The 144,179-nt window shown below is 38.6% G+C and overlaps 1 protein-coding gene across 3 annotated transcripts; it reads left to right on the top strand.

The window, feature by feature from the left end:
- The first annotated feature begins 41,575 nt into the window (after nt 1-41,575).
- MSR1 (macrophage scavenger receptor 1) lies at nt 41,576-121,474 on the top strand. Of its 3 annotated transcripts, XM_006047769.4 has the most exons (10): nt 41,576-41,729; nt 49,978-50,084; nt 51,213-51,326; nt 58,570-58,979; nt 64,995-65,181; nt 68,675-68,755; nt 72,039-72,128; nt 78,590-78,643; nt 106,605-106,793; nt 120,691-121,474. In XM_006047769.4, the coding sequence occupies exons 2-10, from the start codon at nt 49,982-49,984 to the stop codon at nt 120,822-120,824; spliced, it is 1,362 nt and encodes a 453-aa protein (XP_006047831.1). In that variant the 5' UTR covers nt 41,576-41,729; nt 49,978-49,981; the 3' UTR covers nt 120,825-121,474. The 3 variants fall into 3 exon arrangements, with proteins under 3 accessions (XP_006047831.1, XP_025135051.1, XP_006047832.1); XM_025279266.2 differs by lacking the exons at nt 106,605-106,793; nt 120,691-121,474 and adding an exon at nt 85,141-85,217; XM_006047770.4 differs by lacking the exons at nt 106,605-106,793; nt 120,691-121,474 and adding an exon at nt 82,965-84,037.
- Nucleotides 121,475-144,179: the final 22,705 nt, after the last annotated feature.

Below are 144,179 nucleotides of genomic sequence, written 5' to 3'. Positions count from 1 at the left end.
CTGCTTTTGCTAGAAGTTGGCATACTTCAAATTGAAATATTTGAAGGAGGAAAATGGCAGCACTTTCTCCTTCTTTGAGTCCGTCAGCACCGTCTGGGTGCCCAGGTGTAGTTCCCAGGTCTAGCTGCTGGGCCAGGGCTCCGTGTTTGGGTGGTAACATTGTCAGGAGCATTCACTGTCAAACAAGGTTGGTTCTCTAGCTTCCTGTTGCTGACCACTACCAGATCCAGTGTACACTCATGGTTTGTTTCCTGTTTTATTTTTCTTTAGACAAGGTGAAGGATGGGAACCTGGCATGCTGCAGTCCATGGGATCACAAAGAGTCAGACACGACTTAGAGACTGAACAACAACAGAGAAGGTTCACTAAGTTTTACTGCTAATTATCTGTCTCTAACAGTGATGGTCAGTTAAGGGTTTTCTGGTTTTCATTTGTTAGACAGCAGGATCCTTGCATATTACCCACTCATTGGTTTAGATCCTTAAGTGAACCAATGGACACTGCACCCTCCATGAATGACTGCATTGAAAAGGCATGTCCTTCTGCAGGACCTGTTTCTTCACGCCTTTCTTGCCTTCTTCTCTCTGTCTCTTTGTCCTGTCCATCCATGTTTTTCATGACCAGGACTGTGTAAGTAATAAAATCAGTGTGGAATAGTAGAAACCTACTCTTGTAATAATCATAATAAAGCAACAGTTATATTTGGCCCCATTCCACTGGCTCACCTTTCCTTGTAATTAACTTTTCAAGAGGGCTATAGTATAAATTAGATTTGCTGACATTGGCATAATATTACAATATCATCTTGTACTTCACACAAGCCAAGTTACCTACCCTAGAATGCATAGGCTATTTATATTTGGAGTAGAGAAACACCTGAACTTTCCTTTGAATTATGCTCTGTTTCAGTCCAGAGAGAAGAAACAGCATAGATAAGGCAAAGATTAAGGAATGTTTCTAGATTTCTCACATACCCGTTTGGGAAATTGAACTTAAATTTAATAAGAATGTCATATTGATTTTATGTTCAATCATATACATACTGATTTTATTTTTTCTGTTTTTTTTTCATTTATTTGTGGCCTTATGACAGTAAAAACAGCCAATAAAATGAAAAAGCAGTCTCACTGAAGATTGCCTAAGAGAAAAGCAATTATTTATAGGCCTCTGTAGAGAATTTCAGAATCCTCCTTCCTCTTTTTAATTTTTCAAAAATTCTAAAGACATTCATTTTGCAACATGCATAGCATCTTGGTAAAAATAAATTGTTTAATAAAAAGATACATAATATATTTCTCTGAGGAATGGTAACAAATGGGATATAAGTTCAATCTAAGTATAAAATAAATAATGAAATGCCTCTCAGAACATGAAGGAAATAAAAAAGAGTATGTATTTTTGTAGTGATTCATAATACAGTGTTGAGTTAGCAAAAAAGTAGAGAGCTAGCATTGAATAAATGTGTGTTCTTTGAAAACAACATCCATGATACAGAAGGAACACATCCTACTTCTTTTCTCAAATAGTCTTCCTGTATCTAAACTATACAGGTGCATCTTTTTAGACATATCCATGTCCCCACTGGAAATCGGTCCTGAATATTCACTGGTGGGACTGATGCTAAAGCTGAAACTCCAGTACTTTGGCCACCTGATGTGAAGAACTGACTCATTTGAAAAGACCCTGATGCTGGGAAAGATTGAAGGCAGGAGGAGAAAGGGATGACAGAGGATGAGATGGTTGGATGGTATCACCCACTCAATGGACATGAGTTTGAGTAAACTATGGGAGTTGGCGATGGACAGGGAGGCCTGGCATGCTGCAGTCCATGGGGTTGCAAAGAGTCAGACATGACTGAGTGACTGAACTGAACTGATATCCCCACTGGACATTTTTCATCATTAGTAACAGGATTTCATATTAATGTCTATAAGACTGAAAGGTACAACTGGGCAAATGTTGTTCAGTCGCTAAGTCGTGTCCCAATTCTTTGCAACACCATGGACTGCAGCACACCAGGCTTCCCTGTCTTTCACTTTCTCCCAGTTTCCTCAACCTCATGTCTATTGAGTCAGTGATGCCACCCAACCATCTCACCCTCTGTCTCCCCTTTCTCCTCCTGCCCTCAGTCTTTCCCAGCATCAGGATCTTTTCCAGTGAGCTGACTCAGGTGGCTAAAGTACTGGAGCTTCAGCTTCAGCATCAGTCCTTCCAACAAATATTCAGGGTTGATTTCCTTTAAGGATGGACTGGTTTGCTCTCTTTGCAGTTCAAGGGACATATAGCTTAATTTCTTTCCCTGGAAAATTTTGTGCTTCCCACCAAGTTTGAATGTCTTCTTCTGTGTAATGCAACGCACTGTGAGATTACAGAGGAATGGTAAATACCATGGGGAGACTGAAACAAATACGGTGCTGTTGAAGTCAGCAATGCTGAAGTCCATGTTTATCCTTTTATCTCTGAAGAGTTTACAGCCTGCAGATGTAAATATACATTTTATCCAATGGGTAGAATGTAATGCTATTGAATGCTATTGAAGTGCATTCTATAAAGTTAGAAAATTTAAAAAAGCAGGGGCTTGAGAAACTTGAAATTGAGATATTAGATAAAGGATGAACTGGCAAAGGAGGCCAGTAAAAGGGGGCAGAGATTGTTGATGAAACCATGGAGAATACAGAATCACAGAAGTCAGTGATTATGTTAAAAGTGGTAAACCGTGTGAAATATTCTAAATTACAAGTCTAATAATGATTGGAGCTTTTGGATAGGATTGCTGGTAGGTAGGCCATTGGTGACACTGACAAGAAGTGCTTTGGTGAACGTTGAGGACCACATCAGACTGGAGTGCGCTGCAGAGTGAGTTGTAGGTAAGAAGGTAGAAGGTGTGCCTGTGCCTTCAGCTCTTTTGGGTAGAGTCTCAATTGAAGCAGAAAGCAGGAACATGACAACAAAGAATGCAGAGTTAAGAAGAGCTTCTGTTTCATTACAACAGTCAACAAACATGAGTTAAGTAATTCTGTGGTCCAGGTCCTCTTCCAAGTAATGGGACCACAACACTGCCTGAGACTGAGAAAACCTGTCTTCTCATGGAGCTAACGTCCCAGTGGTGGAAGATAGAAAATATTCTCAATAATTAAGTATAATGTATAATATATTACCTGGTGATAAACACTAATGAGAAAAATAAAGCAAAAAATCAGAGAAGGGCTATATAAAATGACAGGTGAAATTGGAGATGGGTCTCTCAGAGAAACAGGGCTTTTGAGTAAGGACCTGAGAGGAACGAGAGAGCTGCTGCTGCTAAGTCACTTCAGTCATGTCCGACTCTGTGTGACCCCATAGACGGCAGCCCACCAGGCTCCCCCGTCCCTTGGATTCTCCAGGCAAGAACACTGGAGTGGGTTGCCATTTCCTTCTCTAATGCATGAAAGTGAAAAGTGAAAGTGAAGTCACTCAGTCGTGTCCGACTCTTCACGACCTCATGGACTGCAGCCTACCAGTCTTCTCCATCCATGGGATTTTTCAGGCGAGAGCTACCTTGTGACTTTTCAAGAAGAGCATCTCAGTGAGAAGGAAATTCAAGTACAATGTCTCGGAAGTGAGAGCGGGTCTGATGCCTTCCACCTACAGAAGTAAAAGCTACTGTAGCTAAATGAGGAAGAATAAAACTAGAGAAAATCAGACAGATACATGGAACCCACACATTCTAGCATACGGGGGAGTCACTGTGGAGAATATGTCTTTTACTCTGAGACAGGCAGACACTGGGGAAAGGACAGGCCAAGACTCATGTTTTAACAGGATCCCAGTGAGTGTGGTGCTGGGAACACTCCCTGGAGCCAAGGCAGACGTCAGAAGATCGGTCGGGAGCCTATTACAATAACTGAAGAGAGAATATGGTGCCAAGATCAGCATGGTGCCTGCTGGGTTCGTCCTGACTTGTGATAGAATTCTGTGTTTCTTTTTAAGGAAGAGCAGGTAGGAGTTGCTGATGGAGCAGATGAGGCTTTAGCTGGAAAAAGGAGGAGTGGAAGGTGGGCAGAAGTTTTAAACATCAGCAAGGGAAAGAATTGATTGCTATTAAGTGAGATGTGGATGGCTGAGAGCGGCAGAAGTTCTGCAAGAGAACAGGGAAAGGGTGTCCCCTAGACGTGCACGTGGAGACACCAGTTAGACTGATACAGGACATGCAGACCGGAAGTTCAGGGGAGACACAGAGCTGCAGGTGTAAATGAAGGAGTTATCAAACTATAGATGAGAAGCAATGAGAATGGATGAAACCTCTTAGGGGGTCACCGTACATAGGAAAGGAAAGAAGTCAGCAACTGAGACTGGGGTTACAGATTTAAAGGTTAACATGAGAAGGAAATAGGAAAGGAGTCAATAGGAATAACCAAAAAAGTAAGAAGAAACCTAGGTGATAAGATGCCCTGTGAAGGACGTATGTCAAAAGGGCCAGAAAGTCAATTTTTCTAATGTTGCCACATTAGATAAGATAGAGATCCTGAAAAGTTCAATCAGTGTTAAGTGCCGCAGAAAAAAGTCAACATGGCAAGGAGATGAAGAGAGCCTGAGAAGTCAGGGCTGGGAAGACCTCTCAGAGCACCTGTCAGAGAGTCCTCATGTGGAGTTAAACCTGAGTGAGGGGAAGGAACCAGACCTGCAAAGATGCAGGAGAAACGCAACTCGGACAGAGGAATGGAAAGAAATTAGCTTGGCAAGCTCAGGGAATGGTAAAAAGCCATATGGCTAGAGCAGTCTTAGTGGCAACAGCCAGGGTAAGGGAGACGCCACTGGAATGGTTTGTGTGAGTATTACTGACCTGATTTATAATTAAGAATATGTCTCCACTGCAGCGAGAGGCCACTGAAGACTTTTAAGTAGGGAAATAATATGCACAGCAGAGACTCTAAGGGCAAAAAAAGAAGGGAAAGAGTTCCATAGTCACATTTTTAGAAAGAAGTATTGGTTAGTGATAACAAATCCTGGTTTGTAAGGAATTTTCCTGGTTTATCCATGTTGTCCCAGAAAAATTACTGATATTTCCCACATTGGATAGTAAATTTTTTGGTCTTTCTAATATCAGTTCATATAGTAGCAAAATTTTCTAAAATATTTGTTAAAACATTGCGACACGAAGTATTTTCTTTTCCTTCTATTTTGCAAATGATAGAGAATAATTCTGATGAGAATGACCAAGGCATCACTCCACGCAAATAGCTCATGATGCTTCGTACTGGACTCCTTTCTCGTTTCCACTCCAGGATTTGATGAATTATATTATTTCACATTAGGTTGAGAATTATGATCCAGTTCTAAACCTGCATCAAGAAATTATCCAAATGGATTGTAAATCATCTTTTATTATCCCCCCAGTTGCTGCTGAATTGTTTAGATAGGAAAGAGGTTATCAAGCTCTTTTATTAACTTGGACAAAAGTGGAAAACAATAAAACGCCCAGAAAATTACCACACAGGGGCAATAAAGTTGTGATAAAAGTGACTAGGATTTTGTTATTCATATTTGCTGTTTGGCATCCAGTGCTTAGAAACAGAGAAGGGGGCCTTATTTTATGGTCAATAAATTATTCAAAACCTTTGGGTTGTAAAGTTAAAGCAGTGAAATACTAAGTATTCTTTCTGGTCTGTTCTTTCCCACTTTCCTTCATTACTATGTAGCTTGGCTTTATTTAAAATGGAATCTGAGAAGGAAAAGCAAAGCATGAGACAGCTTACTTCCTCCAGAACAAAACTGTAGCATTAAAATCTAAAGTATTTAAAAATCTCAGAAATCCAATCCAATTAAAGTTTTCTAGGAACCAAGCCACAGGTTCCCTCTTGGCAGTTTTAGATGTTTAGCTACTGCAGTCAATGCGACATAACTTTTCTTCTGAGTTTTTAATATTTTATTTTTATTGTTACAAAGAGTCTAAAGCATAAACCTCATTGATGTAGGGTCTAAAACACAAGTTATGTGGAAATAAACTGTGAACATAATTGTAAACAAAAGGAAAAAAAAATGTAAATATCCCAGCTTACACATTCAGCAACTAACCCTTGGGTTTCCTTGGAAATGTTTTATTCCCACTTTTGATCCGTGGGCACCACCTTTTGGCTCCTTCCCTGTAGGTTTTGTGGTAACTTTAGCATTAAGAAAATGACGGTCCACAGTTCTTTTTGGAGATGTCAGCGTGAAGTAGAAATTACTTTCCTGAAACTTTTTTTTTTCAATCAGGTCGTTGCCCTCATTAAACAAACAGACAAACAAGCAAGCAAACAACCTCAACAATACACAGTTGTCCACAGTGTAAAACCTCTCAGTACATTGTATATGGTACACATGTTATTTCACAGACCAGTCATTCTGTCTGTAGCTTCTACCACGAGCCCCACAGTCAGCTCCCAGCTGACTCAGGCATTTTGCATACTTCATACTTCTGCTCATTTTATTTCTCTTCTGATGCTTTGTTTTTAAGACCGTATTCAGTGCCTTCCTTTCTTTGAAGCCTTCTGTGACTGTGACCCCCTGGGAAGAAGAATCTGTCTCCCTGCCATCTTCCGTTGCACCCAGTTTCAGGGTGGTGCGCTAAACTGTTTTGAGCACTGTTCCTGGGTGGGTAGCTTCAGCCTTGTGCCACTATTCATCCTCAGGGCCACACTGTGTGGAGCAGATGTTGTTTCTAACTCCCTGTGCTTAAAGCCGCTGAGACTCAGAGAGGCAGACAGGGATCATTCGTGAAGTGAAACACAACCGTTGGGAGGGACACCCATCATTCACTGCCCGTTTTGACTGGCCCCACACCCAGGCCATTCCCTACCTTATAGGGATGGCATGATAGTAGTCCTACCCTATCATCTTTTATATGGTTATTTTTCCAGTCACTTCTGTAGGCTCACTTGATGTTTGTGAGTATAAAGAAGGAGGCTCATGTATTTATGTCTGTAATGTTTAAAGTTCTAAATTACCTCCAGTGTCCAGCCTCAGTTTCACCCCAGGACCCGGCAGCCAGCTCAGCTGGAGTAGCCCTCATCTCCTGCAGCCTAAAGCTGAAGAGCTGAGTTCCACCACCCAGCCCCTCCTCCAGCCCTGTGACCTCTAAGCCTCTGAGGAGGGCTGGCCAAAGGCGAGCCCGGCCCAGGACGAGAGCTGCCTGAACCACCACGGGGACCTGAGTGATGGGTGGCTTTCTCTCCCTAAGACTGCCCTTTTAAAACCAGTTTTCCAGCAATTCTAAATGCCTCCACTTGGGCAGAGGGGAAGGTGGGTGCATGGTCATCTGCAGAACTGGTCTGCTTAGACGCTGTGCTGGGTGATTTGGAGAGACTAGCCATGGAAAGCATGGCCACGCCGTCCCCGGGCCATGCTCCCCGCACGCTGGGAAACTGCAGAGGCAGAAGTGCTGTATCCTCTTGCCTGGGGGACTCACTTCTGCCTCTGCAGTTTCCCTTGGTTCACTATGCTGCTGAACTTCCACATCACTTTCTCATAAGACCAAATCAGGGGAAAAAAATAAAAGTCCTTGGGTTTCAACGTTTGAGGAAGATGTGACCGGGCCTGAGGGTGGCAGTGTCCTCAGCTGGACATTGGTTGCAAGGACTGGGCTTTAGTCTTCTTTTTACAGTCCTCGGAAAAATTAGGAGATGCGTGATTGCTTGCTAAATGAATTTTAATAAGATAAAATATGTTTTCTATTGGATCATCATTAATGAAGAAGCTGTATTATCCTTGGGGACCCATAACATAGCAGATGTATAATTGCAGAGAAGCGTACTAGTCAATTAAAAATTCACATGCTGCTGTTTCTGATTCAGAGGCTCTGGAAATTCACTGTGTATTGGGGTCATTTTCTGCCTCTTTTTTCTATTTCTTTCCTTTTGTATATTTTACCAATGAGTGTTCACGGATGCTGCTCAAACTACGATTCCATATCTCCATAGATATTAGTCTTTGTGCAAGCCAGAGATATATAAGACTGCTGTGTCTTTAAAAACTATTCATTTTTAAACATACAATTCCATGGACTTGTCACCTCTTTCCCGTGTAACCCAGAAATTCATTCATTTCTTCTGAGTATTTGTGAGTTAGCCAGTGAGGGCACAGTACTGCATAGGTTTTCGAGCTGATCTCCATCATTGCATTTCCCCCACCCCCGCCTTAGAATCCATTCTTCTCAGAGCAGCCAAAATGGGGTTTTAAAATCATAAATCAGAAAATGCCATTTCTATAGTTAAACCCTCAAGCAGCTTTTAAATGCACTAGTCCAGGCTCTGGGCCAACATTTGCCAGGGTCCTTCCTGATCTCTGGTTCTCTTAAGGCTCTGCTACATAGGTTACCATTTGATCACCACTCTCCAGACACCCAGGGCTTTCTACTCTTATACACCACGTCTGTGCCTACCACAGGGCCTTTTCATGTGAGGCTCTCCATGTCAGCCGTAAAGTCAGCTCCTCAGAGACATAATAATGGATCCACCTTTCAAAAGTTTCTCTCTGCCCACACCTTGGTACCCTCACCCATGTCTTAGTAACTTCAGCATTTGGTGGCATGGCCTATATTCTGCACAGCAACTATTGATGTGTGACAGTATCTTACTTATTTACAAATAATTTTATGTGAGTGCCTAGAAGTTTCTTCCACACCTGCCTTATTTCTAATTCCAGGAACTCCGTAGCCATGAAGCCATGGAATCTGCCATTGCACTTGCTTAATAAATCAATGGTGGGTTATTGTCTTTACATGGAAATGATGTGAAGGGTCCTTCTACAAAGTTATGCTATGACTCCTCTGCCATCATTTCAGAAAATGACATTTTATTTTATGACTAAAATGTTAATCATAACATGATTAAATGTTACATGATTTCAATTCTTTTTTCAGCTAAGTAATTTGCAATCTTTTTTCCCCTTGTAGTTCCTTTTGTTTGCTGTCTTTGTCTTGAGATGTTAAATGCTTCTTTAGTTATTTCTTGAGGAGATTACATATACATATTTTAAAAATATATATGTTTTAATATATTCCATATATATGTTTTAAAATTTATTTAAAATTTTCATATATATGTTTTAAAAATTATTTTAGGTATAACTCAATGTATGTTTGAAATATCATTACTTTCCAAAATGCAAAGCAGCCTGCTGGAGATCTTTAGTATACATTTAGTGTTATCTGTTATGGCTTATTAAGAATATATTTCCTGAGGGAAGGTGACAGGAATACTCAAAGACACATTACGTGCCTAAATTATAAAAGCAAAAATAATTTTACTGGTTTCCTCAGGAGGATGTTGCATTTTGAACTGAGTTGCCCTTGGTTATGTACTTTTTTTCTTTATATTGTCTTTAATTTATAAAACATTATTTTTCTTCCTCCAAATTCTTTAAATATTTATGAAGAATTACTCATGAGTAATCCATATCTTCCAATCTAAACATGTTTCTGAATTTCTTTTTGAATACTGGCCTTCATATTTTAGAGAAATGCATCAAAAGTAAAATAATATCTTTTAAAAGCATTGAAATACTTGGTAGCTTTATCTTTAAAAACTGTGTCTGCAAACTGATGAAAAAAATTCTAAACAACCAGCAATGTATCATTTCAAACCTCCAGGTAAATTTTCATATGGGCTGAGATATTAGTTAGCTAAGGTTGTGACAACAAGATACCACAAACGGGGTGGTTTAAACAAGAGACTGGTTGTCTCACGGTACTGGAAGGGACAAGCCCCAAATCAAGACATTGCAGGGTTGGTTCCCCCTGAGGACTGTGAGGGAAGGGTCAGTTGCAAATCTTCGGCTTGTAAATGGCTGTCCTTTACTCCTATCTTGTCACATTATCTTCCCTGCACCTATTTTTAACTCCAAATTTCCCCTTTTACTAAAGACACCAGCTCAGACAGTAAAGAAGCAGCCTGCAATGCTGGAGACCCAGGTTCAATCCCTGGGTCGGGAAGATCTCCTGGGGAAGGAAATGACAACCCACTCCAGTATTCTTGCCTGGACAGTTTCATGGACAGAGGAGCCTGGTGGGGTCACAAAGAGTCAGACATGACTGAGTGACTAACACACACACCAGTCATACTGGACTGGAGCCTGCCTGAAGAACCTTGTGTTAACTTGATTAGCTCTGTAAATACCTATCTCCAAGTAAGGTCACATTCTGAGTTACTGGGTATTACGACTTATATGTGAATTTGGGGCTATACAAGTCAACCCATATCATTAGCCTGTTACAAAGCTCTATTTTTTGTTTAATTTTATTTTATTTTTAAACTTTACATAATTGTATTAGTTTTGCCAAATATCAAAATGAATCCACCACAGGCATACATGTGTTCCCCACCCTGAACCCTCCTCCCTCCTCCCTCCCCATACCATCCCTCTGGGTCATCCCAGTGCACTAGCCCCAAGCATCCAGTATCGTGCATCGAACCTGGACTGGCAACTTGTTTCATACATGATATTTTACATGTTTCAAAGCTCTATTTTTTAACATCAGCTGACTTTCCTTATATTTCTCACATGATTATGCTATTGCGTTCACCAAAAGTTTCGTGTGAGTTTTTCCATTAGATGTTACAAAAAATCCTGAATGAACTTTTTGGCCAACCCAATATTTTAAAAATATCTCAAATTGATTTATACTTTATGTCTTATATAGATTCAGTGTGAAAATAGAAACAAAATTCCTGCTAACACACTGACTTCCTCTATTTGTTCTGCACAAAAAGAGCCTTTGTTGAAATAAGAAGCAATCGGACCTGAAGGGTTCAGTCGGTGAGAAGCTCTCCGCTTCATTCCCCAGATCGTCCCACTCCATTGCCCTCTCTCTGATCCTGTGTTATCTTGTCGATTTTAATGTAGCATCTTTCCTATCTACATGAACTATGAAAATTCATTTGCTAACTAAATCTAGTAAAATTCCGTTATCAGTGACTCAGTACATGTGTGAAGATTTGGCCTCAGAATCCTTTAAAAATCAGTTCACAGGGGATTTTTTTTGTTTGATTTTGTTGGGTTTTTTGGCTGCTATGTACAACATGCAGGTCTTAGTTCCCTGCATGTTCAGTGCGTGCTCAGTCCCTTCAGTTGTGTCCAACCCTTTGCAACCGCATGGCATCTAACCCGCCAGGCAAGAAGACTGGAGTGGGTTGCCATTTCCTCCTCCAGGAAATCGAATCTTCATCTTCCCGACCCAGAAATTGAATCTACGTCTCTGTATCTCCTGCATCGCAGATGGATTCTTTACCGCTGAGCCACCAGGGAAGCCCTTGACTAGGAATTAAACTCCTGTCCCCTGCAGTGGAAGCTTGGAGACTCAACCACTGGATTGTCAGGGAAGTCCTGGGTTTTGTTTGGTTTTGTTTTTCAATCAAAAATTGAAAAGTTAAATTTATTAGAAGGTAGAGTCAAGAGCAATTGCTGTTCGCCAAAACTCATTTGACGTCTCTTTTCAGGTTTTAACTCTTTCACAGAAGGACTTATTGAAAATGATTGGATTTAACTTGATTAGCATTGTATTATTTTATGTATTGTAGATTACATATGTTAGTTTATATATAAAATATTTTTTCTGTAGATTTCATCCTCCTCTAACATTTTACAATCAATTTACACTTTAAGGGCATTATTTTGGTCTCTTTTCTCTGTCAAGGAAGCCTGGCATGGGGTTGCAGAGTTGGACACGAATGACTGACTGAACAAAAACAATTCTCTAAGAACCTTTTATGCTTTTTTTTTTCTGAATTTAAGTTTTATATTTCCATACACTAATACAAGTGACTTAAATTTTATTTCAAAATGAAAAGGATGATATTAATGATGAAAGTTCACCCTACAAATAAAAGGAGTTAGTTCAGTACAGTTCGGTCGTTCAGTCGTGTCCAACTCTTTGCTACCCCATGGACTGCAGCATGCCAGGCCTTCCTATCCTTTGCCAACTCCCAGAGTTTACTCAAACTCATGTCCATTGTGTCGGTGATGCCATCCAATGATCTCATCCTCTGTCATCCCCTTCTCCTCCTGCCTTGAATCTCTCCCAGCATCAGGGTCTTCTCTAATGAGTCAGTTCTTTGCATCAGATGGTGAAGTTTCAGCTTCAGCATCAGTCCTTTCAATGAATATTCAGGACTGATTTCCTTTAGGATGGACTAGCTGGAATTCCTTGCAGTCCAAGGGACTCTCAAGAGTCTTCTCCAACACCACAGTTCAAAAGCATCAGTTCTTCGGGCATTCAGCTTTCTTTATAGTTCAACTCGCACATCCATACATGACTACTGGGAAAAACATAGCTTTGACTAGACAGACCTTTGTTGGAAAAATAATGTCCCTTTTTTAATATGCTGTCTAGGCTGATTATAACTTTTCTTCCAAGGAGCAAGCCTCTTTTGATTTCATGGCTGCAGTCACCATCTGCAATGATTTTAGAGACCCCAAAAATAAAGTCTGCCACTATTTCCACTGTTTCTCCATCTGGAAGTCATGGGACCGGATGCCATGATTTTAGTTTTCTGAATGTTTAGTTTTAAGCCAACTTTTTCACTCTCCTCTTTCACTTTCATCAAAAGGCTCTTTAGTTCTTCTTCACTTTCTGCCATAAGGGTGGTGTCATCTGCATATCTGAGGTGATTGATATTTCTCCTGGTAACCTTGATTCCAGCTTGTGCTTCTTCCAGCCCAGTGTTTCCCATGATGTACTCTGCATATAGGTTAAATAAGCAAGGTGACAATATACAGACTTGATGTACTTCTTTTCCTATTTGGAACCAGTCTGTTGTTCCATGTCCAGTTCTAACTGTTGCTTCCTGACCTGCATACACATTTCTCAAGAGGCAACTCAGGTGGTCAGGTATTCCCATCTCTTTAAGAATTTTCCACAGTTTGTTGTGGTCCACACAGTCAAAGGCTTTGGCATAGTCAGTAAAGCAGAAATAGATGTTTTTCTGGAACTCTCTTGCTTTTTCGATAATCCAACAGATGTTGTCAATTTGATCTCTGGTTCCTCTGCCTTTTCTAAATCCAATCTTGAACATCTGGAAATTCATAGTTCATGTACTGTTGAAGCCTGGCTTGGAGAATTTTGAGCATTACTTTACTAGCGTGTGAGATGAGTACAATTGTGCAGTAGTTTGAGCATTCCTTGGCATTGCCTTTCTTTGGGATTGGAATTAAAACTGATCTTTTCCAGTCCTGTGGCCACTGCTGAGTTTTCCAAAGTTGCTGGCATATTGAGTGCAGTACTTTCACAGCATCATCTCCCAGGATTTGAAATAGCTCAACGTAAATTCCATCACCTCCACTAGCTTTGTTCATAGTGATGCTTCTTAAGGCCCACTTGACTTCACATTCCAGAATATCTATCTCTAGGTTAGTGATCACACTATTGTGATTATCTGGGTCATGAAGATCTTCTTTGTACAGTTCTTCTGTGCATTCTTGCCACCTCTTCTTAATATCTTCTGCTTCTGTTAGGTTCATACCATTTCTGTCCTTTATCGAGCCCATCTTTGCATGAAATATTCCCTTGGTATCTCTAATTTTCTTGAAGAGATCTCTAGTCTTTCCAATTCTATTGTTTTCCTCTATTTCTTTGAATTGATCACTGAGGAAGGCTTTCTTATCTCTCTCCTTGCTATTCTTTGGAACTCTGCATTCAGATGGGTATATCTTTCCTTTTCTCATTTGCCTTTTGCTTCTCTTCTATTCGGGCTTCCCTGTGGCTCAGAGGGTAAAGCATCTGCCTACAATGTGGGAGACCTGGGTTCGATCCCTGGGTCGGGAAGATCCCCTGGAGAAGGAAATGGCAACCCAATCCAGTACTCTTGCCTGGAAAATCCCATGGACTGAGAAGGCTGGTAGGGTACAGTCTGTGGGCTTGCAAAGAGTCGGACACGACTGAGTGACTTCACTTTGACTTTTCTCATCTATTCACAGCTATCTGTAAGGCCTCCTCAGACAACCATTTTGCCTTCTTGCATTTCCTGTTCTTGGGTATGGTCTTTTTCCCTGCCTCCTATACAATGTCAGGAACCTCCATCCATAGTTTTTCAGGAATTCTGTCTAACAAATCTAATCCCTTGAATCTATTTGTCACTTCCACTGTATAATCATAAGGGATTTGATTTAGGCCATACCTGAATGGTCTAGTGGTTTTCCCTACTTTCTTCAATTTAAGTCTGAATTTGACAATAAAGAGTTCATGATCTGAGCCACAGTCAGCTCCCAGTCTTGTTTTTGCTGACTGTATAGAACTTCTCCATCTTTGGCTGCAAAGAATATAATCAACCTGATTTCAGTGTTGACCATCTGGTGATGTCCATGTGTTAAGTCTTCTCTTGTGTTGTTCAAAGAGGGTGTTTGCTATGACCAGTGCATTCTCTTGGCAAAACTCTATTAGCCTTTGCCCTGCTTCATTCTGTACTCCAAGGCCAAATTTGCCTGTTACTCCAGGTATTTCTTCTACAACTCAGGCAAATACTGTAAATATTTGGATGAACATAATTTCAGATATTATCTACGTATCCAAATCTCTCTCTAGCTATACATCTAGAAAATCATAATCACTAAGAATACACTTTTACAACCCGGCTTTTTTTCCCTGATAAAATGTCATGAAAATTTTGGATGTCAATAAATATAGAAACATACATATAGATATCTATATAGATACATATCTTTATTTTAGTAATTGCTACATATTTATATAGGTACATGTATGTAGGCATATGTACTAGAGGCATATGTCATAATATTAACAATTGAATAATTTAGTTTTTTATATGTCACTCATGAAATGTATAATAAAAATGCAGTAATATATATGATAAAATGTAAGTAATAATACTAACATATTTCTATGCCCCACACACACTTTAAAAATAGATTATTTATAATTGCCAAAGCTTGGAAGCAACCAAGTATCCTTCAATACATTAAATGAAAAAACAACTGTGGTACATTCATGCAATGGACTGTTATTCAATGATAAAAATAAATGAGTTCTTAGGTCACAAGAAAATGCAGAGGAACTTTAAAGGCATATTGCTAAGCAAATGACGCCAATCTGAAAAGGCTTTGTTTTGTGTGATTCTAACTGTATAACATTCTGGAAAAGGCAAAACTATGTAGACAGTAAAAAGAGCAATGGTTGCCAGAAGTTGTGGGAAGGAGGAGGGATGAATAGGTGGAACAGAGGGGACTTTTAGGGCATTGAAACTATTGTGTTCATGCAGTGTGTGACTCTGTAATGATGGATACATATCTGTGTCCATTGTCAAAACTTCCAGAATGTGAGACACAAAAGACTGAACCTTAATGTAAACTGTGAACTTTAGTTAATAATAATGTATTGATATTGGCTAGTCAGTTCTAACAAATATACCACACTAATGTAAGATGTTAATAATCGGAAAAAACTGGGGAAGAGTTGAAGGGGAGGGACTCATAGGAAATCTCAGTACTTTCTGCTCAGTATTTATGAACCTAGACGCTGTTCTAAATGATAAATCTATGAATGAAAAAAAGTCAAGTGTATCACCCGTATTTCTGAAACTCTCTGATGTTCCCCTAGATTGCAGGTTGAAATTTACCCACTCATGAGTCTGGATTTTGAGTTAATAATTCATCTGTTTTCCTTTATGTTTTTGCCAGTATCCTCCAAAATAAATAATTTTTTTCCAGTTTTAAATTTTTCATAAATGTAACCTAATTATATGTGTTCATCTAGAATTAGTATTTTTTTCTCAACGTATTCCTGAAATTCATTTATGCTGATTAGCTCTTGTTTATTCAATTTCTCTTCTTATAGTAAACCTTTAAGTCAATAGATCTAATTTAATTGTTCATCCTACTGTAGTTGGATATTTGGATCTTTATTTGAATTTTTTGTTTGTTATTTTCTGTTATAATTCACAATGCTGCTATTGATACCCTTTATGCCGGCTTCTTCCTTGTCTGTATATTGTCAAGTTTTGCATGATTACAATCAAGTTAGGGTTAGAATATTTGGAAATGGAAATGGTTCTTTGAAACAATATATTTCATTGAAGGGTACAAGTAATTAGCATTTTTGTTCTTTGCTTTTTCTGTTTTATAAATGGTACAAAAGTTACAGAAATGTGATAATGAACAGTTTATAATTATAAAAATGTGAACATAAGTCAGAAGTGGTGAATGTATAAAGTGGTTATCCTCCACTGAATTGGGGCAGTTCTCTGCTTATCTTTGGAGATACTTAGAATTCTGGCACTGCTTCCTAGCCAAAATTAGGATGAGATGCTCTGATTAGTGATTGATGATGTGCTGTGTAAAGTTCAAGCCTGTCCTTCAGACACCAGAGGCAAGCCTTTTTGCATTATTTCAGAATATATGGAATGATGCCTTAGACCTGATTTTACCAGTTTCACTGCCTGCCTTGGCTATGTGACCAGTGGGTCAGAAAAGATCTCCTGGGAAACGTTGCTTCACTGCAGCTGAGATTCCCAAGGCTTGTCTCAGAAGAGGAACCTCTTCCTGGGTTCCCAAGACAGGCCTCTGCAGGCTGCACCTGAAAACCCCTCTGATCCAGCGCTGCCTGTGCTCACTTTCTCCTCTTCCCGTCTATCTTTGTGCCTTTTTAAGAGCTGCATGACTCTGTGTGCACTGAGAAGTCCATGTTTGTTCCCAAGTAGTGTCAATGACACAAGGCAATTTTATCAATAACGCATGGAAATTTGTGTTTTTACTACAGACAAATCTATCAATGCTTTTCTGGTTTCCGATTTGGCTAATATTAATAATATCTAACACTTACTGAATGCTTATTATTTGTCAGACACTGTTCTAGATACTTCTAAAAATATTAATTCACTGCTCCTCAAAATAAACTTGCATGCAAGTTAAAAAAATGGTTTATTATTTCCAGTTTTCACAAGAGGAAGCTGAAGTGATGAAATCCAAGGAACTGATTTTTCCAGGTCATTTTTATTAGTTAAGATATGAACCACTGCAGTCAGGGCTGAAAGTCTATGTCGTGCCCTTCTCTTCTCTGCTGCCTAATATACTTTTATGTTAGAAAGCTGTTTCTCAACCCCAGATTATAAAACTATTGGTATATATATTTTTTGTCCTGTCCTCATTTCTTCTATACTCAATTATTTGTAGTTTCTTAAAGATTTTATATTTTCTACCATCACCTTAGTTTAAGTCTCTCTTTCTATACAGAAAACCTTTCTCTGTTCCCCGTCTCCTTTCGTTTAATTCCGCTTGTTAGGACTCTCCCCTCCGCACAGCAGTCTGAGCTCAGCGTCCCTGTGAAATGTTCCAGTGACAAAGTCAGCAGTCTTGTGCTATGAGGACTCTCCATGCTAGGATTTTCATCTTTGTTTCCTAACATGCATTTGTTTTCCTGGTGTGTATTTTAACCTCAAAATGGAAGCTTTGACATCAGAATTATGCCTTAATGTTTGCATCTTCAGGGTTCAACACAGTTTCTGAGACAACAGTAGTTGTTGAAGAAATATGTGTTAACTAAATAAATATGCCAAGGCTTATATTTTTGTTTAAACGAATTCTAGCCTTTTGACAAGTTTTTGCTGTCTGCCTTTATCATTTGGTCGTTTACTTCCTCTGCCTTCAAATCAAATACCACTGGTTTACTTAGGTTTTTATTTATGGGAATATCAAGCACTGAACCATCAACACTCACTTTACTTTTTTGTGAAACAAATGGAGTATGCAATAATATATAAAACTAATTATCCCAGGAGCCTCCCAGGCAATCCAATGGTTAAGGCTTCACCTTCCAATGCAAGTTGCTTGGGTGCAATCCCTGGTTGGGGAGCTAAAAGCCCAGATGCCTTGTGGCCAAAAAACCAAAACAGGAAACAGAAGCAGTGTTGGGAGAAACTCAATAAAGACTTTAAAAATTATCCTAAAACATGAGGTAAAATATAGCAGAATATAAATTGATGTTTAATATGTACTAAAGTTATAACTTTTTGAGTCTACTTTGGAGGGAATGCTGAGTTTCCTGTTCTTGTCTGAACTCTCAAATGTATCTTTTTTAGCTCATTTCAAGAATATGCACTATGAATTTCCTAAAGAATATTGTCAATTATCTCTTCTTTAAGAAAGGTGAAATGAGAATTTTAGTGAATATAATTAGGTTCATTTATTAAGTATGCTTGAGTTAGAATGCTAGGTCTTGAATTAATGAGTTGAAGACAACTTTGGACTGGTTTTAATCCATCAGCAAGCCAAAGCAATTTTAATCTGGTTTAAGAGTCAATAAAGCAGTAAGATTTTAGACCCTGCATCTTATATAACATCCTTGTAGTAGATGGGCCATTAAACATGGAGTAGTACCAGTTTGGGTAGGACTGCAGTTCTTAGCTTACAACATTTCATTTTGTCTGGATATGACCCAGTCCTACTCTAGTTCTAATGGAAGCCACAAATTGGCCAAGAGAGCACAGCCAAGTCATATCCATGAGGAGCCATTAACATCACATTTATCGCCATTCTCATTGGGTCAATAGGAGGAAATACTTAGATTGTAAGAGTTTCCTGCCCTACTCCTGGTGGGAGAGTAGTGCCATCTCTTATTCTTTGTACTCATAAGAGACCCCTCTGCTTTTTATTTCTACTTATTTATTTTTTAATCTTGATGTTTTTCTTATTAAGTATTTAACTCCTATAGGAACTATTCTTAGCCATTGGTAACTTCATTTGAAAAACATTTCTCACTTCTTATAATCCCTTTTATTGTCTTTTCCTAAGACTCGGTGTCTGTCCTGACATTGATGAGGCCTCCCTGGAGGTACACAACTGAGTTTTTCTAGCTGTGTCGGGATGCCTGTTCTCTCTTTTGGAATGGAGACAGTCACATCATTAAATATCCCTGTTCATGGTCTCTAGCAGTGATGGAACTGTTTCTCTCAATAAATACAGGATCCCATGACACAGCTTAACTGTCACCTGCAAAACTTCTGTGTTAGAATTGGGTTTCTTTCCTCCTATGCTCCCACATGCTTTTGTCATTAATCCCTTCTTCTGAAATATTTATAAAGTTTGTAACTCTGCTGCTTTCACTTTAGACTCATTTCCTCCCATCTCTCAGTGAATCACTCTTCCAAGAGCACTTCCTCTCCCTGCCAGAGGTCCAGGTCTTTGACTCTTGGTCTCTCTCTGCAACTCAACCACCCAGGTTGTCTCCTGGCACCGTTATCAAAGCAGTACGGGTACGCTCATATCCAGAGCTAATGAAATTCTCCTTGTAAGCTCCTTCCCATTATTCCTCCGCTTTCTGTGCTCCTCTGGCCTCATACAGCAGTCGTATGACTTTCTGGAGTGGCTCAGGATGCTCCTTGGACTCGTGCACTTCTGAATAGAGGAATTGTAAGAAGTCTTTTTCTCTGGTCTTGTGCCCCTCAAGGGGTACATCAAAGTGTGGGTCTAGGGAAAAATGCCATTACCTAGGAAAGGGTTTCACTGGGTTTCACACCAGATGAGAGTTGAATTTAATTACTCAAATATGTTTCTCTGTGACTTCACCAGCCTTTGGCCTCATGTACAAGCCAAGAGCCTCATTCTTTATTGCATTTTGGATCTAAGATGTGAATACAAGGGAAGCTTCTCTAAAATCCCCACAGCAATTCAGAATTTAATGATTTGTAGTAAGGTTCTGGAGCCACCAGTCCCTGTTCTTTACAAATTCCACAACTTTTAAAGATTCTTCTGCCTCGGGTTAAACCATCTCTGCTTCACTCTGCACTTCAGACCACTAGCCGAGGCACCAGCGCGGCTCATCTTGCAGTTTTCTGTCTCTCATCCTTCGCTGTCTTGTGTGCTGTCATATGTCTATTATCTGAAAATTGTTTTCATTTTTATCTAGTTTTACAGTTATTTGGGGCAAGAGGAGAAATTTAGTTCCTGTTAATCCATCATGACTGGAAGCAGAAGTTCTGTTTATTTTCCATCTTAGTAAAAGAAGAAACAAGAGAAACTTAAAATTTACATCTGTATTTAATATTCATATTGAAACTGGCAGTTTCATTTAGTTCTTCTGTCACATGCTGCATCAGGGGTTATCTTGAGATAAAACTGTTTCTTATTGCAAGGCAGTTGGTAGGGGCCTTATTTCCTTTGCAGAGTATTGAAATTAATGTTTATAATTAAGCATATGGGGAGTTCCTGTTATCTAGTTTTAATGACAATGAATGGCCAAGTATTCTAAAAAATTCACCAAGACAAACCATATGTTGAAGATTTTTAAGGGCAAAAGAATAATAAGAAAATTGTTTTGTTGTCATGTCTGCACTAAACATGAACTCTTTATCAGCTCCATTATGAGGCTGAAACCTTGATGACCTAATCTAAAATGATAAGTTACCAAAAAAGAAATTAAATTAATGAGTGTTCTGAAGTATAAAATCACACTTATTATTGTGAAAAAATAAACTGGATTTATGGCATTGAAACATGTAAAATATCATGTATGAAACGAGTTGCCAGTCCAGGTTCGATGCACGATACTGGATGCTTGGGGCTGGTGCACTGGGACGACCCAGAGGGATGGTATGGGGAGGGAGGAGGGAGGAGGGTTTAGGATGGGGAACACATGTATACCTGTGGCGGATTCATTTTGATATTTGGCAAAACTAATACAATTATGTAAAGTTTAAAAATAAAATAAAATTAAATAAATAAATAAATCTCAAAATGGATTCCATGTTTGAGATATTAGCTAATAATATACTGAAAACTTCTTGATTAGCTAGATATTTAAAAGAGTACAACAGAAAGACCAATGAAACAGAACAAGAGCCCAGTAGCAAACCCATTATACATAGAGGGTCATTTGATCTGTGACATAGATTGTAATATGGTACTGTTGGGAAAATAATATCTTTTAAATAAATGCTACTAGGTTAATTAGATATCTGCATGGAAATGGACAAATCAGATCAGTTCAGTTCAGTCACTCAGTCATGTCCAATTCTCTGCAACCGCATGGACTGCAGCACGCCAGGCTTCCTTGTCCATCACCAACTCCCGAAGCTTGCTCAAACTCATGTCCATTGAGTTGGTGATGCCATCCAACCATCTCATCCTCTGTCATCCCCTTCTCCTCCTGCCTTCAATCTTTCCCAGCATCAGGGTCTTTTCCAGTGAGTCAGTTCTTTGCATCAGGTGGCCAAATCAGATCTCTATTACACAAAACACACAATAAGTTCCAGCTGTATTATGGAGCTAATATTGAAATAAATAATAAAGCTTTTAGGAGAAAGCAGAAGAAAATACCCTGAAGACCTCAATAAAGGCAAAGAGATTTCTTCAAAAAGCTACAAAGAAGACTTAAAAGAAACAAAAGCTAACTACTATCCTCAGAGAAGATATTTTCTATATATGTTTGACAAAGGACTTATATAAAACACAGAAAATTTCCTATAAGTCAAAAGGTATCAACCCAGCAGAAAAATGGACCAAAACCCCAAACAGGATTTCATAAATGAGGATATCCAAAAGCTGATAAACATATAAAATGGTGTTCAAATTGATTAGTCATCAGAGAAAGGCAAACTAAAGTCACATATATAACATAGTGGCTAATACAAAAAGGCAGAAAATACCAAATTTGATAAGAAAGGAAAGCATCTGAAAACTAATTTCTTGATAGCATGGGTATAAATTGGTATAAATACTTTGAAAAAATTGCTCATCATTATCTATTATATCTGAATATTTGCATACACTGTTATCTATAAATTTCATTTTTGTATTCATGAAAAAGTATTAGTGTTAAAAGATATTTTTATATAGTGGGAACATACTGAAACACACATATAATAATCTTTATAGTAATATTGTTTATATTGACCCTAAATAAAAGTCTAAAAGTAAATTTAAAGAAAAATGTACAACAGTTCAAATGATTCATAAAGAACTTATTTAATAGAAATACTAAAGTGAAAGTGAAGTGAAGTCGCTCAGTCATGTCTGACTCTGTGCGACCCCATAGATGGCAGCCCACCAGGCTCCCCCATCCCTGGGATTCTCCAGGCAAGAACACTGGAGTGGGTTGCCATTTCCTTAGAAATACTAAGGATAAGTTAAATTACACCACAAATGTACAATCTGTTAACCTCAATAAGAAAGCCAATAAAAATATCTATAGTAAGATTCTTAAAATTAAGCTACTAACTTTGAATTCTAGCATTATTTTGAAAGTCTTCGATGCATTTTATTTTCTTGCTTTCTTCAAGTCAAGAGCGGAATAAACATTTATAAAACTTATCTCTAATAATGAACAAAACAGTAACTGTTTACACCGTAGCTATTTCAAAAGTAAGAAAGGAAGTAGAGAATTGTTTCTTAGCCAAATTATTGGGCCATTCTAGATAAGGCAGAGTAAAACCCAACCCCAAGGTCAGTTTAAATTCTAAAGGCCTCAGGATGAATCTATACAAATGTGGAATATGAGTAGAGTACATATTTGTATCCACCATTTAGAAACTTCAAGCATATGTATACTTTGTTCTATTTCCTACTGAGTTATGAAATGTATTTAAGGCCCGTATTTCATGCACTTACTGAGTCTCCAGTTTTTTAATGTATTCAACTGTGGTGCAGTCTGTGAAATGGACATAGGTATATGTTCTTAGTAAGAAGTGCATAGATTGGAAATGGAAAGCTCTTGATATTATTGAATTTGGTGTTCAAATAGCCAAGGAATTCTTTCCATAATTCTTGGAATCTTTCCAAGAATTAGAGATTGATCATGAATACAAAAGTTATTTTCTTTTCTCATCCATTTCTTGTATATATGAAGCCATAAAGACTTGGTGTGAGCATTAATATATACTTTCTTCATAATAAGGTAAGTAAAGACAATTGTCTTGGGAATAAAATCTCAGTGTAGGTATAGACACAGGTTTTGTGTGATTTAGAATAAATTTTTTTCTTTTCTATTATGGTTTATTATAGGATATTGAATATAGTTCCCTGTGCTGTACAGCAGGGCCTTGTTGATCCACTCTGCATGTAATAGCTTGCATCTGCTGGTCCCAAACTCTTAGTCCAGCCCTCTAACTTGGCAGCCACATGTTTATTCTCTTTGGTGAAAGTAACAGTGAGTGTTGATCAGTCCTGTCTGACACTTTGCGACCCCATGAACTATAGCCTGCCAGGATCCTCTGTCCATGGGGATTCTCCAGGCAAGAACACTGGAGTGGGTTGCCCTCCTCCAGAGGATCTTCCCAACTCAGGGATCAGGCCCAAGTCTCTGGCATTGCAGGTGGGTTCTTTTCTGCTTTGTAGATAAGTTCATTTGTGTCACAGCTCAGATTCCACATATAAGTAATATCATATGGTATTTGTCTTCCTGACTTACTTCACCTAGTATGATATCTCTAGGTGCGAAATAAATTTTAATTTTTAAATTGTCACATTAAAATGCAGCTGTGGTGTTTTCAAAGTGCTGAACCATGTAAAGCTACAAATAAGTCAAGTGTTTTACTTCCATCCCAAATTTTTATGTAGACTTGGCTTCATTGTTTATTTTGAGATTCAAGATCCATCCTGGTATGTACAAATATGTATTTATATAAGGCTCTATGTGAGTATGCATAAACACTTTAATATGCTGACTAATTATTCATAAAGTTAAAAACTTTTTTAAAAGTTTTCATGTGGTAATTCTTATTCATGACGTAATTCCCATTCTTCATCAAGGGGGAAACTTTCGTATTTATACCTTGCAGTTGCCATGTAAGAAATCTAAATTTAATATTATAGTTTGGTCTGTACCAATATTTCAAGATACAGTTTCTTAATTGGTACAATGTATTGCTGTCACATTTCTAGACTGACACTTTGTCCCACACAGTTACGGCCAATTACAGTAAAACCTATTGAAACTCATCTTGCAATCTTCCATAAAGAAGGGGGATAATGAGGGAAGAAGATAGCCTGTCCTCTGGTTCTTTGAAAATTTCCTTCCATTTGCATTATCATTTAGTGGAGGAAGAATTAACTTAGTTTGTTGCCACCTGAGTGACCACCTAAGATTGAGTACAATTATTTTTTGATCCATTCTTTCAAACATTTATCATTAACATTTCCTCTGGATTGTGTATAAAGAAAGGTGAAAGATTCGAAAGATATGGGGAGGATAGCTGATGGTCTGCTGTGCACCTAGAGACAACAGACTTCCCTAGCTCAGCAAGAGAGGAGCCAGTTGACACAGGCCAGATAAAAGTACACAGAGGATTTGAAGCTATTGGAGAAGAAGGCATGGTAGGTGTTGTCTGGTGAGGAACAATTTCGTCTTGGTAGATGGCTTATAACCATTCTCATTCAGTCTTTAATTTCAGCTTTACTTCAGGCAGAGGATTAAAATATGCATATACAGGGAACAACTTAATGCCATTTACTTCATTTTAGTTGCCCTCTCCCACTTCCCATGTCCAAGGACCATCTGATACAAACACTCATGTGCAAGCAGTTTTTTGTTTCCAATTGTTTTAGTTTTAATTTTTGACTGACCCTAGGAAGAGACCTGGAAAGATGAAAAAAACGGAAGGAGTTAAGACAGCATAAGATCTTTTATCAAGTTGGCCAATATTATAGGTGACTTGTGCTCAAGTCCAGACCTGAAGAGACTTAATTAAACATGACTCAGAATAGCCTACCTGAAGATAGGAAGAAGAGCATTATCCTCCAGTTTCTGCCCCATTGGTCAAGGATAACCCTACTTCTTCAAACGACAACCTTCGAGGTTTTAGGTGACCCTGATATCAGAGTGACAGTGTTAGCAAAAACTCTGGGATAGAAAACAAGAGGTACATGGTAAGAGCTTTGGGCATACCTGTGGCATGCCCAGTGTGTGGGTGAAGCCCACCATGAACTGGATGCTTCAGTAGCAGCCAGAGCAAAAACTGGAGCTCAGACTGTGCACTGGTACACAAGAGATGTCTAATGGAAACCTTAGATGCTGCACAAAAGAGCATTACCCTTAATACTGTGCCTCTCTAGTGAAGAGAAGCCTGCTAGACTACTGTTTGAACTTAATAGAATGTTGTCAATGTGCACGTTAGAGTGGAGGAAGCAATGGGGAAGGAACAAGCCCTGTTTCTACCTCATGGTTTTCCAAAAATGTGCCTTGTTATTTTCCAGAATGATTTCGAGACTAATTTAAATATCCAAACTGGGGTTCAGAATGTTGAATAAATAAGATAGTGGCACGTGCCTTTGTTTTTCTAGAAATGTAGACATAATGCTGCATGCTAATGTTTAGAAATTATAATAAATTTCAAAACAGAAATGTTAAGCCAGTTATAATAAAAAAAGCCTCATATCTAGTCTATCCGAATTTATCTTCAAATTTTAATAAGGGTATAAGGAATGTGCAGTGAACCAGAGACTCAGATTACAGAAATGCTAAACAGAGCATTTATAGTTCTGTGACATAAAAGCAGGCTAGGGACAAAGCAATCTCAGAGTCTAGGGAATTAAATCTTGACTTGTCTTTTAATCTTTGTGCACACAACCACAAGATGCAGGGCAAATGCTATCCTGGTACCATGGGAAACTGTCAATATTGATATTGCTTATAGATAAACGGAACTTACAATGGGAAAACAGACTAAGCAAACCAACTTAATTATGTCAAAGAATTCCAATTAAATCATTTTTGAGAACTACTCTATTTGAATATTCACCATGCCTTTGATTAAATGTGTCACTAAATGTATATCAATTTAATTTAATTATAAGTTATTTGAATTTTAAAATGATGTGTTTGTATTTAGTTTCTTGGTCACCCTCTTTCAGATCACAACTTATAAAATGGCATTAGCTAACTTATAAGCCAGGCTTCAACAGTGTGTGAACCAAGAACTTCAGATGTTCAAGCTGGATTTAGAAAAGGCAGAGGAACCAGAGATCAAATTGTCAACATCCATTGGATCATAGAAAAAGCATAGGTATTCCAGAAAAACATCTACTTGTGTTCATAGACTATGCTAAAACTTTTGACTGTGTGGATCACAGAGTACAGTGGAAATTTTAAAGAGATGGGAATACCAGACCACCTTACCTGCCTCCTGAGAAATCTGTATGCAGGTCAAGAGTTAGAACCAGACGTGAAACAACAGACTGGTTCCAAATTGGGAAGGGGTACATCAAGGCTGTATATTGTCACCCTGCTTATTTAACTTACATGCACACTACATCATATGAAATGCTAGGCTGGATGAAGCACAAGCTAGAATCAAAATTGCCAGAAGAAATATCAATAACCTCAGATATGCAGATGACACCACCCTTATGGCAGAAAGCAAAGAGGAACTAAAGAGCCTCTTGATGAAAGTGAAAGAGGAGAGTGAAAAATATGGCTTAAAACTTAACATTCAAAAAACAAAGATAATGGCATCCAGTCCCATCTCTTCATGGCAAATAGATGGGGAAACAATGGAAACTATGAGAGATTTTATTTTCTTGAGCTCCAAAATCACTACAGATGGTGACTGCAGCTCTGAAATTAAAAGATGCTTGCTCCTTGGAAGAAAAGTTATGACCAACCTAGACAGTCTCTGCTATTAAAAAGCAATGACATTGCTTCGCTAACAAAAGTCTGTCTAGTCAAAGCTATGATTTTTCTAGTAATCATGTATGGATGTGAGAGTTGGACCATAAAGAGCTGAGTGCTGAAGAATTGATGCTTTATAACTGTGGTGTTGGAGAAGATTCTTGAGAGTCCCTTGGACTACAAGGAGATCCAACCGGTCAATCCTATAGGAAATCGGTCCTGAATATTCATTGGAACAACTGATGCTGAAGCTCCAATACTTTGGCCACCTGATGCAAAGAGCTGACTCATTGGAAAAGACCCCGATGCTGGGAAAGATTGAAGGCAGGAGAAGAAGGGGATGACAGAGGACAAGATGGCTGGATGGCATCACCAACTTAATGGACATGAGTTTGAGCAAGCTCCAGGAGATGGTGAAGGACAGGAAAGCCTGACATGCTGCAGTCCATGGGGTCGCAAAGAGTTGGAGACGACTGAGCGACTGAACAGCAACTTATAACAGATCCTCAATAAACATATTTTTGAAATATTGATGGTGTCAAAGAAGTTGACATCTTCAAAAAATTACAGCAAGTATACATTTCATAGGTCCCAAAATGGACACAAAAATTAAATATAATGACCTCATAGCAAGAATTATTGTAATAATATTGATAATCATTGATATTATAGCAATACCAATGAATACTTAAGATTATCTGCTTTGTGAAAGCACAGCTATAAATGTAATCAATTTTCTCAACAAATGTAAGAGATAACTTTTTCTTTCATCCATTTTTCTAGGTGAGGAAGACCGCAGCACACTGAGGTTAAATATCTTGCCCACAGTCACGTAGCTAGTAAGAAGAGATCCAGAATTTGAAGCCAGGAAGTGTTGTGATTTTTTTCAGAATCTGTGATTTTTTTTCCCCATGATGTTAAAATGCTAGACTTCATAAGCCAATCAACCATTATGGAATACATAACGAGAATCTTTCAAGTCATTTTAAGATATAAATCTTTCATTTAAATTGCTAAATTATCAAGGGCAAAAATAATTCTGTCAGGAGAGAAGAAATAAGAGAATAGAAATGTAACATTCCATATTGTTTACAACAAAGTATATCTCAGTTGAATTTACTGGGTGAAAAAGCATACCAATATTAAAAATGAGTTAGAGATATAAAATTTTGTGAATCAGTTAATATTTTCTTACAGATTGCTCTTTTAAAAATAAGTATTATAATATTAAGAAGATTTGATGTTGGCTTCACGTTTTCCAATTTTAACATTTTAATTTACTATAAGCAATATGCTTACAGGGGACATACTACATGCAGAGCACTGTTAGGTATGCTTTACAAATATGAACTTAGTTCTAAAGGATCTTTTTGAAAATCAGCTTACTGATGAAAAACTGAGATAAAATGACTTGCCTCACGTCATGGCTAGCAAGTTTAGAGGCAGGATTTAAAATCTTGGAAGGCTTTCTTAGTGTCCATACTTTATCTTCCATGTTCTTTAAATAAGGATCTTGTATATAATAACAAATCATAAAAAATAAAAATATTGAGTTCCTGTTTCTAGGAACAGTGAAAATTCTCTCATGTCTTTCTTAAATGAATAGTGCCATGCTTCTTTATTGAATAGCATTTTATAGCATTTATATTCTATCTTTGAAGGCCTCATTTTACTCATTTTTTTGTTTTTTCCTATGTTGTATGAATATAGCAAGTTATTTGGATGCAAAGAGCTTATTTTGAGACATAAATAAAATAATTCCAGTAACCAATTTTCTAACAATTCTCCTTAATCTGCCTCAGCTAATAAATATTTTAAAATATAAGAAATACAGTGCTTTTGATATAGGTTTTGGAGACAGGCTGGAATATTTGCTATGCCAGTGTGTACCACGGTAAAAACAAAATGAAATGAACAAGTAAACAAACAGAATCTCTTCAATATGATGTGAAAACAGCCAAGGAAGGCTGTTCCCTTTGGTTAAATCAATGCAGTGTGAAGTCTGTATAAATTTGTTGAAAGCATTATGACAGATGGGAGAGAACTCATTTAAATTTCAAAAACTCTTGCCTTGCAAAGGAATTTCTTAGGATAATTTGTATTCATATCTAAAAGCAGGTGCCTCAAGACTAAGCATTGCGATTGCCATTTATATTACAGGTTACGGGAGCTCCTTTTCTTTATTTTTCCGAATCATCCTCTTCTTTGAACTATTATTCAGAAGATGGTGTTGCTTTTTGTCCTTTGTGGGGTTTCTTCACTTGGGCTGATGATAAAAAGTTGCCAATTCCTTTCATGCTCATTATCACGTTCATTGTTCTCCTTGTGTGTGCTTAGTCACTCAGTCATGTCTGACTCTTTGCGACTCCATGACTATAGCCCGCCAGGCTCCTCTGTCCATGGGGAGGATTCTCCAGGCAAGAACACTGGAGTGGGTTGCCATGCCCTCCTCCAGGGCATCTTCCCAACCCAGAGACTGAAGCCAGGTCTCCCGTATTACAGGTGGATTCTCTACTGACTTGGGTGCTTTTTGGATGATGTCCTGTCCTGTAGAGAGCTGCTAACTCCGTCAGATCTGTTCAGGTATCTGAGCCGTATTAACAACGTTCTAACCTTGGACTGCAAGGAGATCCAACCAGTCCATTCTAAAGGAGATCAGTCCTGGGTGTTCATTGGAAGGACTGATGCTAAAGCTGAAACTCCAGTACTTTGGCCACCTCATGCGAAGAGTTGACTCATTGGAAAAGACTCTGTTGCTGGGAGGGACTGGGGGCAGGAGGAGAAGGGGACGACAGAGGATGAGATGGCTGGATGGCATCACCTACTTGATCGACATGAGTTTGAGTGAACTCCAGGAGTTGGTGATGGACAGGGAGGCCTGGCGTGCTGTGAGTCACGGGGTCTCAAAGAGTCTGACACAACTGAGCAACTGAACTGAACTGAACTGAATGATTGTTTTCATTATAGATGTAGTAAATTAGACCAGATGTAATGACAGAGACCTGAATTCAGTCCCTAGGTCAGGAAAATCCCCTGGAGGAGGAAATGGCAACCCACTCCAGTATTCTTGCCTGGAGAATTCCATGGACACAGGAGGCTGGTGGGCTACAGGCCATAGGGTTGCAAAGAGTCGGACACGACTGGGAGACTAACACACATGGTAAATTGAAGAGTTTACCTTTAAGTCACCAAGGATTGAGTACATATTTTTAAATAGGTCATTACTACAGATCACAAAGCCTGTCTTCTATTTGTGTTACATATCCCTAGAGGGGAGTGTGAGCACCAAGCACCATGTAAAGAAGCAAGAGGGTAGCCATGTGCAAGTCAAGAAGAGAAGCCTCAGGAAAAACCAGACCTGCTGACACCCTGAGCTTGGGCTTCAGCCTCCAGAACTGTAAAAACTAAATTTCTGTTGTTTGAGCCACCCAGTCCATTCAGTGTGGTGTTTTAATATGGCAGCTCTAACAAACAGAGTCCTGAGTTAGTTTTCTACTGCCTCACTAACACATTAACACAAATCCAGTGGCTTTAAAAGAATGCAAATGCATTTTCTTTTTTTTTTTACAGTTCTCTAGTTTCCACAGATCTTGCTGTTCTAATTGTAAGTTGTCAATGAGCTGCCTTACTTTCTCAACAGTTTAAGGGAAAAATCTATGTTCTTGCCTTTCGCAGCCTCTAGAGGACACTCACAGAGTTTAGTCTATGGCCTTTTTTCCTTCATCATCAAAACCAGAAACTGTATCTCTTTGGCCTTTCTTCCATCATCACTTCCTCTGACCTTCTTCTGCCTCCCTCCTCTACTTTTGTGGATCCTGGTTATTATCTTGGACCCACTCAGATAAATCCAGAATAATCTCCTTATTTTGTCAGCTGATGAGCAACCTTAAATCCATGTGCAGACTCAATTCTCCTTTGCCTTGAAACATAACATTCTTCTGGGAATTAGCATGTGGATAGCTTTCTGGGGGAGAGGATTTTCTGCCAACCATAGTCTTATCACCAGGCCTTGTTTACTCTTAAAAAGTAGTTTTGTTTTTTTTTTTTTTACTATCACTGTTCTGGAAATGGGTATGACATTGAAACCTCCACAATAGTGAGGGTTAGGTTATTGCCTAGCAGACCCAGACATTTTCTGCTTATATAGGTCAAGTAGCCCTTTAAGAGGCTACTCAACATTCCCAGGTCATAAGTATTTATTTCATTTCTAGACATTTAGCATGAAGAACTAACTCTTTCCTTTCACAAATATCCTGCTGGGCTACCCATTTGTCACACCTCATCAGGAGCCTTCCCTGGTGGCTCAGATGGTAAAGTGTCTGCCTACAATGCAGAAGACCCGGGTTCGATCCCTGGGTCAGGAAGATGCTCTGGAGAAGGAAAAAGCAACCCACTCCAGTACTTTTGCCTGGACTATCCCATGGATGGAGGAGCGTGGTGGGCTGCAGTCCATGGGGTCGCAAAGAGTCACACATGACTGAACAACTTCACTTCACATCAGAAGCCAGAGATCAAGAGAGTTATGTGTTCCATAACTCTCAGTTCAAAAAGTAGAAGGGTAGAGAAAGTGGCAGAGAAGGCAATGGCACCCCACTCCAGTACTCTTGCCTGGAAAATCCCATGGACGGAGGAGCCTGGTAGGCTGTAGTCCATGGGGTCGCTAAGAGTCGGACACGACTGAGCAACTTCACTTTCACTTCTCACTTTAATGCATTGGAGAAGGAAATGGCAACCCACTCCAGTGTTCTTGCCTGGAGAATCCCAGGGACGGGAAAGCCTGGTGGGCTACTGTCTATGGGGTCGCACAGAGTCAGACACAACTGAAGCGACTTAGCAGCAGCAGCAGCAGAGAAAGTGGAGAGTGAATCTGGAGTAGTAAATGAGAAAATTTTAAGCTCACCAACTCTCACCATCAAATCCATCATCAACGCCCACTAAATTCGCCTTTTAATATCTCCCCACTTCTCCCCTTTACCACTGACATCCTCCAAGTCAGATGGTTTCATCAATTTTCCCTGACACCACTGTAATAATTTCCTAACCAGTCGACTTGTGGTCAACCACACTTCCCCACCTCCACATGACAGTCAACTTTTAAAATTGAAATATGTCTCATTCATCCCACTTCCAAAGCACTAATGTCTTTCTGCTGCTCTGAAGATAAACTCCTCAATCCGTGGCTTCCTACCTACAGCTCAGCTTTAGCTGAAACCTTGCTTCCCACATCTGGAATTTTTACTGTAGCCACATTGGCCTCACTCTGGTCGTTGATGTTCTCGTGTTCCTGTCTTTTTTCAGGCATTTGGATGCATTGTTTTCTCCACCCCCGCTGTTCTTTCTCCCTTTTCAGCAATTCAGTTTCCATTCCCTCTTTGGATGGTAAGTGTTCCTTTCTGAGTTGTCAGATCATGTAGACATCCACTATTGTTTTTTGCCTCCCTATACTCTTTACTGTCTTTTCTGTGTCCCGCGGGAGGTTCCAGGAACTACATTGCTCAGGATCACCTTTCCCGTGTGATTCTTGGTGCGAGTTGGCTAAGGAGTAGTGCTTTCAAGAGAGTTGGAAGTCAAAAGTGAGAGCTCTTTATTCTCTGAAAGCAAATGCAGGGAGATCAAACAGCAAAGACAGAGCTCGGCTTTGATGCCTCTTGGAAACTATCAGTAGCTTCTGAAGACATTATGGGAGAGAATGGAGATGTTTAGATGAGTAATTATGTGTGTTCATGGAAGCTAAGGGTCCAAGTGGAAAGAACATCATAGAATATAGGTTCTAGAACATACTCTGTCACTGACCAAGTGACCCTAGATAAATTTTTTGAAGAGTTTTTATTATCTCATTTTCAAAGAGGTTTTTTTTTTCTTTCTTTTTTTCCTAGCCATGAGTAGGAAAAACTACAGCACATGTGAAGTTGCTATAACGTGAGTGATACTCAGTTTACCTCAGTTCCCTTAGCTGTGGTAGAAAGGTCCATTCTGCTTTTGAGCCCCTAGGCTGACATCTCGTAATGATTCCAGGAGATTTCTGGGTAAGAATTTGTTTAATGAGGTAATTGCCTAGTGGTCCAGTAGTTATGACTCTATGGTGTCACTGCTTAGGGTCTAGGTTTGATACCTGGTCTGGAACTGAATTCCTGCTTTATGAGGTTTGTTCAGGCTTAAATAAATTGACATTTTTACCACTTTAAAGCTTATTTAAACTAGATGAGTCTGTCACTCTAGTTTTGAAACCAAACTTCCCTAAACTCAGGGCATTCATGTTTTAAAAATATTACTTAAAAATGAGCTCATATTCATTTTTTTCTTAACTGGCATTTTGTGTCTCCTTAATTAGACACGAGTCATGAGGAAGGGGTGATTTGCTAATATTGCTTGAGGGTAACTGGTCAATAGGATTTTGTGCATACTTTATCCTCCGCACCCCCACTATCTACCTGGCACACACTTCGTTGATTTGTAGCATGTCTTTTGTTGAAAACTGGAGTTGGTCAAGACAGGTTTAGGAACTGAGGTAAATGGGCATTTGGGTATGAAATTTTATGATTCCCTGGATAGGAGTTGGGCTGTGTTTAATACTTGCTGGAGCTAAGCTGTCAGAGGCTAAAATTTCTTCTAGTGTCCTTGTTTTTGTCTCCTCTAGTTTTGGGATTTCCCTACAAACTTCCCTGTAAAAAGAGAACTTTTCAGGGTCGGTCAGCTGTGAAAGTAAAAAAGTGACAGTGTTAGTCACTCAGTCGTGTCCGACTCTGTGAGACTCCATGTACTGTAGCCCACCAGGCTCCTCTGTCCGTGGGATTTCCCAGGCAAGGGCACTGGACCGCGTTGTTGTCCTTTCTTTCTCCAGGGGATCTTCCGACCACTGGAAGCCACCAGGGAAGCCCTTTGCCCTGGAGAGGAAGCCTTTATTATGGAGAATGCTCTGGGGGCATTCTAAAATGGTTTCTTTCCCCTCCCTCTGCCACAGGCACCAGGTGATTTTTCTTGGCTCTTCCCTGTGAGAACCTGGTGGGGTTCCTGAGCATAAAGCCCCCCAAGACTGCAGCCCCAGGAGTTTCACTCTCACACTGTCCCTCCCTCAGCTCTCCAGCCATTCGTTCAAATTACCATTTACAGGTCCTTGCCAGTTTCTGATTCTAGCGGCTTCTGCTCCAGGGAAGCTAAACCCAGCTGTGAGTTCTTTCGGTTCCCTCTCTAAAGTTTGTCCTGAGACCTCAAGGCTCTGCTGTCTGCATTGATTTTCAGTTTATTCAGGTTATTTTTTTCTTATTGTAGGGACATCTGAGCTCTTTAGATATCTGCCCTTTCTTTTAAAAACTGTATGGTTTTTAAAACAGTATGGTAGAAGTGCATTGTGTCTCCAAGGGAAATAAGTATTTTAGTCCGTTTATCTCACTGAGTGTTGATATTTTATTATAATTATATATTAAAACATAGAAACATAAATTTAGACCTAAATTCCATAGGTCTATAGGTCTATGGTTCTTAACCAATTTTTGGTTACAAATATATTTTATAGATATAATGCATTTGTAAATTACATTAAACCCTACAAAAATACTAAAACTTTAATCAGCTGTATCACTTTAGGATCATGTGATTGAACCAGAACAGTTTTGATAGGCTTCACAGAAGGAAGATATAGTTGGTTCTGATGCTGTACTTGTCTGTTTATGTATTTTAACTTCAATAATACTTCTGTAGAAAAGTTCTGTTCAGTATAGAGTTATATAAAATGATACAGTTACCATAAAAATTCTTCCTTTTTCCTATTGATGATCATCAAACAAAAGCTCTATTAGCATGTAATTTTTCAATATTGATTTTGATGAGGTTCTTTTGATAATTATTTAAGGCATTATATTCACATGGAGAGATGTGTCCAATGTAATGTTATTAAAACTTTTAATTATTAAAAGAATAAGTAGATAGTAAACATTACTATCTACTTATTATTTTGAGTCAAGAATAGGAAAAATGTTATCTTTGTGCAGATTTATCACATAAATATATGGTATCATGTACCTTATAACTAATGACCTGTTACAGTATTAGACATTCAAATGTATCACTTTATGAATATAAAATATGTCTTCCTATGAATTCAGCTTGCATTCCTCTAACACAAAGAACTCTATGGGACTCAAGTAAGGTTTTTCAACCCACTTATTTAATTTTGAAACTTTATTTGAACATTAGGCATAATGTTATAATAGTCTTTGTGCTAGACATATATTCCATAAGCAACAAAAATGAAGTCAAAGAATCGCATGGCAGTAACTGATGAGAAGGCAGCTATTCTGATGATCTGGAATTTGTCTGTGTTTGTAGTTTGTTTTCAAAATAACATTTGTCATGAAGGTGACTGATAATGCATACACTGATCTCAAACTGAGACAAATGTATATTTTTGCTGAGTTTTGAAATCAGGTTAATTGGGTGTGACTACCAGCTCTGATGACTTATATCTCTATGATCTTGACGAGTTTACTCAATGTCTAAGCTTCAGTTTCTTAACCAGGAAAATGACCTGACAAGGTTGCTGTGAATTCAAATGACTCAGTGGATGTAAAGATCCATTCCCTCCCCTCTTTTCTTTCAGTGAACCATTAGTTTGACCTAAACATTTTCTCCATGTTCCCTGGTAAGGTATCTTACATATACTGCTAAGTCACTTCAGCCGTGTCCGACTCTGTGCGACCCCACAGACGGCAGCCCACCAGGCTCCCCCATCCCGGGGATTCTCCAGGCAAGAACACTGGAGTGTGTTGCCATTTCCTTCTCCAATGCATGAAAGTGAAAAGTGAAAGTAAAATCGCTCAGTCGTATCCGATTCTTAGCAACCCCATGGACCCTATCTTACATATATTAAGCCCTAATAGATAATATCATGGAATATAATATATTATGTGATACCCTGTACACACTTGCAGAGTTTTTTTGTTTTAAATGAATGACTAGATTGACTGAAGAATGTGGAAATATCAAATAGAAAAGTGGTTACTATTGCTAAAGTAAAGATGTATACCAAACAATATTAATAGAGACATCCTAGAAATATAGCCCACTTTAAAAGAAATGAATCTTATTAGGAAGAATTTTAGAAAGTTGGTGTCTTAGATTGTTTTTTACTGAGTCTGACTTCTCTGATCACATAGTACTGACAGGGGTATCCAAATTTAGCAATAGACTAAGGAATTCTTAAACTCTAGACTTTTTTTTAAAGACCTCAAAAGGACCATAGTCTATAATAAGATGTATATAGAAGCAGTCCCTTCGTGGGTCACAGCCTTGTGGCTAAGGGGCTTACTCAGTGAATCTATAAGCCATGTCACACAAGGCTGGACACTCAAGGCAAGTCTGGCTTTGTCTCTTGTAGGGCCACTTCTCCTTTCTCCTTGGTCCTGATGTGGACAGGGTTTGTTTGTTTCAAGTAGGGATAGGCCGACAAGATTGCCCTTCACCCCTCAGAGACACTCTGTCCCGACCCCTTGCATAGGAGTCTCATCTCACACTCTAGCACTCATCTCACAAGTTAGCAAAATAATGCTCAAAATTCTCCAAGTTAGGCTTCAGCAGTACGTGAACCAAGAACTTCCAGGTGTTCAAGCTGGATTTAGGAAAGACAGAGGAACCAGATATCAAATTGCCAACATCCATTGGATCATAGAAAAAGCAAGAGAATTCCAGAAGAACATCAGCATTATTGACTGTGCTAAAACCTTTGATTGTGTGGCTCACAACAGGGTGGAAAATTCTAGAAGAATTCTGTGTGGAAAATTCTTGAAGAGATGGAAATACCAGACCATCTTACCTACCTCCCGAGAAATCTGTATGCAGGTCAAGAAGCAACAGTCAGAACCAGACATGGAACAATAGACTAGTTCAAAATTGGGAATGAAGTACATCAAGGCTGTACACTGTCACCTTGCTTATTTAACTTAAATGTAGAGTACATCATGCGAAATGCTGGATTGGATGAAACACAAGCTGGAATCAAGAAAAATTATCAATAACCTCAGATATGCAGATGACACCACCCTTATAGCAGAAAGTGAAGAGGAACTAATGAGCCTCTTGATGAAAATGAAAGAGGAGAGTGAAAAAGTTGGCTTAAAACTCAACATTCAAAAAACAAAGTTCATGGCATCTGGTCCTATCACTTCATGGCAAATAGATGGAGAAACAAAGGAAACAGTGACAGAATTTATTTTCTTGGGCTCCAAAATCACTGTGGATGGTGACTTCAGCCATGAAATTAAAAGATGTTTGCTCCTTGAAGAAAAGCTATGACCAACCTAGACAGCATATTAAAAAGCAGAGACATTACTTTGCCAACAAAGGTCTGTCTAGTCAAAACTATGGTTTTTCCAGTAGTCATGTATGGATGTGAGAGTCAGACCATAAAGAAACCTGAACACCAAAGAATTGATGTTTTTGGACTGTGGTGTTGGAGAAGACTCTTGAGAGTCCCTTTGATTGCAAGGAGATCAAATCAGTTGATCCTAAAGGAAGTCAGTCCTGAATATTCATTGGAAGGACTGATGCTGAAGCTAAAACTCCAATACTTTGGCCACCTGATGTGAAGAACGGACTCATTGGAAAAGACCCAGATGCTGGGAAAGATTGAGGGCAGGAGGAGAACAGGATGAGAAGAGATGAGATGGTTGGATGGCATCACCGACTCGATGGACATAATTTGAGTAAGCTCCTGGAGTTGGTGATGGACAAGGAAGCCTGGCGTCCTGCAGTCAATGGGGTCTCAAAGAGTTGGACATGACTAAGCAACTGAACTGACACAGGGCTACTTAAGATGATGAGTCCTGGTGAAGAGTCCTAACAAAACATGGTCCACAGAAGGAGGACATGGCAACCCACTCCAGTATTCCCTAGAGAACCCAATGGATGAACAGTGTGAAAAGACACAAAGATATGACTACAGAAGATGAAGCACCCCAGTTAGAAGGTGTCCAATATGCTACTGGGTAAGAGTGGAGGGCAATTATTGATAGCTTCAGATAGAATGAAGCAGCTGGGCCAAAGGAGAAATGACACTCAATTGTGAATATTTCTAGTGGTGAAAGTAAAATCCGGTGCTGTCAAGAACAGTATTGTATAAGAACCTGGAGGGTTAGGTCCTTGAATCAAGGTAAATTTGATGTGGTCAAGCAGGAGATGTCAAGATTGAGCATTGGCATCATAGGAATCAGTGAGCTAAAATGGATGGAATGGATGAATTTAACTCAGATGACCGTTATATCTACTACTGTGGACAAGAATTCCTTAGAAGAAATGGAGTAGTCCTCATAGTCTACAAGAGAGTCCAAAATGCAGTACTTGGGTACAATCTCAAAAATGACAAAATGATCTTGGTTCATTTCCAAGGCAAACCATTCAACATACAGTAATCCAAGTCAATGCCCCAACCACTAATACCAAAGAAACTGAAGTTGACTGGTTCTTTGAAGACCTACAAGACCTTCTAGAACTAACACCAAGAAAAAACGTCCTTTTTCTCATAGAGATTAGAATGCAAAAGCAGGAAGTCAAGAGATACCTAGACTAACAGGCAAATTTGGCCTTTGAATACAAAATGAAACAGGGCAAAGGCTAACAGAGTTTTGTCAATAGAACACACTGGTCATAGCAAACAGCCTTTTCCAGTGACACAAGAAATGACTCTACATATGGGCATCACCAAATGGTCAATACCAAAATCAGATTTATTATGTTCTTTGCAGCCAATTATGGATAAGCTCTATACAGTAAGCAGAAACAAGACCTGAAACTGACTGTGGCTCAGATAATCAGCTCCTTATTGCAAAATTCAGACTTAAATTGAAGAACGTGGGGAAAACCACTAGGCTATTCAGGTATGACCTAAATCAAATCCCCTATGATTATACAGTGAAGGTGATGAATAACTTTAAGGATTAGACCTGGTAGACAGAGTGCCTGACAGAAGTTGTAACATTGTGTAGGAGGCAGTGACCAAAACCATCCCAGGGAAAAGAAATGCAAGAAGACAAAGCTGTTGTCTGAGAAAGCTTTATAAATAGCTGAGGAAAGAAGAGAAGTGAAAAGCAAGAGAGAAAGAGAAAAATAAACCCAACTGAATGCCGAGTTCCAGAAAATAGCAAGGAGAGATAAGTAGGCCTTCTTAAATGAACAATGCAAAGAAATAGAGGAAAACAATAGAATGAGAAAGACTAGAGAGCTCTTTAAAAAAAATTGGAGATACCAAGGGCATATTTCATGCAAAGAAGGACATGAAGAAGGAGAGAAACAGTAAGGACCTAACAGAAAAAGAAGAGATTAAGAATAGGTAGCAAGAATACACAGAAAAAATAAGCAAAAAAGTCTTAATGACCTGGATAACCACAATGGTGTTGTCACTAACCTAGAGCCAGACATCCTGGAGTGTAAAGTCAAGTGGCCCTTAGGAAGCATTACTATGAACAAAGCTGGTGAGAGTGATAGAATTCCAGCTAAGCTATTTCAAATCCTCAAAGATGATGCTGTTAAAGTACTGCTCTAAATATGCCAGCAACTTTGGAAACTCAGCAGTGGCCACAGGACTGGAAAAGATCAGTTCTCATTCTAATCCCAAAGAAGGGCCATGTCAAAGAATGTACAAACTACACTGCAATTGTGCTCATTTCACATGCTAGCAAAGTTATGGTCAGAATCCTTCAACCTAGGCTTCAGCAGTACGTGAACTGAGAACTTCCAGGCGTACAAGCTGGATTTATTAAAGGACAAAGAACCAGAGATCAAATTGCCAGCATCTGAAATTTATAGAGAGATTATAGAGAAAGCAAGAGAATTCTAGAGAAACATCTGCTTCATTTACTGCACTAAACCTTTGGCTGTGTGGATCACAACAAACTGTGATCTTAAAATTCTTAGAGATGGGAATACCAGACCACCTTACCTGTCTCCTGAGAAACCTGTATGCAGGTCAAGAAAGCAACAGTTAGAACTGGATATGGAACAACAGACTTGTTCAAAATTGGGAAAGGAGTATGTCAAGGCTGTATGTTGTCACCATGCTTATTTAACATATTCTGTTTACATCATGTGAAATGCCAAGCTAGATGAATCACATGCTGGAATCAAGATTTCTGGGAGAAATATCAACAACTTCACATACACAGATAATACCACCTTTATGGCGGAAAGTGAAGAGGAACTAAAGAGCCTCTTGATGAGGACGAAAGAAGAGAGTGAAAAGGCTGACTTGAAACTCAGCATCCAAAAAACTAAGATCACGACATCTGGTCCTACTACTTCATGGAAGATAGAAAGGGAAAAGGTGGAAACATGACAGCTTTTATTTTCTTGGGCTCTAAAATCACTGTGGACAGTGACTGAAACCGTGAAATTAAAAGACGCTTGCTCCTTGGAAGGAAAGCTATAGCAAACTGAAACAACATACTAAAAACCAGAGACATCAGTTTGCCAACAAAGGTTCGTATAGTGAAAGCTATGGTTTTTCCAGTAGTCCTGTAGAAACATGAGAGTTGGACCATAAAGAAAGCTGAGCACCAAAGAATTGATGCTTTCAAACTGTGGTGCTGGAGCAGACTCTTGAGAGTAGTTGGACAACAAGGAGATCCAACCAGTCCTTCCTAAAGGAAATCAACCCTGAATATTCGTTCTTCCTGATTGGAATATTCAGTTCTTCCTGATTGGAAGAACTAATGCTGAAGCTGAAACTCCAATACTTTGACTGAAACTCCAATATTTTCCAATGAGTTTGGAAAATACCCTGATGCTGGGAAAGATTGAAGACAAAAGGAGAAGAGGATGGCAGAGGATGAGATGGTTAGATAGCATCACTGACTTAATGGGCATGAATTTGAGCAAACTCCAGGAGATAGTGGAGGAAAGAACAGCCTGGTTTGCTTCAGTCCATGGGATTGCAAAGAGTTGGACATGACTTAATGACTGGACAACAAAAACATATAGAAGCAGATAAAAAGAAAGTACAGTGAGTTCTGATGTTAGTCTCCAGGTCTTCTCCTAGAATCTGGTGACCTAGTGTGGTCACAGAGTAGCCTTCATGTTCGTCTAGCCTGGGTTGACGTCTGCGATCCTATTCTTGGCTCAAGCTGCCTGGCCAGCATTTGTGGGGCCAGCTTCATTGCCTGTTACTATTGCTAATACACTGCTACTTTCTTTTCTGCTTTCTTTTTTCAAGCACTGTGCACTATTCCTGGGTTCTCTCTACCAGGGGTTAGTGTTCTGTGGTGCCAGTGGGCATGGCAAGGACATTTTGACCATCTCTTGATAGAAAGTAGGATCCCTCCCTCTTTGAGCACCATGAAGTACCCATGAAACATAAACTAAACACTTTTCCCCAAGAGAATCAAATCTAAAAATTAGCTCATTAGTGTATTTTTTTTTACATGTCTTATTGGAATTGGAATGTGATTAAATAAATGAGATTAAAAAATATGTAAAACTCTGACAGGTATGGAAGATGAAAGTCATTCCTTTGTTCAGATCCCATGCCCGAGACCCCTTTCTTCTATTATACTTCTCAGGAAATAAATAACTTTTTAGATGCTCAAAGGGATCTACAGAAATTGCTAACATCACTATAGACAGAGCTGAAGTGAGCAATAAGGGATTGCTGCTTTTACTTGGTGGGTATCCTTTCCTCCTCTGCTTTGTGTTTGAAGCTAGAGATAAGGGATCTAGGGAAAAGGATTAAGAAAAACAAATCTCTTAAACATAGAGTCTTCCCTCAAGGTTATACAGTATGAAAGAGATCATGAGTATTAGTGGAAGATATTGAGATTAATAGAAGATTAATAGTAATGAGAATATTATAGAAAGCAGACCTATCTTACAAAAAGGAAAATATTAATCTTCCATAGGTTATGTACACTGTTACAATAACCCCAATTGTTTTTCATTTGACTTCTCTTTTTCTTCTGTAATGTCCTAGATGGAAAGAGGAATGAGTTATCTGACAAATTTAGATTCTGCAAACTTGTGCACTGAGAAGAATTGAAATACACTGTTAAGAAAGATTTTCAACATACAAATGTGTCATTTCCTTTCTTCTTGTGCTGTGCTGAAATATTATGTGATAAAGGTTTTAGGTTTCAATTGTTACAAGAGGGAAGTGGATAAATCAGTGCTGCCGTCTTTAGGACATATGGTAAAAGAAGTTTTATTTGTATTTTCTTCCAAATTGCTTCTGTTGAATATATGGGTCTATTCTGTGTATTTTTGTGTGTCTACATGTGTGTGTGTATGTGATATGAGAGAGCTGTTTACATATGTGATCAGTAATTTTTGGTACAGTTTTTTATCCTATCACTAATAATTTGTTTTGATTGTTTCAATGATAAATAGAGATTTCTGCTAGGTTTTCTGTGGGTGAAAAAATGTATATATGTGCACAAATATATATGAAATATATATATATATATAATATATATTTTGTAAGTTGAACTAGCAAGAAATTTTGGGCATATAAATGTGCATATTTTGTTGCAAATTATTGGCTTTACTCAGTGTGATTAAATATATCTTAGTCTAATTTTAGTTTTTACATAATAATTTTGACTTTAATATTTTTATTACCTCTATTGTTCATATAACAAATATTGGTTGGGCATCTACTGTGTGAACTTTCTAGATGTAAGGAAGGGATATAAAAAATAAAAGTCTCTGTCTTCAAGAAAATCAAGATCTAAGGCAAATTGGCAGAATATAATTTGAGCACCATAAAAGTGGTGTGCAAGTGCTATATGTAACTACTATGAGAATACAGGAGAGGCCAAAATTACTTCAAGAGGAGAAAGAAGAATCTTCATGGAGCTGTTAGAATTTACATTCATCTCGAAGAATGGTTAAGATTTACACAGCATAAAATGCGATTAGCATTCTCATTAGCCATGTGAAAATAGTGATAGAAAAGTCATAAAACTGAGATTATAAATGTTTTATACAGGGATTAGGAGCTGTTTTTCTGGTCATACACTGCCTACCTTCAGGTCCCAACTTCCCCGTTCACTAGTTGTCTAACATTAACTGGATACTTAAATGTTTTAGGCCTTGGTTTCCCAGCTTGTAACATTGAGAACATACCTCATGGTGCTGTTGTGAGGATGAAATAAGAAAACTTCATATTAAAAAACAAAAAACAAAAAACGATGGTTTAAAATAATGGTGATTCATTTATTTGTGGTTGTCTATGTATCAGACAATTTATAAAAATTATTTTTAATCCTTATAATAATTTTTAAATTCTTATTATAACCATATATGTCTGTGTGTATATAGATATATATCTGAGATATCATTTAGCTCTCACTAAAATCTAAGTGATTCTAAAATAAGCATTGTTACTGAACAGTGGTGAGTTTGGTTTAAAACATAAGTGACTCTCTGTAAATGTGTACAATCTTTTTAAAGAGAAGTCAGACAGTGGATACTAAGAAGTTTGAGATAGTATTCCTGTTATCTGATAGTTCATCATATAATGAATTAGCCTAAAGAAACATTTAGGCTAAAAAGAAGAAACCTAAGTTATGCAAATATTTCCAGCAGCAGCATCTGTATCAGTAAAACATTGCCCTTCAAAGAACAGGGAACATATCTTATTTTGAAGAATTATAAGAAAATGGCTGCATAAATAAGGTACATATAGTCAATGAATTATTATGTGTCCCATCATTTTAAACTTGAAAAAATAGTTTCAAGTATAGAGATACTGATATGAATTTAAGGGAAATACATAAAACCAGATGATAACATACATTATAGTATTAATTTGTAATGTGGATACACTCAATTTTTTTCTTTATTGGGGTGATGAAATGATAGAAATTTTGTCCCAACTTGTCTTCAATAGTGTTACATTTTTATAATAAAAACAGGAATAAAGAAAAGTATGTTTCCAAGCAGAATAATACTGAATTTCTTTCATTAAGGTTTTCCTGTTGTAGCTTCTATAAACTTTTCACCCTCTTCATGAAGAGCTGATACTGCAGAGAGCTGTTTCACTTCTCATGAGAACGTGATTTTAATAGATTACATACACTCAGAAGATTTCGCAGTTCTTTGTCAGTGCATTGACATTTGATAGGAAGCTGTAACATTATGTGAGGTTACTTTTTCTTTTAACTTTGGAAAAAGCAGTTTAAGGCTCATTTGGATTGTGTGAATTGTCCTCTGGCTTCTAACAAAGCCTCACATGTGTATGTTTTCCAACATTCCTAAACAAACAGCACTGATAGAGTAAGGAACTGAAGGAATCCAGTAAGTCTAACAAATCCCTCTGAGGCAAAAGTGGGAACCTCGTGGGTGAGATTTTTTGTTTCAGTTTCCTGTTGACACAGGATTCAAAGAAAAACCTTTCATTTTCCAATAGATAGCAGAACAGGTTTTTACATTTCTGCATTTCACTAATGCAAACTTTCCTTGAAGCATGACTCCAGGTATAAAATCCAGTCATCTTGCAAACTATTTTGTCTTGCATTTATTTGTGGAATTTCTCCTAATGTTCTTATGTACATGATGAACACCTACTAAGTGACAGGAACTCTATTCATTGAACCAGAGATAAAAATCCCTGAATCCTGACTCTAACTTGTGTAAGAAGAGACAAACAATAGACAAGATAAATAAGGGAAATGCATTTCATGTTGGATGGTGATAAGTTGGTAGTGGGGGGCAAATCAAGGCAAGAAGGAGAAGAGGAAGTGAAAGAGGTAGGTTGCTATTTCAGATCTGATGCTGGAGAAAAGTCTGTCTGAGTGAGTGAGATGGGAAGGTATTTATAGGATTTGAGCAGAGTGATACAATCTGACTTACTTAAAAAAAATATTTATTTTAATTAGAGGCTAAATACTTTACAATATTGTAGTGGGTTTTGCCATACATTGACATGAATCAGCCATGGGTGTACATGTGTTCCCCATCCTGAACTCCCCTCCCACCTCCCTCCCTATCCCATCCCTCAGGGTCATCCCAGTGCACCAGCCCTAAGCACCCTGTCTCATGCATTGAACCTGGACTGTTGATCTATTTCACATATGGTAATATATATGTTTCAATGCTATTCTCTCAAATCATCCCACCCTCACCTTCTACCACAGAGTCCAAAAGTCTATTCTTTACATCTGGTTCTCTTTTTCTGTCTTGTATACAGGGTCATCATTACCATCTTTCTAAATTCCATATATATGCATTAGTATACTGTATTGGTGTTTTTCTTTCTGACTTACTTCACTCTGTATAATAGGCTCCAGTTTCATCCACCTCATTAGAACAGATTCAAATGCATTCTTTTTAACAGCTGAGTAATATTCCATTGTGTATATGTACCACAGCTTTCTTATCCATTCATCTGCCAATGGACATCTAGGTTGCTTCCATGTCCTAGTTATTGTAAACAGTGCTGGAATGAACATTGGGGTACACATGTCTCTTTCAATTCTGGTATCCTCAGTGTGTATGCCCAGCAGTGGGATTGCTGGGTCATATGGCAGTTCTATTTCCAGTTTTTTAAGGAATCTCCACACTGTTCTCCATAGTGGCTGAACTAGTTTGCATTCCTACCAACAGTGTAAGAGGATTCCCTTTTCTCCACACCCTCTCCAGCATTAATTGTTTGTAGACTTTTTGATAGCAGACATTGACTGGCATGAGATGATACCTCATTGTGGTTTTGATGTGCATTTTTCTGATAATGAGAGATGTTGGGTGTCTTTTCATGTGTTTGTTAGCCATCTGTATGTCTTCTGTGGAGAAATGTCTGTTTAGTTCTTTGGCCTATTTTTTGATTGGTTTGTTTATCTTTCTGGAATTGAGCTGCATGAGCTGCTTGTATATTTTTGAGATTAATTCTTTGTCAGTTGCTTTGTTTGCTATTATTTTCTCCCATTCTGAAGGCTGTCTTTTCACCTTGCTTATAGTTTCCTTCGTTGTGCAAAAACTTTTAAGTTTAATTAGGTCCCATTTTTTTATTTTTGTTTTTATTTCCATTACTCTGGGAGGTGGGTCATAGAGGATCCTGCTGTGATTTATGTCAGAAAGTGTTTTGCCTATGTTTCCCTCTAGGAGTTTTATAGTTTCTGGTCTTATGTTTAGATCTTTAATCCATTTTGAGTTTATTTTTGTGTATGGTGTTAGAAAGTGTTCTAGTTTCATTCTTTTACAAGTGGTTGACCAGTTTTCCCAGTACCACTTGTTAAAGAGATTGTCTTTTCTCCATTGTATATTCTTGCCTCCTTTATCAGAGATAAGGTGTCCATAGGTGCATGGATTTATCTCTGGGCTTTCTATTTTGTTCCATTGATCTATATTTCTGTCTTTGTGCCACTACCATACTGTCTTGATGACCGTAGCTTTGTAGTATAGTCTAAAGTCAGGTTGATTCCTCCAGTTGCATTTTTCATTCTCAAGATTACTTTGGCTATTTGAGGTATTTTTTTGTATTTCCATACAAATTGTGAAATTATTTGTTCCAGTTCTCTGAAAAATACTGTTGATAGCTTGATAGGGATTGCATTGAATCTATAGATTGCTTTGGGTAATATACTTATTTTCACTATACTGATTCTTCCAATCCGTGAACATGGTATATTTCTCCATCTATTTGTGTCATCTTTGATTTCTTTCATCAGTGTTTTATAGTTTTCTATAAATAGTTTTCTTTTGTTTCTTTAGGTAGATTTATTCCTATTTTATTTTTTTCATTGCAATGGTGGATGGAATTGTTTCCTTAATTTCTCTTTCTGTTTTTCTCATTGTTAGTGTATAGGATTGCAAGGGATTTCTGTGTGTTAATTTTATATCCTGCAACTTTACTATATTCATTGATTAGCTCTAGAAATTTTCTGGTGTTGTCTTTAGGGTTTTCTATGTAGAGGATCATGTCATCTGCAAACAGTGAGAGTTTTACTTCTTTTCCAATTTGGATTCCTTTTATTTCTTTTTCTCCTCTGATTGCTGTGGCTAATACTTCCAAAACTATGTTGAATAGTAGTGGTGAGAATGGGCACCCTTGTCTTGTTCCTGATTTTAGGGGGAATGCTTTCAATTTTCCACCATTAAGGATAATGTTTGCTGTGAGTTTATCATAAATGGATTTTATTATGTTGAGGTATATTTCTCCCATGCCTGCTTTCTGGAGGGTTTTTTATCATAAATGGATGTTGAATTTTGTCAAAGGCTTTCTCTGCCTCTATTGAGATAATCATATGATTTTTATCTTTCAATTTGTTAATGTGGTATATCCTATTGACTGATTTGCAAATATTAAAGAGTCCTTGCATCCCTGGGATAAAAGCCACTTGGTCATGATGTCAATCTGACTTACTTTTGAAGAGGACCATTCTAGAAGCTGTGTGGAAAATAGAATGGAAGGATTAACATGAAGCTGAGAGACCTATGAAAAAGTGAAAGTGAAAGTCACTCAGTCATATCTGACTCTTTGCGACCCCATGGACTGTATAGTCCATGGAATTCTCTAAGCCAGGATACTGGAGTGGGTAGCCTTTCCCTTCTCCAGGGAATCTTCCCAACCCAGGCATCAAACCCAGGTCTCCCACATTGTAGGCGGATTCTTTACCAGTTGAGCCACCAGGGAAGCCCAAGGATACTGATCTTCCCAACCTAGAAATTTAACTAGAGTCTCCTGCATTTCAGGTAGGATTCTTTACCAACTGAGCTATCCAGGAAGCCAGAGAGACCTATTGGGAGCTATTAAATTAGCCCAGGATTATAATAAAAAACAGATGATATAAATGGGTGGCATGCCAACATCAGAAACCCTGGAAGAAGAAAAGTTCCATATTCACTCCACTCAACAGATTTTAGTGTTCATCTCACTTTCAGCTCTCTGTACCTCTGTTGTCCACATGTGGTCATTCAGTCTAACCCACTTGTAGACATTTATTGGAGGGTTTTTTTTTTTTTTTCAAAGATTTAAAATCTACCCAAAGAAATCATAGTTTGAAATCCAGTAATCTAAAAGATGTATATTATCATCTAAAGCCCATAAAAGTTAGATCAAAGTATAAAGGCCTAAAGAAAAACAAAACTGAACTTAGTCTCTGTAGTAGTGCCCAAATATTCAACAAGTATATATCAAGCATAGTCTATACTCCAGATTGCTTTGGGCTCTGGCAATATAACATTGAACAAAACTAGACATGGTCCCACCTCTTCTATAGCTCACAGCCCTAGCGAGATTTATCAAATTTAAAGTTTTCAAAATTTTGCAAAAATATTTTTTACAAATAAATTCCCATCTAGAAGACTGAGTAATATGTTTCCTTTGTATATAAGTGAAAATGGAGTCATAATATCTCAGCTATTGGGACCAGAACCAGAGTCAAACACATTGAGAAGGGACCTGTGAGCAGACTGACAGGAATATATTTCTAGGTGCATAGCAGGGGTACCTAAATGTATACTTGGCTGTCGAATTGTTAAGACTCTGGGCTTCCAATGCAGGGAATGCAGGTTTGTTCCCTAGTCAGAGAGCTAAGATCCTGCATGCCATGGGATACAGCAAAAAAAAAAAAAAAAAAGGTAGACTTTGTGAGCCCATCCTTTATAAACTGAGTTCAAATGTTAAAAGCTTTGCCAGAGTCCCAATGCTTTGAACTGTAGTTTTAAAAAGAATTTAGCTGTTTCATTGTCATCTCATTTTTGAAAGTCATGTTTCTGATTTGTTTCCCATGGCAAGTTAAAAACTGTCATCCAAATCAAATAATGGAGTGAATTAAAAGGGGGGGAATGGCAGGAGAGTCTGGGTCTGAATTAATCAGTTTGGTTTCCTATAATAGTGTTCCCCGATAATTGTTTATTTAGTTTCACCTCTGCCTAAGAAAAGGGGATGTCGTTCTAACTTCCCATCTGCCAGCTTCCTCCACAGTGACCGAAGCGTTTAAAGAATATACTCCTTGGTTAGATCGACCGGACTTACAAAAAAGTAAAACCGATTTACAGAATGATGTATGTACAAACTGCAAAATAAAATAATTCCTTGGAAATATTTTTTTTTAATATATTGACAGGAGTTAAGGATTCCCAAAGCAGGATGAACATTTGCATATGAATGATTGCCCATTTTCTGGAGGAGATAAGAGTTCAGTGTCCTGAAGTTTCCAGGGTACACAGTTGCAACTTCAGCTGTGTTAAATCCATAACTCAGCATTAGAGAAAATAAACAATGATCAGAAGATGTTGGCTTTATGCTAAACTTATCAATCAAATGAACTGAACTGTTTCCAAGAAAAAGTCATACAGCTTCTTTTGACAAATGTTCTTAAAGTTGTGGTCCTCAGACTGGCAGCAGCAGCATGACTAGAAAACTTGTCTGAATTGCAGATTGTTGTTGTTGTTTAGTCTCTAAGTCGTGTCCAACTCTTCTGCGGCCCCATGGACGGTACCCTGCCAGGCTTCTCTGTCCATGGGATTTCCCAAGCAGGAATACTAGAGTGGGTTGCCATTTCCTTCTCCAGGGGACCTTCCCTGATTGGGGATTGAACCCCACGTCTCTTGCCTTGGCAGGCAGATTCTTTACTATTGAACCACCAGGGAAGCCTGCAAGTTGTTGATCCCTACCCTAAATATCAGAAATTTTGCAGGTAGTGACCATCAATCTGTTTTAAAGTAAGCCTTTTAAATGATTCTGATGCATCTTAAAGAGACATAGATATAGACTGGGTCATAAAATATGTGTGTGTATGCTCAGTTGTATCCAGCTCTTTGCAAATGTGTTTTAAAAGGTACAAGCACATATTTGAGGTGCTGGCAATGTATATAGTGAGGGAAGCCTTGATAGGAAAATATATAAGAAATTTTTTTTAAAAAAAGGGAAAGAAGGGAAAAGAAAGGAAAGGGAAATAAAAACTAAGTTTTTCCTGTGGCTCCTTATCTTGTGACCGGATTTTGTTTTCTGTTTCTAAAGGGATAAACAGATGCCTTAGCAGAAGAAAATTTGGCTGATAAAGCTCTGATAAAAGATCACGGGAAATATTTGTTTAAAATTTTCAGCTACTACTTGTTCTAAGGGAAAGTCTATTTAACTTTTTGGCTAAACAGTTGTTTTCTGCCAGTTGGGAATTTTTCCTTTTTTAGCTAAAGAGAGCAAAGTTACCTCTCACTATAAAAAACCCACATACTTCAATCACAAGTGTACATTTGTACATGGAAAAACTCGTGAGTGGGTTCCATGTAAGTCTGTCTTTTAATGTGGAAATGAAATTAATGGGTAGTTATAATATGTTGGCATATATATAACAGAGATGTATGTAAATTTAATTAATTATACTTGTTCCCTGGCTAAAATTGGATTTTAACTGTAAATTTCAATGTAAACCATGATGCCAAAGGGCCTTAGCAATTCCATGTGTAATTAACATGTTTTTGCATGTGTTTGATAGAAGTATGGCACAGTGGGATGACTTTCCTGATCAGCAAGAGGACGCTGACAGCTGTACAGAGTCTGTGAAGTTCGATGCTCGCTCAGTGACAGCTTTGCTTCCTCCCCGTAAGTAGAATAAGGGAGGTGCTCATGGACATTGTCCTTGGAGTTAGTGAGACTGTAAAATTATGGTCATGAGACTTACTCTATCTGCCTGGTTGGGTCTCAGTCTTAGTCACCTGACAGATGGAATATCCCATCTTGTTTGTATCGTGGTTGCTCCTTCTCTTTTTTCCTTCATTTCCCCCCTTTTCCTTATTTTTTTTTATTTTCTTTACCTAATTTTTTTCCTCCTTTTTCTGTTTAATTCCTCATAGAAGATTATTGAACAATACCTAAAATTTCTTTTTAGTTTGCAACCTGAAAACAAAATTTCCTTCTTTTTTGCTAAACAACAAAAGCAATGGCCATAGGAAAGAATGTTTTAATGGATATTTTATTCACTTAACCAGAGAAACATCTTCTTCTGCTAGTAAGATTCCCTCTATATCGAGTTAACTTTTCTAAAATTAGCATCTCAACATATGAATTGCTGGTTCATATAAAGAAATAATACTAAAATATTAGTATATTCTGAAATATCCAGAGGATGGGCTTTACTGATCCATTCCAACATTTAATCAAAGTGTGAATTTTGTTATTTCTTTTTTTTTCAACTTGTATTCAAATCACAAGAGCCATCCAAATACAAAACTATTGAGGTAGAATGAGAAAAGAAAAATTGCATAATTACCATCAAAAGTAATGTTTTTCTTATTCCACTTAAAATCTGAAAATATATATATATAATTATTAATATATGGTTGCTTGAGGAGCTTTATTTTCATCCAGAATGTTCACATTCCCATGTGAAACAGAAGAATAAAATTTATGTTTGTGTGTGTGTTGGTATGTTATAAGTATTAAAATTTATCAATGAATGTATCCAGTGAGACAAGTATGGCTTGGAGAAGATAGTAACTTTGTCCTGGATGTTTAGTCAGTGGATAGATCAAATGTCCACAGCAGTTTCTGTATTGATTTCTCCTTTTGACTGTCCCTTTTACTTCCTGCTGAATAAATGAGAACCTATTTCTTGGTTCATTTTTTATTCCAGTAGGTTTGATACTAACCATATAATGGGACATTTTAAAAAGTTTTAATTAAGTAAGATGAATAAGTTCTCTAACAGGAGATTGGACTTTTGTTTTTTAGATCCTAAAAATGGCCCAACTCTTCAAGAGAGGATGAAGTCTTATAAAGCTGCACTGATCACCCTTTATCTCATTGTGTTTGTAGTTCTCGTGCCCATCATTGGCATAGTGGCAGGTACAGTACTCTAGTTCTGAAACTCATCTGGTAAATTATTTACTACAGAAGCAGAAAGAAGCATTCAGTCTTTGGTATATGGCAAATATGTAAGAATTTGAACTTCAGATCAAAAAATGTTCCTCAAATTTATTTCATGGAAAAAAAAAACAGATTCTGCAAAGTTATTGCATAAAAAAACTTAAATAGCCTAGACAATGGAACTTTAAGATAAAAATATGAATATGTAAAGGTAAGATGGAAAGAATTGACCATTTCAGCAATGTTATCATCTGAAGTCCTATGAAGTTTTGATGATGCATCATAAATTTCATGGTAAGCATTCTAGTTGCAAATGTGATGATATAAACATGATTGTTTATATTAGCGATGCCTAAAATATAAAAACAAGCCAGTTGTCCTGGAAAAATACTTTTATTCCTAGCATTGACAGCAGAAAGAAATATCCCTACAAGTCTTCAGGGGAAACCTCAGAAACTAATGACCTATCCCTCAGCAGTATTTGTCCTTTATATGGTCACATATTTCATGAGGGTTTTATTTAAAACCTCTATATAAATGAACTGATAGCATCCTTTCAAATAAACAAAAACAACAAAAAAATAGAACACTTTGCTTGGGTCCTACATGATGTTTTTCAGGTATATATTTGTTTTGAAGAGTTTGTCTTGAGTTGGGGATACATTTAAAGAGTTTATACAGGATGGGAGTAGGCAATGGCACCCCACTCCAGTACTCTTGCCTGGAAAATCCCATGGATGAAGGAGCCTGGTAGGCTGCAGTCCATGTGGTCGCTAAGAGTCGGACACGACTGAGCGACTTCACTTTCACTTTTCACTTTCATGCATTGGAGGAGGAAATGGCAACCCACTCCAGAGATCAAATTGCCAACATCCACTGGATCATGGAAAAAGCAAGAGAGTTCCAGAAAAACATCTATTTCTGCTTTATTGACTATGCCAAAGCCTTTGACTGTGTGGATCACAATAAACTGTGGAAAAATCTTCAAGAGATGGGAATACCAGACCACCTGATCTCCCTCTTGAGAAATTTGTATGCAGGTCAGGAAGCAACAGTTAGAACTGGACATGGAACAACAGACTGGTTCCAAATAGGAAAAGGAGTTCATCAAGGCTGTATATTGTCACCCTGTTTATTTAACTTATATGCAGAGTACATCATGAGAAACACTGGACTGGAAGAAACACAAGCTGGAATCACGATTGCCAGGAGAAATATCAATAACCTCAGATATGCAGATGACACCACCCTTATGGCAGAAAGTGAAGAGGAACTCAAAAGCCTCTTGATGAAAGTGAAAGTGGAGAGTGAAAAAGTTGGCTTAAAGCTCAACATTCAGAAAATGAAGATCATGGCATCCGATCCCACCACTTCATGGGAAATAGATGGGTAAACAGTGGAAACAGTGTCAGACTTTATTTTTCTGGGCTCCAAAATCACTACAGATGGTGACTGCAGCCATGAAATTAAAAGACGCTTACTCCTTGGAAGGAAAGTTATGACCAACCTAGATAGCATATTCAAAAGCAGAGACATTACTTTGCCAACAAAGGTTCGTCTAGTCAAAGCTATGGTTTTTCCTGTGGTCATGTATGGATGTGAGAGTTGGACTGTGAAGAAGGCTGAGCGCCGAAGAATTGATGCTTTTGAACTGTGGTGTTGGAGAAGACTCTTGAGAGTCCCTTGGACTGCAAGGAGATCTAACCAGTCCATTCTGAAGGAGATCAGCCCTGGGATTTCTTTGGAAGGACTGATGCTAAAGCTGAAACTCCAGTACTTTGGCCACCTCATGCGAAGAATTGATTCATTGGAAAAGACTCTGATGCTGGGAGGGATTGGGGGCAGGAGGAGAAGGGGACGATAGAGGATTAGATGGCTGGATGGCATCACTGACTCGATGGACGTGAGTCTGGGTGAACTCTGGGAGTTGGTGATGGACAGGGAGACCTGGCGTGCTGCAATTCATGGGGTCACGAAGAGTCGGATACGACTGAGTGACTGATCTGATCTGATCTGATCCAGTGTTCTTGCCTGGAGAATCCCAGGGATGGCGGGGCCTGGTGGGCTGCTGTCTATGGGGTCGCACAGAGTCGGACACGACTGAAGCGACTTAGCAGCAGCAGCAGCAGCAGCATACAGGGATGGATAGCTTGCATGTAACTTAAGCAAATTTATAAACATTATTTCCCTCAGGACTATTTTTGAGGGATTTGATTGACATTTGAATTTATTTGCCTTGTAGCTCCCTTTTTCTCCGAGAGTGACAAAATGTCTTGACACATGCTTGAACAAGAGACAGGCTGGGAGGAAGGTGTGTTTTCATGTACATGCTAATCAGCTTAACAAGGAAATGCTCCTAATATAAGGCCATACCTCCTCTGTCAAAAGGATATTCCAAGACAGAACCAAAATTTTACTAAGGAAGAAATGATAATGAAAGCAACAATGGCTTTAATATTTTTGTAACATTTTTGAGCGTTTACTATGTTCAGGCCCTGGGCTATACATTTTCCACAGATTATCTTAAGACACCTCACAATAACCCTTGGACAGACATATGCTTACCCTCATCATCCACAAAAGAAAACTGTTCAGTGATGGAATTGAAGTTCCTACCATGACTCCTGACTCCTATCCTCTGTGGTCTACTATCTCCCAGTACAATCAGGTGTTTAGAACAAACTATGATTGGCCACTAAAAAATTAACTTGTTGTAACATCAGCCAGGAAAATATTTTCCATATGTAAAAGTCAAATACCATTTTGGATGTCGAAAACAAAAGCCAACCACAACCAACCAACCAATCAAACCAACCAGAGCCATTTAAATAAAAGAACCTGATGTGTCTGTCATTAAACAACAACTTCCTGATAACCAGGTTATCTATATGTTGTTTATGTTTATGCTTATCAGTTTGAAGTGCTTAACTGAAAGATGCATCATTGTTTGGGATCATTAGCTATCAGCCAGTTAGAATTTGCATAATTTTATCACTTTTATGGGGCTTCCTTGGTGGTTCAGTTGGTAAAGTATCCACCTGCAACAAAGGAAACCCTGGTTTGATTGCTGGGTTGGGAAGATCCATTGGAGAAGGAATAGGCTACCCACTCCAGTATTCTTGGGCTTCCCTGATGGCTCAGCAGGTAAAGAATCTGCCTGCAGTGTGGAAGGCCTGGGTTCGATCCTGGGGTTGGGAAGATCCTCTGGAGAAGGAAATGACTACCCACTCCAGTATTCTGGCCTGGAGAATTCCATGGATTGTATCTAGTCCATGGGGTTGCAAGGAGTTGGGCACGACTGAGTGACTCACTTTCATTGCTTTTATGTAAACCATGGCCTGCAGAACCAACCTCAGTGAATGCAACTTCTTTTGGCCCATGCACAATGTGAACTGAAGTTTGAAAATATCAGGGTTCTAACCAGGTTCAAAATCTCCGGGCTGTTACCAAATGCTACTAAGTCAACACAGTTGTTCTAGGGTTGACAATGATTGACCTAAAGTAGTTTTGTTTCCTTAAACTGTGGCATGTACAAAAGCTAAAAGTATTCAAATCTTGCAAGTTCACATGAGCACCCCAATTCACCAGAGTTTAGATCTCCTGTGTTTATCATACTTGAATAATAAACAATTGACTATACATTTACAGCTGTAAGTTTTAGAATTTTTCCAAAAGAAAGCTAAAATGCAATAAATTAACTCTATATAATAAAAAAAATTAAAATGTAGACAAAATATATCCCTATAATGATAGAAATTATTCTGTTTTGGCAAATATAAATAAGTAGATGAAATAAAACGTTGTGCATGAAAACTAAAGTGTCTTATGTACTGAAAAATATGTCTTAATTATAGTCTTTGCCACAAGCTACCTTTTTTCCAAGAAGCTACTGCATTTCTATTACAGTATAACAACATATAATAATGTCTCTGAAGAATAAGATAAGGTTAAGCCTAAGGTTAATGTATATAAATTGCTGACAAACTGAAGATCCTTGAGCTCAAAATAATACAAATTTTTGGTAGAAGAAGGTATTGCCAACATGGAGGAGTATATGTGATCTGTAAGGTCAAATATAACCTTCTCCATATTGTACAAGTCATAAAATTTGTCTCCTTTCAAATGTAAGATAGAAAAGTCACAAAATGCCATCTCTCTGATGATAATGAAAGAAATGAACATTTGAAAATATGAACTCTAGCATTCCATACCTAGATTTGCGATACACATACCTATATCATCTGTATCGCAATTAAACGTTTTTAAAGAAAGTAAGGATTAAATTAGGTTTCATTCAAGATTTGGGAAAACAAGCAATATTGCATTTTTAAATCTGTAAGCAAAATATAGCCTTTATTATCAGTTCATGTTGAACTTGATATTGAATAAAAATCTTTGGTCACATGACATTTTATCAAATCAAATCTTCCCTTTCTACACTATGAAGAGGTTTTGTTTTATCCCTATGAAATAAAAAGCATTTCTAGTGAAAGTAAAAATTATATGGTTGAATAATTAAATCAGTATGCCTATTAAAATAAAGTACAGATACTATCTTTCTCATGGAGCACCCAACTTCCTCCCAATTTTTTATATTACATAATATTAACTCCTGCTTGTATCAGTATTGGGCATGCAGATAATGAATCCAAAATATTAATAATAATTAAAAAAGGAAAAGTATCAAATGTGTATTATGTGCCAGGGAAAGATCTGAGCACTTTACATATATCAGCTCATTTAATTATTTAAACACTGACTAGTAGTATCCCATTTATAAGGTAGTGAAATGATAGCCTGATTAATTTACTCAAGGGCACAGTTTATGAAGGAAAGAGCAAGAATCCAGGCAGTTCCCATCTAGAGCCTGTATTATTAACTGCTACCTGAAAAAGCAGTAATCATCATAAAAGAAAAATTTTAAGGGCTAACTTAGAGATAATTTTGCAAATATTGTTAGTTAGGGTTTCTGATTGTTAAAGTCAAATTCCATTCCCAGTCAGTTTTCTATTCCCAGAGTTACTCGAGCAGTGCTTTATGTACGGTAAGTACTCAATAAATAAATCATGGAACTGGCAAACGCATAAATGAAGCTGTCAATCCAAAACTTGCTCTCTACACTTAATTTAATAAATGTTACGAGATCCAACTAAGAAATATACTATTTTGTCCAAAGTATTAATAAAATAATGTACACTCAATGTGGCCTCTGTTGTGGATTGTATCAAAATGTAGCCACATATTTTATTAAATCAAGTAAGCTAATTTTAAAGAGAATATAACTAGGAACAAATAATATATATATTTTAAAATTGTGATTTAATTGAATATGTAGTTTAATGCTTAATAAGAGCTACAATGACAGCCGTCATGAAACACCTTCTTTAAGTGATGGTGGTGAAGACTTTGTAACTAAGATAATAACTTTCAAAGATAAGGCAGTTTAATTTGAGTAGTTTTCATATGTGCCATCTGTGTGCTATGGGATTTACTTGCTTTATCTCATTCATTCTCAGCACCACTGTAAGACAGTTATTACTCTTAGGTCTTTGGGGAAGCCTAATTAAGAAGAAATATAACTTGCTCAGAGTAACCTAGTTAGTAACTAAGGAGTGGGACTAGATTCCAGAATTGGGCAGCTTGTTCCTAGGTAAACACCAAGCTCTCATTTGTATAACACGTACCCTGAGCTCAGGGTGGAATTCAGGGCTTTTCATGTGTTACTTCAGTTAAGTCTCAAAACCTGTAAAGCTAATAACTATTGTCATATCACTTTAAAGAAAATTGACAGGTCAGTTATTGCTGTTATATAGATATACTTTTAAACCATATGAAGTTACTCTTTACTGCTCAATAATGGTCAAATACGTAAAGTCTTATATATTCAAATTAATATAGATAAGAGACTGATATATGTGTAGATAAAAGGTATAAATCATATCGATATATATATAGAGAGAGATGAAACAATAAAATCTTAACCATCATTAACTAGAAATAAAATGGTGCTTAACATTTTCTTCATGGTGTTTCAATTAATGTATTATTTTATCTGCAAAAGTAATATTTATACTTTTCATTTTTGAAACTGTAAACATATTGCTATAGATCCTTTCATAAGGATAATTAGCTTGTTTAGAGAACATATGCCCATTTGGGAATATATATTAGCAGCTCTATGCCTCAAACACCATTTAATAGAATTTTTATATTCAGGAAATAATTGCTCATAAGATGGTTCATCGAAGGGTTAAATATATTAGTAGAAATAGAAGCAAACTGAATATAGGAGTTTTGTTAAATATGGCAGAACCACACATAGAATAATAATGTAGTTATTCAAATTATTTTAGTAAAACAATATTAAGTAATATGCAAGGGTCTTTATGATAGATGCGAATTGAAAGCTAGTTTCCAAATTATATATAAGCTCTTGATTGTATAATAATAATATGATAGTGGAATCAGAAATCTGATATGCATATACTAAAATGTTAGCACTTAATTCTGCACCATGAGATTAATGGTAAATTATTTTCACTAGTCACATTTTCTAAGTTTTCCTCTACAAGTATATATTTTATAATAAGTAAAGAGGAGTCTTGAAAGAACAGTATTTTTTAAAGTTAAAAAACTTTTTATCCAATTTCCTTCTCTACCAACAATAAATTAGATCTGCAGAAACTGAAAGTGATAACTCTCTGGTAGCTTAGTAATAGCATAAGGAAGATGAGCCAACAATTTATTCATACTATGGATAACACTAATATTTCTACTTTTACTACATATTGTTTTTGTCACATCATCATTAATCTTCATAATAGCTAACATATTCAACATGTTTACTTCAGATGCTGTGTTAAGCATTATCTCATCTTATCCTAACAGCACACCTGAGGACAAGGATACAGTGTACCTCATAATCTGTAGCATTTACTCTTGCTCTCATAGCTAAATGCAGCGACCCAGAAGATTGATCTAAGCAGCAAGTCAGAAAGAATGACTTAACTGTGGAATAAATTCTAATATAAAATGGGAAAAGGAGACTGTTTCCCTCTCAGCACTCTGCCTACCTTGGTTCATACTTTGTATGTTTGAAATAAACACCTGATTTAGGATAGCATTCAGAATGTTAGAATGGGATGAAGTGATGTGGAATGGAACGGTGGATGCATTTAAGGATACAGGGCATGACTCTGTTTATTTTTACTTAAATATGCAGCTCAGCTCCTGAAATGGGAAATGAAGAATTGCACAGTTGGCTCAGTTAATGCAGATATATCTCCAAGTCTGGAAGGCAAAGGAAATGGCAGTGAAGATGAAATGAGATTTCGAGAAGTTTTGATGGAACGCATGAGCAACATGGAAAACAGAATCCAGTATCTTTCAGATAATGAAGCCAATCTCCTCGATTCTAAGAATTTCCAAAATTTCAGCATAACAACTGATCAAAGATTTAATGATGTTCTTTTCCAGCTAAATTCCTTACTTTCCTCCATCCAGGAACATGAGAATATCATAGCTGATATCTCCAAGTCATTAGTAGGTCTGAACACCACAGTACTTGATTTGCAGTTCAATATTGAAACACTGAATGGCAGAGTCCAAGAGAATGCATTTAAACAACAAGAGGTAAGAGTTTTTGTACTGGAAAGTCATATGCTGGGAGTGAATCCATCTGTAACCTATCTCCTCAGATAGTCCAGGGCAGAGAAAAAGTTGCAAAACCTGTTTGTTTGTTTTTTAACTTTACTATATTGTATTGATTTTGCCATGGCAAAATCTGTTTTAACATCATTCTACTTACCTGATTTCTCTTGCAGTCTCACCAGAAAGTTCCAAATGGATTTACCTACTGCCTCTTCCAAATTCCTAGCCGAAGGCGGAGTTTGTTTGTTTTTCATCAAATATAGACTCTCTTAGCATGTTTTAATTTTATAAATACTTTCAGAATGCCTCTTGAGATTCTCTAAACCAATTACAGTTGGTAGATTATCTTAGCATATTTGGACAGATAGACACAGTTTTTGCAAATTTCAAAAGAAACCCAGAATATCTTTATCATGAAAAGAATGAAAAGCTTATTTACATGGGTAAATTGTAAAATCTAAATTTTAAAATAGTTTGTCACTCACAAGAAGTATGGCTAAAGTTTTATGTGTAGAGATAACTCTAAGTAAAGAATTTGAATAATGCATCAACATCTTTTTACCATCACAGGATCAAACACAAGAGAGCAAGACATCTAGACCACTTGCCAGCCAAAGTTTTTTTGCAAAGGCCCAGATGTAACTCTTAGGAAATGTGATCCAATAAATCTTTCTTTACAAAAATAGACTTTGACCCATGGGTCATAATTTTTCTTAACTTTGCTCTAAACTACTCTGTGGCCAACCCTCTGAGTTACTTTTTATTGAAGAGAAGGAATTAAGAAGCAAGTTGTTTAGTTCAGAATTGGATTATTTTTTGTTGTTAGGTAGTTATAATTGTTCCATTTGTGAAAAAAACAAGCTCATGGATAAAGCTTTATTACTTGTGTGAAAAAAATTAATCTTCATATTACATGGTATCTAAGCCCTAAGATCATAATGTGAAATGTGTAAACTTTCCACCATTAGCTCAGTAAGGCTGCCATCTTCGTAGTATATTTTACTTGAATAGACTATGTCTTAATTAATGAGGTTGTTTTCTATATAGATACAGTGTTATGCAGTGGTGATTTTTGTAAATAGATGTCCCTTATAGAGAGCAAAGAGAAGCCTCTAAAGTTTTAACATCACGTGAAAACCAATTAAATTATTGACTAGAGAATAGACTAAACAGGTTGAAAAAGCACATTTTAATATTTATTTATTGTAAGATGCAATCACTGAGAAGACAATGGCATTGCTGTTTAAATATAGAAACCACTGGTGAACCTCATCCCAACGTCAGCCTCGATAGTCAGTGTTGTATCCTTGTCACATCTTCCAAATACTGACTGTTCCTCTCTCCCCCATGGTTAGTAAGTATCTAAACATATACAAATGTTATTGGAATATCAATAACTCTGGCTATGGAGGGTTTAGAAAGAGTGCACAAAGAAGAAACTGTCCACAGGGCTGAGAACCTTGAGAGACAGAGGAAAATAAAGTATCAGCTGTGGGAATAGAAACTGATTAAATATGAGGGAAAGAGGATAGGAGAAGAAACATTACTTTGTGTGAAAACAAGATTAACTACTCTAAAATCTGACTGTGTGGATCACAACAAACTGTGGAAAATTCTTAAAGAGATGGGAACACCAGACTACCTTACCTGCCTCCTGAGAAATCTGTATGCAGGTCAAGAAGCAACAGTTAGAACTGGACATGGAACAACAGACTGGTTCCAAATAGGGAAAGGAGTACATCAAGGCTGTATATTGTCACCCCGCTTATTTAACTTATATGCAGAGTACATCATGAGACATGCTGGTCTGGATGAAGCACAAGCTGGAATTAAGATTGCCGGGAGAAATACCAATAACCACAAAATATGCAGATTACACCAGCCTTATGACAGAAAGCTAAGAGGAACTAAAGAGCCTCTTGATGAAAGTGAAAGAAGAGAGTGAAAAAGTTGGCTTAAAACTCAACATTCAGAAAAGTAAGATTATGGCATGCAGTCCCATCACTTCATGGCAAATAGATGGGGAAACAATGGAAACAGTGACAGACTTTATTTTCTTAGGCTCAAAAATCACTGTAGGTGGTGACTTCAGTCATGAAATTAAAAGACGTTTGCTTCTTGGAAGAAAAGCTATGGCCAACCTATAAAGCATATTAAAAAGCAGAGACATTACTTTGCCAACAAAGGTCCATCTAGTCAAAGCTATGATTTTTCCAGTAATCATGTATGGATGTGAGAGTTGAACCATAAAGAAAGCTGAGAACTGAAGAATTGTTGCTTTTGAACTGGTGGTGTTGGATAAGACTCTTGAGAGTCCCTTGGACTGCAAGGAGATCCAACCAGTCCATCCTAAAGGAAATCAGTCCTGAATATTCATTGGAAGGACTGATGCTGAAGCTGAAGCTCCAATACTTTGGCCACCTGATGCAAAGAGCCAGCTCATTGGAAAAGACCCTGATCTGGGACAGATTGAAGGCAGGAGGAGAAGGGGACAACAGCGGATGAGATGGTTGGATGGCATTACTCACTCAGGAGTTGGTGATAGACAGGGAAGCCTGGCGTGCTGCAGTTCATGGAGTCACAAGTAGTCGGATATGACTGAGCAACTGAACTAAACTGAAGATCAGAGGGGCAATGAGACAGGGTGAGAAGAGAATGAAGATGGACACAACGAAAGAATAAGAATTTACTTGATATTGGTAATGTCCCCAAGTCCTCAGAGATTATAGATTATCTGTGAACTGGCTCAGCTGGTAAAGAATCTACCTGCAAAGCGGGAGACCTAGGTTTGATCCTTGGGTTGGGAATATCCCCTGGAGAAGCAAACGATTACCCACTCCAGTATTCTGGTCTGGAGAATTCAGTTCATGGGATCACAAAGAGTCGGACAGGACTGAGAGACTTCCATTTTAATCACTTTCATGAATCCACATAAATGAAGAGTTAAAACCAAATAGGAAACCATTTGGAAGATAGTAGAAGTGCTGAACATGTTTGAAGTGATACATGTGTGTGCATTTAGTTGCTCAGTCGTGTCTGGCTCTTTGCGACCCCATGGACTGTCCATGGGGATTCTCCAGGCAAGAATACTGGAGTAGGTCACCATGCCCTTCTCCAGGGGATCTTCCCAACCCAGGGATTGAACCGAGGCCTCCCACATTGCAGGCAGATTCTTTACCCTCTGAGCCACCAGGGAGCCTGGAAATGATATATAATAGAAACAGCTGGAATCTGGTAATAATCGATCATTGAGTTGGAATAGATTGCACTTTCGTTTTGGAAGTGGTCCCAGCATTAGAGATGGAGGTACAAGGGAAAGGAGGAACTTGCAAGGTTAATTTTTTTAAAGCTCTTTTTTTGTAAGACAGTAGTCATTTGTAGAGATTTGAAGTCTATGTGAGTGCTAGCATGTGTGTGTGCATGCACGCTTGCTCACTGAAAATAGTATTTACAGTCTTGTTCCCATTGCTTAAAACAATTGGATTCATCTTTGAATCTTTAGCCCAATGCAGGAATAAGTAAATTAAATAAATGCCTCAATCAGTAATTGTTTGAATAAAAGGCTTATAAGTAATACCAGCATATGTTTATCAAGGACAGACCAGGCATTAATTTGAAAGAAAGAAGAATACTGACTAAATGAAAGAGAGCGGCGGGATTTATCATCTCTGTTTTACATAGAAAGGACTGTAAGAACGCAAAATTAAATGCTTGTTTCTAGCAGAGCTGCTGGTGGTGGATGGGCAGTGTGTGCAGTTACTGTAGAGCAGCGGTCTCCAGCCTTTTTGGCTCCAGGGACGGTTTCGTGGAAAACAATTTTCCCTCAGATGGGGGCTGGTGGGATTTGGTTTCAGGATGATTCTTTTATTGTGCACTTTACTTTTACTTTTATTGTACACTTTATTTCTATTATTATTGCATCAGTTCCACCTCAGATCGTCAGGCATTAGATCCTGTTAGCTGGAGACCCTTGCTATACAGGACTTTTAAAGATATATCAAATGAACTTTCTCTCCTCCCAATAAAACCTGTTTCAAGTAAAGTGTGGTTAATATGAGCGCTATATAGAATTTTCAAAGAAGGGGGAAAAAAGGCAGCCTCAGCTTTAGGTATGAAAAACATGAGTGACTCCTAAGGTTTAGGGAGCAAAAATCACCAACTAGTCCCTTGACCTTTTCTCTGTGGATATCAGAAGCTGATAACAGGATATCAGGATATCACAGGATATCTGTGGATATCCTGCCAGCTGGGGAAATCTGCAGCCACATCAATGATGTCAAGCATATTTATCATGTTCTTATGCTCTATAAAATATCCATGTTCATTATTTCATGTATATATGTACCATATTGTACAGAAAAGACTAAATGGGGAGGGAGGCCACAGAGGGTAGAGACATCCTAATCTAGAACAAGGTTTTGGATGGGGGAAGGCACAGTCAGAGTGGTAAAAACTGGCATATCTCTATTTGAGTGCAGTGCTCTTGTACAGGCAAATCTGGGTACACTTGCATTTCTTCCCAAAGGTTTTAGTTGACACTTTGGACCCTCTCACTTCGACTTGTCCAGTCCAGTCAAGTGAGGTGAAATTTTCTTTTCACACCTGGATTAAGGAACAGTACACCACTGATTTATTTCTTTTTGCAATTGGGAAATGAAACTCTATCAGCAATTAAACATAGAAGTCATTAGAAAAGTATAAATCATACCATGAAGACAGAGGACACAAGGTAAGTAGAACAGAGAAATAGAAAATATTACCAAGATAGATGAGAAAGATAGGTACCCTGGAAAGAGAAAGCCCAGCTCCCAAAGGAAAACCCAGGAAATGACTTGAAAGGAGAAGTAATTAAAAAATATATATTGTCAAAAACTTTACAACTGGATACTTAACCTCATCACAATTTGAAAAGCAAATTGAACAAGATTTTATTACATCTACTTTTACTCTGAAAAATTAAATGCATTGATGATATGCAGGGTTTGAGTGCAAAAAGTAGGCATTCAGATACATTAAGTAAGATTTTTTTTTTTAATGGTCCTGTGTATTTATAAGGTGGTAGGGCAGTGGTGAACAAAAATTTTTATACTTAGTCCCTTTGATCAGATCCACTTCCAGGAAACTGTCCTATAAAAGTGCTTGTATAAATATGTAGATACGTATAAAATTGTGTTCATTGCAGCATTATTTATGTGCAGCTTAAAACTCTTTATCAATAGGAATCAAATTATGAAACATACAATATAATTCTACTAAATTATAGAAAATAAAGCAGTTTCTAATATTTTAATAGGTAAATATTCTTAATATATTATTGAGTGAAAAATAAAGTCATAATCCAGAACATGATGACATTTCTCTTGTTCGTAGTTTTCAGATATGTGTGCATGTATATAAATGCCCACAATCTATATGTGCATTTGAAAACATAAAATAATGAAATCTCAAATACAGAGGCAAAAAACCTGAACATAAGATATTGTTAATATGCTAGTTGAGATTTTATCAAATCTGAAAAGCTATCCTTAATGGTCATTACCACTGAGAGTTGTGACATTAAGCTTTGCTATTGTAGTAAAACAATTTAATATACAAATCTATTGAGTTGATAGAATTGGAATTACTCAAGTACAGTATAAAGAGTTTAACTTTAGATGAATTTAAAACCATATGCCAAGTTTCAAATTTGATTTTAGTTTTAGCATTTTGACGTGTAGATATTTAGGAATAGAACCATGTCTAAGATATATATATATATTTAACCTTTTTTTTTTCCTGTCAGAGTGTAGAAATAAGCCATTCAGTTAAAAGAGGAAATGCTTCAAAACCAAAGAATTACTGTTTTAAAGTTATTCTCTAATTTCCATATTCTTATTCCATAATATTATTGTAATATTATCCATTTTTAAAAAATCTGACTTGTAGGGCTTCTTAAACTTATATATTTGATAATTGTGTATGTAACAGAAATTGCTGATGTTGGCTTGTGTTTCACAGGAGATGCGTAAATTAGAGGAGCGTATATACAATGCATCAGCAGAAATTAAGTCTCTAGATGAAAAACAAGTATATTTGGAACAGGAAATAAAAGGGGAAGTGAAACTGTTGAATAATATCACTAATGATCTGAGGCTGAAGGATTGGGAACATTCTCAGACATTGAAAAATATCACTTTACTCCAAGGTAACGTATCTTCTCATTCCTCCAGAAAATGATATACTAAGATGTACTGATACATGTAGAAATTTGGTATTGGAAATTCTATAGTTTTCAAACAGTTTTGGAGCATATATTTATTACAAATATCCAGAGGAAGGAGTCTTGAGATCTTTTCAAGATGTGTTAAGATAACTGTCCTCTGCTATATTTAAAATTGATAACCAATAGGGACCTACTTTATAGCACAGGGAACTCTGCTTAGTGTTATGTGGCAGCTTGGATGGAGGGGAGTTTGGGAGAGAATGTATACATGTATATGTGTGGCTGAGTCCCCTCACTGAATCTATCACAACATTGTTAATCGGCTATCAGTTCAGTTCAGTTCAGTCTCTCAGTTGTGTCTGACTCTTTGCAACCCCATGGACTGCAGCATGCCAGGCTTCCCTGTCTATCACCAACTCCCTGAGCTTACTCAAACTCATGTCCATCAAGTCGGTGATGTCATCCAATCATCTCATCCTCTGTCATCCCCTTCTCCTTCCTTCAATCTTTCCCAGCATCAGGGTTTTTTCCAATGAGTGAGTTCTTCTCATCAGGTGGCCAAAGTTTTGGGAGTTTCAGCTCCAGCCTCAGTCCTTCCAAGGAATATTCAGGACTGATTTCCTTTAGGAGGGATTGGTTGGATCTCCTTGCAGTCCAAGAGCCCCTCAAGAGTCTTCTCCAACACCACAGTTCAAAAGCATCAATTCTTTGGTTCTCAGCTTTCTTTATAGTCCAACTCTCACATTCATACATGACTATTGGAAAAACCATAGCTTTGATTAAATGGGCCTTTGTTGGCATACTAATGTCTCTGCTTTTTAAAATGCTGTCTAGGTTGGTCATAGCTTTTCTTCCAAGGAGCAAGCATCTTTTAATTTCATGGCTGCAGTCACTATCTGCAGTGATTTTTGGAGCCCAAGAAAATTAAGTCTGTCACTATTTCCATTGTTTCCCATCTGTTTGCCATGAAGTGATGGGACTGGGTTCCATGATCTTAGTTTTTTGAATATTGATTTATTAAAGAAATGGTGAAAACTCTTAATCTCAGAGGCTGAGAGTCCACAGCTAGTCTGTGTCCCTTGTTTTTTGTCTCACGCTGTATAGTTTTTCCTGAAATGTCTATCTTGGTTTAGGGTCCTAATCACTGAATCAAAGTCTTTGAGTATGCACTCTTTTTTGTCAAAATTCATCCTGGAGTACTGTAGATTTGCTTCCCTTCAATTTGCTCAGCAAAATTCAAGCTGCAAATTGAGTCTTTCTGGCCTACTTTCCTGCTCTGTTGTCACTGTGCAGAGATGAATGACCTATAGCCATGTTCACAGTTGTTGGGTTAAAACCCCTTTGTTGGGAAGAAGTACTTGCTGCAGGAATAGGAGATGCATGGATTCCCATTGATATAGAACCATGACATCACTTGTGGACACCTAAATATATGTTTCCAACATTAAGCTATAGCTTAGGAGAACTTGCTGGTTGTTACTACAGCTATTTAATGCCCAGTGGTATGTAATTTACATGATGATTATATTTTTAAAAAAGCAAAGAGGCAAAAAAATATACAACACAAATAGAAAAGATAAATGTTAGAGGTTATTCTCTTAAGATGATAGAATTATGAATTAGATTTTCCTCATTTTGTCTAGGCTTTCACCCTTCCTATAATATGTAGAGTTATTATTGTAATGAAAATGCAATAAAACATTATAGCCCAGTGGTGTATATGAAGGGAAATGGAAAATGTGCCATTGAAATGGAAAATGTGCCGTGGATATTTGGAAAATTAAGTTATCAGGGAAGGAAGGTCCTAAAACCCAATTTGGACCTTGCAAAATCAGAAACAGTTCAGGAAAATGGAGAAAAGCAGGGGCAAGTATTTCAAAAGAAGCAAAGAAAATGGACAGAATATACTTACTCATCACATTATCTTTATTTATGTAGCCCCTTCTTAGAATTTTTCAGGTCTTACATCTTCCCACCTGATTACAATTTGTAAACGAGTGCTGTTTAACCAGTGACAGTAACTATGACTGTGTATTGTCCTTGGGGTATGTGGATGAACCATGGAAGTTGAAAAATGCTTCTTTTAAAACATTGCTATGTTTTAGAGATTAATACTTGTCCTGTGGCACTCTATGAAGAAGAGAGACATAGTGCCATCTGTTTTTTGGACACAAAAAATTCAAGTGACTTAATCAGTGTTGATCGGACTCAGTACTGGGGGACACTGTGGTATTAATAATTGCCATGCCAAGTAGTCAAAATTTCCCCCGCAACCTCCATCTTATTTTATAACATCTATATCCAACTTGGCATTCTACTTAATATTATACTCAAAAAGTTATTCCTTTACTCATTTTCACTTTACTGTCTTTCCCCACATCTCTCCCACTTATCCAGAATTCTTTCTTCTCATTCTACCCATTCTTCAAAGTCCACTCCAATCCTACCTCCTCAGTCAAGTCTTTTCGACCACTGCTCCTCATGCTGATATGCATCTCTCTAACAAATACCCAAGGGTATCATTTTCAACAATATGGTTTTGGTTATCTACTTTGTATGGACTTCTGTTTCCCATGACTCTACTTGGACATTTTCCACAAAACATCTAACTTAATATAGTGAAATCTGCCTGGTGGTGAGGTAACAGGGAGATGTTCCCAGAAACTTAATCATCAACCTTCTGGTTCCTGTGAATCTGGGGTCTCCGTGCTAGTGGTCTACACATAGTTACCATCCTTCACCTCCATGAGCAGCTTGGTGTCTGCAGATCAACTCAGACATGTGTCAGATTGTTACATATATTGTTGGGGAAGAACTAGGACTCTGAACTTGAAGCTACCTTGCTGGACTACTGCTTTCTGTCTGCACCCCCTCACTTGTCTCATTGTTAACTGCTTGTGCCTGCTCATTGGAGCTCAAGGAAGGCCTAGGAAACTAAAGACTTCTCAACAAACAAGAAACAGGGAACCTGGAGAGCCTTGGGCTGGGTAGGTCCCGAAGATCTTGCTTGATCCCCCTTTTCTTTGATGCTCCTCAATCCTGAGAGGAGCATGGGTAAGACAAGAAGGGGAATAAAATATTGGATAGAGAGGTTAATCATAAACTCGGCAAGGAAACTCAGTTTTAAGGGTGCTGGGTTTCATTCCCAGTAGGTACACAGTACTAATGTGGACTTGTCTTGTCATTGACTCAGTGTCTCTCTCTGCCACCAGGATCTGAGAACGCAGAACAGTGCTCAGCACACATAATTACTTAATCTGTAATCAGGCTGTCTAGTTTAGGGCTATCTCTTTGTAGTACTCAGTGGCTGGCTACACGGCTTCCATCCAGGAAGGTCAGTCTCGTTCGTTCTGTATAACTGTGCAACAAACAAAAGGCTTTGGATTTGCCTATGTAACTGTCTTGACAGGTGACAAATTTATTTTACCCTTGCTTTAAAACTATGATTAGTAATTGTCATTTATTTTTTTTAAAGGTCCTCCTGGACCTCCAGGTGAAAAAGGAGATAGAGGCCCTCCTGGACAAAATGGTATACCAGGCTTTCCAGGTCTAAAAGGTATGGTAATAGTAACTACTCCACTATGTACCACAGAGCTGAGTAGTGTACAGCCATGTATGAGGAAGGAGGGTTGAGATATTTGATTGGTTCTCTGTGGGGTGTGTGTGCATGTGTGTGTGTGCGTGCATGTGTGTGTATGTGTGTATTGAGGGCATATTAAGTGTTCAGGTAGCCTCATCACCTCTATGTTCAGAATGGTAAACACTGATTCTTCATTTTCGAAGAATGTTAACAACATGAGGTTGTTCGTTAATTCTAGGGAGGGCTGTCTATATCACTGACCGCAAACAGTATTTGGCAGAACTAGTTTGAAGTCACAGGTGAAGGAAAATATGAAAACTACCTTCACGTTGAATATATTTACACATTATCTGGTTTTAAAGATACAAAAAATAAATAAATAAAATGAGTCAAAGGCGAATTGGATCATATTCCTTATATAGTCCTTAACTGAACATACCTGCTTAAACCTCTGCTGCTGCTGCTGCTAAGTCACTTCAGTCGTGTCCGACTCTGTGCGACCCCATAGATGGCAGCCCATCAGGCTCCCCCGTCCTTGGGATTCTCCAGGCAAGAACACTGGAGTGGGGTTGCCATTTCCTTCTCCAATGCATGAAAATGAAAAGTGAAAGTGAAGCCATTCAGTCTTGTCCGACTCTTAGCGACCCCATGGACTGCAGCCCACCAGGCTCCTCCATCCATGGGATTTTGGTAAGAGTACTGGAGTGAGGTGCCATTGCCTTCTCCTAAACCTCTGCAGTTTCAATATAAAGATTGACTAGAAGATGGATGAATTTTACCTTTGCTGTCAGTTACTCTCTGTATCTTACTTGGAGCAAAATGTTTCAAATTACTTTCTTCAGTCTATTTTGTAATCTTGAAAGCAATATTTTGAAAGAAGATAATAGAAGACAGAAAAAGAGAAAGATCATGAACTTTTTTTGCTCTAAAAAAAAAAAGAAGATAATAACAAGAACATGATCACCATGTTATTCATGGCTCAAAAGCAAATACCTGTATGATTTCTGAAGGTGGGGAGTACATTGCACAGTCTTATTACAACTAAAATGGTTTGTTCTGCCCTCTCCCAAAATACCTAAATAGTAAGGATTTCATCTTATTTTTCTGTCTTTTGATTATACAAAATGTCCTTCTTTCTGATCAATGTATCAACCAGCCAAGCTTACATCAGAAAAACAGTTTTTAAAAATGAAAAGCATGAATTTGACACAAGCCTGCCCTTTATATCATAGAGCTGAAACACACACACACAGAAGTCGCTCAGTCGTGTCCGACTCTTTGCGACCCCATGGATTGTAGCCCACCAGACTCCTTGGTCCATGGGATTTTCCAGGCATGAATACTGGAGTGGGTTGCTGTTTAAAGCCAGTATATAACATTTACATTTTTTTTTAATTAAATTCCTTTAAAGAAAAAAAAAATATATATATATAGGGTGAATTGTTGCTGTGCCTTTGAAAGTAATACCAGGTAAGATCCTTTATTCAAAAGTCTTTCCACTTGACTAGCACCTGGCAGAGCTTAGCAATGGTGTGTTAATGTCATGAGCAGGGGAAGTAACCAGTGTTATATTATCTGCCAGAGTGGCTATTGTCAAAGGTCTGTCAGCTCCTCCGTTACAAATTGCAATTGTCAAAGCTTTATAACTCAACCATAAAAGTTCAGTCTGGGCTAAAACTTTCTGTCCAAAGCTTCATCTTGGGAACATCTTTTGTAGCTGTTTCGGAACTATGGATGTATGAAATAGAAAGAGGGATTTAAAAGTTTCAGTTTTTGTTAATACCATAAACAGATACTGTTGCAAAGCTGCTTTGATTCTTTAAGTGAGGCTTTAGTCTGTGGCTATTGGTGCTGCTCCTGTACACAAACAAGCATTATCTGGCCCCTCTAAAGAGAAGCAGATTTCACTGTGGGAGTGATAAACTGACTCTTAGATTATTAGGTTGCCATTTGATTTGGTGCACTGCAGCAAAAATATTCAAGTTATAAGGCATCTCTCCTACCTAATTGCTGCATTCTGTTTTGCTCTTTGCCACATTGCCCATTTGCCTCATGTGTAGAACTGGAATCAGGAGCTTAAAAGTATATAATGGACTGTCTTGATAATTCTACTTTCTGATTTAAGCAGGTTTATTAAAACCCCACATATACATGCAGTTAAGCCCACTAAACTCAGCTTGACACTCAACCACGATATGAAAGTCTGAGAAAAATAAGTGTTTATCCTGATGTTCAGTTTCCAAGTTGTGTCCAACTCTTTGCAACCCCATGGACTGCAGCCCACCAAGCGCCTCTATCCGTGGCATTTCCCAGGCAAGGATATTGGAGTCCATTATTTATCTTAGTAGTTTAAAATAATCAATACAGCAAATATATTATAATTGTTACTTATGTACTGGGGTGGATATTATGTTAAACTGTGCTTTATCTCAAATAATATAATAAAAAATCATTTCAGTGTGCTGTTTCCTTGGCAGCATGTCAAGGAGAATGACCTATGACCTTTTACTTTAAAATTTATTTTAAAAAGTTTTTACTGAATACTTTCCCTGTGCCTGGGAGACACACGCACACACACAGTTACATTATTGTTTGGGATAACTTCACTTTTCACTTTCATGCATTGGAGAAGGAAATGGCAACCCACTCCAGTGTTCTTGCCTGGAGAATCCCAGGGACAGGGAGGCCTGGTGGGCTGCCGTCTATGGGGTCGCACAGAGTCGGACACAACTGAAGCGACTTAGCAGCAACAGCAGCAGGTATAAACAAGAGCATGCGAGATAGAGTAATATATTCCTTCACTAGTACCTAGTTTTCTTTAATAAATATTCTTTGATATTTCCCATTGCTTGAGTTGTGATTTCTCTGGGACAAATCTTAAAAATCCAACTTTTAGCTTACATTTCAAAGTTATCACTTCAGCCACAGCAAAATCCTGCCATTTGAAGATACCTGATTAGACTACATAAACCTTCTAATTAAAACTTTAAGATGTGTTTCCTCATGTGTTTTTATTTCTATTAACAATATGTTACTTGTTGAATAGCTGCTGTGTATGCACTAATGTTTTTCCACTTATTGTTGATGTTATCTATCAGTTTCTACACATGAAATTTTAGGAAAGACATTATTCCTCCACCTTGGAGATTCAACTCTTTCATATCCATTAGTGAAATTAGATTGCTTCATTATTTTCTCAAATTGTTATGAAAAATGAATTATTATTACCGTTTTTTCCCCCCCTTCATTTACCATGTAGGTACTCCAGGTCTTAAAGGTGATCGGGGGATCTCTGGTTTACCTGGAATTCGAGGATTCCCAGGACCAATGGGGAAGACCGGGAAGCCAGGTATTCTGATAATGCATATTATCTCTATAGACCATGAAAATAAACACCAGATCATTGATATTCCTTTCAACTTCTTAGATAACAAAAACAATGGTCATCATGGTATGAACAGTAGCAGTTACATGCAGTTTATTTTGTGATCTGAAACATTTTGAAACTGATTTCTGTCTATGTGAGCAAGGCTTCTATTTACTAAAGGAAAACAGTTTAATATAAAACCACAACAGAGGATCTATCAGCTTCACACCATTATAAATCACCATCTATCATAGAATAAAGAGAGTGGGAGACTGGCAAAGAAAACGAAAAAGCAAAATACTAACCAAATAACCAATATTAATAAACAAAATTAGCCCCCCTTTAACCAAAACCCTTCAAATCCTCTTAAGTTATAATTAGCAAAACACAGGTAGACCTGAAATCCTATCCTTTGTAAGATAATTTGCCTCCTACTCTATCAGTTCAGTTCAGTCGCTCAGTCGTGTCCGACTCTTGCGACCCCATGAACTGCAGCATGCCAGACCTCCCTGTCCATCACCAGCTCCTGGAGTTTACCCAAACCCATGTCCATCAAGTCAGTGATGCCATCCAACCATCTCATCCTCTGTTGTCCCCTTCTCTTCCTGCCCTCAATCTTTCCCAGCATCAGAGTCTTTTCAAATGAGTCAGCTCTTCACATCAGGTGGCCAAAGTATTGGAGTTTCAGCTTCAACATCAGTCCTTCCAATGAACACCCAGGACCGATCTCCTTTAGGATGGACTGGTTGGATATCCTTGAAGTCCAAGGGACTCTCAAGAGTCTTCTCCAAAACCACAGTTCAAAAGCATCAATTCTTCTGTGCTCAGCTTTCTTTATAGTCAACTCTCACATCCATACATGACCACTGGAAAAACCATAGCCTTGACTAGACGGACCTTTGTTGACAAAGTAATGTCTCTGCTTTCGAATATGTTATCTAGGTTGGTCATAACTTTCCTTCCAAGGAGTAAGCATCTTTTAATTTCATGGCTGCAATCAACATCTACAGTGATTTTGGAGCCCAGAAAAATAAAGTCTGACACTGTTTCCACTGTTTTCCCATCTATTTCCCATAAAGTGATGGGACCAGATGCCATGATCTTAGTTTCCTGAATGTTGAGCTTTAACTCAACTTTTTCTCTTTCCTCTTTCACTTTCATTAAGAGGCTCTTTAGTTCCTCTTCACTTTCTGCCATAAGGGTGGTGTCATCTGGATATCTGAGGTTACTGATATTTCTTCTGGCAATCTTGATTCCAGCTTGTGCTTCCTCCAGCCCAGTGTTTCTCATGATGTACTCTGCATAGAAGTTAAATAAGCAGTGTGACAATATACAGCCTTGATGTACTCCTTTTCCTATTTGGAACCAGTCTGTTGTTCCATGTCCAGTTCTAACTGTTGCTTCCTGACCTGCATACAGGTTTCTCAGGAGGCAGGTCAGGTGGTCTGGTATTCCCATCTCTTTCAGAATTTTCCACAGTTTATTGTGATCCACACAGTCAAAGGGTTTGGCATAGTCAATAAAACAGAAACAGATGTTTTTCTGGAACTCTCTTGCTTTTTCGATGATCCAGCAGATGTTCTTTTATTAGTACTTAATAATCAACATGCTTGGGCCCATTACAATTTGCATACACGATGATATTATTTCTACTCCTTATGCCAGTAGCCTAAGCCTGAATTGTGAACTTTGCACAGAAATTTTAGAAGGGAGCAGGGGCAGAAAAATGCAGAAGCAATTAGCTATATTGCCAAGTGGTAAGTAATAAACATTTGTACAGTAGGATAGAAGAAATGGGAGCTGGATGCTGTGGAAGTAGGCTGCTGCTGCTGCTGCTAAATCGCTTCAGTCGTGTCCGGCTCTGAGCAACCCCATAGACAGCAGCCCACCAGGCTCTCCCATCCATTGGATTCTCTAGGCAAGAACATTGGAGTGGGTTGCCATTTCCTTCTCCAATGCATGAAAGTGAAAAGTGAAAGTGAAGTCTCTCAGTCGTGTCCGACTCTTCGCAACCCCATGGACTGCAGCCCACCAGGCTCCTCCATCCATGGGATTTTCCAGGCAAGAGTACTGGAGTGGGGTGCCATTGCCTCCTCTGGTGGAAGTAGGCAGTAGAGTGATTAATTCCATACAGCAGGACAAGGTGTTAAAGAAAGTGCTATGGGAGCTGGCCTAAAGATGCATAGTATACCATTTTTGTCTGTGGTTTTCAGGCTTCAGCAGGCATTGGAATCACCTGTAGGGCCCTGTTAAAACAACTTCCTGGGCTCCTGGGCACCAACTCCAGAGTTTATAATACAGTAGGTTAAGAATTGGGTTCCCCCAAGAATGTTTACTCTTCACAAGTTTCCAGGTAATAGTGATGATGCTGATCCAGGGATCAGAGTTTGAGAACCACATTTCCAGTAAAGAAATGTGGAGAAACAGTAACTCTGTACAGAGGTAATAAACCCCTTGACCAAAGATATTCTCAGGATATCCCTTCCTTATTAAAAGATTCAAATTTGCTAGAAATGTGAGCAGCAGTGCCTGGTACTAGTTTAGTTATACTTCAGATTAAAACAGTAAATGAGTCCTTCCATACAAAAGTCCAAAGAGTAATAAAATTAGAAATAAAATCTATGAATTGTCATCTTCTAAATAATGACAGCCTGGACTGTCTGAGTGATGTCAAAGCATTAACAGATTTCAAAGCAAAAAAGTTTTTTAAAAAGCAATCCTATTTATTTTCTCCTATTTTCTCTCCTGCTCTCCTTTTCTTCCCCACCCTGTCCTCTTTCTTCCATGTGTATTAAGTACCCCCCACCCCATATATATAAATACACACACACGCACACACACACACACACAAGGGACAATGCTTGGACAAGGGAATGAGAAGTAAAGAAGACACAGTCCTTAACTGATAAAATATAAACATATAAGCAGAAAAAGGGAAGACTTTCTTCTTGATCCATCTCAGATTTATAGAGCATTTATTATCTCAACAGGTTTATTGAAGAGAGTTTGGAAGATTTAATTGATGTGTAACCTTACATATATTTAAAATCCCTAAAGGACTCTGAATAGAACCTGTTTAAATGAACTAGATTTTCCAGCAATGTAAATAATTTACTTCTCTTGGAATCCATTCAAAGTCTGATTCTAAGAATGAGTTATGGTCTTTCTTAGGAGTATCTAAAGCTATAGACCATAACAAATTCATTTATTTATTTGACAAACGATTATGAAACACTTTCTCTGTGCCATTCATGGAGATATTTATAGATAGTCGAATATATGGATTTGAAACTCAGAGGTGAAGCCAGATGTAAAAAGACAAAGTTGTAGTCAGGCTCATTTAAATGTTCACTGAGGTCAATGAATTTTAATAATCATTTATTTTAATAGTAGTTCTTGGGTAGTCAGTGAGAAGAGAAGGGACCTAGGATAAAGGCTGAAGTGGTTCCGGAAGTACAGACAGAGCAGAAAGAGCAAAGGAGCCTGAGTGAGGAGGAGAGCCCAGACAAGGTGAAGTGGAAAAGGCAGACAGTTGCACAAGTCGGTCAAGTAAGATGCAGCCCACAGAAAGCTTTTGGCATTTTTTGCTATGAGGACGTTGCCTTTATTGAGAGCAGTTTTGGCGGGGTTGTCTGGAAGCCAGATTAGGGAAGGCCCAGAGGTAGCTGGTGGTGGGGACTGTAGATGGGGGTAGAGAGGTCAGGCTCTTCTAGGGAGAGGAGGAGCTCAGTTCTTTCTTTCGATTTTGTGTTTTCTTTGGAGGGTAATTTGAATACTATTTAAAGGCTGATGGCCAGATGAAATACGGGAGTTGCTGAAGATATAGAGGAAAGAAAGGTGAAACAGACTGTGACACGTTAGGAAGAGGGTGGAAGGGGAAGGATCTAGGAGACAGGAAGAAGCAGGAGGGGGCCGAGGAGGGAGGCTGTCACGTCCAAATCAACGTGGAAAGGCTGGCTGAGCTGAGTGTGCCTGCGTGTGAAAACGGGAACCCAGTGCCTGGCTCGTGGCAGGGGCTCTGAAAATCCCCGACTTCATAATGATATCGGTGAGAATAGCTCCTCTGATCTTAGAATTTAAAGCGGCAGTACGTTACATACCATCTACTTCTTTTTTTTTCAGTGATTGTCAGAAATATTAGTTCTTTATTTTTGATGAAAGAGTGACATATCTGAGAAGAGGTGGTTAACTCCAGATTTTGACAAAGTTGTTGGGCTCACTTTTAGCCTAAGGCATTGCTTCATAAAGGAGAGAGGAGCCCCTGTTCTCTAGAAAGGATATTTTTCATGTGTTCAGGTATGAATAAAGATTTCCAAATGCCGTCTGTGAGGAAATCTCTGAAACATGCTAAAATGACATAAAACATTCGTTTTTATTTATAAGAAGAAAAGTGGGTCATTTGCTCAGATCTTTAGTTTAAACCGTTCTGTTGTTCAAATACTGAAGACAAATTGCAGTATGAAAAGACGTCCAAGAATCATCTTACAACTATTTTCTAATTGTGAAAATAGTGCTGGAATGATAAAATTGTTTATTATCTTCTCTGAAAAGAATTAGAACTGACCAGTTACACTGTTTTAAACCCCTATCCCCAATTTTTGTTTAATATCTTAGATTTTTCCTCTTGAGGAAGTCTAAATCTTTGTTATTATATCTCATAAAAGCCTACCATCCACCCCCCCAAAAAAGTAGAAATGGTCTTGGGTACTTTGTGCAAGATTAATGCTTCTTGTCAATTTAGTATTACCTGAAATGACTGAATCATAAGTAAAAAGTAATGATGTACATTGTAATCATAGGTGTAAAACAATTAGAGACTTTCTCTTTATCATACTCTGATAAAGAATGGTTGGTATTTCATGAAATCTTCGCAATAAAATTTTAATGAAATTTTAATTTTTAATAAAATCACACATTATTTTGTATTTTTTTAAATGTAGTAAGTTGGGGATCAAAAAAAAATCTTCTCTAAAAGTCAAATAAGGACAAGTGTTCAAAAACAAAGCATAGATGAAGCAAAGTAAACTAGAGGAAAAAACAGATAAAAAAATAAAATCCAAAATAAAAAGTAAAACTGAAAAATAAAGTTTAAAATAATTGTACCATAAAAAAGTGAACTGAAATGAAAATATCCTCTCTGATTCACTGAGAATAAAATCATGGAGACCATTCTAGCTAAGTGATGTTGTATAACAAATAATGAGAGCTACCATCTCTCACATGCATCTCTTATGGGCAAGGCCTTTTATAAACATGGTTGCTAATTTTCCAGGCAACTCTGCAATAGAAAGTATTGGTTTTTTTTCATTTGAAAGAAGAATAAACTTTAGCTCAGAAAGGCTTAAAGACCTGTTCTGAGCCACATACCTAATAAGTGGCCAAGCAAAATAATTCAACACAAGAGATTTTAAAATGATTGTTATTCCAAAGCTCATGAGTTTTTGAACTCTGCTTTCTGAGTTCTTGGATGAAGAGAGAGCAGTCCTTGGTGTTATTGGAGGAAATCAAGAATGTTAATAAAGATTTTGACTTAGAGCTGGATGGCACTGTGCTCAGTCATGCATTTTATACCAGGAAGGTTATTATTTGCAAGACAGCCAACTGAGGGCCCTTGGAAGGAGAATCATTAAGCAAGAGTAGCACCCCTCTCATGAGGCGGGATTGTCCCTCGTGAAGTCTCTTGTTGGTGCTAAGGACTGATCCTCTGGATCTACCTTTCCGAATGGAACCATGGGTTAAATAGCAACCCATTAGCAAAGAGCAGGGTCTTAGCAATGTTTCCGTAAGTATCTGAAGCCCTAAACCTTATTAGAATACCCTTTGTACCACACCTCTAACTATGTGAATGAAATTTCACAAAGCCAAAATTTCTCAAAATTTCTTGAAGCCTAGAGGTTTAGACACCCCCTCAAACCTTCCCAGCTTTCCCCAGGACTGAGGTAATCAGGATCTCAGTACTCCCAGTTCTTTTCATGGCTCAGTCTTTGAGAGGCTCCACACAAAAAAGAAATAGAAAGTAAGATAGAAAAATTGTAAAGGAATGGAAAATCAAGGTTTGGGATGAGATGGTGGACACTAGACTTTCTGGGGAAGGGAGGAAGACACAGATAAAAAGGACAAAAAGGAGCATGCACACACCCCAAACAAACTGCTTACTCCTCAGTTTTGCTTACTTTAGGAAAATGGAACACTTAATGCCCTGGTAAGGAATCGGAGATAATGTATGTAAAGGACCTACCCATAAAATGCCAAGTTCATAATAGCCTTCTAAAATGATAGCTATTGTCATCATCATCATCATCATCATCAACATTATTATGTCTGAGCATCTGTAGGTTGTTATACATTGATGTTCTCGATGACCTTATCATGCTCTGTCTCCTTTTAGGGCAAGCATTGTGAATTGCCTAAATTAATTTTTTTCCCTTTTTTTTTTTTTTAAGGACTTAATGGACAAAAAGGCCAGAAGGGAGAAAAAGGGAGTGGAAGCATGCAAAGTAAGTTTATAATTTCTTGGTTTTTTCCCTCTGTGCCTCTGTAATAAACAAGCTTTTGACGCTGGTGGGCTACGCTTGAGGTAGAGGTTGAGAACTTCAGTGTTGATCCATAGATGCTCTGAAAGTCAGCCACAGTTTTCTACAAGTAAACTGTGCTAATTGGAATAAAGCAAATAGATTAAATTACACAACTCTAAATCTCATTACCCATTTGTATTTAGTTTTTGTGATGAGCGTAATGTTCTAAAAATTTCACACGGAAAATTGCTCAATTTTCAAGCCAATTTCAATCTGCTGAAGGAAAATCAAGCTTATGAATAGAAACAATTACAGCCTCCTTACCTACTAACCAAAATAACTGAAATGTTACATATAGGAATTTGCACAATCTAAGAACCCTGACAGACTAATTCTGTGACAGCTGGGATTTTTTGTGTTTTGTTTTGTTAAAAACTTGACAAGTAATATTCAATGTCCCAGACTTTCAAAACTGCAATAGCATAGATTCCACAACAGGACTCTCTGTGAATGGAATGGTGATTTTATATTCTAGTGTAGAGGATTTGTAAATCGGACCTGGAAAACTAAATATTAGATGACTTATCTTTATAAGTCAACACTTGTATGTCTAGTCTGAACCTACCAGATACAATGAAAAAATTTTGAAAGGGAATTCACATTTGACTTCTCAGAAACCAATGCGTTGCTCCTCTGCATCCTGCAGCTAGGCACTGCGTGTAATGTGTATATGTGTGTGCTGTGAGAATAGGGGATACACACAGAGATGATCATGATCTTTACCCATCAGGAATCTGATTGAGACAGATTTTGGCAAATCCTTTCATGGAACCATAAAAATCTAGCAGTTCTCCATTGTAATTATTGTTTTAAAACTGCAGTGCTATTTTTTCTGTCTTATTAAAAATAATTATTTTAACCTAATAGTGTGTGTGGATGACACATTAGGCAGCTTAGGGTCACCATTGTGAATGCCAGCCATTTAAGTGTGGTGTACCCACATGATGCTTTCTACAATCGTTTCCATAATTGCTTCATTGTTGAACTGTGTGTGCCCTTAAATTGAACAGTACTGAGTATTGTTTATCCTCAAAGTGCTTTAGTGTGAGTCAGTGATTATTAGTGTTGTTGTTATTGTACCGAGGGCTTCTCAGGTGGCTCAGTGGTAAAGAATCTGCCTGCCAATGCAGGAGATTCAGGAGACGTGGGTTTGATCCCTGAATCAGGAAGATTCCCTGGAGAAGGAAATGGCAAGCCACTCCAGTATTCTTGCCAAGATAGTCCCATGGACAGAGGAGCCTGACAAGCTACAGTCCATGGATAGGAAAAAGTCTCCTTTGTGTCCATTTATTATTTGATGTGATCACTTTGATCAGCTGTTTACTTTTTATTCCATTTCTTCCCCTTTCCCCCATCACCCACTTATTTTCATTAAGCTCCTGTGTAATTCTTCTCTATCTGCATGTTTATCTCAAAATTTATTTCTTCCTTTGGTGGTGGTTTAGTCACTAAGTCATGTATGACTCTTGCGACCCCAAGAACTGTAGCCTGCCAGGTTCCTCTGTTCATGGGACTCTCCATCTTTGGTTCTTTATCTCCTCTTTGTCTTTTCTTAAGACATTCTCTGAGTTTCTTAACCTTGGCTGTGGCCAAGCTTGGCAAATAAGGGAAACCTTTATTTTGCAGCCTGTTTAACCAAACACCCACCCTTTCTTTTGTTACTTGAGGAAATGCTTTGAGCATTTTTTGCTTTCAGATGTGTTCAGAAATGTTTTCAGTTACACATATTTTCATGGCTGTTTTGAAGTTTATGTGCTTGCTTTCTTTGAATAAGTGTTAAGAGAAATTTCCATGTGTAAATGTGTGTACATAGCCTCCAGATTCCTCTCCATGTATCCTCCCATGGAGAGTATATAATTCCATACTGTTTCAGAAACACAGAAGGAATCATATCCAGAAACATCTACACAGAGTAGTCTGTCTTCTTATTTAAGTTAGCATACCAATCATCTGCCATGGCAATACTTAGGGTACTTTTTTCTCTCTCAGTGGCTACACACTATTCCATTAATATAGTGCTGCCCTAATTGGCATAATATGTCATTCAATTCCCTAATGATGAACACTTGATGATTTTTGTTTGCTTTAGCTTGGCTTTAAGAAACAATGCTACTTTCAGCACTCTCTTACATGATCTTTTGGGAATGTTTTTTAATAGAGAATTTGCTAGAAGTAGAATCAATAATTCAAAGGTGACACGCATTTTACAATTTGGTGGATTCTTGCAAATGGCTCCTAAAAGGTTGCACCAATTTATTCTGTATGAAAGTGCCTTATCCCCCACATCTTGAATTAATTCTGATATATGAAAATTGATGTTGAATTATTTTGCTATAATTTTTAAAAATATTTTTCAAGTGTGATTCAAATATAATGAAAATAATCATTGACTTCCTATTTTGTTTGGGGGGGGGGTTCAGCTTTTTTTAAATTAAGTTTTATTTGAATATAGTTGATTTGGTTTCCCAGGTGGCACTAATAGTAAAGAACCCACCTGCCAATGTAGGACACATAAGAGACTCAGGTTCAATCCCTAGATCAGGAAGATCCCCTGGACTAGGGCATGGCAACCCACTCCAGTATTCTTGCCTGGAGAATCCCATGGACAGAAGAGCCTAGAGGGCTACGGTCTATAGGGTCGCAGAGTTGGACACAACTGAAGCGACTTAGTGCACACACACATAGTCGATTTATAATGTTGTGTTAGTTTTTGCTATACTGCAGAGTGAATCAGTTATGCATATACATATATCCACTCTTTTTTAGATTCTATTCCTTTATAGATCATTACAGAGTGTTAAGTAGAATTCCTTGTGCTATACAGTAGGTCCTTGTTAGTTATCTATTTTACATATAGTGGAGTGTATATGAAAATCCCAGTCTCCCAAGTTATCCCTCCCCTGTTCCTCCTTGGTAACTGTTGTTTTTTTTTTTTTTTTTAATATTTTTTTCTTTTCTGTATCTGTGACTCTGTTTCCATTTTGCATATAGGTTCATTTGTACCATTCTTTTAGATTCCACATATAATCAGTATCTTATGATATTTGTCTTTCTGTGTCTGACTCACTTCATTTAGTATGACAATTTCTAGCTCCAACCATGTTGCTGCAAACAGCATTACTTTATTCTTTTTTATGGCTGAGTAATTTTCCACACCACCTCTTCTTTATCCATTCCTCTGTTGATAGACATTTAGGTTGCTTCCATGTCCTGGCTACTGTAAATAGTCCTGCAATGAGCACTCTGGTACATGTGTCTTTTCCAATTATGGCTTTCTCTGGATATATGCCCAGGAGTGGGAATGCTGACTCATATGGTAGTTCTATTTCTAGTTTTTTAAGGAACCTCCATACTGTTCTTAGTAGTGGCTATACCAATTTAGATTCTCACCAACAGTGTAGGAGGGTTCTCTTTTCTCCACACCCTTGCAAGCATTTATCATTTGTAGATTTTTAAATGATGGCCATTCTGACCTGTGTGAGGTGATACCTTATTGTAGTTTTGATTTGCATTACTCTGGTAATTCCCTGGTGGCTCAGACTTCCCTGGTGGCTCAGATGTTAAAGCTTCTGCTTACAATGCAGAAGACCCGGGTTCAGTCCCTAGGTCGGGAAGATCTCCTGGAGAAGGAAATGGCAACCCACTCCAGTATTCTTGCTTGGAAAATCCCATGGACGGAGGAGCCTGTGGGCTACAGTCCATGGGGTCTCAAAGAGTCGGACACGACTGAGCAACTTCACTTTCTTTCTTTCACTCGGGTAATTAGTGATGTTGAACATCTTTTCATGTGCCTCTTGGCCATGTGTGTATCTTCTTTAAAGAAATGTTTATTTAGATCTTCTGCCCATTTATTGATTGGGCTGTTTGTTTCCTTGGTATTGAGCCCCATGAGCTGTTTGTATATTTTGGAAATGAATCCCTTGTCGGTTACTTTGCAAATATTTTCTCCCATTATGTGGGTTGTTTTTTCATTTTGTTTATGATTTTCTTTGCTATGCCAAAGCTTATAAGTTTACTTAGGTCCTATTTGCTTATTTTTGTTTTTATTCTCATTACTCTAGGAGGTAGGTCAAAAAAGATCTTGCTATGATATTTGTCAGAGAGTGTTCTATGTTTTCCTCTAAGATTTTGATAGTACCTGGTTTTACATTTAGGCCTTTAATCCATTTTGCATTTATTTTTGTGTATGGTGCTGGAGCATGTTCTAATTTCATTCTTATTTCCTCTTTCATATATGTGTCAGGACCAGGATAACTCCCTGATCGTATTAGGGCAGGCCCCTTTGAAGATCAGGTGGGTTGGGCGGGACACCCCGTGCTACCATCTCATTAAAAGGCCCTTCATCTCTGGACAAGTCATCAGCACATCTGACTCCAGGATTCCCTTGTGGCTCCTCCAAACGACCTTGGTTCCCACGTGGTGTCAGCTTCCGCATGCCTTCCTCTCCTGGTCCTTTGGTGCTGTTGGGGCCTCTGCTCCCCTGCTCATACCTGTCCGCTCTCCAGCACCTCTCCATGACCACTGTCCCTGAGCTGGGATGCCTCCATGGATTGACTTGCAGACTGCTCTCTCCTACCCTTCTCAGAGCCAGGCCAGGATCACTCTGCTACCCACTCATCTAGTGTCTCCCGAATCCATTGGCTCCCAGGAGAAATTTCATGGTAACAGATTATATGTGAGTTCTTTACCCTCAAACATATCAGTCTCAGCCAGAGATAGTGATGCCATAAAGGAATCCATTTGTTTGTTCAGCATATGTTTACCATATACCTCCTGGAGCTAGACTTAACAGCTAATAAGATAGCTGTTGTCTCTGGCCTTCCAGAACTGATTGTCCCTGAAAAACATAGACATGGACACAAGCAGTTATGCATTAGAGCAGGGCTAGATGGGGGAAGGAACTGGGCTCTGTGGGTGTTCAGAGGGGATCAAGAGTCTTCAATTCCTTAGAATTTTAAAAAGGTAAATTGACTTTGATTTGCTTCGTTTACTTTGTCTTCTTATTCTCCAGTTTATGGCATATGTTTTTCAAGTTTTATCATGAAGTCAAGTGGAGCTGGGGCAGTTCCTTTAACATTTTTTAGCCAAAAAAAAAAAAAAAAATCAAAATTTGTTGCCTTAAATTACCAGGCTCTTTCAAGCAAGAATATTTTGATCATAAAAAAATAATGCTGAAGAAAATGCTGAAACTATTTTATTCTATAAAGCTCTTTTCACCAGCCTGCTGCATTTAATATCCTTGGTAAACGCACATGTAAAAACAAAGTTTCTAAGTGTGTTAGTTATGTTACTCAATAAAAACTATAAAGAAAACCATTTTTTAAGCAATTCTTTGTGCTTTAAATATTCTGTATAGATCCTGGAGAAAAAGAAATATTTCAGCAAAACTGGAGATATTTTTTGTAGGTAAAAAAGCTGAAAATGAGAAAGGAGAAAAAGTAGGAAAAGACAAACTACAAAAAAAGAAAGCTATGGGATTCCTTGTTCATTTTGAATGTCTATCTCTCTCTATTAATCAAAAGATGGAATTTCCTCACCTTTCCTTCCCTTCAAGTTTTAACACATACAGTCCCAGGATTCAGGATATTAAAGTTCTAGGAGAATTCTCAGTAGCATCCCTGTGTGTCTGCCCACTTTCATTTCCTCGCCTGTGAAATGGGCATTGTATCACTCACCTCACAGGGTTGTCATGAGAGTCACATAAGATACTCCATGTATGTAGATGGCTCTGTAAAATCATGACGTGCTTAACACTCATAAGGCGTAGCTCCCGGTGGGTCTCTCTAACCTGGAGCTATTCTTTCTCACTGGTCTAATGCAGACATTTAAATCCACAATCAGAACATGAGTGTGTGCCAAATGAAAATGCAAGAAGCCAAATAAATGCCATGGACAAAAAAGAGAGATGCTGCAGACTCGGATAAGATTTTACATTAGACAGAGCAACGCAAGTGTGACCAGATCACAAATCAATGAGTTTGTCTGAGCCGAGGAAAAGAGCGTTAAGTTATAAATAAAAGGAGCTACTAAACAGAGTGCCCACCAGAGGCCAGAAGCTGTCAACACAGGTCAGAACAAAATGTCAGGCTAATAAAACAGGAGTTCCGGGCTCTGAGGAACGAAGTACGAGCCCACGACGCTGCTGATGAGAAAGCCCCAGGAAAGGTTGAAACAAATTAGATTTGTCAGTGGTGCTCTGGGTTTGTGCTGGCTCGACACTAAGGTCTCCAGGAGAAGAGGGGCAGGGAGCAATCAGACCACCCATCCTCAATGCTAGCAAACTAGCAACGTTGAGGAGCCAATTATTGCAGATGTCTGAAGATGAGTCGGATCTCTTTGCCTATGGTTTCATTGGATGTCCTACCTTTTTCTGTGCTGGGGGCCAGGCGACGGCTGAGAGCCATCTTTCCTTCCAACAGGACTTGGTCTACGTTGGCCTCAGGATGACCCTGAACCCAGACACCCTGGGACACCATGCTAGGGGATTCAGTTCACAAGCTATCTGGCTCCCCAGACTGCAAAGAACTTCTTTACATGTGTGAAATACTAACCTGAACTTTCCACATTAGGGCAGAAGGGCTTTTTCTCTAGACAAAAGTAGATGCTGAATGCCCAGTTCAAATGCACACATGGCACCCGATTTAATAACATATAGTAAAAAGAAAATAAGTCTGCATCAAGTTCTAATGCTTGTCCTCAGTCTGCTGTGTTCTCACCCTAACTTCAAAGCGTATGTGTTTCAGGCAAATGAATTCCTGCTGTACAATTAAATACTTTGTGTGATGCTCTGTCCTAAAGGTACCAAGTACTAATGTCCATGTTTTCTACTGTGCTTTTTACCCAATAAGACTACATACAATGAAACTCATAGCACGATATGAAATATCAGTATGTCTTTCATTTGATTACTGCTGAGGACTCAGCATACCCTTGAATGAATCCCAGTCTTTCTCAAAGCAATCAGCTGACCAAAGTCAAGGCTGCTTCTCCAACCATAAAATAATTATAATAATGAGTGTTTGGAGAACATTTGCTCAGCACCAGGGGCTTTAATGCATTATCTCATCTGATCTTCAGAAGAGCCTTTGAGGTAAGTCTTATCATCATTCCCATTTTATAGATTAGAAACTGAAGCTCACCTCTAATAAGTGGTAGGACAGAAACGCAAAACCTGCTGTGTTGATCTGCAAAGTTCCTATTTGTTTCTATGACTCCATCCAACACTCCTACACTAGTTTTCTATATTTTTATATATAAATACCATGAATATATCATATGGAGGGTGTGGAGAGAGGGAGAAGGAAGGGAGAAAAAGAGATTTGTAATGAGCAATTTGATTATCTAGGATGGCCGTAATCATTTGAAGACCTTAAGGAAGAAAAAGTTCTTAAAACATGAATTCCACTAGGTCAGATTCCAAGAAAGTATTCTCATTTAATCTCTGTTTATGTTTCTTCCTTCATATCCTGTTCCAGCCACTGCCTCCAGTCTCTCCCTAAAGAATATTAACTCAGAAACATAGTCTTTCTGGAATGCTCACCAAGCTTCCATTACTTTGCTGAGAGCTACTCATGTGTGCCAGAGGAAGAAGCTACCTGTTAATATTCTATCTTTATTTCAGTAACTGGCTCAATTTGAACACATTTTTTTCCCAATTATGTTGCTGCTTGGATGTCCCATTGCTTTCGTCATGTTTCTTGTTTTACTGCTCACTGTCCTTTCCTCAGTGGCCCAACTGGGCTTCAGCAGAGCAGTGTCCCCTGAGCAGTGATGCTCCACGTAACTTACATAAACACTGATCATTCTCAACAGTTATGTGGTGTTTTCAGCTTTATATGATTCCACAAATGGTTGCTAAAAACACATAGTGTTCCATTAAGAAGCAATAGATGTATTCCTTAATAGTGTGTATAACTAATATGTCTTGTAAACTGAACTAGAGATTTAAATCAGTAATGAGCCTAGGGCTTAGCACTGGTCCTGTTTAGGACCTATCCCAGCTGTCTCACAGCTTGACTCTCAGCAGAGATAATGAGAAGGAAAAAAACAAAAACAAAATCAATACAGTTCCAGCCAGGTCTTTTGCATCAGCAAAGTTTGTAATTCACCCAGGTATGTGCTAGAGTTCAGATGGAGCAGAGAGACCCAACACGCCACTTCCCATGTCTCCACAAGCTTGGAGGTCCAAATGACTTTCCTTCCTTCTTCAGAGAACTGGGTCCCGGCTTCCTGTTCTGCAGTAAACATCATCTTACACTAATACAAGATTGTTTCTTTTGTGAGCACACAGAGTCCTAACCACTGGACCACCAGGGAATTCCCAGGTCACAACGGATCATTTGCCCCCTTAACCCGGTTCTCTGGCTACTGTGCTCCCTACAATGCGAATCTCAAGGTCAGATTCCTTAGAACAGCCAGTGGAGTTACTTGCTTGCACATGAAGTGTCCCAGAAATATCTCCCACTGTGGCTTACCCTGCAGGACCCTTCCTGGACGCTCTGGTTACCCTCACCCCCCCGATTCTGCTGTGTTCTCACTCACATCCTGCTTAATCCACTGCAAAGTAAGAACTTTTAAGTTGTAACATATTTACTCAGTATCATCAAGGTTTACTAACATTTATTTTGATGCAACACATTCTCAATCTTTTGGTTATTGAACTATGGGTGTTCACTGTCATCATTGTTAATTTTGCTAAGTCTCTAATTTCCAGTGCAACCAAATGTCTGCTACCCAGCTATTCCGCAGTCCTGAAATCTGGGGCGCAGTGAGGGCGGGCAGTCAGTCCTTTAATCCTGAAATAAAATTGTAATAAATTGAGCACCACCCTCATATTCTAAGGCAATTCCAGTACCTCCTGGAATTGTGCCTGCTTTAGAAAGCAGTTTGATGAAAATATGAAAAAATTATATTCCCTTCATCTCCTCTTTCAAATCCCCATGACAACTGTGATAGGGGGTTTAATAGGGTTTCTATCAATTCCTTTTCTCCTGAAACCTCAGAATGTGCCTTTATTAGGAAGTAGGGTCTTTGCAGGTGTAGTTAAGCTAAGATGAGGTCATACTGGATTCTGGTGGGCCCTGAAGCCAGCGATGGACACCTTGATAAGAAGAGAATGCCATAGAGACACAGTGAAGACCACGTGGAGACAGAGACAAGGATTAGAGTGATCTGGTTACAAGCCAAAGAATGCTAAGACTTGCTGGAGCCATGAGAAACTTAAGACAAAGAAGGATAGATTCTCCCCAGAGGCTTCAAAGAAAACAAGGCTCTGCCACCATCTTGATTTCAGACTTCTGCCCTCCAGTACTGCAAGAATAAAGTTCTGTTGTTTTAAGCTGCACAGTTTGTGACCATTTACTATAGTTCAGTTCAGTTCACTCAGTCATGTCCGACTCTTGGCGACCCCATGAATCACAACACGCCAGGCCTCCCTGTCTCTCAGTAACTCCTGGAGTCTACCCAAACCCATGTCCATCGAGTTGGTGATGCCATCCAACCATCTCATCCTCTGTTGTCCCCTTCTCCTCCTGCCCTCAATCTTTCCCAGCATCAGGGTCTTTTCCAATGAGTCAGCTCTTCACATCAGGTGGCCAAATATTGGAGTTTCAGCTTCAACATCAGTCCTTCCAATGAATACCCAGGACTGATTTCCTTTAGGATGGATTGGTTGGATCTCCTTGCAGTCCAAGGGACTCTCAAGAATCTTCTCCAACACCACAGTTCAAAAGCATCAATTCTTTGGCACTCAGCTTTCTTTATAGTCCAACTCTCACATCCATACATGACCACTGGAAAAACCATAGCCTTGACTAGACGGAACTTTGTTGGCAAAGTAATGTCTCTGCTTTTGAATATGCTGTCTGGGTTGGTCATTGACTATAGTAGCCTGAGGAAACTCACACACCCACGCATCTTTGTTGTTGCTTCCCCCCCTCTCACATCTCTCTTTCCAACAATGACCACCACATGTCTCCCTTCATTTGAGAATGTTCCCTAATTCTACCTGGGGATGTAAGAGAATTTTACTGAATAATCATGCCTAACAGGAAATGTGAGCAGAAAAGTCTACAACTTCAAGCTGAGCCTTGAACTTGACTCTGTTGAAAACCAACTAGATTAGACACCAAATTTTCCTCACTGGCCACTATCCTCAGACTCTACCCTCCAGCCAAAAAACTTTACACACCCCTACTCAGCTGGAATCTTCTCCCTCCTGTTTCTCCTCTTTACTTTGTTTTGGGATTTCCAGAATACTTGTTTCCTTCAACTTCCAGATCAAGATTCAAAATCTGTTAAATTATTTTTCCAAGAAATTCAACATATTTCTGCAGACATCTGATATCCATTGTAAAAGAAAAATTAATCTGTCAATTGAAGGAAGAAATGGAAATTTTCATTTGAGCCAAATTTGAGGATGATAGCTTGGGAAGAGCATCTCAGAGAGCTCCATTAGAAGTCAAGGCCCAGTTGCGTAAGTTTTTGAGACAGAGGGATGTATATCAAATGATGTTATTATTGATAGTTTACATAATCCAAATCTTCAGGTCATTGTGTTAGGTCATGTGACCCCTTACAAGCTCTAGAGGGAACGTTATCTTTAAGGAATTGTCTTGATGCTAGGACACTGTTGCTCTTTATTGTTGAGCAGGTATTTCTGCTGATGGGTGAGATCTGGTTGATACACAATGCAGATATACAGTGAACATTAGGGGCAGAAGAGGCCAAAGGGCAGAAAAAATTTTATGTTTCAATTTTTTGATCTTGCCATAAAGTATGAATTTTATTTCACACCAGATTGTGCCTTTCATAGTTAAGTACTTCACTAGACTAATTATCTTAAAAAAAAAATCAGGTCCCTTTCCAGAGGAATTTTGTTATATTACAAGGACTTCTGGGTCAACTTGCAACTAGACTTTTACAAAAAACTTTTGCTACATTTGGAGCTCAGATACAATAATCACCATTGGGTAATAAATTTAAACCTAAATTGTAATTCCACTAAATGATTTAAAGTAAAGAAAGCATGACAATAAGGCAAGCAATATCATAATATTTGAAATGAAATAACTACACTCCTCAAGTCATTTTAACCTCCATTCTTTTCTTCCACTCAAGTAGCAGTGCTGGATACATGCAGGGATGCCTCAGAATTCACATTCTTCTTGACTTTTCAAATTAAAATTTTGAAAGCTGGAGCTTGTTGCAGGAAAGGAAGTGGGGTGCAAGAGGATGGTCACATCTGGGGTCTCAGGCGAGTCCCTGGGACGGTGCCTAGTGTGGGTTCTTGGCTTCCCTCAGGAAAGAATTCAAGAGTCATAGTAAAGTAAAAGATGGCTAATTCAGGAAGATACACACTCCATAGATAGAGTCTGGACCATCTCAGAAGGTAAGAGGCCCTAAAATACGGGGTGGTTAGTCTTTATAGGCTAATGAGTGGGAGTATTATTCCAACTATTTTGGGGATGGAGTGGAGATTTCCAGGAATTGGGGCACTGCCCACTTTAGGCTTTTTATGGCTGGGCTGAGAACTGTCCTGGTGTCTGTAGGTGAGTTTAGCTTTCTGATGTATTATAATGAGTGCATAATGAGGCTGAAAGTCTAGTGGAAGTTCACTTGTGCACCATTTTGGACCTCATTGGTGCTAACCAGTCCATGCTGTGTCCTCAGCATCTCTGTCATTCTTTTAAAGGTTGTGCCCTGCTGCCTTCCTGTTCTATGCTATGCAGATTCATAATATTTTTTCCTAACTTTCAAGAAAAGACTTACATATGAAGCACTTCTATAATTTATTTTGGGCTCATGGATGGCTCCATCAGTAGCCCTGTGAACATGAGACTTAAAATAGATTTCTTTAAATAAAATAGATTTCAAATATAAAGACAGGAAGAAAGAACATTTACAACAAATAGCTGATACATAATCATGTCTACACCACCTGCATTTTAGAGGTGTTGTCTTTCTACCATACTGACTGCACATATTTTTTTTTTTTTAAGAAGTATGCTAACTTGCACAGTTGAAGTCACATTTATGCTTGCCTGTCTTGTTTTCTAGGTTAAATTTCCATCATGGAGTTACATGTTTGTTTCCATTCATGCTTCTGTATATTTGCTACATATGTATGTTTGCATAAATGGTAGATGGTATTATTTTCTCTTTTATATAAAAAACATTATACAAGATCTCTCATTCTAAGCTTGTTCTTTTCCTCAGTTTTATGAATTTTGGCTTTATTTGAGTAATAGACCCTTTAAAACAGTAAGGACATTAGTGAATATCTGGCCACCACTTATTTTAATTAATCCTAATTTTAAAAATATTATAATTTCAGAAAATAAGAAAAAGATTTTATATTCAATTCCTGTCTCCTATACAAAATTACTGTCAATATTCTTGGATACTTCCTTCTAGTCTTTTTAAATATCAACTTTTTGGCATAGTAAAATAAAATATTAATATCACTTAATTTTATATTACCATTTTTTTCATTTTCTACATTATTCCTTTGACAGTTATGTTTAATGCCTCTAAAACTATCCATCTAATGTATATACTATAATTAATTTAGCTATTCCTTTATTCCAAATATTTAATATAGTTGTTTTACTTCTTCCTTTAAAAATAAGCCTTCAATAAACAAACAGACAAAAAAACCAACAATGGCCACTGAACTGGTTAACTTGCACTAATTTGAAGTTATTTTCTCAGATTAAAAAACCTTCTTCTGTAAATTACTTGCTCGTTATTTTTTGTTTGATACCTTATGATTATAGACCTATGAATGAGCTATTTGTATAATAAGTATTTCACATATTGTTTTTATCTTTCTTACAGACTTTTTTTTAAATTTTATTTTATTTTTAAACTTTACAAAATTGTATTAGTTTTGCCAAATATCAAAATGAATCCGCCACAGGCAGACTTTTAAAAATATATGAAAATTATCAGTACTCTACTCTTCCTTCTAACCCTAGGAAATAAGTATAATAAGACTGCCTTTAGAAAATTAAACCACAGTGGATCAGAGCAGAGATATGTAAAATCCCCTAACCTGATGAAATATATTAACATATAGAAAGAAAAATGTGTTAAGCAAAAGAGCATGGGCCAATCCCAGAGGCAAAATCTCACTGCTATGCCTCATTGTAAATTAATAAATTAATTAAATGAATAATTCACTGATTGTGATTTGACTTCTTGCACAGATTGCCCACAGAGAGAAAATGGCCTTGTCAAGTAGTTAAAAATATTCCTGTTTTTTGAAGCAATTACATTTCTGGTTGTAAATTGAATTGCCATTTAGTCCCAAGATTCTGTTTAACATTAGTCTTCCACTAAGAGATAAATCTGCTAAACCTACAAAAACAGGTTTTGGAATTTGTGAGGCTTCTGATCAAACCCTCCCACCAGACCATTCCACATTAGAGGGCTCTTAGTGGATGACCATGTGGTTTTTTTCCTGTAATATGACTCTTTTTTAAAATCAACCTTCCCTGTGCAATTTCCTTTACTGCTCTGCCCATAGAAACAACATTCTCTCTAGAGACGGATGACATACTAAATTCTATTCCTTTCAGTGTTTGGTATTTTAAACACTTGCCAATTTAATCCACTCAGGTAATAGAGATCACCTATCAAGAGGAGCTCAAAATTAATTCATTCACTTATACCATCACACTTCATCAAGTGATATTTGGTCAGGTATTGAAAAGATAACTGGAAGGATGTCAGTTCGGGGGTGAAAATAAACCAGTTTTCAGTGCTTTGTAGGTCAGTAGTGCTGTGCTTCCAGGTAGCTCAAACAGTAAAGACTCTGCCCGCAATGTGAGAGACCTGGGTTCAATCCGTGGGTGGGGAAGACCCCATGGAGAGGGAAATGGCAACCCACTCCAGTGTTCTTGCCTGGAGAATCCCATGGACAGAGGAGCCTAGTGAGCTACAGTCCATGGGTGGCAAAGAGTCAGACAAGATGAGCGACTAACACTTTCAGTGCTGTGCGAGCTTGAGAAGGGTACCTATCAAAACTGGGTGCTGGGGGTGAAGAAATGGGAGGTGTTGGGGGGGCTGGGAGGAGGAGAGGGTGTGGGGGAATCGAGGCACCAAAGCCCCAGGAATAAAGGAGGGAAGGCTTATTTGGAAATGTGAGTAATTATGTAACTGAAGTAAAGGAAGCAAGAAAGGAGGGGCAAAGAGGTTTCCAAAGCGTTAAACTGGAAAAGTAAGTAGAGATTAATTATAGCCTTATTGGTTCCTGGGGTCATGTGGCAGGTTTTTCCCTACTGAAATCCACTATCATACTAGCCTTGTGTTTTCAATTATACCAAGGCTTGCCAAGCTTTTTCAGAAAAGAACCAGCTAGTAAATATTTTTGGTTTGCATGCCAGAAAGTCTCTGTTAGACTATTTAACTCTGCTGTGTAGTCTGAAAGCAAACCTACATCATATGTAAACAAACAGGCATGGATGCCTTCCACTAAAGCTTTCAGTTGAGTTCAGTTAGGTCACACAGTCATGTTCAATTCTGTGCAGCCCCATGGACTGCAGCATGCCAGGCTTCCCTGTCCATCACTAACTCACTGAACTTGCTAAAAGTCCTGTCCATCAAGTCAGTGATGCCATCCAACCAACTCATCCTCTCTCATCCCCTTCTCCTCCTACATTCAATCTTTCCTAGCATCAGGGTCTTTTCCAGTGAGTCAGCTCTTCTCATCAGGTGGCCAAAGTATTGCAGTTTCAGCTTCAGAATCAGTTCTTCCAATCAATATTCAGGACAGATTTCATTTAGGATGGACTTCTTAGATCTCCTTGGAGTCCAAAGTGCTCTCAAGAGTCTTCTCCAACAACACAGTTCAAAAGCATCAATTCTTCAGTGCTCAGCTTTCTTTATAGTCCAGCTCTCACATCCATACATAACTACTGGAAAAACCATAGCTTTGAATAGATGGACCATTGTTGACAAAGTAATATCTCTCCTTTTTAATATGCTGTCTAGGTTGATTATACCTTTTCTTCCAAGGCGCAAGTGTCTTTTAAATTATAGGGCTGCAGTCACCATCCACAGTGATTTTGGACCCCAAGAAAATAAAGTTGTCACTGTTTCCATTGTTTCCCCATCTTTTTGCCATGAGGTGATGGGACTGGATGCCATGATCTTAGTTTTCTGAATGTTGAGTTATAAGCCAACTTTGTAACTCTCCTCTTCCACTTTCATCAAGAGGCTCTTTAGTTCTTTGCTGTCTGCCATAAGGCTGGTGTCATCTGCATCTCTGAGGTTATTGATATTTCTCCTGGCCATCTTGATTCCACCTTGGGCTTCATCCAGCCCAGCATTTCACATGATGTACTCTGCATATAAGTTAAATAAGCAGGGTGACAATATACAGCCTTGGCATACTCCTTTCCTAGTTTGGAACCAGTCTGTTTTTCCATGTCTGGTTCTAACTGTTGGCTCTTGACCTGCATGCCAATTTCTCAGAAGGCAGGTAAGGTGGTCTGGTATTCCAGTCTCTGGAATTTTCCACAGTTTGTTGTGATCCACACACTCAAAGGCTTTGGTGTAGTCAATAAAACAGAAGTAGTTGTTTTTCTGGAACTCTCTCCTTTTTTCTATGATCCAATGGATGTTGGCAATTTGATCTCTGGTCCCTCTGCCTTTTCTAAATCCAGCTTGAACACCTGGAAGTTCTTGGTTCACATATTGTTGAAGCCTTGCTTGGAGAATTTTGAGGTTTATTTAGTAAATAAACTAAAGCTTTATTTACAAAATAAACAGAAAGCTAGGATTGGCTTAAGGGCTGTATTTTACTCATTACTGATCTCCATGAGCCTCTTCAAGATCCATCATGCTTGGAAATAACAAAAGTCAAATATATTCCTTCTGAAACCATAGGGTAAGCTTCGTCTGTCGGCTAAAGTTCTACCTATTGGGCTGAAAGCTCCTCTTTGAGAAGGTTAAGTATTAAATAAGAAAGTAGTTAAAAAATTAATAAGTAAGGTGTTTAATAGTATGATAATATATTCAAGTACTCTCACCTTAAAATGTAAATCTCAAAATTTTCAAAACTTGTAAAAGTAAAAACTTTAGATTTATATTTCATTTTGAAGAATAAACTCAAACTGTGTACCTCAGATTGGAACTTGAACCCATGTGCTGGGATTTGAACCCTGCCAAAACCCACAGTACCTGGTTTCAGGACCTAATGAAGCTCAGGTTCTTGATGTATCATTGTGAAAAGAATTTAGTGAGTGACAAAGTGATAGGTAAGAAGTGGATTTACTCAGATTCAGAGATCCACACCACAGAGAGCGTGTGGGCCATCATAGAGGGCAAATTCCTATATGAAATGTGGTGTGTTTAGTTTTTATAGGCTGGGCAATTTCATATGCTAATGAGTGGGAAGATTAGTTGGTGGTCTCTGAGCAGAAAAATCCATTGCAATCATTTGGGTCTTTTGCATATTTTCCTGGGTATGTTCAGCCTTTTTGGCCATATCCATATTTTAAAAAACTGAATAAGCCAATTGGAGCCAATGATTCACTGGAGTCTGAGGCCCAGAAGTTGCTTTCTGAATTTTGTGCCTGATGTCTGGGGCAGACTGGGCTATGAAATACATAGCCAAGGGGACTTGTCCCTCAGGGGAGGACGGATCCATATTTGTATACTTCCTAAAAGTCTCCAATACTTTGGCCACCTGATGTGAAGAACTGACTCATTGGAAAAGACCCTGATGCTTGGAAATATTGAAGGCAGGAGGAGAAGGGGATGACAGAGAATGAGATGGTTGGATGGCATCACCAACTAAATGGACTTGAGTCTGAGGAAGCTTCAGGAGCTGGTGATGGACAGGGAAGCCTGGTGTGCTACAGTCCAAGGGGTCACAAACAGTTGGACACAACTGAGCAACTGCACTGGGCTGAACTGAACTAAAAGTCTCCTAAAAGTGGAGATGTCTGACAAAACGTGGTCCACTGGAGAAGGGAATGGTAAACCACTTTGGTATTTTTGCCTTGAGAACCCCACAAACAGTATGATGGGGGGGTGGGGGGAAGGATACTGAAAGATGAACTCCCCAGGTTGGTAGGTGCCCAGTATGCTACTGGAGAACAGTGGAAAAATAACTCCAGAAAGAATGACGAGAGCGAGCCAAAGAAAAAACAACACCCAGTAGTAGGTGTGACTGGTGATGGAAGTAAGTCCCATGTGGTAAAGAACAATACTGCATAGGAACCTGGAATGTCAGGTCCATGAATCAAGGTAAATTGGAAGTGAGCAAACAGGAGATGGCAAGAGTGAACATCGACATTTTAGGAATCAGTGAACTGAAATGGATGGGAATGGGTGAATTTAACTCAGATGACCATTATATCTACTACTGTGGGCAGGAATCCCTAAGAAGAAATGGATTAGCCTTCATAGTCAACAAAAAAGTCTGAAATGCAGTTCTTGGATGCAATCTCAAACATGACAGAATGATCTCTGTTCATTTCCAAAGCAAGCCATTCAATATCACAGTAATCCAAGTCCATACCCTGAACAGGAATGCTGAAGAAGTTGAAGTTCTATGAACACCTACAAGATCTTCTAGAACTAACACCCAAAAACAGAGAAGGCAATGGCACCCCACTCCAGTACTCCTGCCTGGAAAATCCCATGGACGGAGGAGCCTGGTGGGCTGCAATCCATGGGGTCGCTATGAGTCGGGCACGATTGAGCGACTTCACTTTCACTTTTCACTTTCATGCATTGGAGAAGGAAATGGCAACCCACTCCAGTGTTCTTGCCTAGAGAATCCCAGGGATGGGGGAGCCTGGTGGGCTGCCGTCTATGGGGTCACACAGAATCAGATACGACTGAAGTGACTTAGCAGCAGCAGCAGCAACACCCAAAAAAGATGTCCTTTTCATTATAGGGGACTGGATTGCAAAAGTAGAAAGTAAAGAGATACCTGGAGTAATGGGCAAATTTGGCCTTGGACTACAAAATGAAGCAGGGCAAAGGCTAATCAAGTTTTTCTAAGAGAACACACTGATCATAGTAAATAAACTCTTCCAACAACACAAGAGAAGCCTCTACACATGGACATCACCCGATGGTCAATACCGAAATCAGATAGACTATATTCTTTGCAGTCGAAGATAGAGAAACTCCTTAAAGTCAGCAAAAACAAGACCAGGAGCTGACTGTGGCTCAGATCATGAACTCCTTATTGCCAAATTCAGAGTTAAATTGAAGAAAGTAGGAAAAACGACTAGACTATTCAGGTATGACCTAAATCAATTCCCTTATGATTATTCACTGGAAGTGACAAATAGATTTGAGGGATTAGATCTGATAGAGTGCCTGAAGAACTATGTTCAGAGGTTCATGATACTGTGCAGGGGCACTGATCAAGACCATCCCCAGAAAAAGAAATGCAAAAAGGCAAAATGGTTGTCTGAGGAGGCCTTACAAATAGCTGAGAAAAGAAGAGAAGGGAAAGGCAAAGGAGAAAAGGAAAGATATACCCTTCTGAATGCAGAGTTCCAAAGAATAGCAAGGAGAGATAAGAAAGCCTTGCTCAGCATTCAATGCAAAGAAATAGAGGAAAACAACAGAATGGGAAAGACTAGAGATCTCTTCAGGAAAATTAGAGATACTAAGGGAATGTTTCATGCAAAGATGGGCTCAATATAAGACAGAAACAGTATGGACCTAACAGAAGCAGAAGATACTAAGAGGTGGCAAGAATACACAGAAGAACTGTACAAAAAAGATCTTCATGACTCAGATAACCAAGATGGTGTGATCACTCACCTAGAGCCAGACGTCCTGGAATGTGAAGTCAAGTGGGCCTGAGGAATCATCACTATGGTCAAAGTGAGTGGAGGTGATGGAATTCCAGTCGAGCTATTTCAAATCCTAAAAGATGATGCTGTGAAAGTGCTGCACTCAATATGTCAGCAAATTTGGAAAACTCAGCAGTGACCACAGGACTGGAAAAGGTTGGTTTTCATTCCAATCTCAAAGAAGGCAATGCCAAAGAATGTTCAAACTACCACACAATTGCACTCATCTCACACACTAGCAGAGTAATGCTTAAAATTCTCCAAGTCAGGCTTCAACAATACATGAACCGTGAACTTCCAGATATTCAACCTGGATTTAGAAAAGGCAGAGGGACCAGAGATCAAATTGCAAACATCTGTTGGATCAACAAAAAGGCAAGAGAGTTCCAGAAAAACATCTACTTCTGCTTTATTGACTATGCCAAAGCCTTTGACTCTGAATCACAACAAACTGTGGAATATTCTGAAAGAGATGGGAATACCAGACCACCTGACCTGCCTCTTGAGAAACATGTATGCAGGTCAGGAAGCAACAGTTAGAATTGAACATGGGATAATAGACTGGTTCCAAATAGGAAAAGGAGTACATCAAGGCTGTATATTGTTGCCCTGCTTAATTAACTTTTATGCAGAGTACATCATGAGAAATGCTGGGCTGGAGGAAGGACAAGCCGGAATCAAGATTGCCAGGAGATATATCAATAAGCTCAGATATGCAGATGACACAACATTTATGGCAGAATGTGAAGGGGAACTAAAGAGCCTCTTGATAAAAGTGAAAGAGGAGAGTGAAAAAGTTGGCTTAAAGCTCAACATTTAGAAAACTAAGGTCATGGCATCTGGTCCCATCATTTCATGGCAGATATATGGGGAAACAGTGGAAACAGTGTCAGACTTTATTTTGGGGGGCTCCAAAATCACTGCAGATGGTGACTGCAGCCATGAAATTAAAAGACACTTACTCCTTGGAAGGAAAGTTATGACCAACCTAGATAGCATATTAAAAAGCAGAGACATTATTTTGTGCACAAAGGTCCATCTCATCAAGGCTATGGTTTTTCCAGTAGTCATTTATGGTGTGAGAGTTGGACTATAAAGAAAGCTGAGCGCCAAACAATTGATGCTTTTGAACTGTGGTGTTGGAGAAGACTCTTGAGAGTCCCTTGGACTGCAAGGAGATCCAACCAGTCCATCCTAAAGGAGATCAGGCCTGGGTGTTCATTGGAAGGACTGATGTTGAAGCTGAAACTCCAATACTTTGATCACCTGATGTGAAGAGCTGACTCTTGAAAAGACCCTGATGCTGGGAAAGATTGAGGGTAGGAGGAGAAGGGGACAACAGAGGGTGAGATGGTTGGATGGTATCACCGACTCAATGGACATGAGTTTGGGTAAACTCCAGGAGATGGTGATGTACAGGGAGACCTGGCATGCTGTGGTTTGTGGGGTTGCAAAGATTCAGACACGACTGATTGACTGAACTGAACTGAACTGCTTCTTGGAAGAAAAGCTATGAGCAACCTAGACAGCATATTAGAAAGAGACATTACTTTGCTAGCAAAGATCCATCTAGTCAAAGCTATGGTTTTCCAGGAGTCATGTATGGATGTGAGAGTTGGACTGTAAAGAAAGCTGAGGGCTGAAGAATTGATGCTTTTGAACTGTGTTGTTGGAGAAGAATCTTGAAGAGTCCCTTGGACTGCAAGGAGATCCAACCAGTCCATTCTAAATGAAATCTGTCCTGAATATTGATTGGAAGGACTGATTCTGAAGCTGAAACAGCAATATTTGGCCACCTGATGCAAAGAGCTGAGTCTTTTGAAAAGACCCTGATGCTGGGAAAGATTGAAGGCAGGAGGAGAAGGGGACGACAGAGGATGAGATGGTTGGATGGCATCCCTGACTCGATGGACATGAGTTTGTGTAAGTTCCGGGAGTTGGTGATGAACAGGAAAGCCTGACATGCTGCAGTCCATGGGGTTGTAAAGAGTTGGACATGACTGAGTGACTGAACTGAACTGAAAAGTCTCCACTAATCTCCTTTGGAATACTGCAGGATTTTCTGCACAAATGTGGCATGGTTCGTTTTATAGGCTTGGTAATTTCATATGCTAATGAGTGGGAAAATTATTCCAACTATTTTTCAGAAATGTTGGAGATTTCCAAGAAATCAGCCTCCACCCACTCCTTAGTCTTTTGACAGTGCCTTGGAACTGTCATGGTGCCTCTGGATGCGACATTTAGCTTGCTGATTGATGATAAGGTCTAATCAAAGTCGACTTTGTCTGCCATCTTGAAGCCATTTGATACTAATCGGTTTATGTTGTGTCCTTGGTCTATGTCTGATAGCTAAGTTGGTAAAGAATCCTCCTGCAGTGCAGGAAACCCCAGTTTAATTCCTGGGTCAGGAAGATCTGCTGGAGAAGGGATAGTCTACCAACTCCAGTATCCTTGGGCTCCCCTTGTGGCCCAGCTGGTAAAGAATCCTCCTGCAAGGTGGGAGACCTGAGTTCAATCCCTGGGTTGGGAAGATCCCCTGGAGAAGGAAAAGGCTACCCACTCTAGTATTCTGGGCTGGAGAATTCCATGGACTGTATAGTCCATGGGGCCGCAAAGAGTCAGACACGACTGAATGAGTTTTACTGGGCTATGGCATTCTTTCCAAAGTTGTGCCCTGCCCCTTTCCCTCCTGTTACAAAACTAAGCTTCATAATAGCCTCAAAGATTCTTGAGTCTTGAGGACAGGATACATGCTTTATTCAAATAATTCATAGAACCAAGGAAAATGCCTGGCACAGAGAAGTTGTGTTTAGATGTGTTTAAGTAAAAGAGAAAACATCATGTACTCTTTCTTAACAGTTGGAGAATTTGGTACTGGAGGTTAAACTGTCTAATAGCTCACATGAACAGAGTCAGAGGAAGAGGTAGAATCCAGATTATCTAACTCTTGCATTTTTAATTTCAGTTATACTCTACAGTCAGGGATATGAAAAAGAACACAAGGCTAAACATACAGTACAATTAGTGATCATAAATACACCAAGGTTATTGAAGTGTTTTATGAACTGGGCTTACTGTCTTTGCTCAAAACTTCCACAGGAAATGCCTCTCTCCTTCCCCCATTCCAAGAATGCCATGTGAACACAACTGACCATGTCTTTGGCCCAAGCTGTTGAGTCCATAGATGGGAATCTCATCCAAACTAGGCCATCAGAGGACTTCGTATTTTAGAACTGTCTGTAAGAAAGAGAATGTAAAATATAAATTTAAGAGTTGATAACAGACATGTTCTCTAAAGAACAAAGATATCCAGCTGGCAATTAAAGAAAAGAATGAATCAACATAACAGAGACTCTTGGATAACAGTTGGAGAGAGTCCTGAGCAGGTTCACGTCTTGATTTAGCTGGTCCAGATGCCTGACTAGAATCCTGTGGTCTTTGACATGGGGAGTTCTTCCCATTTTGATTTGTGTTTCTGTTTTTAGCCAATTACAAAGTAGTAACTAATACAGAGGGTCATGAAGTGGGCACATAGTGTTTATCTGTGTTTCTGTGATTTGACTCTAGAAAAAAAAATCTACATTTAATAAAGTTAAGAAGGGAATTAAGATAGTGACCCAGAAAAAAAAATCATAAAAATTACTCTTATTAAATCTTAAGTACAAGGAAAAAGTTTCCCAATTAGGGAAAAAAAAAACCTGACTAATTATATTAGTGTGATGCTAAGGCATTATTTCAGAGAAGGCAATGGCACACCACTCCAGTACTCTTGCCTGGAAAATTCCATGGACGGAGGAGCCTGGTGTGCTGCAGTCTATAGGGTCGCTAAGAGTCGGACACGACTGAGCGTCTTCACTTTCACTTTTCACTTTCATGCCTTGGAGAAGGAAATGGCAACCCACTCTAGTGTTCTTGCCTGGAGAATCCCAGGGACAGGGGAGCCTGGTGGGCTGCCGTCTATGGGGTCGCAAAGAGTCGGACACAACTGAAGTGACTTAGCAGTGGCAGCAGCAAGACATTATTTACATCCACATTCATAGAAAATTCTGATTTACCATCTTATAGAGAAACATGCTGTGATTGAGGCACTTCAAAATGATAAAATGAACTTTTTTCCAAAACAGAGTAGTTGCATGTGTGATACTGACACTTGAATGAATCTGTTGACCTGCTTCTTTTCATTCTATTAGTTCAGAGATGATCAGGGATCATCAAAGTGTGATCAGCTATCAGCAATTGATTTATAACTCAAAATATTTAAGTGAGAGATAAGCATAGGCACATCCAAACGTATTTGGCAGTAGGGAATTAAATCTCCCTTAAACACCTACAAGCACAGGGAATTTGGAAGAAATCTACAAGCCATTCTTTTTGAAATAAATGAGGTCAAAGGATTGAATACAAGAATCAATAGTTGTTTCTTATATAACGTGCTTTCTCTTTAAAATGTATAACGTGAACTTTAGATTAGTGTTTCTCGAAGTATGGAACCTAGTAGCATCAGCATCACTTGGGAACTTGTGTTGTTGTTTTTTATTTTATTTTTTTTAATGTGGACCACTTGATAAAGACTTTTTTGCATTGTTACAATATTACTTCCGTATTATGGTTTTGTTTTGTTTTGTTTGTTTTTTTGGACTGCAAGGTATGTGGGATCTGAGCTCCCCAACCACAGATCGAACCCACACCCCCTGCCCGGGAAAAGGAAGTCTTAACCACTGGACCACTGGGAAAGTCCCTGGGAACTTGTGAAAAGCACAGATTCTTGAGTTCTACTCAAAACCTACTGCATCAGAAACTCTGGGTGTGAGACCAACAGTCTTTGAGCCCCCCTCCTCATATTTATATACTGAAACCCTAATGGGATGGTATTTGGAGGTAGACTTTTAAGGAGCTAATTAGGTTTAAGCGAGGTCAGGAGTAGGGTTGCTGTCATGGGATTCAGTTCAGTTCAGTTGCTCAGTCATGTCAGACTCTTTGCAATTCCATGGACTGTAGCATGCCAGGCTTCCCTGTCTATCACCAACTCCCAGAGTTTGCTCAAACTCATGTCCATTGAGTTGGTGATGCCATTCAACCATCTCATCCTCTGTCATCCCCTTCTCCTCCCAACTGCAATCTTTACCAGCATCAAGGTCTTTTCTAATGAGTCAGTTCTGCATATCAGATGGCCAAAGTATTAGAGCTTCAGCTTCAGCATCAGTCCTTCCAATGAATATTCAGGATTGAGCTCCTTTAGGATTGACTGGTTGGATCTCCTTGCAGTCTAAGGGACTCTCAAGAGTCTTCTCCAAACCACAGTTGAAAAGCATCAATTATTTGGCACTCAGCTTTCTTTATGGTCCAACTCTTACATTCATAAATGACTATTGGAAAAACCATAGCTTTGACTAGATGGACCTTTGTTGACAAAGTAATGTCCCTGCTTTTTAGTATGCTGTCTAGGTTTGTCATAGTTTTTCTTCCAAGGAACAAGCTGCTTTTAATTTCATTGCTGCAGTCACCATCCACAGTGATTTTGGAGCCCAAGAAAATAGTCTCTCACTGTTTCCATTGCTTCCCCATCTTTTTGCCATTAAGTGATGGGACTGGATGCCATGATCTTAGTTTTCTGAATGTTGAGTTTTAAGCCAGCTTTTTAATTCTCTTCTTTCACTTTCATCAAGAGGCTCTTTAGTTCCTCTTTGCTTTCTGCCATACAGGTGGAGTCATCTGCATATCTGAGGTTATTGATATTTCTCCTGGCAATCTTGATTCCAGCTTGTGCTTCATCCATCCTGCCATTTTGCATGATGTACTCTGCATATAAGTTAAATAAGCAGGGTGACAATATATAGCCTTGATATACTCCTTTCCCAATTTGGAACCAGTCCCTTCTTCCATGTCTGGTTCTAACTGTTGCTTCTTGACCTGCATACTGGTTTCTTGGGAGGCAGGTTAGGTAGTCTGGCATTCCTGTCTCTTGAAGAATTTTCCACAGTTTGTTGTGATCCACCCAAAGGCTTTAGCGTAGCGAAGCAGAAGTAGATGTTTTTCTGGAACTCTCTTGCTTTTTCAATGATCCAACAGATGTTGGCAATTTGATCTCTGGTTCTTCTGCCTGTTCTAAATCCAGCTTGAACATCTGGAAGTTCTCGGTTCATGTACAGTTGAAGCCTGGCTTGGAGAATTTTAAGCATTACTTTGCTAGTGTGTGAGATGAGTGCAGTTGGTGGTAGTTTGAACCTTCTTTGGCATTGCCCTTCACTGTGACTGGAATGAAAACTGACCTTTTACAGTCCTGTGGCCACTGATGAGTTTTCTAAATTTGCTAGCATACTGAGTGCAGCACTTTCACAGCATCATCTTTTAGGGTTTGACATAGCTCAACTGGAATTCCATCACCTCCACTAGCTTTGTTCATAGTGATGCTTCCTAAGGCTCACTTGACTTTGCACACCAGGACATCTGGCTCTAGGTGAGTGATTATACCATTGTGGTTATCTGAGTCATTAAGATCTTTTTAGTGTAGTTTTCCCTGTATTCTTGCCACCTCTTCTTAATATCTTCTGCTTCTATTAGGTCCATACTATTTCTGGTCCTTTATTGAGCCCATCTTTGCATGAAATGTTCCCTTGGTATCTCTAATTTTCCTGAAGAAATTTTCCTGGTATCTCTAGTCTTTCCCATTCTACTGTTTTCCTCTATTAGTAGTATTACAAGAAGAGACCAGAGACCTATTCTCTACTTCTTTTTTTGCATGAACATACACTGAGGAAAGGCCACCTGAGCACAGCAGAAAGAGGCAGCTGGCTGCAAGAAGTTGGCTAAACCCAATCCTGAATCTGCCATCACCTTGTTTTGTGGACTTTCCAGCTTCCAGAACTGTGAGAAATTAATATTGCTTAACCCATCGGCCTATGGTATATTTGTTGTAGCAGCCTGAGCTAAGACAAACTAAAGTTTGAGAACCACTGATCCAGGACAAGCCAGTTTCCTTAATGGCATTTTCAGAGATGTAAGGGAAAAAATGATGTATGATTGTGAGAGTTGGACTATAAAGAAAGCTGAGCACAGAAGAATTGATGCTTTTGAACTGTGGTGTTGGAGAAGACTCTTGAAGAGTCCCTTGGACTGCAAGGAGATCCAACCAGTCCATCCTAAAGGAAATCAGTCCTGGGTGTTCATTGGAAGGACTGATGTGAAGCTGAAACTGCAATACTTTGGTCACCTGATGCGAAGAGCTGACTCATTTGAAAAGACCCTGATGCTGGCAAAGATTGAGGGCAGGAGGAGAAGGGGACAACAGAGGATGAGTTGTTGGATGGCATCACCGACTCAATGGACATGGGTTTGGGTGAACTCCGGGAGTTGGTGATGGACAGGGAGGCCTGGCGTGCTGCCTTTCATGGGGTCGCAGAGTTGGACACGACTAAGCAACTGAACTGAACTGAAGGGGGTAAGAACCCATAATGAGAACACTTCTGTACACTTATTTGGGCAGTAAGGCAAGCTCATAAAATCACGTGTTTGAATGTGACATCTGTTTTTTCATAGAATCGTGGTAAACATATTGTGTTTAGGTATTTCTGACGTGTGTAAAATTTAAACATTTGGGAGTGGCACTAGTTACTATTATATGACTCTAGCATTTTAAAACTTTACACAATCTGCTGCTGGATCATTTCATATTTCTTAGGCATCTACAGTGAACAATTGGGTTACTCAGTAATTGGAAGTTTGAATACTGCAATAGCAAGCTATTTTCCTTTTAAAAAATGTTTTTAATGCTTATAATTCATGTTTATTAAGTGAAAAAGGGCTTATGCACCTGGGCATTATTGCATAAATTCATTATTTAGCACTGAATAACATTTTGGAAGAATCAAGAAAATAATTGTAATACTACATTTAATTTGTTTGCTTTTCCTGTTTCTGAGTGGCTCAGTCAGGCTTGTAGGAAATGGCTTATTTTCCTTTACACATTGTTGGATTACTGTTCCAACAAAATTTACTGAAATTAGAAAAAAAAAAGTTACTCTTTCTTTAGGTAACTGAGTTCTGAAAACCCATAACCTAAAACTCCATTTTCACATTACAGAGATACTTTTATTGTAACAGTTACATTGTGCTTTTTTATAATATGATGTCCTTCAAACTTGTATTTGAAAAGATATATTTAAGTAGAATTGTGTTTAATTCATTGGCTTTTTTAATTATTAGAGAATATTGTTATTTTTATTTAGCACTAAATAAATTTTAAAAGTTATATTCTGTCTTTTCTGTTTCCTCATTTTTAGCCAAATATTCTTAAGCAAAAACTTACTAGAACAGTACAGGTTATTTAAAGAAATTTTCTAACTCTAAGTGAAACTTTTTATAATACTAATTACCCACTTTATTTACCTGTTCTTGGGTTTGAAATGTATATGTTGCTTTTAAAGAAGGCAAAAAGAGACACTTTAATTGCTGCACATGATCAAGATTTTATAAAAGTTTACAGCATGTATGGCAATTTTAATTACTTAGGCATTGCAGAGCAAAATTACTTTTACTATTTAGACATGGTATGTTTCTTCCCAAAGTTTACTTCTTTAGCAATTTCTCAAAATAAAAATTATCTGATCCCGGTCTCATTAATCCTTTTACAAAACAAGAAAAACACTTTGGGATAAAATCCAGGGACCTTGTAACAAGGAAGAGCCTTGCTGTTTCTAGATCCGTGTTGTCACTATAGTTATTTTATCTTGGTGAAGAATGGGGTATTTGGCCTATTTTTACGTTTATGATATTATAAAATATCATAAAATCTCTATAACATTAACAGACTTGTGGCTGTTAAATTTTAAAGTTACTGGAAGAGATTCACAAGAAAGAAGAGCTTTCTTCTTCAGATTTGTCTGCTAGTACAGTGTTTGCAATTAAAGTCTTTACCAATAGGTGGGGCTAGAAAATTTAACACTTATTCCAGTAATTGAACTTACTGGAAAAATTGTGCTTTTTTTCTTTTAAGAAAAAGCATTATAAAGCAGTATGTGCATATATAAAAAATTAAACCCTGTTTATTTCTGTTACAGGACAGTCTAATACAGTCCGACTGGTGGGTGGCAGCGGCCCGCACGAAGGCAGAGTGGAGATTTTCCATGAAGGCCAGTGGGGTACGGTGTGTGACGACCGCTGGGAACTGCGTGGAGGACTGGTCGTCTGCAGGAGCTTGGGATACAAAGGTGTTCAAAGTGTGCATAAGCGAGCTTATTTTGGAAAAGGTAAATTTTTTTTAATGAAATGTAAGCATTCTCCAATACGTATAATCAAGTACAGACAGGAACATATAGAAAAGGAAGTAGACTTTTTTTTTTACAGGCCTTTCCTAGAAAGTAGGAATGAAAAGAGATTTAAGGAAAAGACATATGCTCTTAGACACCTTTTAATGTCTACATATCCTTTAGACTGAATTGGTTAGTAGAAAATGTAACAGAGGAAATGCGGGAAATGATCGGCAAAGCAGAACAGGAAGCAGTCAGTTACAGACAAGGCCTGACTTCCTGGGACACTCACTGACCTCTCTGGGTCTTGTGGGCAATGCCTTGTGCTCCCCCATTCTCTCTTCTGTGGAACTGAGGCGGGGCGGGGTACCGGTTTCTGCGTTTACCTCCCAGCCACCACGCCCTGCAAGTCGCTTCAGTCCTGTCTGACTCTTTGCGAACCCATAAACTGTAGCCCGCCAGGCTCCTCTGTCCATGGAATTCTCCAGGTAAGAATACCGGAGTGGGTTTCCATTTCCTTCTCCAGAAAGGGCAGTAGAAACTCTGAAAGAAAAAGGAGCAATTATACGGGCTCCCTATGCCTGCCAGTTATGACTTCTCCTCTAAGGACTGTGATGGGAAATAGGGAATGGAAAGGTTACTTTCCCCTCTATGTGAGGTTGAATTGTGTAGTTCTTTTGCTGCCTGTAAATTTGTGTATTTTCATCTGATGACTTGGTAACATGTTTTATGAATGTATTGAAAGAGCTTGGGAGAAAATTTGCAGGGGATAAAATATTTGAAAGTTTACCCATGGTATTTTTACTACCTCATTTTTTCCCCCTACACTGGCATCTTATATTAGGTTTTATGTATAATTAAACATATAAGTTCTGAAGGACAGGTTAGAAGAAAGTAGCCATATATAGATAAACTAGAATTTTGAAGTCAGTATTTCCTCTTTATTTATTCTTCTGTCCATATGTGATAAGTAACTAGTGTCTCCGAAGTTGATGGTGACCAAAAAAGAGAGAAAGATCTGACCAACTTCATCTTGCATTAGTTATTCTTCTAGAGAGGTATTGGCAATAGAGATTGTATGCAGAATTATAGACATAACATAGCAGCATTACCAGGTATGTAATACAGGGATGCCTGGTGTGCTGCAGGCCATGGGTCATAAAGAGTAGGACACGACTAGGCGACTGAACAATTACCAGGTAATCTTATGTGTAATAATAAAATAGTGGAGTATGTCAAATTATTATATCAAAAGACTAAACAGGATAGACTTCTTAAATTCATGAAATATATTCATGAAACATATTGTTAATCCTCTGTCCATGGGAGTCTCCAGGCAAGAAAACTGGAGTGGGTGGCCATTTCCTCCTCCAGGAGATCTTCCTGACCCAGGGTGTGAACCCACATCTCTTACGTCTCCCACACTGGCAGGCAGGTCCTTTAGCACTAGCGTCACCTGGGAAGCCTGTGTTTAGCACTATTATGCTACAATTTACTGAGCAATAACTCTCTGTCATGCATTGTGCTAAACACATAAGCAGTATTAATAATAGATCACAATTATATCCTTTATTCTTTTACCTAAATGAATTTATTATATCAGATTTAAGAGATGAATTTTAGAAGGAATCTAGATTCCAAAGTCTTTAAAGATCAGAAGGATAATTTAACTTCATAAAGAGGCTAAAGACAAGACAGAAAGAAAGTGGTGAAAGTTTCTGTTCTGTTTTGTTCAAGCCCCTGGCCACCAGTTTTTAATTTGTGTGTTAAAGTTCTGAATAGAAGAAACAAAGGAAAGAGAAAATATCCATAAGTTTCCACCACCAAATAGATTTTTGGAATTTCCAATTTTTTCCATTTACACTACACTTTCAGAACTTCCTCAGCTTGAAAATTGTCAGACCAAAATCATTCATGTACCTGTAAAATTTACCTCCACATGAAATGTTTTAAACACTGAAAAGATAGATTTATTCTTTTCCCCCAGAGAAGGGAAAAAGACAAAAATCCCCAACTCTTCATCACTAGAAAATCAAATGAATCAGTTAATTGTTTAGGAAGACTAATCTGCCCATCTGAGTTTCTATAATGTTTTTTTCAGAGAGATTCCATTTCTATGTAACTAGGATCTATAGCATGAAAGGCCATTTATTTAAAATACATAATTGTATAAAAAACATTTCAAATATAAACTGTAGGAGGAAACAGAATAAGACATTATACCCAGGCTCTATTCCTTTTCTGAATATGGAGCCTTGCTATAGATTTCAAAGTTGTTTTCCCATTGAGGTTCAAGCCTGTACAGTCAATACACAACTGGAGACTATTATCTTAAGATTACATTAACTTGAAGGCCTAGTTTCACAAGTTAAATACTCTTTTCCCCCAGATTTTATTCATTCTTATTTATACCTCTGGGGATTTCTAGTCTAAAGCACTAGGAATTTCTAGTCTAAAACACCGGTAAGAAAGGAATAAAATAAAGATTCTGAAATACTAGCCAAAAAAAAAAAAAAAAAAAGCTTATTATTTAAATAGAGTTTAGTCTCAAGTGAAATGATTCATTTGGCTATATGGAAACAATCATCTCAAGATTTTTCCGAGATACTGACTACTTCTCTAAAATTAGCATCCATTTTCAGTGAGGCTATGTATTTACATTAAAATTAAAAGACGCTTGCTCCTTGGAAGAAAAGCTATGACAAACTTAGACAGCATATTAAAAAGCAGAGACATTACTTTGCCAACAAAAGTCCATCTAGTCAAAGCTATGGAGAAGGCAATGGCACCCCACTCCAGTATTCTTGCCTGGAAAATCCCATGGACGGAGGACCCTGGTGGGCTGCAGTCCATGGGGTCGCTAAGAGTCGGACACGACTGAGCAACTTTACTTTCACTTTTCACTTTCATGCATTGGAGAAGGAAATGGCAACCCACTTCAGTGTTCTTGCCTGGAGAATCCCAGGGACGGGGGAGCCTGGTGGGCCGCGGTCCATGGGGTCGCTAAGAGTCGGACACGACTGAGCAACTTTACTTTCACTTTTCACTTTCATGCATTGGAGAAGGAAATGGCAACCCACTTCAGTGTTCTTGCCTGGAGAATCCCAGGGACGGGGGAGCCTGGTGGCTGCCGTCTATGCGGTGGCACAGAGTCGGACACGACTGAAGTGACTTAGCAGTCAAAGCTATGGATTTTCCAGTGGTCATGTATGTGTGTGAGAGTTGAACTATAAAGAAAGCTGAGCGCCAAAGAATTGATGCTTTTGAACTGTGGTGTTGGAGAAGACTCTTGAGAGTCCCTTGGACTACAAGGAGATCCAACCAGTCCATCCTAGAGGAAATCAGTCCTGAATATACATTGGAAGGACTGATGCTGAAGCTGAAACTCCAGTACTTTGGCCACCTGATGCGAAGAACTGACTCATTGGAAAAGACCCTGATGCTGGGAAAGATTGAAGGTGGGAGGAGAAGGGGACGACAGAGGATGAGATGGTTGGGCAGCATCACTGACTTGATGGACATAAGTTTGAGCAAATTCCAGGAGATGGTAAAAGGACAGAGGAGCCCAAAGTGCTGCCATCCATGGCGTTGCAAAGAGTCGAACGTGATGGAGCAACTGAACAGCAAAGATTTGTTTTGAATCTGAAAAGAAGTGGCATCTATAAAGTGCCCAGTTTGAAGCCAGACTCACAGCATTGCTCATGAGTGACAAGATAACAGGGAGCAGATGACTAACTGTATAATTACATATTTACCATCCTCTTTGAAAGGTGAAAGTCACTAAGTCATGTCCAACTCTTTGTGACCCCGTGGACTGTAGCCTGCCAGGCTCCTCTGTCCATGGAATTCTCCAGGCAAGAATATTGGAGTGGGTAGCTGTTCCCTTTTCCAAGGGATCTTCCCAACCCAGGGATCAAACCCAGGTTCCCTGCATTGCAGGCAGATTCTTGACTGTCTGCGCCACCGGGGAAGCTGAAAGTTGAAGGGTAGAGAAGTCAGATTGGTGTTACATTGTGGAGTGACATTCATGATGTTCCAAGGGTGGAAAAGTTGAATGTGGTTTTCTGCAGTTTGGAGGTGTGACTTTAGAACATTCTGTGTAACGTTCTCTAGTAAGGTCCCCGCTCTGCTGCACACACACACCCAGCACTGTTGCAGCTCTCTGTGGAGATTTCAGCCCCAAACAACTGAAGAATGATGATAAGAAGTTTAAAATAGTAAAGCAAGGTGGGCTGGGAGAAAAATAGAACTGAGGTGATTTGTTCTGAAGAAAAAGAATCTGAAAAATGAACTTCATGATCTGCTTCAGTGTACATTGTATTTTAAGAAACAGGCTTACAACATAAACTGATTCTGGATTAGTCATGGCAAACCATCATTTCATGTGAAGCTGTTTAAACTCTTCCTTTTTTCATTTTAAATTTACAGTTTTACTCAGGAGGTAAACAAGAAAGCAATTTGACTGCAAAAGAGAAGCAGACAAGGAAATTTAGAAGTATGAGTGGGGAGGTGTAGAGCAGAGAAGAGGAGGAAGGTACATTAAAGTTTTAATTACATGTCATTCCCATAGGAAAGTAAGAAGAATCAGATTAATGCTATATGGTACAACATTATCAAAATTGAAACAAGAAGATGAAAGTTTAAATTTACCTCCTTTGTATAATTCTCCTGTTAAAGACAGAATACCATTTTCTGGACACAGTCTCCCCCTCTCCTTTTTTTTTTTTTTTGCCTTCTCATTTTAAAATAGCAAACCTGGCTTGTTAGAGATAATCCTTATTAGCTTTTTAAGAACAATTAGTGTTGCAAGTAAAATGATTCATAGGAACAAAGCTTAAAGCTCACGCCTTTAAATGGGTTCTTTCATCTGGATGCACCTTTTGCATCAAATGGAATGTTCTTTCTTTTTCCTAAGGAGACAAAAAGGTTAAATTAAAAAGCGCTGAGAAGCTTCTGGTGCTTGCTGTTGCATGGAGCAAGGAGGAGGCAGGGAGCCTCTTCTCTCCCAGTGGGCTCCCTGTAGCAAACTCGGATGAGCTTTATCAGGGGACGGTGGTAGTCCGAGAGTTTGTTCCAGGCATGTCTGAGCCTCTAGGCTAATGAACGAACTAAGAACTGGCTCTGGAGCAGCCATCTCATCTTCTCCTAAATTTAAAGGAGTTGGTGCTGAAGCTCCAAATGTAAAAGCAGAAACAGAAGAAAATTCTAAACATAAATGCTATCTTTTGTACATTACTCCTTTCACGTTCCATATTCAATTTTCTGAGTGGGAATTTTAAGAATTACAAAGCTAAACTGAAGATCAAAAATAAAACTCTGTGTCTCTGAACTATCCCTTAGTGATTGGGAGTGAAAACAATCTCAAAGATAAATTAAATATATCAATAGATCAGAACTGCCAATTCTTACATTCTGATCCCTGCGCATTGAAAGTTTTCAAATGTAAATGTTTATGTGTTAGGTATTATGTAAGAAGGCAATGGCACCCCACTCCAGTACTCTTGCCTGGAAAATACCCTGGACGGAGGAGCCTGGTAGGCTGCAGTCTATGAGGTCGCTAAGAGTCGGACACGACTGAGCGACTTCACTTTCACTTTTCGCTTTCATGCATTGGAGAAGGAAATGGCAACCCACTCCAGTGTTCTTGCCTGGAGAATCCCAGGGACGGGGGAGCCTGGTGGGCTGCCGTCTATGGGGTCGCACAGAGTCGGACACGACTGAAGCGACTTAGCAGCAGTAGCAGCAAGCTGGTATAGAAGCAGGGCTTCCCTGGTGACTCAGATGGTAAAGAATCCGCCTGCAATGCAGGAGACTTGGGTTCGATCCTTAGGTCAGGAAGAGCCTCTGGAGAAAGGGAATGGCTGCCCACTCCAGAATTCTTGCCTGAAGAATTCTATGGACAGAGGAGCCTGGCAGATTCAACTGAGCTGCTAACATGATCACTTTCACTTTCACAGAGCCTAACAGTTCGTAACATGCCTGTTCCATTGCTTATCTAACAAAGAAATACTAAGTATGAAATAATACTGTTTATCAAGTGTTTACTATGCCATCTCATTTAGTGCTCACAGTGCTTATGAGAAAGGTGTTATAGCCCCATTCTTCCTAGAAAACTAAGGAAATCGGACAGAACTGTCACAAACCACCCACATTTCCATAGTGGTGATTGTGAGGCATGGGTCAACCTTCATGCCTTACCTTGTCTCTCCACTGGACAGAAAGTCCTTCTAAGTTCTTTAACCTTAAAAACCTCATTTCTAAAGAGCTTGCTTCTTCAGAATCTTAGAATTGTAAAAGTAAATGAAATCTTAGAGCTATTTCAGCCCCACCCCTCTATTCTGCATATATAATAAAACAGAGAAAATAAGTGGCTTCTCCAAAACCAAAACACTAGAATCTAGAACTATAATCTAAGTTTACCCATTCTCTAGTCTGATTCCCACTTCATTTTTAACATTGGCCCCCCACTCCCTAAAAAAAAAAAAAACATAATGCTTTTGTCAAAGAAGAAGCTGTTGACAAAGCACTTCCCAACTAGAAGTCTAAAAAGTGATATAAATGCATGTCACCCAGCATTGACTGGATGTAATTAAAATTCACTCAGAGGCTTTAACCATTAGTGATTTTTTGCTTCTTCACTTATCTTATTCAGCAGCTAATCTCAAATCTCATCATGTCACTGTGTATCTGGCTACTCTTTGAAATATGATTACTTTTTAAAAATAAAAGCAGTGGTTATGAAAGATTAAAGAAACTCAAGTCCCTCAAAGAAATATCAATATTTGTCTTGTTTTAAAGAGGTATTAAGAGGAAATCGGAGGAGGCAATGGCACCCCACTCCAGTACTCTTGCCTGGAAAATCCCATGGATGGAGGAGCCTAGGGACGCTGAGGGTCGGACACGACTGAGCGACTTCACTTTCACTTTTCGCTTTCATGCATTGGAGAAGGAAATGGCAACCCACTCCAGTGTTCTTGCCTGGAGAATCCCAGGGACGGGGGAGCCTGGTGGGCTGCCATCTCTGGGGTTGCACAGAGTCGGACACGCCTGAAGTGACTTAGCAGTAAGAGGAAATGGTATCTTCTGTCAAGCACACTGTTAAGCATCACAAACCAAGTCATAAAACTGCAGAAGCCATGGACGACAGTTTTTGTTGTCTGCTTTTGGAAACACAAAATCAGTTTTTCCTTCCTATACAGCTTTCACATTGTAAAGGAAATTGTACCTATATAGATGTTTAGGTAGATAGAGAAATAGACGATAAACAGGTAGGATTAGAGAATAAAATCATCCCTAAAATACATATATCAATTTTTCATGGTTTCCACTAGTAGAAAGGATTGCTCAGAGGCAAAAAATAACAAGGACAGCAGCAACGACAAAAGTCCTTCAGTAACTGTTGTTACCTACAGAAATAAAAACAGATCTGTTTTTTAATCTTTGAAGTGCATATGAAGATAAAATTTTATGACTTTTATTCTACCTTGGCATTAATTTTTAATGCAGAAAACAATTTGGAAGAAGATGGGAAGTAAGTATTAAATAAATTTTTCCTTAGTGTTGATAGTCCTGAATATATTAATATAAAAATAAAATAGCAAATACTTGAAAATAATTTTTATAACTCTATTTGGGCTTCTCTATAGTCAGTGAATAGCACCAAGTTTTAAATGTCATCATGTTCTGTTGCTTGCCCCTATTTTCTCTGTTATTTTGAGAAAATCATACATCCTTTCTGAGTCTCAATTTATTTATCAGTGAAATGGAAATAATTGCCAATATTTCACAAAGTTATTGGAAGTAAATATGTAAAATTATATACAAAAAGACTCAATATGTTCACTGTGCCTGAGTCTTTTCTGTATAGTGTAACACCAGAGTTACTAAATTACATAATGTATTTATCACATCTATGTGTTCTCAGTGGGAAAAGCATTGTAATATGGGCTAAGCGGGAGCTTCCCAGGTGGTGCTAGTGGTAAAGAACCTGCCTGCCACTGCAAGAGACTTAAGAGACATGGGTTTGATCCCTGGGTCAGGAAGATCCCCTGGAGGAGGGCATGGCAACCCATTCCAGCATTCTTGCCTGGAGAATCCCATGGACAGAGGAGCCTGAGAGACTATGGTCCACGGGGTTACACAGAGTCAGACATGACTGAAGCAACTTATCATGCATGCATGAGTTAAGCGTTCTAAATACAGGAATCAGCTTTGCCACTAATTATCTCTGTGACCTCAGTTGTTGCATTCACCTAAAACAAAGGTCTTCACTAGAAAGTCAGTCCAAGAGAGGATGGATTCTGATTTTTGTTCACTCATATAGGTACTGCAAGGAGATTTGTTAAATGATGGAATCTAATAATGCAAGGGAGACTTCCCAGGTGGTGCAGTGGTAAAGAATCCGCCTGCCAATACAGGAGACATAAGAGATGCAAGTTTGATCCCCGGGTACGGAAGATCCCCTGGAGGAGGGCATGGCAACCCACTCCAGTATTCTTGCCTGGGGAATCCCATGGTCAGAGAAGCCTGGAGGGCCACAGTCCATGGGGCTGCAAAGAGTTGGGCACGACTGAGCACACAAACACAACACAGTGATGCAAGGGATTGCAGTAAATCTCTGATGAAAGGCCCTGGCACTAGGCAGACCCAGGGTAGGAATACTGGCTCCATCATGCACTAGCTATGTGACCTAGGGCAAAGTGGCTTCTTCTCTCTGACCTTCACTTTCCATAACAGTATCATGACCCCAAAATAGCATTTATTAACTTTTTAAGATGGAGAACTTAGTAAGGTAACAGCTCAAAAGTACTTTGACTATTTTCTGCCACACAATGAATCCTTAAAACAGTGGGCTTACATGTTCATTTTTATTTCTTACTGCACCTTTGTCATTCTAATATTCATTAATTTCACCACTATGGTTTCTAGAAACTTAGACTCACATGGCAGCACAATGGCTGAATAATATCTGTCTTAAGTTGCCCCTGTGGGATGGCCCTTCTGGGCGCTTCAGCTATTGAGAGGATCCTCATACTAAATTCTCTTTTCCTGGATTGTAAAAATTCTGCACTGCTGAGATATAAATCTGGTGACAAGATCTACAAATTGTAGAATGAAAGCACCACAGTCCCCAGGGTGCAGAGGCCATGGAACCATGCTATTCTCATGCTCTCAAAAACTACAAAACCAAAAGTTTCATTCATGCTTATTTATATAAGTTATAATAAATAACAACCCTTTCAAAAAAGATCTTTACAACCCAGATAATCACGATGGTATGATCACTCACCTAGAGCCAGACATCCTGGAATGTGAAGTCAAGTGGGCCTTTGAAAGCATCACTATGAACAAAGCAAGTGGAGATGATGGAATTCCAACTGAGCTATTTCAAATCCTAAAAGATGATGCCATGAAAGTGCTGCACTCAATATGCCAGCAAATTTGGAAAGCTTAGCAGTGGCCACAGGATTAAAAAAGGTCCGTTTTCATTCGAACCCCAAAGAAAAGCAATGCCAAAGAACGCTCAAACTACTACACAATTGCACTCATCTCACATGCTAGTAAAGTAATGCTCAAAATTCTCCAAGCCAGGCTTCAACAGTCCGTGAACCATGAACTTCCAGATGTTCAAGCTGGATTTAGAAAAGTCAGAGGAACCAGAGATCAAATTACCAACATTGGTTGCATCATGGAAAAAGCAAGAGAGTTCCAGAAAAACATCTATTTCTCCTTTATTAACTGTGCCAACTATGTGGATTATGATAAACTCCGGAAAATCCTTAAAGAGATGGGAATACCAAACCACCTGACCTGCCTCTTGAGAAGTCTGTATGCAGGTCAGGAAGCAGTAGTTAGAACTGGACATGGAACAACAGACTGTTTCCAAATTAGGAAAGGAGTACATCAAGGCTGTATATTGTCACCCTGCTTCTTTAACTTATATGCAGAGTACATCATGAGAAACGCTGGGCTGGATGAAGCACAAGCTGGAATCAAGATTACCGGGAGAAATATCAGTAACCTCAGATAGGCAGATGACACCACCCTTATGGCAGAAAGTGAAGAGGAACTAAAGAGCCTCTTGATGAAAGTGAAAGAAGAGAGTGAAAAAGTTGGCTTAAAGCGCAATGTTCAGAATACTAAGATCATGGCATCTGGTCCCATCACTTCATGGCAAATAGGTGGGGAAACAATGAAAACAGTGACAGACTTTAATTTTTTGGGCTCCAAAATCACTGTGGATGCTGACTGCAGCCATGAAATTAATAGATGCTTGCTCCTTGGAACTAAAGTTATGACCAACCTAGACAGCATATTTGGAGAAGGCAATGGCAACCCACCCCAGTACCCTTGCCTGGAAAATCCCATGGACGGAGGAGCCTGGTGGGCTGCAGTCCAGGAGGTCGCTAAGAGTCGGGCAGGGCTGAGCATCTTCACTTTCACTTTTCACTTTCATGCATTGGAGAAGGAAATGGCAACCCACTCCAGTGTTCTTGCCTGGAGAATCCCAGGGACGGGGGAGCCTGGTAGGCTGCCGTCTATGGGGTTGCACAGAGTCAGACATGACTGAAGTGACTTAGCAGCAGCAGCAGACAGCATATTAAAAAGCAGAGACATTACTTTGTCATCAAAGCTATGGTTTTTCCAGTAGTCATGTATGGAAGTGAGAGTTGGACTATAAAGAAAGCTGAGCACTGAAGAATTAATGCTTTTGAACTATGGTGTTGGAGAAGACCCTTGAGAGTCCCTTGAACTGCAAGGAGATCCAATCAGTCCATCCTAAAAGAAATCAGTCCTGAGTATTCGTTGGAAGGACTGATGGTGAAGCTGAAACTCCAATACTTTGGCCACCTGATGTGAAGAACTGACTCATTGGAAAAGACCCTGATGCTGGGAAAGATTGAAGGTGGGAGGAGAAGTGGATGACAGAGGATGAGATGGTTGAATGGCATTACTGACTCAATGGATGTGAGTTTGAGTAAACTCTAGGAGTTGGTGATGAACAGGGAGGCCAGGCATGCTGCAGTCCATAGGGTTGCAAAAAGTCGGACAGGACTGAGCGACTGAACTAAACTGAACTGAACTGTAATAAATACGATTTATAAATGCCCCACTGTTTTGGCTCCCTTCTGCGTTAGCAGGGAAATAGCTTTATTATTTGTCCAGTTGTTGTTATTTGCTTATCTTGTTGAGTAGCTCTTTGGGTCAGTTTCGCTAAAGTTTAGATAGACCTTATATATTTAAAATAAATGCACACACACGCAAACATGCTCATACACACAATTACTCACAAACACAAAATGGACCACAACATACCTAGTAAGAGCAATTTGAAAACCAAAGAGTATTACTGGCCAGGCTTCTGATTTTAATATCATATTCCTCTAATCTTTTTTCCTTTTTATCTGCCTTAAAAATTCAAATTGAAAAGGCTTATTACTCTTATAAACACTTCATAAAATAATTAAGCTCTCCAAGTTGCTACTCATAATTGATCAGCCCAGGAAAACCTTTGCTTGTCTAATAGAGACATTATTTGGATACTAATGATTTAATTACTATTATGTGAAATGAAAAATATACTATTCCCAGTTACTTTGAAAATGTAAACCTAAATATTATTAATATTTGTCTTTATTTGGATATTTCTAGTGAAGGCACAAATTTTTCAAAAATTAAGTAAGTACACCTATTTATTTTATATATGGAACTTACAATTTCCTAATTCTAAAAGTAAATAAAAACATGTCTTTACAGAAAATGTCTATGTAAACATCCTATTAAGTGCTCCTTTAGCTTTTAGATTTTTTTTCTTCAATCCATCTTCCACATTCTTCCAGACTTACAATTCTAAAATATAGTTCTGATGATATTATTAATTTTTTTGGAGACTTACAATCCAAAAATGTTTATTGTAGCATGGTCGTAGCTTCCAATCAAACCTTCACAAAGAGTCCTCCTGTGCCCATTAATGGACTCTGTTACAGATGCCAGAAGATCATTCACTGTTTTAATACATCATACATTTCATGATGCCCCCACTATATGGAATTACATCTTTTCAATATATGGAAAACCTTCATTCATTTTTTAAGCTTTGGTCAAATATTATCCACATCATGATTACAAAATTTCCAGTATCTGCTAATTTAGTTGCATATTATAGGCACATCAGTTCAGTCAGTTCAGTCGTTCAGTCGTGTCCGACTCTTTGCGACCCCATGAACTGCAGCATGCCAGGCTGCCCTGTCCACTACTATACAATTATGCACACTAGCCATGCACATATTATTAACTTTTATTTAACTCACAGATTATTTGAAAAATCAGTTAAGAGTAATGGAATTATATGTGCCATTTTATATTCCTCTGTAAAAAACAAATTTTCATTTAGCTTTTAGAGCTACCACAGAGGTATGTTTCTAGGTTTTGAATTTGCTTCTAAACATGCTTTATATAGTTCTTGTGACTGAAAGAGAACCCTTTAACATCATATTGATCCAAATGGAAAAAGTGCATTATTGATTATACTTACAGTATTAAGATATTTATTTACCATCCACAGTTTTGCAAAGGTGTTTATTGGAATTTCACTGCTAAATCATCAGTTTGTTGATGACATGAAATGTTCTTGAAAATTCATCAGGAGGTTTGCAATATTATATGTTTAACAAAACCAAATGGAATCATTCATTTATAAGTTTTTCAAAGAGTCTGTTCCCAAGTGTCTTAAGTATGAAAGAAAAAACTGTTATATCTGATAAACTTAAAAAAATCTTTAGAGACTATCAGAAAAACATTGCCAAACATTCATTTTAAAGTTATCTTTTCTTGCCATGAATTCCTTTAAAAAAAAAGGAGTTGTTTTCTTATTCACTGATAAAATAATGTGCTTATCTTGAAAGTGGCAGTTAAGTTTGTTTAGTTAATTATCTCCTAGGTAGCCTGTGCTGACAGCCTGTTTTTCCTTCTAATGTGTCTGCGGAAGATTTCAGACAAACAGTATAAGTGTTACCTCTGCCATTTTCTTGTTTGCTTGGGTGTGCAATTAATAATCTGTAGTCTTCTTGCAGGATAGGTTTGTTAGCCCTTTGCTGATCGTGTTAGTCTTGGTTTAATTAAAAATAGATAATATACCCAGTAAACCAGACACATGCAAACTGCAACACACAGGAAGCTAAGAAAAGAACTGCAGGGTCGCTTATGTTCTAGATATACCTCCTACCAGATACATTTCGGAGAAGGCAATGACACCCCACTCCAGTACTGTTGCCTGGAAAATCTCAGGGATGGAGGAGCCTGGTAGGCTGCAGTCCATGGGGTCGCTGAGGGTCGGACACAACTGAGCGACTTCACTTTCACTTTTCACTTTCATGAACTGGAGAAGGCAATGGCACCCCACTCCAGTGTTCTTGCCTGGAGAATCCCAGGGACGGGGGAGCCTCGTGGGCTGCCGTCTATGGGGTCGCACAGAGTCGCACACGACTGAAGTGACTCAGCAGCAGCAGCAGCAGATACGTTTAGATCATTAAGTTAAGCATATATCCATTTGTTAGTAAAGCTTATTTTCTTCCTTATTTTTTAAAATAAAATTTTTATTAAATCCTTAGAGAAAACCAATAATTCATTAATCTATGATTTCATAAAAGTCTGTATGAAGAGCTGAACTTCATGACAGCTCTTATTACTTAGTGTTTTTGTCATTTACACACTGACGGAAAATACAATTTTCTGGGGCAGGGAGTTAACTTTTGAATCTTAATATAGAGGGCAGAGCTTGCGTGTGGATAATGAGCAACACATTTTTTGTTAAATTAGTGAATAAATTAATGACTGTTCCATGCAAACATAAACATTAAACTATACTTATTAATACAGTTGTATCTGATTTTTGCAGGTACAGGTCCAATATGGCTGAATGAAGTATTTTGTTTCGGGAAAGAATCATCCATTGAAGAGTGCAGAATTAGACAGTGGGGTGTGAGAGCCTGTTTGCATGACGAAGATGCTGGGGTCACTTGCACTACATAATGCATCATATTTTCATTCACATTTTTTAAACTGTTACAAAGTGATTTTTTTTCCTTTGCTTCACTAAAATCAGCTTAATTAATATTTAAGAAATTAAGAATTTTGTCCACAGAAAAGGAATATTTAAAAATCACTGGATAAACATATAAAATAGCTTCATATTTGCTTCAAATACCAGAACCACTTCAACTTCTCTAGGTTTTTAAATGGCATTTTCTAATATAATGACTTATATATTGAATTGCATATATTGAAGTTTAAGGCTTCTGGATTACAAATGCCAGTGATGATGGAAACACATCCCAATCACTGGCTACAATTTGTATCTTCATTACAAGACACAATTTTTGCCTTCTTTGTAATCTGTTTAGCTGATTTTAATGTAATTACTTTTTGAATAATGAGAGGGTTGGAATGTTTTCTTTTGTGCCAAGTTGGCAAAATCTCCAACCCATACACATTTCTAAAGGAAGAATCTTAGTTCAAGATTTCTGTGCAGTAACTTAGCAGTTAGATAGTAATGCTCATGACATGTTTTGGCCATGATGAAAAACTCATCAGGTTTTACCTGCTCAAATATTGACAAAGTCATTACTAACATGACTAATCACATGGTCATTAATAATAACATGATTATTTGACATGGTCAAGTGTTGACAGTTTTGGTGTTTTTATTTTTTTCTTTTATACTGAACCATTAAGTTAGTTGAAAGCAAGACATATGAGAAAAAGCAAAGGCCCACCATCACTGTATGTGTCCATATAATTAGCAGGTCAAAAATGTCATTTTATAACATAGAGCTCAGCTTGCTATACATTTTGAACTAAGATGAGTAATTACTTTGTTATGATTCTAGGACTGTGTTTAAAAGGTAAGTATATCTACTTACTCAGTTTTATTTTTTATTTTTTTTAAACTTTACAAAATTGTATTAGTTTTGCCAAATATCAAAATGAATCCGCCACAGGTATACATGTACAGCATGCAAATGTCCTGCCTGCAGAAGGAAGTTTCAATGACCCATCTCTATAGTCTTTCATTAAGAGAGTCAATATTTACAGCCCAGAGAGAGAGAGGTAATCTTCACCCCTAAAGTGTTGATGGGAGAAGGCAGTGGCACCCCACTCCAGTACTCTTGCCTGGAAAATCCCATGGATGGAGGAGCCTGGTGGGCTGCAGTCCATGGGGTCACTAAGAGTCGGGCACGACTGAGCGACTTCACTTTCACTTTTCACTTTCATGCATTGGAGAAGGAAATGGCAACCCACTCCAGTGTCCTTGCCTGGAGAATCCCAGGGACGGGGGAGCCTGGTGGGCTGCTGTCTATGGGGTCACACAGAGTCGGACATGACTGAAGTGACTTAGCAGCAGCAGCAGCAAAGGGTTGATGACCCTGAGAAGCCAGAATAGTACCAAGTTCATCCAATAACTCAGTGACTGTGCCCTGCTGTCTAGATGTACGGGTAGAAAAACTAGCAATTTCTGTTGAAATCCAGCTTAATCTCAGCTCTGAGAAACATACTTTTCAAGTTTCATAAGCCCAACTCGAGAAACATGTGATTGAAAAAACACTAGTACAGGATGGCCCTACCATACTTTCTTTAATGATGATAAACAAAAGCATGGTCTTAAGCATTTGTTCATATCCTGAAGTCTTCACAAATATACCCAGATAATAGACTCAGTGCCCTTTTACTCGCAAAGGCAAAAATGTTATGTTGGAATTGCAACTACTGGAAATGGCCTGCTGAAAATGCACTTCATCACAGTACACTCTTCTAATTGTTATACATGGGCAATTTACTCCAGCAGTGTAGTTTTGTAATTAAGTGTTGAAGGAGCCCCTCAGCATAGAACCAGTCTGCAGATACTGAAAGAGGTGGGTTTTGCTATTATTATTGCTTTTCTTTGGGTATGTTTGGGGTTTTTTTGGTAGAGGTTTGTTTGTTGTTTTAGCTCCTAGCATTCAAAAACACTAGCTGAACAGAAGCTAAGGAACAGAAGCTTTAGTGACTACCCACAAGAAACAGGTTTTGCAAAATTGTTTAGGGAAGTAACAAGAAAGATAGACTTCTACAGCCTTAAACAAACAAACAACCCAGCAATTCACTGGGAAGGGGGAGAATCTACTTTTCAGAGGTACCACATTATAATATTCAAACGTCCAGTGTTCAGCAAAAAAAATCACAAGGTGTATAAAGAAACAGAAAAGTAGGATTTAGTGAAAGGAACAGTATGACCTTTGACAGAAAAGTCACTGAGGAAGTTCAATGTGATATTTGACAAAAACTTTAAAACAACTGTTTATGCTAAAAAAAAAAAGACAAAGAATTAAAGAAAACTGAAAACAGTGTACTAACAAAATTAGAATATCAGTAAAAAGTTAAAAAAAAAGGACAGAAATTTTGGATTTGAAAAGTACAACTATTAAAGTGAAAAATTCACTCAATGGATTTAATAGTACATTAAACAAAATGAAGAATTAGCTAAAGAAAAGTAAAAATATGGTGTAGGGTGCATGTAAGTACATGGAGGGTGCCCAAAACATGCATTATGGGAGTCTCACAAATAACAGAGAATGAGGGAGAGAGAGAGAAAGGGAGGAAGGCAGAAAGAAAAGAAGGATGTCTGAAGAAATAATGTGCAAAAGCTCTCAGATTTGATGGAAGAGATGGACATGTATATACATATACATGCACCCAAGGAACTCAACAGTATCCAAACGGGATGGATTCAAAGATATCCACGCAAAGCCACATCATAATAAACTGTTGGAAGATAAAAGAGAATCCTGAAAGCAGCAAGGGGGTAGCAACTTGTCATATACAAAGGATCCTCAATAAGATTAACAGACAATTTCTCATCAGAAACCATGAGGTCCGAAGACATGGTTTAAACTGCTGGGGGAAAAAACAAAACAAAACAAAAACAACTGTTAACCAAGAATTCTCATCTAGCAAAACTGTCTCTTCAAAAAATGGGGGAGAAAGGAAGACATTCCCAGATAAACAAAAACAAAGGTAGTTTCTTACTATTGGACCTGCCCTGTAAGAAATACTGCAGAGGAGTCCTTCAGATTAAATTGAAAGAATACTAGAAATTAACTCAAAGCCATAAGAGTAAATGAAACAGCAGGGGCAGGAAAGTAGTTTCTTCTTTAAAAAAAGAAAAAAAAAAAAAAAAAGGAGAAATTCTACTAATCAGTGACAGTTATACTACAAACTTTGAATTTCTTACAATAAACATGCATTATTTATATAGCCAGATTTTTTAAAATTGAAAAATAATAATTTTAGAAATTATCTAGAAGGCAATGGCACCCCACTCCAGTATTCTTGCCTGGAAAATCCCATGGATGGAGGAGCCTGGAAGGCTGCAGTCCATGGGGTTGCTGAGGGTCGGATACAACTGAGCGACTTCACTTTCACTTTTCACTTTCATACATTGGAGAAGGAAATGGCAACCCACCCCAGTGTTCTTGCCTGGAGAATCCCAGGGACAGGGGAGCCTGGTGGGCTGCCGTCTATGGGGTCGCACGACTGAAGTGACTTAGCAGCAGCAGCAGTGCATTTCTTTCATTTTTTTCCCGGATAATACAATTGCAGGACAGTAATAGAGAGAAATTGTCACAGATTACCAAGCTCTTTAGAGAGAAGTCACACCAAGTGAGTCAGCTAGATGTATACATGCATCCTCTCTTTTTTGGATTTCCTTCCCCTTTAGGACACCATAGAGCATTGAGTTTAGAGTTCCCTTTGCTAGTATACAGTAGGTTCTCATTAGTTATCTATTTTATACATTCTAGTGTATATATGTCAATCCCAATCTCCCAATTCACCCCACCCCCTCATTCCCTCCTTGGTATCCATACATTTGTTCTCTATTTCTGAGTCTCTCTTCCTGCTTTGCAAATAAGTTAATCTATATCATTTTTCTAGATTTCACATATATGAATTAATATATGATATTTGTTTTTCTCTTTCTGACTTACTTTGCTCTATATGACAGTCTCTGGATCCATCCATGTCTCTGCAAATGGCACAATTTTGTCCCTTTTCATGGCTGAGTAATATTTCACTATATATAAGTATATATGTACCACATCTTCTTTATCCAGTCTCTGTTGATGGGTGTTAAGGTTGCTTCCATGGCCTGACTATTGTAAATAGTGCTGTAACGAACATTGGGGTGCATGTTATCTTTTTGAATTATAATTTTCTCCAGGTATATGCCCAGGAATGGATTGCTGGGTCATATGGTAGCTCTATTTTTAGTTTATAAGTTACCTTCATACTGTTCTCCAGGAGAAGGCAATGGCACCCCACTCCAGTACTCTTGCCTGGAAAATCCCATGGATGGAGGAGCCTGGTAGGCTGCAGTCCATGGGGTCGCTGAGGGTCAGACACGACTGAGTGACTTCACTTTCACTTTTCACTTTCATACATTGGAGAAGGAAATGGCAACCCACTCCAGTGTTCTTGCCTGGAGAATCCCAGGGACGGGGGAGCCTGGTGGGCTGCCATCTATGGGGTAACACAGAGTCGGACACGACTGAAGCGACTTAGCAGCAGCAGCATACTGTTCTCCATAATGATTGTACCAAGTTACATTCCCACCAACAGTATAAGAGGGTTCCCCTTTCTCCACACCCTCTCCAGCATGTATTATTTGTAGATTTTTTGATGATGTCCGTTCTGACTGGTATGAAGTGATACCTCATTGTAGTTTTGATTTGCATTTCTCTAAAAATAGGAGATGCTGAGAATCTTTCATGTGTTTGTTGGCCATCTGTATGTTTTGGGGGAAATGCCTGCTTGTTTAGATCTTTCACCCATTTTTTTTTTTTTAATTGAGCTGCACGAACCGTTTGTATATTTTGGAGATTAATCCCTTGTCAGTTGCTTCACTTGCAAATATTTTCTCCCATTCTAAGGGTTGTCTTTCCGTCATGTTTATGGTTTCCTTTGCTGTGTACCAAGGGCATTTTTGCATGGCGTTGAGAAACTGAGAGTTCAGCAGCAGCGTGGTCCTTTTTATGCTCAGAAAGTTGCAGAGAGGTCAGGAGGGCACTGACAAAGCTCCACGGATGGTCGACCTTGCTACTGGCCGGCCAGGTTGGCAGGACAGTGGAGCCAGGAGCTCCTGTGGTTTCCCTGGAGCCTCACTCATTTTCTCCTCTGCTTGAGCCAGGTACACATTGAGCTCTGTGTTGGATTTACCACCTTGTCCTGCACACCACCTGGCTTATCAGAGCTGGAGGAGAGAAATGAATGCAGGTTCCAGCTCATCTCTGTGAGTTCCCTTTTGTCCTCGCTCACTCTCTCTCCCAGTTCATGTCCATCCTCTCTCCTAAAGAGCCCCCTCCTGACTTCAGACCCAGGACCAGACAGGAACACAACAGACTTGCCTGGAAAACTTAGCAGTCACAGTCCACAGTTACGTGATACTGAATCTCCTGAAGGGCACAGAGGAACAGTTACTCTGGATTTAGAGACTGTGGCCTTATGCAGAAAAGGGAACAGGAAAATAGAGGACATTGAATAATTGCAGCTGTGGGCTCCATATTTAGATTCTCTTCTAGTTTATAAAGCTTACAGGTAAAACAAGGAATTATTTTGAACTGCTTTGGGTGTGGAACATATTTTCTGAAGACAATACGATTTTGAGCCTGAAACTCATGGTCCTGGTTTTAAAAGTGTTACATAATTTATGAAACTATTGTGCCATAGGTTTTTCTACAGAAATGTCAAGTACACAGAGAATTGTTAAAAGGGAAATTACTATTTTTAATAACTCTAGAATTGAATGTACCCCGAAAGCTCTTTGGGGTTCCCTGAATGAAAAACTTTAGAGTTACATGCCTAGGGTAATTTTAGGGAGAAAAGAAAAAAAAAAAGATTGAAATGCATTTGTTAATCATCCATTAAGAACCTCCCTAGGGCCAAGTAAGTTCAATCAAACCCACTGGAGAACATTTCAATTTTTTTCAAAAACTGTCTTTGATGTTTCATGCTTACATCATTTCCCTGAAAAGACTGATAAAATTAATGAGACAAATTGCTCATTTATTTTCTTTTACTTAATTGCATAAAATTGTCCTTCTCTAAAAGTTCAGCAGCAGAAAACAGTGAAAACACAGCTGTTCTGAATTAGGGCCTATTAAAGAAGTCTAGGCCTGCTGACTGCAAGAACTAATAAGACCTATCCAAGTCAGCTGCCAGGGTGACTATGGGGTCAAAGGGAGAAGCTGAGAGCTGAGTGTAAAAAGAAAGGGAGCCTGGAAGGGAGGGGGCCGGGTGGATGGGTGGGTGGGTAGAAGGAAGAGAAGAAGGAAAGAAGAACAGAGACCCCAGGAAGCAAGTCTGCTCATCAAGGCTTCATTATATACCGAACCTTCTGAGTCAGAAGGTAAGTTGCTTTATGATATTTTTACATATGGTGTGCTGAAGAAATGAGGTAGCAATAATAATTTTTATCTCAATATTCAGATTCTAAAGTCAACTTGCTACCTAAAAACAGAGCTTCGCTCCACATTGCAAGTAGTAAGGAAATCAAGAAATTCAAGGGAACATTATCCGTATCAGACCTCCCACCAGTGGCTGTGCACTCCAGTTACACGGCGGGGAGCGGGGGAATCAGCTGTCAACTTGGGTTCATGGCATGACAACAAAAGAAGCACCTCCTATGCTAGAACACCATTTGCTGTATTTTTCATTTTTAAAATAGAATTACAGCATATCATCTTTCACTCCTTAACATTGAGAAACCCTATCACATTAAGATAAAGGACAAATGAATAACATTCTCTGTGGATTATGTGCTTCTCATAGGAATGAAAAACTTGAGCAATTCATAATTATTTATCAAGTGCTTTCTCCACCAACAAGGCCTTTCATTTTCTCGGTTTCACAAAAAGGCTAGTGTGGACCAGGAAGCCTTGTGATGTGGTCACGAGCCTGGAAGGGAAAGCCTCAGTTTCTCCTCTCCCTTTGCCCCCTGCAGGCTGCACGTCTTTAGAAAATTCCTTTAACCTCTAAATCTTCAAACCCCAGCATAGGAAATAGGAGTGATTGCACGTGATTTTTCTAAGACTCAGGGTGTGCTTGTGAGTTGATGTGAACATAAATTATGGAAAGAAGTGATCTAGGTACGGTTGAATAGTTACCAGCCCTTGCTTGTTTGATGGTGTTAATACTAGTAAAGAGCTGGAACGATTTTGAAGTTGCTCTTGTGTGTTTAGACTGTGGCTTTTGTCCTTTCATTTGGACATGACCCAGAGACCCTCACACATCACAGCGTCATTGGGGTTCATAATGTGACAGTGCTCGGTAAATTCAAATAGAAAGTTGACTGTGTATCTAGAACTTTGAATTTACTCAGATCTTTCAGGAGAAATGCTGAATTGAGAAATGTGAGTTGAGTCTAACTTGGAAAAAGAATTATCTGGAAAACTGAAAAACATAAATAATAAGGGGTACATTTGCCTTGCAATTGCCCCATGTAGAAGCTGCTCTAGGCCTGCATAGGAATCCAGAGAAAGATGAGAGAGACAAAGAGATTTTCAGAGACTGGTCTGGAGCCACAGCAGAAATCTCAGCTGGAGAAGCCAGAACACTCCCCAGGTGAATCTCCCCTCTGCCTTCCAAAATGCCAGTCCCTTCACTGAGGGGTTTGCTTTCTTGACATCAGTTTTCACTTATCTCCACTGTTTCTTCCCTTTCTTCTCTCACCCTTGAAAAGGCCTGGGGCTTCATTGAAAAGCTGTTAGATGAACACCGGCCTGTCCTAGAGAAGGCCTGCCAAGGTCTTAATCCAAACCACTTACTCATTAAATGAGTCAGCCAGCATCTGACACAGCATAGAACCATCCGAGTCAGGCTGTGGAAAGTTACAGAGACAGAGGAAAACAGGAAAGAAAGGAGGAAGAAACTCGGGCCCTTCTTGGAAAGTGGCTATATTCTAAAGAAGGAAAATGTGGTTTGGCACAGAAGAGGTTCTTATAAGCAGGGTCATAAACAGGTTAGAACTTTAACAACCTGAGTAGAATGCTAAGAACCGAAAACAAATGAGTTCCTAGAGGAACTCCAACTCAGGAGTCTAATTGGATTTAAGAGGCATGTGGGACCCACTGTAAAAATGTAGAAAGGCAAGCTGTCCTATCGAATGGTGATGGTGGCTAGAGAGAAGCTGGTTGTCTGTAGGCCTGATGAGCTGATGATGCAAAATACCAGGCATCTGTTTAGCTCGATAATGGGCCCCTTCAAACTGAAAGCAACGCTGCTCTCTGCTACCCCAAGCCAGAGAGTAGCTCCCAAAATCTGGACTGGAGTTGCAGGAAACCTCTGGCAAGTAGTGTGAAATTAAACTGAACAATGACACTTTTTATGCTTTACATTCATTCATCTTTAAGCTGTGTACACCTCAATTCCTACTTTATAGAGTCACTGTTGTAATATTAGACTCTGATATGAAAATCGAGATATGCTGTGTAAATGTTTTAATAACATTTTAATCAGCATTTTTACTATTGCTGTATAGGGAGAGAAGGTAAGAGAGGCAGAGAAAAGTTGTTTCTATTTTATTCCTAGGGATTGGTTTGGGCTTGGTATAACTCTGAGTATAGAATTATACATGTGTGTAGGGTGAATATTTAATATATGATATAAGTTTCTTAGTAGTTCAGGCGTTTTGGCATAATTGCCTTGCTTCATTGTATAACTCACGTTATGACGTTGCCAGGTGCCATCATCATTAGTAATAGAGATTCTGCTTTAATTTCCATATTTGTTTCATAAATGCCTTAAGCAAGACCCACCTTTGGCACATAGAAGGCACAGTGCTGTGTGGCAAGTTTTAGGGAAAGAATTTTTGGCACAGACCTTGATGGCTGGGTTCCTACCTCACTTACAAATCCCTCCTGTTCCTTAGGTTTGATGATCAAATGTGAGTTTGGGGCTGGTTCCCACATGCAAGTTTAAACTCTGCAAACATCAATCCATGACTGTTGATTTTCTCATGTGTGTATGGAGATAATGAAAGTATTTACATGCTTGTGTTAAAATCATTAAAATAATATGAGAAGCAACTGAGAGTAGTTTTAAAAGATGGATATTATATGGGTCATTATAAAAGAAGGATTTCTCAATGTCAGAAGACAATACTGAAAGGGGGCTTTATTAAAAGCTTGAATAACAGGGACAAGGGACAGAGTTCTATATATCTACTATCGTTGTTGGGTGTTGAAATTCTAGCTTCCCACCCCTAGAGTCTCAGACTTTTAGGATGTGAAAGTAAACAGTAAGATGCAAATTTGAAAAATTCATTATTTTGAAGGATTATAATTAGTATCTGTTGATAGTATCAGAAGCTCTTTTAGATTAAAATATATGTATTTTCTGAATATATGCATTTCTAAATGCCAAACGCATAATTACAAACTAGGAGGATAAAATGACTAGAGAATTTCCTCTTGCTTTTGTTGTCTGAAACTGAAAACTCCAGTAAAATTAAATCCAAACGTTAAACAAATTGATTTCCCTCCCCACCAGCAGAGGGAAGAGATGGGTCCCTCCCAGGTTTATTAGAGGGAACCAATCAAAACTGATACCTGGTCCACCTGGAATTCCCGTTTTTTGCTTCTTCTGAGTTAAATTTAGGGTTCATTTAGTGTTTCAGGGGTACATTTCTTTTAAAATATTTATTTATTTGTATTTGGCTGTGCACGTGGATTCTTCTATCTTCATTGCTGCAGGAGAACTCGTAGTTGTGGCATATGGGATCTAGTCCCCTGACCGGGGATCAAACCCGGAACCCCTGCATTGGGAGTGCAGAGTCTTAGCCCCTGGACCACCAGGGAAGTCCCAAGAGTATGTTTCTTTTTCTGCATTGCCTCATCATGGACACCATTCTAATTCCTTTATGCCCAAAATAACGGAAAAGACCCGAGGATTCAACGAAGCAGATACAATTTCCAATACTATTAACAATTCAGAACCAAATAAGTTAAGTGCCTCTGTTGTGAAACCCCCACCATTGAGAACATGTCACTGGGCAGTGTTACTTCCTCTTTGTTCCTCAGAAACGTACCTCTTTCCTCAACTCTCTCTCATTCTTCTTAGTCTCTAACCCAGCATCTAATGCCCATTACTTGCTTGTGCATCACAGATCTTCATTTTACTTTTTTTTATTTTTTATTTTTTTTATTTTTAAATTTTATTTTATTTTTAAACTTTACAATATTGTATTAGTTTTGCCAAATATCAAAATGGATCCGCCACAGGTATACATGTGTTCCCCATCCTGAACCCTCCTCCCTCCTCCCTCCCCATACCATCCCTCTGGGTTGTCCCAGTGCACCAGCCCCAAGCATCCAGTATCATGCATCGAACCTGGACTGGCAACTCATTTCATACATGATATTATACATGTTTCAAGCATCTTACTTTTACTCCCATAGATCTACCTACAAACATTGACCTAGCAGAGCTATCCTTCTCTCTAAGAAGACATCTTACATATTACTAAAACAGTTATTTTCCGTCATCTTTTAGGTCAGTTTCAAAGCGAGAATACCACTACACATTTTCTAAGAATTCAAACTAGGCAAGCATTTATCTAGGTACCATGGGGCAAAGTGAATAAAATACAGTTGATAAATAAGACGTGGACAGGAAGAATCACCACAGTTATAGATGAATCGAGCTTATTGTTTATAATCTGTGGAAGGCTTCAGCAAACAACCAGTGCCTGTTACATAATGACTCAGCCTGACTGCCTATTAAAATAAGATCCAACACATTAGAAACCCAGTTCCCACCAGCTGGTGTGATCTCAAATAACAAGCATAGCCACAATCCTGGTATCCACCTTGTTTCCTGAGAATGCTGGGTGTCCTTGTGCTTCTAATAAGAGGCTTTTTTTTTTGCTTCTGTTATCAATACATAAGCTGGCCAAATGACCGGATGTCTTCCTCAGTGTCCAGTTATCACAGGGGTTCCCTGGGAGCCTGGAGGACTAAGGGGACCCTGCCCTGCTCAGACCCCTGTAGTCTTACCATTCCCATTTGGTCCATGTCAGCTGACTCCTTTTCAGGCCAGCCTGGTCTTCTAGTTCATTAAATTCTATTGTATCCCTACTTATATCAATATAATTAATATAAGAGAGTCCAAGAAAATGACAACCCCATCCATCCTCATTTCTGATTCTGTGACTTACTATTTGGACCCAACCAAAATATCAGCCCTCTACATATCCTAGTCGGCATTCAGAAAAGACGGAGCTCTCCACCCATTTGCTGTCTCTTATATACCAGACTCATTGATCCTTAGTATCTCTCCAGCTATCATTTGAAAACAACTCAACTCTTGTATCACTTTATTCTACTGGCAACGTCGTTAATAATATCACAGTCCAGTGCTTCTCAACAATGCTCCATTTAGAAGCTAATGGGAGTAAATACTAGTTCAAGCACAGAATTCTTAATAGACCATAAAAAGATATTTATTCATGCAAAGTATCACTCATTGCTTTCCCATCATATTCTTTATGTAAGCACTGTGTTGATGTCTCTGTGCAGTAATAATTTCATTTTTGAACTTTGAAATAAGCCTTTAAACGACTTAAGCATCTCCTTAGCTGAGGCATAACCTTCCCAGAGTGTTGATGCCAGCACATATTCAACATTTTCTGACTTCTCACAGCTTATTTTCATAAATTAAAGCTAACGGAAAGCAATTTACAACCTAAATAGCAGACAGAAAATGTAATAAATTAGATTAAACATTTTCTATAGCTGAGTATTCTCTCAGCTAGATTCTTTACTGTCTGAGTCACCAGGAAAGCCAGCTATATGTATTATTTAATAATAAATCTGGCATCTCAGTGGTAAATTATCCACCTGTCAGTGCAGGAGACACAGGAGGCATGGGTTGGATCTTTGGGTTGGGAAGATCCCCTGGAGGAGGAAATGGAAACCCACTCCAGTATTCTTGCCTGGAGAATTCCTTGGACAGAGGAGCCTGGCGGGCTACAGTCCAAGAGGTCACAAAGACTCAAACACAACTGACCGACTGAGCACACATTATTTAATAATAAATCTGGCATCTCAGAATCAGTAGATTCTGTAGAATGGAAATAGAAGGAATTAGAAATAGAAATGTTATCATAGAAAAAAAACACCACACACGATTTCTTGGCCTTTGTAATTTCTGAGGATTTACCTGTAGAGCACAGTAGTAGATAAAGAGGGTTGGCATCCCACTCTCCCCAGGATATAGTGAGACCAAGGGGAGCCTGACTCAGAGTTGTCAAGGTTTAGTTACACATTTTGCAGGGAGGCATCTACAAAGATGCAATAAGATGACCCAGCTTGGAGTTGGAGCAGAGATAGGGTACTGAAGTGCCTAGCACCATGGAAAAGGTACAGAGTCTGAAGTCCCAGAAACCAGGGTTCAAATCCTAACTACATTTTACAAGTTGACGAGCGTGTAACTTTAGGCAAAGCACTCAATCTTCCTTAGACTCAACGTCTTATCTCTGTCATGAGAATTATCATAAAGAACTACAGTCATCTTTTAGCTCAATGGAAGTTGCACTGAATGTTATGCACTATAGTCTGATTTAGGCTTTGGAAGAGCAGACCAACAATTTGCTCATAAATAATAGGACTGAGGATTCCAGCTCAAAGGGGAAACAGGGAGGAGACAAGAAAAGGATTGTTGAAACTCAACCTGATATTAACAATGGAATGAAAACAGATGACTCTGGGGCTCCCAGAAGCCTGCAAAGTTGGGGCAGAATCCAAGTGGGATGAGCTTAAACACCCCAAGGAGGGCACACGATTTGCGATCTTAGCATTCAGCCCCAGGACATGATGAGCCACTGAGCTCTGCAGCCAGGGGCACTGGAATCATGGCGCTCACAGCAGCCAAGAGTTGGCACTGCTGTGTCCCAGCCACAACTCATAGAGGAGCAACTGAATTCTAAGAGACTTTTCTATTCTGCCTGGAGGTTGTTTCAGAACATCCTGCCTCAAGGTTAGATTGGTTCTCAAGCTAACGGCTGTTTTGTCCGCAGAAAGAAGAGATGACTCATTCTTGCCTTCCCTCCTAGCTTTAGAAATACACTCGTCCACTCTTTCTCCACCAAGCCCTTACTTGGCAAATGGTTTTCATTACTGAAGGGCCAGTTTTTAGGAGTGCCTCCTGGGCCATGTTTCTGGCAATGGTTTCTTGTCTAGGTAACTGTGTATTGTTGAAGTATCATCTCCCTCCCAAGTCTGAGATGAAGCTATAGGACCCATCTCACTGAAACAGCAGCCCCAGAGACTGAGAGGCTGAGAAGCCCAGGCTGGATCTAGAACTCTGTTTTTTCAGTTCTGGGTGTGAAGAACCAGGTTTGTGTCATCCCTGAGCTCAGCTGCTTTGCGATTCCACTCATCTTGTTCCTTAGTCTCTTTCTGCAGTCAGGGGTCAGAAAGCCTCCTATTTTTCCCTTTATTATCCCTGCAGCCTCAGTCTTAGCTATAAGAGGGTGGTAGAAGATGGTCAATGCAGTTCCATAGGAAGTTGAACATGGTTATAAAAGGTACTCTTCCTTCTTCTTACTCTACATCCTTTAGATAAGAAATAGCATGAATTAGGCAAGTCCTCAAAGATATATGCCTGTCCCTATATGCAGTGTCTCTACTGTAGTAGCAATCAAAAAGTATGATTTTAAAATCTTAACTGTTCATTTAAAGTCTCATAAATGTCTGGAAATAACTTTGGAAGAGAATTATAAAATTCTTTGAAAGTCACTGAGTGTGGTGACTTTGGGTGGTCTAAGAGGCAGGTACTAACGTGTAACTGTCAATAAAAATAAATTTATTAGGGAAAACATCTGGAGGATAAAAGGGAAAGAGAATAGGAGAGCCTTAGACTGTGATGAAGATTTGATACTTGGGTGAGAAATGAGAGAAGGAAGGAGCACTGGGCAGGACAGTCTAAGACCACAGAGCAGTTCTGCCAAGCCAACAGGGAGGCCCCGAGTCAGAGGAAATGTGCATTAAGCAGGACTGGGCCTGCATTAGTACCCTGTCTGCTCTATCATCAGCTGCGAGCAACCTTGAACAAGTTCACCCTGCCTGAACTTGGTGGCAGATCCAGAGAGAAGGCAGCCAGGACCTTCATCCATACACTGTGCTGTCTCCAGTAAGGGATGGAAGTGCCCTTCCCAGGTCGCTACAACATGAAGAAAGTTGCAAAGAAGGAGTAAAAGATTCTGTCTTCGTGCATATGAAGTTTGAATGTTATTAAAATATCCCAATTCTTCCCCAATTGGCTGAGAGTCAACACAACTCCAACTAAAATGGCAAGGGGTTTTAAGATTTGTTGGTTGTTTTTCAGTAGAACTTGACAGGAAAATTACATGGAGGAAACAAAGTGGAGGAAAAGACACCCTTGGAGAAAAAAGAACTGGGAAATTTTGCTTCTCCAAGTCTCAGATATCCTCCTAGTACACTAAAAAATGATGGTGTTGGTTCTAGAATAGACAAAATAGCACAATGGGGTAGAATCTAGAGCCCAGAGTACACTAACATGTATATGGAAGTGTGATATGTGCTAGAAAGTTGGAAAAGATATTCTCTATTACACTTTGAAAACGAGTCATCCATGTACAGAAAAAAAATGAAATTCATTCCTGACTTACACCAACTACAAAAATTAATTCCCAGTTAACTAAGGATCTAAATGTTTAGTCATTAATGACTTCATAGAAGGGAAATAGCTCTTAAATGGGCAAAAAATATAGGCTATAATAAAAAGATTGATAAATCTTACTACATTAAAAAAAACTTTATAGATATCTAAATATATAAAACAGAGAAAGAAAAGCCAAAAACTGAGAAAATATTTGCAATGCACATAGTCATAAAAATGGTTTCCATGAAACTTTAGAGCATCTGAAATCAAATTTAGAAAATATACACTCAGTAGAAAAGTGGAACAAAAATAGAAATAGCAACTAACAAAGCAAAGTGAACCATGATAAGATATCATTTAACTTTTGGGAAAATTTTAGAAGCTGAACAGTTGCAAGTACTGGTCAGAGTGCAGACAAAGAATTCTCATAAGGTTCTAATGGGAATTGAAGTTATAACAGTCTATTTGTAGAGCAAATTTTCATTGTCTAGTAAATTTTAGAATATGCGTTCCTTATAATCATCTATTACACTTTAGGTTTTTAAATATTAATAAAGGTATTACAACATTATTCATAGTAACATTGAAAACAGTTGATACAGAAAATTTTTTTTTTTTTTTATTGTGGGCAGAATTTAAACACAATTCCATGATACTGTGTTAAACAATCCTTTCCTGCACCAGAGTTAAATAAAACTGAGCCATGTAACCATGGTCCTATGTTAAGCAATACTGAGAAAAAAGCAAAATAAATTAGCTTGCTGCAAGAAATACTTGCTCCTGGAGATAAGCCTATGAACCATCTGAAATAACCTTCATTACAAACTAATAATTCTCCTAACAGCTCAAGACTATCAGATTCACTAAGATTCTCTTCAAAACCCTTGCTCCGAAGATAATGCCATATATCCTGCTCAATCTCAAACTGTTTCCTTTCTTGTAAGGCCCACCTTAAAATCACCCAGCCCAATTCCTAAAACTCCATAAATATTCTCCCTGGCTTTCTCACTTCTGAAACACTTTTAAAATTGTCAATATTGTTTCTGCTTTACTGCAGTAAGTCTAATAAACTTTACTTGATTAGCAAGTTTTTCTGGTGATCTTTTGGGCTGTCAACAATAGTAGATTTAAACAATGAATATACTATAAAAAGAAGAGAGATCTATAACTATACATATACATATATATACAAAACTATACATACCAGTATGAATAAATCTCACAAACATTGAACTTAAAAACAGTAACAATAAAATAAAAACCTATAGATATAGTTTTTAGCTCTGTCTAAACAAAATTTAAATAAATGCAAGTCAAGTTAAATTATTTAAGGATACATACAAATGTGATCAAAGTTGAGAATTATAGACAACATGGACCAAATTCAGAGTGTGGAGAATGGAGAGAGAGATAGGCTTGCAGTCTGAAAATGTTTGAACAGTATTTGTTATGTTTTAGCTCATTTGAATTAAAGTGGTGGCCTCATAGGTATTCATTATAGTGTCATTTAAACTTTTTTGCAATTTTCATTATTTCACTATTTTAAAGGAAAAACAATCATAGGGCATAATATTTCATGGTCATTGTTTTCAGGAAGAGGGAATGGTAGCATCAAATGCTGCAGAGTATTCAAGTGTCAGAAAATTAACAAGTGTCCTCTGGATTCAAGGACCTGGCAAATTCTCATTCACTCGGGGTCAGGAGAGTGGGTGGTAGCAACGGAGATTGAGAAGAGGTAGGAAATTGTGGAGGTGGAGACTGGGTAAATGGACAACATTTATGAAAGAGATCCTGACTCCAGCTGAACTGGTGTCAGATGGTCTGTTGTTTTTTTGTGTGTTTTATATAGTCACTAAGTCATGTCTGACTCCTTGCGACCCCACAGACTGCAGCACACCAGACTTCCCTATCCTTGACTTCCTCCCAGAGTTTGCTCAAGGTCATGTTCATCGAGTCAGTGATGCTATCCAAAATCTCATCCTATGCTACTTATGGCAGCTTTTGCTTTTAATTTTTCCCAGCATCCGAGTGTTTTCCAATGGTTTGGCTCTTCACATCAGGTGGCCAAAGTTTTGGAACTTCAGCTTCAGCATCAGTCCTTCCAATGAATATTCAGGGTTGATTTCCTTTAGGATTGACTGTTTTGATCTCTTCGAAGTCCAAGGGACTCTCAAGAGTCTTCTCCAGTACCACAGTTGGAAAGCATGAATTGTTCAGTGCTCAACCTTCTTTATGGTCCAACTCTCACTTTCGTACACGAGTACTGGAAAAACCATAGCTTTGACTATACAGACATTTGTCAGCAAAGTTACATCTCTGCCTTTTAATAAACTGTCTAGGTTTGTCATAATGTTTCTTCCAAAGAGCAAATTACTTTTAATTTCATGGCTGCAGTCACCACCTGCAGTGATTTTGGAACCCCAGAAAATAAAAACTATCACAGAAAACTGTTTTCCACTTTTCCCCCTTATATTCACCATGAAGTGATGGGACCAGATGCCATGATGTTAGATTTTTGAATTTGAGTTTTGAGCCAGCTTAAGAAGGTCTGGACACAGTTAAAAAGTGAACCTATTATGAAGGAGTTAATCGTGTGCTTTTCCCTGTGTTCATCCATGACACACTTGAAACCAACAGATACTGTAATTAGGCCTCTGCTAAGAAGTAGCAAAAGCATAGCAAGTATTTATAGTCATGCATTTTGCATTTTTAGAGACCTCAGTTGCTTTGAGTATAGGCCACTTTCCAAATGAAAAAGAGCCAGTAAAGGTCAACAGGGTGGGTTCCGTGGAGTAAATTTACCTAAGAGTTTCAAATTGTTGGCTCAGCTGTAGGGGGAGAGGAGGCTGAGGAGAGCTGGAGGCATATAGATCCAGGAGTCAGAGAAGAGACAAAAGAAAAACTGGAGCAATAAACTAGCATGAGGAGTGAGGATTAGGGAAAGCCTCCCTCAATTTGCAATTACTGAGCCATGAGAACGCAGTTAATACTTCCTTTGCCTCCAAAAAAACGTTCACAATTAAAAACACATTATCTGTGCATAACACATTGTAAAACTATGCACTCGCTTCTTGAAGCAGCCAAGCTCGAGTACTTAACTAAACGCTCACAAAAATGTTAATCCGGTGGCAATGACGTCCAGAAAATTCTGTATACCAAGTGAAGTCAGAAACACATGATTGCGAATGAAGGTTAAACCAGAACATTATACTCCAGTATAAAGAATACTCAGTGATCTGTATCTCAGAGGAGTGGTTAGAATCTAGACTTATAGAGCATCGTAATGAAGGAACAATACATTTGTAAACAAGCAACAAGGCAAAGGAAAAGGACTTTGCCTTTTAAGAATAGAAGATATTTTAATACATTGGATTTTCCTAAAACTTTCCTTATTTTATTATTGTGCTTGAAAATGTCTATTTCCTTAAACATTTCCTTAGAAAATAAACTATGTATAGTTTGATTTTACTAAGTACAACCATTAATAAACTTTTTCTTAGGACAAATAGCTTTCTTCTGATAAATAGCATTCTATTCTTTTCCAAATAAGTTAGATATCCATATTATTGCTTATGTTTAAGTATGATGGTTTCAGTCTTCCCAGTATTACCAGAAGTACAAAACTTTGCATAAGACAAACATAAGACTTAAGTGTATACCTTTGCAAATCAAAATTATAAAGACACTAAACACACACACTCACATGTATTTTATATACACCCATAAATTAATCTCTGTAGAAAGTCTAAGCTGACGGTAAAGAGAGGAATGCATTTAAATAGTTACAAATAAGGTAAAGACTGAAACAGTGACAAGAGAAAAAAATTACATTGAATACTATGGGAGAGCCATTTGTCACCTGTGGGGCTGAGCATCCTGAGAAGATGGGTAGGAATATCCCTGCAAGAGATGGGGAAGCAAGGATGGTCTGACAGCCGGGACTGATGGGCCAGGCTTCTCGCATTCATTTCTTTTGCCACAGCCACACTCAAGTGAATGAACAGAACTTTCATCAGGCCACACAGGATAAATGGGTCTCTTAGACCACCTGCCCCTCAGAATTTCCTGAGGAGACCACACACTATCTTTTATCTGCCTGCACATCAGGAAAATGCTTGGACCTAAGTACAATCCATATAAGAGCACATCTCTTGTCACCCACAAGCAATCAAAAAGCCTATTACCCCCGCCACCACCCCTCACCCACCCACCCCCCTCCTTCCCTTACCATTACCTTTTTGTTCTCCAGGTAAAACTTGGTGAGAAGATAGGGGGAACCAGTGATATTTTTGTAGAAGTCCTCTGCTTTGAGTTACGATGATTCTTAGGAAAATGTCTGCACAAGATTATCTTTTGTTGACAGGCAATGTAATAGAAGATTCAAACACCAAACTTGATAAACGGCAACCAAAAAAGGCCTTTTTTTGAGCTTCAGAATTAGATTAAGAGGAAAAAAAAAAAAAAAAAAAACAGGTCAAAAGCCTAGGCTACCTGCTTTTAAAAATGTGGAAGCATGAAGCACAGTGAAAAGGGCCCTTCTCTGCAGACTTCATCTTAACATGTGGTGCCCCTTCAAATTGCCTCCAAGGAGCACACAACCCTCTGAGGGGATAGAAGCTGCCTTGAGTGGCTGCTGCAGTGTGAACTGTAAACTCTGCTGATTCTGCTTGGTAGAACGAAAACGAGAATCCTAGTCAAGTGGCTTGGCCATCTCTGCTCCGGGGGCAAAGTAGGACCCACGGGGAAAGAGAAAACCATTCCTGTTGTGCCAAAAGTACAAAAGAACAAGGAGTAGCCTAACGTGGCAACTTCACAGAGCTTTCCTATACCAAGTGCTTTCTCAGGAGAACAACCCTTCCCAGGAGAGGGGATTAGTTTTTTCCATCACATTGCCAGTTATTTTATTCCAGGAGGCAATTTATGGTTTAAAACTTTGAAGCCGTCAATACTTTCTTTTTACTATTTATAAATTTTTACTGATATGTAATTGACATGAAACATTATATTGTTTTCAGATATACAGCATAGTGATTTGGTATCTGCATATGTATTTAAATAAGTCACCAGAAGTCTGGTTACCATACATAGTCACAGATTTTTTTCCTGTGATGGATGCTTTTAAGATCTAGTCTTGGCAACTTTCAAATATACACAAGTATTATTAATCGGAATCACCATACTCTACATTATGTTCCTATGACTTATTCTGTAACTGTGAATCTGTACCTTTTGACTTCCTTTACCCGTTTTGCCCAACCTTCACCCCATACCCCTGGCAACACTAATCTATTGTCTGAATCTGTGACTTGTTTCTTTTTTTTTTTTCCTTCAGATTCCACATGTAGGTGGGACCATATGGTATTTTTTTTTTCTCTGTCTGACATATTTTACTTAACATAATGCCCTAAATGTGAAACTGTGTTGTCATAAATGACCAGGTTTCTTTTTCATGGCTGAATGATATTCTTGTATATATTTATACCGTATCTTCTTTATTTATTCATCCATTGATGAACATATAGGTTGCTTACATACCTTGGCTGTGTAAGTAATGCTACACTGGACATTAGGGTGCAGATAGCTATCTTTTCAATTTAGTGTTTTTGTTTTCTTTGAATATGTACCCAGAAGGGGAATTTCTGGACTGTATGGTAGTACTATTTTTAATTTTTTGTGGAAGTTCTATATTGTGTTCCACAGTGGAAATGAAAAGTAAATTGGTACTTTCCTACCAGCAGTGCATTAGGGTTCCCTATGCTCCACATTTTCTCCAACACTTGTTAGCCCTTCCCTTTTTGACAATAGTGTGAGCTGATACCTCATTGTGGTTTGATTTGCGTTTCCCTAACGACTGGTGATGTTGAGCATCTCTTCATGTGTCTGTTGGTTGTCAGTATGTTGCCTTTGGGAAAATGTCTATTCAGATCTAATGCCCATTTTTAAATTGACTTTTTGCTTTTTTCCTCTTGAGTTGGAGGCGTTTGTTTAATATTTTAGTTATTAACCCCTTATAGGATATACGATTGGCAAATATTTTCTCCCATTCAGTAGGTTGCCTTTTCACTTTATTGATGATAAAGTGAATCTTTTGCTATGCAGATTTTTTTAGTGTACTGTATTTCCACTTGCTTATTTTGCTGTTGATAGATTTAATTGACTTGTCTCTATATATCACATTTTTAATTGAGAAATTATCTCTATGCTGGACAGAAAATATTCAATTCTGTTTTTGCATTAAAATATATAAATGCTTTTAGTTCAGTTCAGTCACTCAGTCGTGTCCTACTCTTTGTGACCCCATGAACCGCAGCACGCCAGGCCTCCCTGTCCATCACCAACTCCCAGAGTCCACCCAAACCCATGTCTGTTGAGTCGGTGATGCCATCCAACCATCTCATCGTCTGTCGTCCCCTTCTCCTCCTGCCCTCAATCTTTCCCAACATCAGGGTCTTTTCAAATGAGTCACCTCTTCACATAAATGCTTTAGCTAAAATATTTTCACACGTACTTTTTTGCTTCTTTCAGAGTACCTTTCTACTATAAACATTAAAAATAGTTTCTATTTGATACTTTTTACAATATTCTATCGGAGAAGGCAATGGCACCCCACTCCAGTACTTTTGCCTAGAAAATCCCACAATATTCTATGTACTTTAGATGATGTCAAATCATAGAACTTCTCATTTCATACCAGTACAGAACTAAATACACATGTATCCAATTATTTAAAAAGAAAGCACTTTCAAAATATTCTTCCCACATGTTCTTCCTAAGCACATATATAGTTTCAAAATCATATCTTTTGCACTGTTTACATCAATTAATTTGTTCTGTTCCAGCCTTTCTCTTGCTGAGATAGCATTTAACATTTACTATTTGCAGCCATTATCTTCAAGACATTTTAGTGTTTGTTAATATTTTTATCCAACTTACTCTTTCAACCTCAAATCATCTTTCACGTATCACCTACTTGTCTGATTCCAAACCCCAACTGTAGAGATCAGATAATTCTCCTAACAGTCCTGGTTATCAGGAAATTTAGCCTAATACTGCAGGACTGAACACACAGGGAAAAGAAGTGAATTTTTTTTTTTTTTTTTTTTTTACTTTTGGCCAGGTCACATGGCTTGCAGACTCTCAGTTTCCTAACCAGGGACTCACCCTGGGTCCTGGCAGTGAAAGCGCTGAGTCCTAACCACTAGACCACCAGGGAATTCCCAGAGCATGCATTTTTAATGGGGGAAAAAAGACTTAGGAGTCACTGATACTGGATAGGAAAACTTCTATTCTTGTGAACTTTAACAAATTACGTTTTGAAGAGACAGTTAGCTTGGATTCATGATAATGTAAAAGTTAGAAGAAGATATATGTAGGGATAACTAAGAGAAAGAAAAATGATTGGGTGTTCTACATGAATTGAGCCCATGAATAGTTTATAAGAATTTGATGGAGAAAAAAAAAATGTTAGGACATAGGCATTCGACTTATATCCCACCCACTGTGACAACCAGAGATTCCTTTTGGCCAGAGTCCCTTGGGAGCAAAATTTAGCTCAAAGGTTTTATTATGTTTGTATCTGTACTAAAGGGAGAGTCTGGACCAATGTCAGCCTGGCTTCTGTCCTTCACTCCTGATAGCCCATGTGGGTGTGAGTATCCCTAATCCACAATATAAATAATGTTTCCTCAGCACTCGAGAAGAATATTAAACACCACAGGCTCAGTGAAATCTTAAAGCTTCACCTTGCCATAAACTCTTTATATCTAAGTCAGTTAGTAACAATATTGGCTGCTGCCCCAGATATAAGAATTGGTGGTGTTCAATATTTGGTTTATAAGTAGTTTTGCCTACTTAAAATCTCTTTGTCTTCTTAGCATGTTGGTTTGTACATGGGACGACTTGACACATCTTTGGAAATTAAATGGAAGGCATGAGTGAATTACTTCTGGAATTCAATTTTTATCACAATATCAATTCATATGGGTTTAAAATTGTGGATTGGAATTGGATATCTTTCCTTTGCTGACAGTTTCTTTAATTCTGGAAGCCTATTGCTCTTTTAAATGCTGTTTTGTTCCTGAAATATTTAATTTTTCCTCCCTTTAGATTTGCAAATATATAAGCTGGGAATAAGGTCCAGAGCAATGGACCCTGTCCTGGAAATGTTGCACAATTTGAGAATACAATCTTTTTCTTCAAAGGAGCTATTGAAGGAGCTGACGTTTACCTGACTGGTTTGAATAGTACTGAATTATTTTCCTCCTTGTATATATTGAAAAGCATATTTTCTTTATTCCTATAGATAGAAAATATTGTCATTATTTAAAAATATCTTTTTTGTTGTTTTGACTTTTCTCTCAGGGATAACATCAGCTCATTTTCAATATACATTTTGTTTCACCTGTGTAGTTTTCTTATTTCTCCAATGTCTCTGACTGATTTATAAGGCATTATTTATAATTTATGAGTTCTAGTTTTGTAGCTTTAGGGTTAAGGTGATGATTTTTTCCTTACTATGACTAGTTCCCTCAGAAAGAACATTTTGTTGGCATCTACTCTCTAAATGATCAAAGATCACCTTTCAATTTCCTCAAGTCTGTTTTTAAACTTAACTCTTTTCCTAAAAAAGTCAGTCTCAAACTCTTTCAGGTTTCTTGCCAGAATGAATTGTTT

The sequence above is a fragment of the Bubalus bubalis genome, chromosome 1 (assembly GCF_019923935.1).
Source record: "Bubalus bubalis isolate 160015118507 breed Murrah chromosome 1, NDDB_SH_1, whole genome shotgun sequence".
Classification (NCBI taxonomy): domain Eukaryota; kingdom Metazoa; phylum Chordata; class Mammalia; order Artiodactyla; family Bovidae; genus Bubalus; species Bubalus bubalis.
The sequence above is the reverse complement of the archived record's forward strand: the minus strand, read 5'-3'. Positions and strand labels throughout refer to the sequence as shown.

Excerpts from the sequence above, each read along its gene's own strand:
- MSR1 (XM_006047769.4), top strand. The coding sequence starts at position 49,982 with ATGGCACAGTGGGATGACTTTCCTGATCAGCAAGAGGACGCTGACAGC. Across the intron at positions 51,327-58,569 it reads CATCATTGGCATAGTGGCAG|CTCAGCTCCTGAAATGGGAA; the intron begins GTACAGTACTCT and ends TTAAATATGCAG. Across the intron at positions 68,756-72,038 it reads AGGCTTTCCAGGTCTAAAAG|GTACTCCAGGTCTTAAAGGT; the intron begins GTATGGTAATAG and ends TTTACCATGTAG.